General features: G+C 51.2%; 8 protein-coding genes, 1 long non-coding RNA gene and 3 pseudogenes across 13 annotated transcripts in view; 6 read left to right on the forward strand and 6 right to left on the reverse strand.

The window, feature by feature from the left end:
• Positions 1 to 2,661: 2,661 nt before the first annotated feature.
• On the reverse strand, positions 2,662 to 13,752 carry FUOM (fucose mutarotase). The gene is given in 8 exon segments (XM_089897373.1): positions 2,662 to 5,083; positions 5,358 to 5,431; positions 6,015 to 6,042; positions 6,044 to 6,237; positions 6,281 to 6,457; positions 8,137 to 8,617; positions 8,799 to 8,952; positions 13,533 to 13,752. Coding segments are annotated over 8 exon segments (1,404 nt in total). The 3' UTR covers positions 2,662 to 5,007.
• A 650-nt stretch (positions 13,753 to 14,402) lies between these two features.
• ECHS1 (enoyl-CoA hydratase, short chain 1) lies at positions 14,403 to 22,419 on the reverse strand. Its single transcript, XM_022568362.2, has 8 exons — positions 22,280 to 22,419; positions 20,909 to 21,106; positions 20,308 to 20,435; positions 19,391 to 19,490; positions 18,060 to 18,164; positions 17,471 to 17,590; positions 16,280 to 16,347; positions 14,403 to 15,309 (listed from the first exon to the last, which is right to left on the reverse strand). The coding sequence occupies exons 1-8, from the start codon at positions 22,365 to 22,367 to the stop codon at positions 15,244 to 15,246; spliced, it is 873 nt and encodes a 290-aa protein (XP_022424070.1). The 5' UTR covers positions 22,368 to 22,419; the 3' UTR covers positions 14,403 to 15,243.
• Positions 22,420 to 22,448: 29 nt separating this feature from the next.
• Positions 22,449 to 26,192, forward strand: LOC115801507 (uncharacterized). The gene is made up of 3 exons (XR_004021805.2): positions 22,449 to 22,543; positions 24,737 to 24,790; positions 25,063 to 26,192. It is a non-coding gene; the product is annotated as an uncharacterized LOC115801507 (long non-coding RNA).
• Positions 26,193 to 32,042: 5,850 nt separating this feature from the next.
• PAOX (polyamine oxidase) lies at positions 32,043 to 40,808 on the forward strand. 4 transcript variants are annotated; one of them, XM_022568355.3, is made up of 7 exons: positions 32,046 to 32,764; positions 33,261 to 33,747; positions 34,618 to 34,817; positions 36,425 to 36,677; positions 37,400 to 37,512; positions 38,307 to 38,464; positions 40,420 to 40,808. In XM_022568355.3, exons 1-7 carry the CDS (start codon positions 32,581 to 32,583, stop codon positions 40,621 to 40,623), a joined length of 1,599 nt encoding a protein of 532 aa, XP_022424063.1. In that variant the 5' UTR covers positions 32,046 to 32,580; the 3' UTR covers positions 40,624 to 40,808. The 4 variants fall into 4 exon arrangements, with proteins under 4 accessions (XP_089754522.1, XP_089754523.1, XP_022424063.1 ...); XM_022568354.3 differs by having other exon boundaries at positions 32,047 to 32,764; positions 37,397 to 37,512; XM_089898396.1 differs by lacking the exon at positions 40,420 to 40,808 and having other exon boundaries at positions 32,043 to 32,764; positions 37,397 to 37,493; positions 38,307 to 38,458.
• A 2,444-nt stretch (positions 40,809 to 43,252) lies between these two features.
• Positions 43,253 to 56,793, forward strand: MTG1 (mitochondrial ribosome associated GTPase 1). Of its 2 annotated transcripts, none has more exons than XM_089898399.1 (11): positions 43,253 to 43,478; positions 44,519 to 44,583; positions 47,013 to 47,117; positions 49,059 to 49,139; positions 49,673 to 49,729; positions 49,947 to 50,037; positions 51,285 to 51,346; positions 51,731 to 51,827; positions 52,128 to 52,209; positions 55,951 to 56,041; positions 56,321 to 56,793. In XM_089898399.1, the coding sequence occupies exons 1-11, from the start codon at positions 43,367 to 43,369 to the stop codon at positions 56,405 to 56,407; spliced, it is 930 nt and encodes a 309-aa protein (XP_089754525.1). In that variant the 5' UTR covers positions 43,253 to 43,366; the 3' UTR covers positions 56,408 to 56,793. The 2 variants fall into 2 exon arrangements, with proteins under 2 accessions (XP_089754525.1, XP_022424067.1); XM_022568359.3 differs by having other exon boundaries at positions 43,257 to 43,478; positions 55,951 to 56,063.
• Positions 56,794 to 56,881: 88 nt separating this feature from the next.
• Positions 56,882 to 60,916, reverse strand: SPRN (shadow of prion protein). The gene is made up of 2 exons (XM_022568361.3): positions 60,736 to 60,916; positions 56,882 to 59,910 (listed from the first exon to the last, which is right to left on the reverse strand). Exon 2 carries the CDS (start codon positions 59,892 to 59,894, stop codon positions 59,448 to 59,450), a length of 447 nt encoding a protein of 148 aa, XP_022424069.1. The 5' UTR covers positions 59,895 to 59,910; positions 60,736 to 60,916; the 3' UTR covers positions 56,882 to 59,447.
• Positions 60,917 to 62,833: 1,917 nt separating this feature from the next.
• LOC149747354 (small ribosomal subunit protein uS12 pseudogene) lies at positions 62,834 to 63,711 on the reverse strand (annotated as a pseudogene).
• A 1,195-nt stretch (positions 63,712 to 64,906) lies between these two features.
• LOC111172157 (ganglioside GM2 activator pseudogene) lies at positions 64,907 to 66,228 on the reverse strand (annotated as a pseudogene).
• A 45-nt stretch (positions 66,229 to 66,273) lies between these two features.
• On the reverse strand, positions 66,274 to 67,229 carry LOC111172156 (olfactory receptor 6B1-like; annotated as a pseudogene).
• Positions 67,230 to 105,440: 38,211 nt separating this feature from the next.
• Positions 105,441 to 116,371, forward strand: CYP2E1 (cytochrome P450 family 2 subfamily E member 1). The gene is made up of 9 exons (XM_022568351.2): positions 105,441 to 105,644; positions 106,624 to 106,783; positions 109,689 to 109,838; positions 110,134 to 110,294; positions 110,726 to 110,902; positions 111,961 to 112,102; positions 113,960 to 114,147; positions 114,641 to 114,782; positions 115,544 to 116,371. Exons 1-9 carry the CDS (start codon positions 105,468 to 105,470, stop codon positions 115,732 to 115,734), a joined length of 1,488 nt encoding a protein of 495 aa, XP_022424059.1. The 5' UTR covers positions 105,441 to 105,467; the 3' UTR covers positions 115,735 to 116,371.
• Positions 116,372 to 125,668: 9,297 nt separating this feature from the next.
• The window catches only part of LOC149747355 (zinc finger protein OBI1-like), a 14,205-nt gene continuing 953 nt past the window's right edge, over positions 125,669 to 138,920 (forward strand). The window contains 5 exon segments of the mRNA XM_089898406.1: positions 125,669 to 125,759; positions 126,092 to 126,154; positions 126,374 to 126,467; positions 136,493 to 136,619; positions 136,875 to 138,920. The exon segment at positions 136,875 to 138,920 is cut by the window's right edge and continues 953 nt beyond it. Coding sequence (XP_089754532.1) covers positions 125,758 to 125,759; positions 126,092 to 126,154; positions 126,374 to 126,467; positions 136,493 to 136,619; positions 136,875 to 137,146 — 558 coding nt within the window. The 5' untranslated portion in view covers positions 125,669 to 125,757 and the 3' untranslated portion in view covers positions 137,147 to 138,920.
• Positions 136,514 to 138,920, forward strand: part of LOC111172150 (uncharacterized) — a 5,623-nt gene continuing 3,216 nt past the window's right edge. Inside the window, exon 1 of the mRNA XM_022568350.3 lies at positions 136,514 to 136,619. The gene's annotated coding sequence lies outside the window, so the exon portion shown is untranslated. The remainder of the gene's footprint in view (positions 136,620 to 138,920) is intronic.

Raw genomic sequence — 138,920 nt, forward strand, 5'->3', positions numbered from 1 at the left:
CGCAAGTTCATGACAGGGGGCTCGCAAGGGGCCGACTTGGATGAGTGAAGCCTCGGGAGGGAAACTGAGGCCACACTTCCCTCTGTCTGTCCCTAGGTGCCGAGGCCCTGGCAGAGACCGAGGACACCCTGGGCCGTGTCCCAAGCCCCAGGTGGGGCCCTGAGCCTGACCATGACAGCCTGCACCACAACTGGCCCGAGGAGGCCCAGGGGGAGGCAAGGCCCTGGGCTCGGGTGCTGCCACCTCAGCAGGTGCTTCAAGGGCCAGAGGAGGACCGAGACCACATCTACCACCCCAAGGAGGACCCCTGGGAGCCTTGACCCCCCCCCACAGCTGCAAAAATAAACCCTGCAAAGAGGCGGCGGCCACATATGTCTTCAATAACAGTGATTGTGGGCCCCACCTGCTCTGTCTGGGAGAAGGGGGGCCCACAGGCTGGCCCTGGGCACCCAGGCCGACGCTTGGCTCCTTGCACCCAGCGCCCATGCGCTGGGAGCCGTCTGCTTCCCCCAGGCCTCCTCATGTGCTGGGGTGCGGACGGAGCTACTCTGGGCTCCCCGCGGACAGGACCGGAGAATGGAAAGGACTCAGGAGCAAGGAGCCCAGTCGCTGACTGCTCGCGGACGGGGGGGCAAGTGGACAGGTGCTCAGGGGGACGGGGGACAAGTGGACAGGTGCTCAGGGGGACGGGAGGACAAGTGGACAGGTGCTCAGGGGGACGGGGGACAAGTGGACAGGTGCTGAGGGGGACGGGGGAACAAGTGGACAGGTGCTCAGGGGGATGGGGGGACAAGTGGACAGGTGCTCAGGGGGATGGGGGACAAGTGGACAGGTGCTCAGGGGGTCGGGGGACAAGTGGACAGGTGCTCAGGGGGTCGGGGGACAAGTGGACAGGTGCTCAGGGGGACAGGGGGACAAGTGGACAGGTGCTCAGGGGGACGGGGGACAATGGACAGGTGCTCAGGGGGACGGGGGACAAGTGGACAGGTGCTCAGGGGGATGGGGGGACAAGTCGACAGGTGCTCAGGGGGTCAGGGGACAAGTGGACAGGTGCTCAGGGGGACGGGGGACAAGTGGACAGGTGCTCAGGGGGACAGGGGACAAGTGGACAGGTGCTCAGGGGGACGGCAGGCAGGTGCACAGGTGAGTGGGGGTGGACTTGGGCCCAGCCTTTCTGTCCTCATTTTCTGGGCAGTTGCCGGCGCTCTCTGAGGTGACCAGTCCTCTGACACGGCCTGGCTCAGCAGGCCTGATGTTGCAGACGCAGGTATAGGGTCACTGGAATTTTCCACAAGTTGTACATGTGCTGGGGTGTGTGCAAGTGCAGGTGGGGTTTCTGTGTGGCAATCACGCTCCAGCATCGAGCGGGAAGCACTTGGTACCTGAAACTTCCTCGCTGCCCAGACTGAGCCTGCTGGGGGCTAAGACAGAACGAGGCTCCCGGCTGCTCCAGAGACCGTGGGTCTGTCCTGGGGACCTCACGTGCCCTACAGCTCCTATGTCACCCCACGGGTCCCAAGCTCCTGGAGGCCTCAAATGGCAGCCTCACTCCAAGATGCGCTGCTCAGAGGCGTACATGCCTCCCGGCTTCGAGGCCCCACAGACAGAAGCTCTTTTGCCCCCAGTACCAACGAGGAGACTGAGGCCCCGGCGGTGACCTGCTCAGACCTGAGGTCGATGGTGGCCACGGCCCTGAGCAGCCCAGGGTGGTGTTCGTGGTCAAGTCTCTCTCCAGCCCTGCTGGAGCCAGGTCCCCAGTGGGCACTGCCTGCCCCGAGGGCACAGCCGGAGACCCACAGGAGCAGGGGACTTGGGGGTGAGCAGGAGACACTGGCAGAGGCCACAGGCCAGCTCAGCCCCCTGTGACCCTCGCCCCCCAAACTCCCAGGCGCACTGCCGCTGCTCACCCCTTCTACAGAGGGTGCTGAGCGTGGATCCCCTGCCTCTGCTCCCTGGCGTCACTAGGCAGTACTGCTTCTGCAGAGTGACCGCTGCTGGGTGAGGCATCCAGGCAGGGAATAAGACACCTGAGGTCCTTCCCGGGAGCCGCAGCCCTGGCTTCCCTAAGCCAGGGAAGTGGTCCTGCTGGGGACCCTGGACGCTGCACCTGCATCTGGGGGCACAGGCTCTTGGCCAGGCGGTGCCCAGCGACCCTCATCCCCACACACCTGAGCCACAGGGCAGCTGTGACCCACCACACCTGTGGAACGTTCTTCCTCAGTGGACGGCTGGCAAGGGTGGTCTGTGCTCTTCCCTGAGTCTGAGCATTGGGCTGAACCCAAGACCCTTCTGGTGGGCACTGGGGCTCCCCAGCAAGAGCCTGGACTAGTGGAAAGTACTGTCATACTGTGACTTATAATCAGAAATGTGTGTGGTCTTCATCCCTGATGCTGGCACCGAGCTCCTAAAACCCTTGGAATTTCCTGAGTGATGGGCGTGATAAAGTTGTCCTTTGCTGTGTGACCGAGGTGACTCTGGGAAGGTCCCTAAGGATGGGGCCGGTTGCAGGGAAGTGACCAGGAATAGAGGTTTGGAACCTCCAGCCCCACACCCAGACCTCGGGGAGGGGCGAGGGGCTGGGGGTCAGATCAATCGCCAGTGGCCAGTGACTGAATCCAACAGCCTGCGTAGTGAAGGCTCCACAGAAACCCAGAAGGTTGTGTCTGGAGAGCTTCGGGGTGGTGAGCACGTGTAGGTGCGGGGAGAGGGGTGCTGGAGAGGGCACGGAAGCCCCTCCCCGTACCTCGTCCACCTGGCTGGTCCTGAGTCCTATCCTTGTAGGATAAGCAGTGATCTAGGGAGTGAATGTTTCCCTGAGTTCTGTGAGCCGCTCTAGAAAACTAACTGAGACTGAGGAGGGGTCAAGGGAACCCTCTATCTACAGCCAGTCGGTCAGAAGCCCAGGTGCCCCCCTGGACTTGGGACTGGCATCTGGAGTGGGGGCATCGTGGGGGGCAGTCCTGTGGGACTGAGCCCTGAACCTGCGGGATCTGACGCGTCTCCGGGCAGGGGGTGTCAGAACCAAGCGGACTGCAGGACACCGGCTGGTGCTGAGGGGCTGCCTGGCGGTGGGGGGAGCCCCCTGCCCTTCCCCCCCCCGACACATAGTGGAATTGGTGACCGGAATCATTAAACGCCCTAGTGCCAAAATGGGCAAGAGATTGACCACTCATGTCACCAAAGAAAACAGAAGGCACACACACCCATGAGATGTTCAATGCCATTAACGGTCAAAGAACTCACCGCTACAGTCCCCTTAGAGCGGCTCACGGGAAAGACGGGCAGCCAGGATGAGGGCCAGGGGCTGGAATGCACATTCCCAGGGCTGGGGATGTAAACCAGCTCAGCTGCTTCGGAAACGGTTTGGGAGTTTCTTACAAAGTCACACATACACACGCCCTACGGCCGAGACTTGACCAGAGGTGTTTGCTCCAGAAATGAAGGCTCGTGTCCACGCAGACTTGTGCGGGTACATTCACAGCAAGCTTATCTGTGATAGCCAAGAGCTGAAAGCAACCCGGCGCCCCCCAAGAGCTGCCTGGATGGAACACAGCAGCGTGTGCACAGCAGAATCCCGCTCTGCAGCAAAGTGGAATCATTGATGCACACAGCGCATGCAAACACACACACCCCACCCCACCGCGAGCACGCAGAGGGCATGCACGGCCTTCCAGTTACACGGAGTTCTGCAAAGTGCACATTGACCAGCAGGGAGGGGGGCGGACCAGCGGGGGCAGGGCAGAAGGGGGGGGGATGGAGGTGCTGGTCCAACACCCAAACGAATTTAACTGAATGCTTTAAACGTGAACAGCTTACTTACTGCATGTCAATTCAACCTCAATAAAGCTGTTTCAAGAGAGGCCCGTGTGTGGCTGGAAGCGGCTGGCCGTGGGGTCAGGGGTCTGAGATCAGCCCCGGCAGTGGCGGGCCTAGAACGTGGTCCCTTCCCCAGGCTGAGCCCCAGACCTCCGCCCAGTGGACCTATCTGCCTTCCAGGCCCACCAGCTCCTGGTCCTGACCGTGGGAGCCTCCCCCGAGCCCTGGGGATCCCTGGTCATCCCAGCTCCCACGCCCACGTGCTGTGAGAAGGTCTGGAGGAGCAGGGAGAAGGCCCTCAGGGAGGGACCCTGTGCAATGGCCAGTGGGAACCCCGCCCACCCCGGGAGACCCAGTTTGAGAACGTGCCGGGAAGCCGTCACAACCTCACAGGCCCCCTTTGCCTGGGTGCCTCGCGTCCTCCTGTCCTCTACCCGCCGCCCCGGCCATCCCCAGACCCACTCGGGCTCATGCGTATTCAGTAGGAGCTCAACCACCAGAGCGAGGGAACACAGGCACCGGGCCCAGCGCCCCCCACCCCAGCTGACGGTGTGGTCAGCTCCCGGAGGCTCCAGACCAGCCTCTGGGGCTGAAGGAGCAGCCCCGGCCCCCTCTTCAAGGGCCACCTTAGTGACTGCAGCCCACTCAGGGCTGCCTGGGTAGCTAATGCACCCACCCCCAGGCCCCCTTGCCATGTGCTGCGTCACCCAGGCCCCTGCCCAGGCCCTCTGTGCGATCTCCCCACGCGAGGGTCTCGACCTGTGTGAGCTCTCATCCCAAACCCAGGGACTTGCCAAGTCAGGTGACCCAAACCTATCGGGAGGAGGGAGGCCTTACTTCCCACCTGAGGGTTCCCCGAGAGTGGGTGGGGTCTGCCCTCCGGGGAGCCCACAGCCGCTCTTGCACTCAGCATAAAACAGGCCTTTGTGCGTGAAGGTGGAGCTCCTGTTTAAACCTCTGGGCTGTACGTTGGCAAGTAACTGCACTTTTCCATCGTTTTCCTGAACTGGGATAATGCCAGCCCTGGTCAGCAGAGGCCCCCCCCAGGACCCGCTGGGCCCCTGGAGCCCCTGGCTGGGTGAGCTTTGAGCGCTGCCGGGCAGGGCCAGGCCAGTTCATCTGCCGCTGGGCATGCCTGCTGGTGGCGGCGTCGGGTTCAGGGTTCCAGATCCCTCTCTGGGCGGGTGGTCTTCAACAGGCCTGGAACAGGGCATCGGGGGCTGGCAACCCCTTCTTGAGAATGAGGTTTCCGTAGAGGGCCGCCTCCCTGCATAAGGAGCAGGCTGAGTGCCGAGCTGGGATGGACAGGACTGGGGTGCCCAGAGCCCTGCTCTGCCACCCACCCTGTGCACTTTCAGCAAATCCCTCAGCTCTGCCATTCCCCGTGGGGCATCTAGTCTCCGACGGGGCAGGGGCTGAGTAGAGGGTGGGGAGGGCTCTGCAGTGGGAAGGGGTAGGGGCCCAGGCTCGGCCCAGATGCAGCCGGACCCAGCCAGACCCAGGAGGACCCAGTGGACCCAGCAGGTCCAGCCAGAGCTCACCCAGTTGTCACAACAGCAAAAGCCTTTCTGGTCCACTCATAAAACTCAAATCTCTCTATCGTGGCCAGGGGGCTCTGGAAGGCAAGGGGGGCGGTTGAGGGCCCCAGGCCCAGTGGGGCATCAGCAGATTCTCCAGGCTGGGGTCCCCAGGACGCTGGGCTCCTGACCTGCGAGGGTTGGGCGGACAGGTGCACAGGGGGCTGTGGTGGCCGCCTGCCTGGGGCCCTTGAATCGTCTGAGCTGCCCTGGGGGTTGGGGTGGGGCTGCTGTCCAGGACGGGAGCCCCGGGTCCTCTCTTCAGGAAGGTCCTGCCCAAGATCTGCTGGTGGGTGGTCCCGGGAGGACAGGCCCGGCCCCTTGAAGGGTGGGAGGCTGACAGGCAGCATTGGGCCAGGCCTCTGACCACAGACGGGGTTCCCCGCTTTCCCCTGGCTCCGCTCGGACAGGCTGGGATGGGTGAGGACCCCCGGGCAGAGATAGGTCAGGGTCCTGGAAGGGAGCGGGGAGGCAGGGGCAAGGGGTGGCCATACCCCCGGGTAGAAGCTCGCACAACCATGGTGCAGGGTTCGGGGGGGGGCCTGTCTTTCACTTCTCTCGGGACTCCAAGGAGGCACAGAGGATCCCTGACCCCTTTCCTGGTGGGGATCTCAGGCTCACTGCACAGCCGGCCCTGGAGAGGATGGATTGTCCACACTGGGGTCTGCAGGCCCCTCTCCCTGTCACTGGGCACCAGCTCCACGACCACAGCCTGGAGACAGAGGGCGGTCAGCTCTGTGGCCCACTGCTCCTGCCCTGGGTGCCCCCAGGACCCTTTGTTGGGTGACAGTTCAGGGCTCCTCTGATCAGGCTCAGGGGTCTTTGGGGACACGGGTCCTACCCCCTACCCAAGGCAAGTGGCCCCCCTGAGTTCTGGCAAAGGGTACTGAGGCCCAGAGCAGCCTTTCCGGGCTCTCCACGTAGCAGTCCGGTGGTAGCAGCTGCAGCACGGCCCCCAGGCCTGAGGGATGCCCAGGCCTGAGTGATGCCCAGGCCTGAGGGATGCCCAGGCCTGAGGGCCGAGTGCCGACCTCAGACGCCGCCGTCTCCCGCCCGGCCACCTGCTGCCCGTGGGGTGACACTTATCGAGGTCACATTGTGTCTCCCCACCCTGGCCACGGCACCTGTCACTGTCGTGGCCCTGCCCATCCCCCTTCACTCTACCACACGGGTTGTTGTTGGTGACCCCCAAACACTCGTCCACCAGGAGGGGCACCTGGGCCACCTCCTTGAACCCAGAAGGCCCTGGAGATGACCTCCTTGTGACGAGGACAGTGGGGTCTGGAAGAAGGTCCCTCTGGCCCCAGGCTGCCCCCAGACCTGCCCCACTTGGCTCCAAGGGCCCCTGCTCTCCAGAAGGTTGGTTTCTGATTGTTAAGCTAATGCGCGCTCATTGTACAAAACCAGGAAATACAGAAGCCCACGAAGAAAAAGAACCAGCTGTAATCTTACTACGTAAAGGAAACCCTGCTACTGTCGGAGTGCATTTCCTTCTGCTGTTTTCCCTCGTTTCAGCAAGGTTAGACTTTTCTGCACATTGGACGCTGAATGCTAACTGCTCGTTTGCCGGGGTGTGTGTGTCACTTCTGGGGGCTGCACCGTGATTCACTTATGCCTTCCTTCTCTTCCACCATTTGGGCCTTTCCGTGGCCCACCCCGCGGAAAGGGAAGAGAGCACCTCGGGTTACCTGGCCCAAGGTGTAAACCGAGGCACAGCGGGCTCAGCTCCCTGAGCAGGAGGGGAAGCTGGGGCCACCAGGTCGGGAGCGCCCTGTCCAGGGGGCTGTGTTTACCCCACATTTCACATCTCTGTGCCTTTAGTGGCCTGAACTCTGCAGGGAGAGTCGTGTTCCATTGCTGGGGGTGGAGGCATCCAGGCACAGCCCAAGCCCAGCCCATGCCCCCCGTTACCCTCAGGACTGCTAACCCCTCTCTTACTGTTACCTCCTGGACCTGGCTCCAGGGCCCTCCCAGCCTCATCTCCCACTGGGCCCTGGGGGGATGAGAGGGTTTTAAGAGACGGAGTGTGCGGACACCTGGAACGTTTGGGGCCCGGTCACGAGTGGTGGGATTCTAGAGCAGAGTAAAGGCTGAATACCTGACCTGGGCCAGGAACCGCTGCTCAGCCAGCCAGGACGGTGCCAGGCCTTAGTTTCCCCATTTGTAAGAAGACACCAAGTGGTGTGTGAGATGGGGCAGGAGGCCCAGGCTCACTTCTGGGGGCTGGGGGCTGCAGGGAGAATCTTGAGGGTCCTGGCACTGAGGTTTCCTGGGTCACTGGTGGGTTACTGAGGAATTGGTGGGGGTAGGAGCAGAGCTGCAGCACCTGGGCAGCCCAGAGGCCGGATGACAGCCCACCCTCCCCACCCCGGCCTGCAGAAGGTGGGGCTCACCGTCGGCAGGGATCTCCTCTGGGCCACACCTGCAGATGCAGGCGGTCGGGAAGTTCACGTCCTCACGAACTGAACAGCCAGCACGGTTAGACACTCGCGGTGGGTCCGCGCAGCGCACCCTCCCCCGCGGGCTTGGCCGCAGACCCAGGGTCGCCGGTCAGACGCGTTAGGACACGCCCACTGCCCCTCCCTTCCCGTCCGAGAGAGGCGGGGAGAGGGACCACCAGGCGTCGGAGGAACTGCAGGCGTCGCCCGAACGCTGCCCGGAGTCCCGCCCAGCGTCCGGCCACGCAGCCCGTTCCAGGCCCACGGCCTCAGGAAAAGAGAAACCGCTGCAAACGTCAGCGGACAGCCCAGGCGAGGCGGTGGTGGCCCCTTGGGGGCCGTGTGGGGAGGGGCTGGAGTAGAAGCTGCACACAGGGCCTGAGGCGGGGCGTGGGCTTGGCCGCCCGGGACCCCGCACACCCGGGCTGAGGGAGGAACCGGATCTGCCGGACACAGCCCCTCTCGGACCAAGGGCCATCGTCCTCGTGACCACCCAGGCAGGCCTCAGTTTCCTTGAGGGCGCGAGGGCGGCCAGAGCAGTGCCCCCACCCAGGACCAGGGGCCCCGCCCGACTTCTGTCCCCGGCGGGTGGATCCCCCAGAAGCTCTGCGCCCGCCGCGCTCACCGATCTCATCTCCGTGCCCCATCCGCGCCAGGGCGTAGAGCGTCTCGGGGGACGGCAGCGCGGGGACACCCTTCAGCACCACCCTGCGGGCTGGGCCTGAGAGGGCGGGGCGGCCACGAGGGACGGGGCCGGGGAGGGCGGGGCCGCGTGTGGGGCGGATCCTGGAGGGGAGAGGGGCCAGAGGGGGCGGGTGCATGTAGGGGCGGGGCCCGGCGGGAGATGGGCGTGGCCTGAAGGGAGGGTCCCCCGGAGTGAGGAGGACTTGGGGTTGCGTGGGCCGCCTCGGGGCGGGGTCGACCCCAGCCCAGCCCCGCAGGCGCCGTCTTTCGAGGTCTCGCTTACCCGGCCAGGTCCAGGACCCGGGCACCCACGTGTGTTTGTGTTGGAGCTCCCCAGCGCCCTCCGTGCGTGAAGGCCTCCTCTCCAGCCCCCGTTCCGCCCCCAGGCCTTGGGGACTCGTCCCCCACCCCCTCTAGCCCGCAGGGTCCGTGGTGCCCTGGGGTGGGGAGGGCTGGGTGGCGGCACAGGGAGGATTTACTCCTTCACCCAACACTGTTCACACTGGAAGGACCCTGAGGACAGGTGGGTGCGACCTCTGGGCCAAGCGGGTGTGCTGAGAGCACCCCTGCGCTGTCTTCCAGGCGTCAGCCTGCTGAGACCCCTCAGGTACCTGTCTAGGGTGCCGCACCCCTGCCCAGGGAAGCAGCGCTCTGACTCCCCGTAGGGGCCCCAGCGACCTGGACTCCACAGGACCCTCCCCATCCCCGCCCCCACACCCCCCAACACTAGGTGTCTTAATTTTGGGGGGGAGAGGTCACCTTCAGCTGGCCAGCTGAGGTGCATATAAAAGGAATGATTTCAAGGAGCCCATACATCTTGCATCTTCCCATACATAGGAAAGCACTAAATTCATTAACTTGAGATGTCTGGTTTTCTTTAATTAGCAGTAATATTTTGCTGTTCGGACTACCTGGTTTTTTGTTTTGTTTTGTTTGCAAAAACTCCTGTACATACTGGCTCCTCCTGTTACCCGAAAACTGGGTTCACCTCTCGGTGGGTGTCGAGCCGAAAGACAGCCAAGCCAGCAAAGGTGGGGAGAAGGAAGAATTTATCACAGCAAATAAGGAGGGCACGGGGGCCTTCCCAAAGCAGGGTCCCCCCCAGCAAAACTGGGGACGTTTTAAGCTAAGGGCACATGCGCATCCAGGAAGGGGCTGGAGCAGAGAACTTAGCATAAAGTTGGGGCAAAGGTCAGGTCGACAGAGTCACGTCTTTGTTGATTTAAGTCAGGACGGTCAGCATCACCATTCCACCCTCCACCTGGGTAGAGACCTTAGTTCCTGCACAACTCAAGGTATATTATTATGTTTATTCCTTGAGGAGGACCTAGGACTCTGCTTTATCACTGCCTTTTCTCTGTCCCTGTGTTCCTCTGTTCGTTTAACATCACTGATTACTGAGACCTGTTCAAGGGCAAGCACCAGGGCCAGGCTTAGACCACAAAATGGCACAGGCCAAAACGGGTTCTCATATGTTCAGAAAGCCATTCCTGGTTCTCTTTCTCCGGGGACCCCCTGCCCTATCTGCTTACACTCCCTCACCTCTTCGGAACAGTCCCTGAGAGCTGAGAGGCTGTATCCTGGGCTTAAGTCCTCAGCAAGTCCACCGAATAAAGCATAATTCTCAATTTTTATGTTGTGCATTTATTTCAGTCGACAGGTATGATTGTGTTTTCCCAAAATGGCAGCACCGCCGCCATGTTGTATCTGACACGCCACAGTGAGTGACGCGCCTCCCCTGAGGCGGGTTTGTCCCCTTCCTTGAACCAGGTGGACCTTTGTGTAACTGCCTCCAATAGAATGCTGCACATGCTGCTGCCTGGCTTCTGGGGGCAGGTCATAAAAGGCAGTATGGTGGGACTTCCCTGGTGGCACAGTGGTTAAGAATCCGCCTGCCAATGCAGGGGACATGGGTTCGAGCCCTTGTCCAGGAAGATCCCACATGCCGTGGAGCAACTAAGCCCGTGCACCACAACTACTGAAGCCCGCACGCCTAGAGCCCGTGCTCCGCAACAAGAGAAGCTGCTGCAACGAGAAGCCCAGGCACCGCAATGAAGAGTAGCCCCCGCTTACTGCAACTAGAGAAAGCCCACGTACAGCAACGAAGACCCAACACAGCCAAAAAAAAAAAAAAATGGCAGTACGGCTTCCTCCTGATTCTCTCTTCAGAACACTTGCCCTGGTGTTATAATCAAATGCAACCGATTTTCTCCCGAGGAGACAAAACCAGTTAGACAAGCACAATTTAATTTAGTTTATTTTGCAGGACAAGAAAGGTCAACTTGACCTGGGACAGTTCTTGTTTATGCCTCTGAAAATCATAAGCAAAACTTAAACAGTTCCCCCAACTGGCATGAGGTAACCACTAGCCAACTCTCTTTCATTTAAGAAAATTCGAATCTTGTAACCAATCACTATAAAGAATCACTGCCCTCACACTACATACGCTGCTTTGTAACATCCTCCTCTGAGCCTCATCCCATGTTTTGGTTTGAGTACTCCTGGTTTGCAAACTGTCTTTCTGGTGTGTGCACAATACACTTTTACTAATCTCTACCTAAGTAATTTGTTAGTTTTACTTCTGTTTTTTGTGAACTTCTGCCACTGGGAATGCAGACACGGTACTGGCAGGAAGCCGAGGGAATGAACGTGGTGAGCCCTCCTGTGGGCATTCGGCCCATAGCCCCAGCTCAGCCCAGTGATGCTGCATCAACCACCAGGCCAGGGAGCGATTGCTCAGGCGGGGCTCCAGCTGAGGCCCCAGACTTTGTGGAGCAGAGACAAGCTGACCCACGGTGGCCTGTCTGGACTCCTGACCATACAAACTGAGAAGGGAGAACTGATTGATCCTGCAGGCCACCGAGCTGAGGGATAACTTATTACGTGGCAGCAGCTGACTAATGCAGGTGGCTCCTGTGCCCTGCTGAGATGTCACCGAAAGCCCTGCTGACGCTGCCCTTGGCCTTCAACCCTGTGTCTGCTCTCTCTCTACCCCGCTCCACACATGCAGGCTTGAGTGCAGACCCCAGTGCAGATGCCCGTGCCTGCACCGGCCGGATCATACCCCCGCTTAAGAACCCCAAACCTAACTTCACTGCCCAGCCTGCAAACGGGCTCTCGCTCAGGCCAGCTGGCTCTCAGCCCTCCAGGCTCTGGCCCTCCTTACAGGGGTGCCCGGTTTGCCTGCCGGCCACCTGAGTACTTACTGCTGCCTGTGCCACAGGAAACAGCCCAACCCAGAGCCGGGACAGGCCAGGCTCTCTCCCCTCGGAGCCCGCCCCCTTCCACCTCATTCCCAAATGGACCCTCAGCCCTGCGGTGACACGCCCGGAGGCCTGGCAGCTCCTGCGGAAGTTCTATACGTGAAAGATGGCAGAGAACCTGAAGTCAACAGACAACCCATGTCCACTGCCCGGCCCTGCGGAGCCTCACTGGTCAAGGAAGCTGCCCAGGGAGGTGGTCATTAGGGCCCACACTCAGGCCGCCCACAGCGGCCAATTCCACCCAGTGTGAGCAGTTTCTACTCCAAAACCTGAGTGGAGAGACTTGAAGTTAACATTCCCTGAAGCTTATCTTTTTAGTAGGAATATAAGAGGGAAAAGCCAATTTTATACGGATAGATGAGAATGCAAGGTCTCAGCTTCAGAAACAAATCAAAACCCCCAAACAATATGGCGCCGGAGGTCAATTAACTCAAGAGGGAGTGGAGGGCTCTCTGGGGCTTGTGGTCCTTGAAGTCCCGCTGGGGTTTGCCTTCAACCCCGCCACCCACAGCAAAGCACGCAGTCACACCACTGGACGGTCCCCAGTCTCCCCAAGCCCGGGGCCACCACGCAGCCTGAAGAGAAGATCCTGTTCCCTGGGCCTGGGGCTGGGGCCCCGTCCCTGCCACGTGCTGGATCCCAAACGACCCTGTGGGTGCAGACCTTTGAGACACACACACTCTCATGTACGGGTTCCACGTTGAGCCCTTTCTCGGCTTCCGGCTGAGCTGCTGAGACAAGGGTACCCGCGAGTCTTGGATGGGCCCCTCACAACTGGCCCCCCAGCACTTGGAGCTCTGTTGTTCGGAATCGGTTATGAAGGTCACCGCCCAACGCGTGTGAAAGATTAAACTAATGCATGGACTTTCTCAACTCTAAGGTTTCCTCCTGCACATACCTCTGCCTGTTCATTCTAGATGGTACGTCACTAGTGCAAACCCCGGTTACACAGCTTTAATAAATGGGGTTCGCACCTCTACTGCCATGCAGACTGCCCAGCTGGGCCCGGCCTTCCTGACCCCAGGGGAGAGCCTGATCTCGTGGTCCCCTTGTACCTACTCCCTTGCCCACCGTTCAAGGGCGACTCCATCAGAACTCTGTCTGCTGTCTGGGGAGGGTCTTGTGCCGTAATAGAACCACTGCGCCCTTCTCAAACTCCCGACCACGGCACACACTGCAGAATGACAGGGCCTGGGCGGAGAGCTAACCTCCCCAGGCAGACGGTCAGCAGAGCAATTCTTTTTGGGCCCCCCAGCTGCGCAAATATGACCAGAGCACAAGGGTGAGTCATCGAAGGTGCTGGGCGGCCAGAGCTCCACTGGCCATCTCAGCTCTTCCTCAGATGCAGGTGGGTCTCTCTTGGGTGTTCAGCATGGGTCCTGGGTAGGGGGAGGGTACACACTCTGGGCCCAGCCCTGCCCAAGGCCATGACTGCAATCCCACATTCAGAAACCTCCGCTGGGCAGGCTGGTCAACAGGCTACCTGCCCACGACTGGCAGCAGGACAAGGTGGAGGAAACGCCTGTACCAGGTGCTCAGGTCTTCGCTGGGTGGCGGCTCCCGGAGGAGGGCTCTGAGGCCCGATTCCCAGGACAGGCAGGCGCATGTCTCACCGTGCAGCACTTGCTTAGGCAGAGCTCTGCCCTGGGTTCTGAGCAGCACCCATCATGCCGACAGCTGAGGCTCTCTCTGCAGAGCAAGACGGATGGGGTGGGGGTGGGGGCACAACGAAGCCAGCAGAGCTCACCCCTCACCTGGCCGTCTGTTCACCTGCAGCTGCGTTGCAGTGGGCACCGCACCAAGATCCAGGGGGATCCTCACGGTGCCGGCGTTCGCTCCCAGAGGTGCAGCTGTCCTGGCCTCACCTTGGAGGGTCTGAGGACATTCTGAGGCTGGGGGGCCCTGACCCAGACCAGTGACTGCCGTCTTCACCCGTGCAGCCCTCCCAGGCAGCAGGAGGACAAGGGCCTTCATCCCGTGCTCCAGGACTCATACGACTCTCCCCCTGGACACCTGCTCAAGAATCTGGTGTAAAATGGAGGGTTTAGAGTTCCGAGCTGGGCTGTGACTTGAGGATTAAACAGCAGACGTCTGGTCGGGGCAGAGGTGTTTCCCGGTACCTCGGTCACTCATTCACCCAGGGTCCTGCAAGATGCCTGACTGCACGGTGCCCCGGGGGACGCAGCTGGCCCTCCCGGGGATAAGGCCACCAGAGGAACCTTGGTGTGTAAACTCTACGTCCTCCCACAGCAAAGGGCACGAATCCTGCGCCAGGTCTGGGAGCATGCATTTTAAACCAACGCCCCAGGGATTCCGACACAAGCAGTCCTCACACCAATCTGGGAGCCTCGGCCCCCAGCAGTCCAGCCCCACAGTGCCGCCCTTCCCTTCCAGACGCACTCGAGCTGAAATGCAAGGATTCGTGCAGGGAATGTTCGCTGCACCGTCGCCATGGCGGCTCTGAAACAAGAACCTGCACACGGTCTAAACATCCAACACCATGTAAATAAGCAGATCACAACATACACACATCATGAAATATTTCAGGGCCACTGAGAGGAATGCTAGTAGGAATAGTATTCAGCCATGAAACGAAATGAAACTGTTAGTGCTACAACCTGACGGACCTTGGAAATATTATATTAAATCCAGTGACAGAAAGAAAGTGGAACAGAGGTCCCCAGGGCCGGGGGGCTGGAGTAGGGAGTTAGTGTTGAAGGGGTGAGGTTTCTGTCTGGGGTGATGAAACAGTCTGGAGATGAAGAACACTGTGAATACACTGAATGCTGCGAAAATGTCCATTTAAAAATGGGAAAAATGAAAACAAATGCTAGTCAAACAGAAGGATAGGGTGCATTTGTGTGCTAGAAGCAGAAGGTGATCAGTGCACCTTGCAGAAACGTGTACGTGGAGAACCATTTCTGTTCAAAGAAAACGGAATTTCACACCGGAGCATGTGTTCACGCATGTGGGCACAGAAAGACACCTTGAAAGGCACGAACGTGTGAACAGTGGTTACCCTCGGAGTGGGATGTGGTGCCTTACTTTAAGAGCCTTGTTCTGTTTGAATGTTGTTACTGAGAATGACAAACAAGTTTTAAAAAGTGACAGAACATTCAAATCTAGCGATAACTAAAAGAAAGGCATAATGTGACCTGAATTTTGTCATTTAGTCAAGAGCACGTCTCTTTAAAGGCTCAGCAGCGAGGCCATCCCTCTGAGCGGCCACGTCCACCGGCTGCAAACGACACCGCGACCAAGCTGGGGGTCCTCACGAGAGCCGGGTGAAGGCCCCCTGCTGCTCGGGGGGGCGAGAGCCCACACAGCCCCCCAGGGCCCCTCACAGCTGGAGAGAAGCTGTGTGTCCCTGACACTGCGTTTGACAGAGAAGGATGTATTTGCTTCTGAGCTGACAGGCCGTGTTTCCTCTTTAACTCGAGGCGCTGAGGCACAGGCAGCCAGCTCCTACTGGTCTTTGAAGCTGGCCTTTCTCTTCTCCACAAACGCGGACATCCCTTCTTTCCGGTCTTCCTGGTGAGAGAAGGGGAAAGGCAGAGGTGGATGGTCACTCTGCGTGGGGTCCAGGCGCGAGGCTCTGCCTGTGTCAGGGCTGCTCCCTGCCCTTGGCCGTCCACTCACTGGGTTCTGCAGCGGGATCACCTCAAAAACTGTGAATGATCCCAATTCCCAGGGGCGGCTTGGGAATGGGTATTTTTCCATTAAATGCCCCCGCCCCGCCTTTGTGATGGTCACTCAGGAACCACTAACCTATGAGTCGAATAAACTCCCATCTACAGAGAACCTCAGATGCATGTACTTGGGTCATTCACCAAATCATGACCTGGATTTAGCCATGCTCTAGGTCAGGTGGTGTCCTGAGGGTCAGGAAGCAGGACACGAGAATCCAAGCTCTACCTCTGCATACCTTCCTCTGTGTGCACATATGCACACACGCATGCAATCACACACATGTGCACACACACACCTGCACTTCCTCAAGAGCTAAAGCCATTTTTAATCTTTTATAAAACACCTAGATATTACTTTCTGATAATAAAAGATCAGTTTTAATGACTATTAAGAGAATGATTTCCTTTGAGTTACTGGCAGATATCCTAGAAAATAATGCTCCAAGGCTTCAGATTACGATAGCATAATACATTCGAGCCCCATTCCAGGTAACTGGAACAATCTAGGAAAATTATGAGTAAATGGATTGCATTTTAAATACAGGAGTTGCTGTTTAAGGGTGCAATCTGTAAGATCTTTTGTAATAGGAAATAACCCTGTGTAAGTTTCTGTACTTTTGAACTTCCACACACTGTACTTATTTGAAAAAAAATCAATGCTCAGTGATAGAACACATGTGATCCAGTTACAGGGGAAGCTAAGAGTTCTGACCAAAGAGAAATGGTATTTAGTGATAAAACCTATAAGGAAATGCCAGGAACGTCTATGGCTGGACCATGTGTGATTCTCCACGTGAATGAGGCTTACTTACGGTAGCAAAAGTTGAATAGAAGAGTTTCTTCTCCAACTTAATGCCCTCTGTTAATGTCATTTCAAAAGCTGAAAGAGAAAACCCTGAAGTTAGGAGCTGAGATGCCAGATGTGGGAACGCAGAACTTTTTTGTGGAGGCAGGACACACCCTCGGGGACTGATGTGGACTTTGACTTCACAGATGACGTTTAAAGTACAGCCTCGCTGCTCAAATGCACCACCCCAGCCGAGATGCCCAGTGAATACTGCTCCCGGCCTCCCAGTGTCCTGCACGGGGACCTGGATGGAAGGTGGGACGGCAAACTCTGTCCAGTCACAAGAGGGCTGAGGAAGCCCACGACACTGAACTCAAAAACCACGACAAATAATTAAGGACAACACCCAGAAAACAGAACTCTGTGCAGAACAGAGTGAGTCCCGGGCCATCTTTGCAGTGGAGGTGATGCAGGTGCGAGGCTCGTGGAAGCGTTTCCTTGGCGGCACCTGTAGCTGGGTCCCTGCGGCCAGTGCCCAGCCAAGGTGACAGGTGCCTTGGGCCTTGCGGCATGTCCCCTCCCCTGCTGCACGCTCCACACGCTAGTGCCTGTGTGAACGCTTTGGCCGAGGCCGGGGGCCCGGTGAGCAGAGACGGGGGGCAGAGCGGCTCGCCGCGGGCACACACAGCTGTCCCAGCTCACCGTCCTCTTGAAAGGCGACACGGAGCAAAGGGACAGCCTCACTCCAACGCTGAGAACAGATCGTCATGTTAACACTCTAGTGATTCTGAGGAGGGGCGGTCAGAGCTGCCCTGCCGGCAGAGAGAGGACGCCCAGTCCACAGTGACAGCCGGGAGCATGCTCTCTGCCCACAGCTCATCCCCGACAGATGGGCGGAGCTGCTGGCCGAGAGGAGCCTCTTCCTCCCAGGTTCCCCAGGTGACCCTTCCCGGGCTTCCCCCGCACGCCAGCGCCAGCCCCCTGCCGCCTGTCCCCCAGTCTGGCCCTGTTCTCTGGTCCTGCTTCCAAGGGGAGCTCAGGCCATTTCAACAGAATTTGTGAGCGAGCAACTAGAAACCAGAACTCTACGAAGAGCCAAAATCGAAATACCAAGAATCCTAACAATTTTTGTCGGGACCGGTTAAGATGCATAATTCTGACCCCAAATTGTCAAGCCTCGCAGCTGCTGTGTGGCCTTCTCCGCTCTCCTCCCTACCTGCGTTCACTGATTCTTTGGCCATCGCTGTTACAATCTTAGAGTTGCTGGCAATTTTCTCTGCACACTTTATGGCTTCTTCCACCAGTGTCTCAACAGGAAAAATTTTGCTTACAAGACCTAAAACACAAAAAGGTAAACAACACGTGGCAGCAGCTGGTTCTCGTTCTCTAAGCCACAGCACAGGCCTCTGGGTGCCGACAAGGCAGCGGGGACACAGGAAAGGGTCCACGGTGTCCCCTGGTAGGGCCACCACCCTTGGCTGCTGCGGTCACTGGGCTCTTACAGTCACAGGTCACTGAGGGTCCAGGAGAGGGCATGCCTGTGGAGGGTCTCGGAGACCCTGTTGCTGACCTTGGCTCTGGGAAGCGGGGCGGTTTAATTATTGCTCTTTAACCTGCATGCATGTCTCAGTCACTCCTTTAAGCATGTGGTATTTCAAATAAAAAAACAAAGGCAGTGAGTCTCCTGGGCTCCCAGGACACGGGAAAGCTCTGTGCTGATCACCGGTGGGAGGCCTTGGACGCAGCCCTCCCCCCTCCGCTCAGCTTCCTGAGGGGGCAGCTCCACGGGAGGCTGTGGCCCGTACCTGCTTGCTTGGCATCCTGGGCCGAGATCCGGTCACCAGTGAGGACCATCTCCATGGCCAGTGACTTTCCGACGGCACGGGTCAGTCTCTGGGTGCCCCCTGCACCTGCAGGGCAGAGGGCTGCTGGGCACGGATGGCTCTGCAGCCAGGATGCACAGATGTGCTGTCCCCAAGTGCCCCAGGGCTGAAGATGGGCCCCTTGGGTGGGGTGGGTGGGCAGAACCCAGGCGTCCAGCAGGTGGGGAAGCCGGGGTAGGCTCCTTTCCACACTCGGGACCCCCTGCCTGGTGCCCTGGGTCCCCTGCACCAGTACCTCTCATGCAGAAGTCAGACTACGGACAGACACAAGGAGCTCGCGGCCCAGGGCCCCAGACCCTGACTCAACCCAACCCAGAGGGCAGCTGGGGGGCAGCCTTCGAGCACGGCTTGCTCTGCTCCAGGTGTGGGACGACGCTCCCCTCTTCCGGGTTCCCGCCTCCCCGGCCCCGCTCCCCACCCCCTCCTGCTCACTCCACGGCCTCTAGCTGGAAAGAGAGTGGTCTGCCCGGTCATCCACCCGTGGTGAACCCCAGGGCTGCCAGACCGAGCCAAGGAGCCACCTGAGGGGGGCACCCACAGTACAGCAGACTCGGACACTGCCTCAATGCAGTGGAGACCTCAGGCACTGGGATGGGAAGACCCTGGTGGTCACCCTCAGCTGACCTCAGACACGCTCTCCTGACCCCACGGCTGCTCCCTGCCCAGCCCAGCTGGCTCGGGAGAGGCTCTGGGCTCCAGGCTCTACACCCAAGGCAGAGACCCCGTGGGGACACAGCCCAAAGTCCTCGTCAGGTGGACCGAGGGGCAGAGGTGTCACTGTTAGCCCACTGTTCCTGTCGCCCTGCCCACGGGGGATCTGATTCCCTGCTCTGAACCTGGGTGAAGCTATGGGACTCGCTCTGGCCACTAAAACGTGAGCTCTCAGTGTTGGCCCGTGGTCAGCATGTTCTCTTCTCTGAGCTGCTGACCAATAAAGATCCAGCGCAGATGTGGCTCATAAGCAAGACTCTCTGCGGTTAGAATCCACCATGTGGCCAGCCTTTCCTATTCGTGTCGGACAAGGGACCCAGCAACTCCAGAGGAGCCGGCACAGCTCCGAGGCCCCCAAGCCACTCTCAGCGCTGCTGTGCCCACGTGACCTTAGTGTGCAGACAGGCAGTCACCGTCCAGGCTCACACGACAGCCCCACGTGCTTTTGTCTGACACTGGAACAGCCCAAATGCCCCCAAGACGCGGGCAGATTGTGGACAATGACTTGAAGAACCGATACCAAAGCTACCATCAGTCTTTACCTGGGATGGTTCCTATTAGGATCTCTGGCTGCCCAAACTGGGCTTTCTCTCCAGCATAAATGATGTCACACATCATAGCAAGTTCACAGCCACCACCAAGCTGCAAAACAGCACGAGGTTCCACGGAGGAACCCGGTCAAAAATCACTGCTTATTTGAATTTTCTATTAAAGTGAAACACAGTCTAGGGTACAGCAAAGATTAACACAGAGATGCAAAGTTAGTTAACTGTTCCCACAAATTACCTATACAGTGGATGTCAGCAAACTTTCTGTAAAGGGCCAGACAGCAAATGCTTGCGGCTTTGCAGGTCCTACAGTGTCTCTCGTGGCCACTCCACTCTCTGCCGGGGGGGCTCGAAGGCAGCCAGGAGGGGAGAACCGATGGCTATAACCTCTGCCCTCTGACCCGCTGACCCCAGGGGAGCTTTACTAAGGAATCGTGAGTTCAAATGCCCTCCTGGCTTCTCTACAGGCCACAACCAGTCCTCTGAGCTGTCCAGGTGCCTATAGGAGACCCCGATGGACCAAATAGGGGAGGCAGAGCTTTCAACAGTGGTGAAAGAGGTTAGTTTACAGGGCAGTGCAGGTTGGAAAGCCATCAAAACTGCACAGAGAGCCAACACGTGTGCCCTTAACCTTGCCGTGGGGGAAAAGCACTCCCAGGGAGCCTCAGGACTGGGGGGACTTTACTAACAAAGGAATCTGAAGCCCAACAGCTGAGTCCCCACTAACACAGCTGAAACACCTCCTCCCTTTACAGCTCTTGGCTCTTCAGCATCACTAGTCAGAAAAGGCCTGTGAGCCTAGGAACGAGACTCAGGTCTCCCCCAAATAAAAATCAGTTCTACTGCACACACACAAGTACAATTCCTTCAGGTGTTCTGAGTGCAAGGAGGTAGCATGGGCGGGCACTCACGGCATAGCCATTGACAGCAGCTATGACCGGCTTCTTGACCCGAGAGAGTCGGTCCCAGTGGCTCAAGAACTTGCTGGAGTAGCAGTCCTGGAACGTTAGATTCTGCATTTCCTTGATGTCGGCTCCAGCTGTGGTGGAAATGAGGTCCCAGTTACCAGAGCAGAGACCCCACACCAGCAGGTAGCTACTGAGTGTGCCCCGCCAGCAGGCACCAAGGGTTGCAGGGGATGGCCACGTGGACACACAGCTGGGCGGGGGGTACAGTGCAATACGCTGTGATACGAGCTGATGGAGGTGATGCAGACGGATGTGGACAGGAAACTGAGCGGAGGGGGACTCAGAAGAGGCAGGCTCACTCACTATTCACTCGCACCCGAGACGTGACTGCCCCTGAACAGACTGGTTTTGCTGGCGGGGCACACTCAACGTTAAACGTCAGACGGGCCCCTCCAAGCAGCCTGGGGTTTGGTCCGCTTTATGTAAGTAAACCCCCGAGTCGCAGAACCTTTCTGATGCATTCACGGAGGTGTAAGGCTGCCTGCCTCATGCCATGGGTGCGACCGCACACCTGGGCAGCCTGCCACCACACTGCCCGCCTCACCTGCAAATGCCTTCTCCCCGCCCGTGAGGACGATGGCCCCCACAGCCGGGTCCTCCTCGAAGGCCTGCAGCGCCTGGTTGAGTTCCATGATCAGGCCATCGCAGAGCGCATTGAGTGCCTTGGGGCGGTTCAGCTGGACCAACCCCACGTTGCTGTTCTTCCCCTTCTTGGCTGTGATGATGTATTCAGAGGCTGCGCCTGGGGGGAGAGGGGAAAAGGGGCTGTCCACTCATGGAGGCACCAAACTGGGGGGATGCACCCGTCAGTGGACAGAGTGACCCTGACAGGACCCCTGAGCGCCCCTGCTCAGTCCCTGGTGGCTGCATCATGCAGCTTGTAGCTGCATGGGTGGCTTTTACAGTGCTCTCTGCTTTCACGGATATTGGAACACTTCCTTAAGCTAAAAAAGAACCCAGCAATGAAAAGCAGCCTTCCTTCTCCTGAATGCCTTGGTCAGCGCTTCCCAGGATGTGCACTAGAGACAGCCCGGGATCCTGTAGAAACAAGGAATGAGGAAACGCCTTCTTTAAACAAATGCCAACTAGGTGAGGGCAGTTAAGCTGCAAACAGAACAGAGTTCCAGCCCTGCTGGGTGGACAGCCTGGTGGGAGGCACACAGGCAAAGGGCAACTGTCAGGGTCTGGGCGGGGGCGGTCCGCTCAGAGCTGGGGCCAGCAATGACCTGGAGAAGAAGGTTAGCCAAGGTGGTGGCTTCCTTGAATGGGGAATCAGGGATCGCGGTACCTATCCCATGCGCTTGTGGGGATGTGACTGAAATCACACGTGTAAAGGAAGCATGCCTGTCACATACAAGACCAGGAATGATGGCTGGGTACAGGCCAGGATGTAGAAGCGGGTGGTCAAAGAGAACTCAGGTAAAACCCACACGACCTGGTAGCTAGGTCAAGTGGACACACAAGTGAAGGCAGAGGCCGCAGAGATTCTTTCCCAGCGACATCGACATGGCCAAGAGTTCCTGCTAAATGCGGGGTGGGGGGGGGTGGCGAGTGCGCTCAGGAGAGAGGAGGAGTGGCGCCCGGCTGGCTGGGGTGGGGCAGAACCTGAAAGACACACCCGGGGAGAAGCCGTGGACATGGGGAGGCCTGGGCAGGAGGCACTGCAGGACAGCACGTGCGACCCTTTCCAATTGCAGAGGCGCTAACCGCACGTTCTCTTAAAGTCTGAGGACTTTCACACCGAACGCTGAAATGGCCAGAGGTCTTGGCACTCCGTCCCGAGTCCTCAGAGTTGAGACGCTAGTGACCCCAGGGCTCCGCGAGCTCAGGCAGCAGGTGCTGGGAGGGGTCCGGCCCTGGGATGAGGGCTCGGAGGACCCCCACTGCGGGCCCGCCCCCCTCGGCCCGCACTCACTCGAGACGAAGGAGCGCGGCGCGGGGCAGCCGGGCCAAGTGCACAGCAGGGCGCGGACGCTGGGCTGCAGGGCGCGCAGGGCTGCCATGGCTCTTGCGTGACGACAGGTCGCTCCGGCCGCCCGCCCCGCGGAGCCGCCCCCCAGCCGCGCCAGTCAGGGCCCGCCCCGCCCACGGGCCAGCATCGCGAGATCTCGCAGGTCTCGCGAGATAAGCCGGGCGGCGGAAGTGGCCGGGGCGACGGGCCTGAGGTTTAGGAATGAAGGTCAGTGTTTGGGGACAGGGGTCAGGGGGCGGGGGGAGGGGCACCGGTGTCCAGGAGGAGGGGCCGGGGCGGGGACGAGGGCTAGAGGTTCAGGTTCAGGTGGGTACCCTGGTCCGCGCCGCCTTTGGCGGACCCCAAGCCGTAGGAAGTAGCCCTGAAGACCTGAGAGCAAACCCTCCGGGCTGGCCGAGCCGTGGGGGTGGAAAGACGCGTGGACCGCGCGCCGCAGCCCGAGCTCGGGGTGTGACCGCTCGGGGCCGGCCGGGACGCCCTCGTGGTCGAGAGGGACCGCCGGGAGGCCTCTCGAGTGAGCAGGCCCGCAGTGCTGGCCCGCCGGGCTCCTGGCGGAACTGTCCGCCGGCCTGCGCCGCCTCTGTTCTTCAGGCCCCGGCAGTTCCCTTAGCCTTTGGCCCTTCCCGCCGTTTCCGGGAAACGGCGTGTGTCTGGGTGCGGGGCAAGCGTGTCGTCCCCACACCCGGGTGACTGCGCCTCGAGCCACAGCTGGGTCCCGGATTCGCAGCTGGAGGCAGTGGCTGTTGGGCATGTTAATCCAAACTTGCTGAGGACGGGTAGACTGGAGCTCGCTAGAGCTGGGCGGATACACTTGTGACCTGAAGTCAGCCCTCAGGGCAACGTGCAGTTGTAACCAGCACAGAAAGCCAGACTCTGACAGCGGGTGTTTATAGGACACCAAGCAAAGGAGTGGGAGACAAGCCTCAGATCCACTCAGACCAGCTCAGATAAGCCTCCGACCAACTTGATCTTTGAGGGGAACAAAGAAAGAGGCTGGGATTCATCATCGTTTTATGACATTTCTGTGACATTTCTGAATCTAGTTTCAGGAGTCAGGCTGTCCCTGGTTTACATTCTCAGGCCAGGCGGTCCATGGCTGGGGGGTCTGTGAGCTCATCTTGCCCTGGAGAAACAACCTGAGTGTGTATTAACGATGATGTCTACAATGGCAATTTCAGTACATTAGCGATGTTATCAACAGCAGCCATCTTAGTCACCTGACTCTGGTTGATTAGTGCTCAGTCAGCACAGGATTGAGGTCAGAGGGAACAAGAAAGGGAATAAAGTTTTGGATGGAGAGACGAATCATGAACTCAGGGAACTCGGTTTTAGGGGGACTTGGTTTCAATAGCACAGAGAAATCGGAGATAATACTGCTAAGCAGTGTGGGAAGGAGTTGAGAGGCAGAAGTAAGTGCTTAGACAAGGAAAAGATAAATTATTAACAAAATGCTTCCTTTTAGAGGCATCATGTAACTGATTTTTTCATTGCCAAGCACTGTGGCAAACATCCACCTTCTTATTTCTCTTCCTGTCCCATTTCGTGGTCCAGGTGCTCATGAAGTGTGTGCAGTATTATTCATAGCAGCTGCACGAGGTGGCTGAGGAACATTTTGCAACATTAAACAATTCATATCACTCTGAAATGTATGTATTTATAGGTCTAGATATAACAGGAGTGCAGCATAACACTCTTTACATTGGTAACTTGGTATCTATTGAACACTAGATTGTGAATAGTTTTATTTGTATAAAATAAGATGTAATTAAACTTTAACAATGAAATCATTAAATTACTTTGATTTATAAATTTCAAATGTTTAGACACATATTATTGGCCTCCGTTTGTATTCGTGCCCAAGTTCTGCAAATTCAAGGGTGGAGATAAAAAGATCAGGTACGTGGGAATCCCCTGGCGGTCCAGTGGTTAGGATGCTTTCACTCTGGGGTTCGGGTTCCATCCTTGATCAGGGAACTAAGATCCCACAAGCTGCGTGGGGAGGCCAAAAAAAAAAAAAAAGAAAGAAAAAGGTCATCTACAAATGAAGAGCAAAACGGATATTTTCAGGTAAATAATAAAATCCAAATCAGAATTGAATACTCAGCAAAACTTTATTTCAGGGCTGAGGATAGACTAAAGACATTTTCATGCAAAGAGAAATATTACCAAAACTCTTTACCAAAGGAGCCTCTGTCTTAGTCTGGGCTGCAGTACTGTGACGGGTACCCAAAGGGAAATGGCTCGAATGTGAAGGAAGTTTTTTCCTAACCCCCCAGGGCTGGTGTTGAGGTCAGGTGGCTGCTATCCTTCATCAAGTAATTTAGGGACAAAAGCACAAGTGACAAAAGAAAAATATATATAAATTGGACTTCACTCAAATTAAAAATTTTTGTGTTTCAGAGGATACAATGAAGAAAGTGAAAAGCCACCCCACAGAATGAGAGAAAAAACCTTGTAAGTCATAGATCTGATAAAGGTCTTGTGTCTCGAATATATAAAGAATACTTTCAACTTGCTAACCTAAAAAATAAAACAGCCAGTTATTTTACCAGTTTTCTCTATTTTATAGAGAAAAAGGAGGAAGTTGGGAGGGGTTGTTTTGAAGAAAAGTCAGTTGGAGGAAAAGGAGAGCTCAGGGTGCTGACAGCTTCTCGTTGGCCTGGCAGCTGCGCCATCACTTTCCTGTGAGATGCAGTGAATCTCCTGTTGGTGATCCTTCTCCTTAGGTCTGTAACTGACAGTCAGGAGGTACCTGCCTGGGCTTCCCTGGTGGCGTGGTGGTTAAGAATCCGCCTGCCGATGCAGGGGACACGGGTTCGTGCCCCGGTCCGGGAAGATCCCACATGCTGCGGAGCAACTATGCCCATGCGCCACAACTACTGAAGCCTGTGCTCCGCAACAAGAGAAGCCACTGCAATGAGAAGCCCGTGCACCGCAACGAAGAGTAGCCCCCGCTCGCCGCAACTAGAGAAAACCCACACACAGCAGCGAAGACCCAACACAGCCAAAAGTAAAATAAAAATAAAAATAAAAAAGGGTACCTGCCTGGGAGCTCCCTCTGCTGGCCTCCCAACTCCATTTTAAATGAGGTTTCCTTTTATTAATTTTCACAAACTCAGTAATAAAAAGACAATTAGGGCTTCCCTGGTGGCGCAGTCGTTCAGAGTCCGCCTGCCGATGCAGCGGACATGGGTTCGTGCCCCGGTCCGGGAAGATCCCACATGCCGCGGAGCCTGCGCGTCTGGAGTCTGTGCTCCGCAACAGGAGAGGCCACAACAGTGAGAGGCCCCCGTACCGCCAAAAAAAAAAAAAAAAAAAAAAGACAATTAGAAAATGAGCAGAGGATGAACAGACATTTCTACAATAAAGATATACAAGTGGCTGATAAGCACACAGAAAGATGCTCAGCATTGTTAGTCACTAGGGAAACGCAAATCAGTGGTATCATGAGACACCACTTCACACCTACTAGGATGGCTATAGTCAAAAAAGAGGTAAATGTTGTGAGGACGTGGAGAAATTGGAACCCTCATACAGTGCTGGTGGGAATGTAAAATGATGCACTTTGGAAAGTCTGGCAGTTCTTCAAAAGGTTAAACATAGAGTAACCATATGACCCAGCAATTCCACCCCTAGGTATATGCCCAAGAGAAGTGAAAACGTGTCTACACAAGAACTTGTACGTGATTGTTTATAGCAGCATTATTCTTAATAGCCAAGAAGTGAGAAAACACCCAAATGCCCACCAACTCATGAATGGATAAACAAAATGTGATATCTCAATACAGTGGATACATTAGAATTTATGAGAATATACAACGGAATATTATTTGGCAATAAAAAGCAGTGAAGTGTACTGATATGTGCTACAATACGTATGAACCTTGAAAACGTGATGCTGGAAGAAGCCAGACCCAAAAGATCACACCGTGCATGATTCTATTTATATGAAATGTCCAGAATAGGCAAATCCACAGAGGCAGAAAGTAGCTTCGTGGTTGCCAGGGCCGGCAGAAGGGGGTAGTGGGTACTGCTAAGGGTGGGGGTTTCTTTATGGGGTGTTGAAAATGTTCTAAACTTGATGTGGTGTTGGTTGCACAACTCTGAAAATATATTGTAAACCAATGAATTGTACACTTTAAATGGGTGAAGTGTATGGCATGTGAATTCTAATCAATAAAGCTGTTTATAGAAATGAACTGCCTGATTTGGTTAAACCACAGGTGATGTCACTAGGCAGTTGCAGCTTCTATTGCCATAGGTGGCCCTTGGGCATCAGGAGAAGCCCAAGACTTTGTAGCAGTCTGATTGGAATGAGGTGTGTATGTGTTGGAGCTGCTGCCGGTGGCTTGAGACCCAGCAGGAGAGTCCAGCACCTGCCCACAGCCGCATGAGCATGTGGGATGGTGATGACGGACCAGCTGCAGGTCAGAGCACCGGCTGCCCCCGCTGTTGGATTCAAGCGGTAGTGCTACACTGAGGGGACAAAAAGCAGAATGCCTGGACCCCCTGCCCCCCACAACTCCTGGGGTCTAAGGTGCTCCCTCCCCCGGGGTCAGAGCACTGCCCTCTATCCCTGGCCATAAAGTCAGTGCATCACATTTCTGTGACTTGGCCTTTCCTCCGATCACCCAGGCCTTCCATCCAGGTGAGGTCAGGTGTGAGTGGGATCGGAGCATTTGTACACCTTGGCCTGTGAGGGCCACCATGAGGGCACTCAGCCACGTGGTCCCTGCCTTCGTGGTGTAGAGTCCTGCCAATCAACAAGAGGCTCCAGGGGGCTGAGCCAGAATTAAGTTTAAGCCCCCAGACCCCGTTTTGGCCATTCCCACTCAGGGATGGTCAGAGCAGAATCTCGAACTTTCTAAATAGGCCTACGTAATCCCTTATCATCCTGACCTTTCCTAGGGAAAGGTTGGCTGGCAGAGAGGAAGGAGGAGGTGAGAGGGTGGAGTGGAAATCTTTGAGGCCGTCCCACCTCCTGGCAATACTGTGGTGCAGTGGGTAAGAATCCGCCTGCCAATGCAGGGGACATGGGTTCGAGCTCTGGTCCGGGAAGATCCCACATGCCGTGGAGCAACTAAGCCCGTGCACCACAACTACTGAGCCCATGTGCCACAACTACTGAAGCCCACGCGCCTAGGGCCGGTGCTCCTCAACGAGATAAGCCACCGAAATAAGAAACCTGCACACCGCAACGAAGAGTAGCCCCTGCTCGCCCTTGACTAGGGCCTTGACTAGGGCCCTTGCTGCATGGCCAGTGGTAACTGTGAAGGGATGGGAAAGCCAAACACAGGACACAGGGTAGTTTCAAAAGTGACAGAGTCAGCTGATGGGACGAGGACAGTGGGGCTGCAACCTGAGAATGTGGCAGCAGCCATTGGGCCCCGCTGGCAGCCCAGAGAGAGGCCCCAGTGTGCCCGGAGTGGCCCAGGTCCAGCAAGGAGGCCTCCTGCACTGCAGGATGAGCACACAGATGTGCTTCTCACAGCCCCACAAGGCTGCACCAGTAGCTTGATTTCAGGGGTTACACCAGGGACCTCACTGTGGGCATACCTGTGAGGGACCCAGAGACCAGTGGTGTATTTGTCTGTGGAGCTGGGACCCAAGGTCTGTAGGCTGAAGCGTCCCCAGGGTAGACCAGACCACTGGGACGTTGGCAGCAGCCCAGTGACCCCGCTGGGTTTCAGCTTAGCTGACCCTTGGGGGAACCTCACAGGAAGGAGCTACACTGAGCTGGGGACTTTGCTTCAGGTGGCAGAATGGGGGGTAAAATTTCCCCCTGCAAACAGGGACACCAGGGTCAGGGCGGCTGCACGCAGATGGGCTGTTTCATTAGAGTTGCCAGGTCGCCTGGCGTTTCCTCATTAGTCGCGGGATGTTAGGCTGAGTGACAAGGCCAGTGTCTGGCTCAGCGTTATGGCTGGTCCCAGGCCCAGCGCTTTAGCTAGGAGTTGGCGCTGCTGACCCCGCGCCGCCTCTGGGTCCAGTGGTCACTGCCATCGCCGAAGGCACGACTCGGGCTCCCTGCCGGGCTTCGTGCCTCTCCTGCCCTGCGGGGACCGGACGAGGTGAGCCCCCGCCAGGGACGGACACGCATGGCGTCCTCTTCCGCTGCGAGCGGGGCGCTTCATCCTGGCTCTTTCCCTGCGGGGGGGCGGGGACCGCGACCAGCGTGAAGCGCGCGGGGCGGGGTGGGGTGGGGGGGTCACCAGCCATCTCTCGCGGGCCGCGGTGGGGTAGGAGCTTGGGGAGGCAGGACTCAGAGACGGGGGAAGGGCAGGGGGTGCTCCGCGGGTTGGGGGCTGCAGGGGTGGGGAGTGGAGAGTGAAGAGACCAGGGCCATGGGCCCAGCAAGCAGCAAACATGCAGCAAACATGCAGCAAGCAGCACGCAAGCCACCCTCCGCTGCTGCCGGCCCCCGGGTAGCGGGCCATTGCTAGCAGTCATGCCGCGGGCACCTTGAGCTGCTTGGCGGCCTGTAAGACCAGCCACCGAAACTGCTCAGGATCAGCAGCCGGTCAGCCTGCAGTCTGGGCACAAAATGGGAGAGTTTTCAGGGACTGCTTCGGGCCCACGGCAACAGCTCTCCCCAAGCCTTTCTTTGAAAGGGCAGGCATCCCTTGCATGCACATTTCATTGGAGAAACGATCACATATTTATGCGACTATTTTCTGTCTCCGCTCACTGAGCTCCATGAGGGCTGGGATTCTGTCCCTGTTACTCAGGGGTGAGTCTTCACAGCTTGATTATTTGCATAGGTACTGTCTTATTGCTTAAGAAGCAGTTAGATTCCTAAATCCCTTTTCACATTCCAGGAAGTGGCACTGGGTGACTGGCAGCATCCTGGGAGGCTATTCTCTGCAAACAGGGATTCCAGGAAGGGGACAGCAGGCACAGTTGGAGGTGGGTCTACTGCATCCAGTAAGCTGACCCTCCCCACTCCTGTCCACTCTTTGGCTCCCAAAATATTGGCAGCCAGGTCTGTATGCTCCACGCAGGAGACTGGAAGACTCTTCCCAGGGAGCATGACCAACCCAAGAGGAAAGACCTAGGGATATGGATGGAGGTTCCCCAAATAACAGCCTACCCAGAATCAAGCTCAAATTTGATGAGCCCCACTCACAAACAGCCATCTGGTCTACCATTCCTCATCACCAGCAAACAGACAAACATAACCTGACATCTCAGAGAGCTTCTTCCTGGAAGACAGAGCCAAAAGAAACAGGAAGAAGAACCCAGAGCACAGCAACAGAGCAGAAGCATAGCACTTCACGCCTCCAGACCAGCGAGGACAATCTCCCTGGAAGATGAAGCAAGAAGACACCCTCCCCTTTCTAAAAAGAAGCATTTGTACAAGAAGAAAGGGCTCCTGGAAATGAACACTATGACAGCAGAAACGAAAGCCTCAATGGAAGAAATCACACAGAAAGTGTCACCGGGTTGACGTGCGTTATAACAAAATAGCTCTAACCAAGGAGGTCAACGGAAGACCCGGACCAGCAATCTTGGTTCTGCGATAGTAAGCAAAGAATAGCAAACTACCGCTTTAAGCTTAAGCATAAAGCTAAGTCTATTTAAGCATAGGTACACTCCCAGAGAGGGGGAGAGAGAGAGGGAGAGAGAAAGCGGGCTGTTTCAGTGAAGTGAAGCAAGACCAAAGCAAAGTTTATCAAAGCAAAGGTACACTCAGAGAGAGAGAGAGAGAGAGAGAGAGAGAGAGAGTGGGCTGTTTCTGTGAATTGAAAGCAGCATTCCCGTACAGGCTTAAGGGTGATATTTATTTATTTATTATTTATTTATTTATTTATGCTGTAGCGGGCCTCTCACTGTCGCGGCATCTCCCGTTGCAGAGCACAGACTCCAGACGCGCAGGCTCAGCGGCCATGGCTCACGGGCCCAGCCGCTCCGCGGCATGTGGAATCTTCCCGGACCGGGGCACGAACCCACGAACCTGTGTCCCCAGCATCGGCAGGCGGACTCTCAACCACTGCGCCACCAGGGAAGCCCCCAGGCTTAAGGGTGCTTTTAAGGAGCATTTTGCAGGGAGGCAGGGGCGAGTGACAGGGGATCATTATTTGATCGACAGTCCCAAGCTATGTAACAAGTTTACTGCTGCGCATGCTCTCATCCTTCAATCTCTAAGAAACGCCCACGGGGGCGGGGGGCAAAACCATACATAGATTTTATTATAATGATGGTATAATGAGTTTGGGTTTACTATAGGTTATACACCTGTCTGGTCTGGGCATGCGCAGCCCAGGGAAGTTCCCTTGTGTTACTGTGCCCCTCTTTAACAGGATAAGCTGCCCACAATATGACCATAGTTTCAACTGTTCTGGGTGGGGTCAGGGGAGAGTCCCCAGATGGTTGGGTGTGACTCGATTGCTTCTTCTTGTCTTTCTCGCCACTGTCACCTCCTTGCTGCTAAGTGTCTGACTAACTACCTAACAAAAGGAGAGCAGAAACGTAAAGGTGGGAAACAGGAGAGAACACACATGAGCATTCAAGGGCCAGGCTCAAAGTCTGACAGCCTGAATTAAGGACTTTAGGAAGAGGTAAGAGTAAACCCTCAAGAGTTTGCTTAGGGATGAGTCATCAGAAACAATTGATTAGTGAAATAATCAATGACATCATTTGCCAGGATTGAAGGACAGGAGTTTCCAGACTGAGGGCCCTTTGAGTGCCCAACACAGTAAGTAACAACCGAGGGACATGGAACCAGCACGCTGTGAAACTTCAGGAGAAGATCTTAAAAACTTCCAGGGAGGAAAATGTCCCCACTGCTTGTAAAGGATTAGAAATTAGAATAGCTGTGGATTTCTTCACAGCACTCCTAGGAGGGAAGAGAAAGGGAGCAATGCCTTCAGAGTTTGAAGGAAGGGGATTCTGACCTAGAATTCTATGTCCAGGCAAACTACAAATCAAGTATGAGGGCAAAATGAAGACATTTTCAGCTTTGCAATATCTTTAAAAAAATGATCTCCCAGACACCTCTTTTCAGCTTCACCAAAACAGGAAAGTGAATCCAAGAACAAGAATATATGGCTGAGGAGGGCAACACAGGGAGCGAGAAGGGCTCCTCCTGGAGAAGGAGGAACACCCCAAATAGAAAGACTACCTACCCAGCCTGGGAGCTAGCTCCCCTCCCTGACTACCCTCACCCCACAGGGAACAGGTGGCCACGGAAAGTCCACGGAGGCACGGGTGTGCCGTGGTTTGGAGCAGCGGTACCCAAGTGTGGCTGAGAAGGAATGATGTGCCCTAACTGGGTTTACAGGGAAGCCTGAGGACTCTTTTAGCAGAAGGCAGGAGCTTTCTAATCCCTGCAAGGCAGTAGGGGAGACCTGCGGGAACTAGAGGAATTCTCCAGAAATGCCGCAGACTTGAATATGTCTTCCTCTCCTGGGGCCGGAGGGGGAGGGGGGGACGTAAGACTTGTTTCTCCATTTACCGTTTATCTTGAACTTTGTACTTTATGTGTGCTGCATCCTGTGTTTGTAGACTTGTGACTGTGTATATACACACACACAACACACAAAAGTGTCGTCGCCTGGAGGCTTTCTCCCCGTCCCGCCCTGACATCTCAGCACCCACCGTCCACGCGCTCCACCGGGTCGGGAGGTGACGGCGCCCGCCTCCGCGTCTGAAGCTAGGAGGCTCCTCCTCCGCCTTCTGGTCGCCGTCCCCACGTCTTCTTAGGAAGGGGACACAACCCGACTGGTCAGCCGGCCGCCCCGATTCTCCCTCGGTGGGGACGCTTGCCCACACCGGCCGGTACCGGGGGATACTCACGGACCCTTCCGCACTCGCCCTCGCCCTCCCCGGCGGCCTTCCGCTACCATCCTAGGGCGTGGGCCAGACCCATAGGGGCAGCCCCAGGCCCAAACTAGAGGGGCGCGCGGAGCCAAGGGGGGCCGACGCGGGGGACAGCCTTGCCCCACGCCCCTTGCTCCACCTCCAGTCCCGCCTTCCGCCCCGCCCCGGGCCCCCTTCCTCTTCTGGCCCCACCCCGCGCCCCCATCCACTTCCGGCCCCGCCCCAAGTGCCCTGCCCCGCCCCGTGTCCCCGCCCCGCGCCCTGAGCCCCTGTCCACCTCTGGCCCCGCCTTCTGCCCCGCCCCGAGCCCCGAGCCCCCTTCAAACTCCGGCCCCGCCCCGCGTCCCGGGCCAACTTCGTGTCTCTTCCCGGCTCTCCGAGCCTCCGAGCGGCGGGGACGCGCGGGAACTGCCCGGGACGGCGCGATGCAGTCGAGTGGCCGTCAGGCGGAGGCCCCTGGCCGCGGCCCGCGGGTGCTGGTGGTGGGCGGCGGCATCGCGGGGCTGGGCGCGGCGCAGAGGCTCTGCTGCCACCCGGCCTTCCCGCACCTGCGGGTTCTGGAGGCCACGGCCCGCGCCGGTGGCCGCATCCGCTCGGAGCGCAGCTTCGGTAACAGCCCTCCCGGAACTGCTTCCCGGAACTCCTTCCCGGACCCCCTTCCCAGAGCCCAATCCGTGCCGCCAGAGCTCTGCCGTCTCCTGGCTCTGCCTGCGTCCGGGGTTAAGCGACCCGGAACCCTTATCTGGCCCCTTGAGTGAATCCTCGCACTGCTTCAGTTAATTAACCAAAGTTCACTGGTCCCCGAAACTCAGCTGCCCGCATGAGCAGGGCCGGCCCCTGCCGTGCATGGGGAACCCGTGGCAATGCACAGTTGCCCCCGGTTCTGGCCCCGCAGGTAGCTCCCCCTCCAGCCTCCAGGTCGCCCCTCCCGGGTGTTCCTCTTAAACTAGGTCTGATGGGCCCTGCCGGGAGAGTCTGTGGTCCTCAGGGACCGTGCGGGCCTCCGGCTGATTTTCAAAGCATATTTGGGAAGGGCAGGGCTCCGTGTACAGAAGAAGGGCTCAGGTGAGGGAGCCTCACAGTGGCCTCTCCTGCTCCCTCCCAGGTGGTGTGGTGGAGGTGGGCGCTCACTGGATCCATGGGCCCTCGCAGGGCAACCCCGTCTTCCAGCTGGCTGCCAAGTACGGGCTTCTGGGGGAGAAGGCATTGTCGGAGGAGAACCAGCTGATCGAGACCGGGGGTCACGTGGGCTTGCCCTCTGTGTCCTATGCCAGCTCCGGGGGAAGTGTGAGCCCTGAGCTGGTGGCGGAGATGGCCAGACTGTTCTACAGTCTCATAGACCAGACCAGGGAGTTCCTGCATGCGGCTGAGATCCCCGCCCCCAGTGTCGGGGAGTACCTCAAGAAGGAGATCCGCCAGCACATGGCCGGCTGGACAGAGGAGGAGGAGACCAAGAGGCTCAAGCTGGCCATCCTGAACAACTTGTTCAACGTGGAGTGCTGTGTGAGCGGTACCCACAGCATGGACCTGGTGGCCCTCTCACCTTTCGGGGAGTACACTGTGCTACCAGGGTTGGACTGCACCTTTCCTGGGTATGTGCGCGCCCCACCCACCCAGACCCCTCCGTGCCTCCCAGGGGTCCCTACCCGTACCTCAGGCCAAGCTTTGGCAGGCAGGGGATGGGTGGGAGAGACATGGGGCTGTTTGTCTTCCCTGTTTTAGGGAGATTGGTCATTTACTTCCCTAGTTTTGCTCACTTACGAAAAAGAAAAGAATTGTTCTCAAAAACAAGAGATTAAGGGCTTCCCTGGTGGCGCAGTGGTTGAGAGTCCACCTGCCGATGCAGGGGACACGGGTTCGTGCCCCGGTCCGGGAAGATCCCACATGCCGCGGAGCGGCTGGGCCCGTGAGCCATGGCCGCTGGGCCTGCGCGTCCGGAGCCTGTGCTCCGCAGCGGGAGAGGCCGCGACAGCGAGAGGCCCGCGTACCGCAAAAAAAAAAAAAGAAGAAGAAAATGCATCTTGTAATGCATTGTTCCTCCCACATTTAGGAGGCCTCCTGCTTGTAAGCACTGTGCGGGGGCTTCAACCTCAGAGATGGGCAGACAGGCCCTCCTCTGTGTCAGTGTGGCTGTTCCCCCATGGGGCACTCACAAGACTCTCCAGGACTGCCCTGCACAGGGAGGGCAGTGTGACCAGGCAGATGCCCAGAACAAGAGCCCTGGGCTTGGTGAGGAGGAACCTGCTCTCCACAGGTTACCTAGGCAGCTTCGCATCCCTTTGCTCATTTAATCCTCCCATGAGACCCCCTCCCTCCCGGCTCTCCTCCCTGGCTGAGCCAGGCCCCCAGGCCAAGACCACAGCCCCTTGCAGCTCCTTGATCTGGTGTGAGCTTGGAGGGCTTGTTTCAGAGACTCACCTCCAGGGCCTGGTCGAACCACGGGACACCTCTGTCTCTCCCAGAGGCTACCAAGGACTCACAGACCGCATCATGGCCTCCTTGCCCAAGGACGTGATGGTTTTTAACAAGCCAGTGAAGACCATTCACTGGGATGGGTCCTTCGAGGAAGCTTCTGCTCCTGGGGAGACGTTTCCGGTGCTGGTGGAATGTGAGGATGGAGGCTGCTTCCCAGCGCATCATGTGGTCGTCACCGTGCCATTAGGTAAAGCCTCTCCAGTTCCCATCCCAGGGACCCCTGGCCTCTGGCTTTCTTCAGCCTCATTGGCTCTGGGGCGTTTGTTGGCTGCTAAGCCTGCGTTTTCTTTCTGAGTTTAGGACAGAGTTACTTGGTTGTGCTTTGTAGCAGTCGAGTGCTTTGGAATAAAGTTTCACAGGAAGAGAAAATGCAGGGCAGCAAGTGTCTTGCTCCTTTTGGAGGTAATTTATGGAAAGGTTGGGAGGTTCACCAAACTGCAAACTGCTTCCTTAGCGGTGGAGAGGGCGTGAAAGCCAGGTCTCAAGTTTAGGTCCCGGTGGTAATTGAGGAAGGAGTCGTGTGTATAATCCTATTTACTTCCAGATCTGATGCTTCACACGCAAGTCTTGGAGTAGGAGCGGGCAGTTGGGTAAAAGGTGGAGATGGTTGAAAGCAAGTCTGTGCCTGCTCATCTCATTTACTCCTGAGGCAGCCGGGGACACATCTGCCCCATCCCCATTGGACAAATGCAAACAGAGATAAGTCACTTAATTGCCCAAGTTCACAAAGCTAGCAGGTGCCAGAGTGGATGGAAGATGAAGGGCAAGAGTCTCTGCCCACCTCCCCCACCCCCACCCCCACCCCCACCCCAAGGGCGGTGGCCGCAGGTCCCGCCTGTCCCCTTGCAGAGAGTTGGGTATGGATAAGCTTGCTCAGTGCCCGGCTCCTTTTTCCCACGGTGGAAGCACACCAGACGTGTTAGCACAGTGTTCTGCTGCTCCTTCGTTTCCGAATCAGCACAGACAGGTCTATCGTGGTGTGTTTTCTCTTACATGGATGGCCTTGTTCATGCACAGTTGTGGTGCGTGGTCACTGAAGCTGCTGCAGTCAGTAGGTGCATCGCTACGGCTGTGTGGTCACTGTTCACAGGGGACCAGGCACCTGTCCCGTTTGTTCTTCACAGCCACACTGTGTTTTCTCGTATGTAGGTGTCGTTACTTGATACTGATGCAAATTTAGATGGTTTTCACTTGTTCTGTTGCACACAGTGTTGTACACGTGTGTGTTTAAAAACACTTGTGGGCACATATGTGTAGGATCAATTCCAGTAGCAGGAACTACTGAGTTGAAGCTCTGCACTGAGAGGGCGGCCGTGGAGGGACGGTCCCCTCTGTGGATGCTCACGGCTGGTGCCTTGTTTCCTGTGGGGTTGTTCGCCCTTTTCTTGCAGACCTGCGAGGTTGGCTTGTGCTGCGAATGTTTCATCTCCTCGCGGTTTGACTTTGGGCTGAACCTGCTTAATTTTCAGGTGGCTTCTGGGTAAAGCCGGTATGTCTCACTGCCCCTCTAAGCTAACCCTGGGCAGACTGAGAGGCAGAAGGCTCAGGGGGGAGAACTGTCCCCACAGAGGAGTCCGGGGGCCATGCGACCTGTTCCTGCCTGGCCAGGTGTTCAGGGGGCCTGTTGTGTCCCTCCGCTGAGGTGCTGGCCAGGATTCCCTATGGCCAGCCTGCGTGGGTCCCAGACACCTCTTTCTCTGACTCCTGTGACGGGGTCAGGGTGCCTTCCTGTGGCTGTCAGTTCTGGTTTAAGCGATTGACGTGGTGTAAACTGAGTCTACTTATGAATTCCAGGTTTTCTTAAAGAACGTCTGGACACCTTCTTTGAGCCACCGCTGCCCACTGAGAAGGCGGAAGCGATCAGGAAAATAGGCTTTGGGACCAACAATAAAATCTTCCTGGAGTTTGAGGAGCCTTTCTGGCAGCCAGACTGCCAGCACATCCAGGTGGTGTGGAGGGACACGTCGCCCCTGGAGGATACCGCCCCCAAGTTGCAGGATGCCTGGTTCAAGAAGCTTGTTGGCTTTTGGGTCCTGCCTTCCTTCGGGTACGTGCTCTTCCCAGGTTTCTCCAAGGAAACCTGGTGTTAGCTCTGCGTGGGGCCCAGCGCTATGTCGATTCTCTGTGAGGTGTTTCTGGAGAGTTTGAATGGGTAGGGATCCCAAGGGCACCTTGAGTGGTGAGACAGACACCCTGGGCCCACCCCTTGCAGGGACAGATGGAGACCCACTGTGTGCAGCTTGTCAGCATCTCTTGGGACCTGGAACGTGTAATAAATACTTGCAGTTGTTTTCCTTGTAAGAGACACACTTTGCTCATTTACAAGAAAGTGTCTGCCAGATACCCAGGCCCAAATGCCCCTGGCAGCCGAGCCAGGGTCCGCATGGTGTGCCCCGTCCCCTCCGGCCCGTCACGCGGGGTATTAGGAGGACACGCACCCTAGGGTCAGGACTTGATACGGTTAGTGACTCGCTGCCTCACGGGACACTGCAGTGGTGGGGCATTTCCCAGTGCGTGTGGGTGGCAGGGAAGCCACCGGCTCTGTTCATAGGTTCTGTCGAGTCCCCGAATGTGCGGGGGGTGGCCGTCCCCACCGGCGCTCAGTTGTGGAGACAGAAGGAATCGTCTTAGTGCCCCGAGAGTTCTGACCTTGCAGACCCCATGTTGAGGGGCCCTGGGAGTTCGCGGCCACACTGGCGGAGCCACTGGCCCTGGTGGAGGCTGTCTGGGTGTTGCGGGTCTGGTCCCAGCGCTGCTTCTCTCCAGCAGGGCCAGCCAGGTGCTCTGCGGCTTCATTGCAGGGCTCGAGTCTGAGTTCATGGAGACGCTATCGGACGAGGACGTGCTCCTGTCTCTGACACAGGTGCTCCGCAGGGTGACAGGTACCGACTGCAGGGGCCATGCCGCCTCCTGCCCTGGTGGCTGGTCTCTGACAGGAACCAGACCTCTCACCAGACAGGAACTGGGTTCAGCCCTGAGTGTCCGGGGACTGTCCTTCCCATTAGTGCATCACTAAGAGTTCTTATCTCTGAGGGACACTTCCCACTTCTCTTTTCTAAAATTTGCCACGAAGATGAACGCAGTTGTCCCTAATCAGAGCTTCACAGACAAGACGCTGAGGCTTGGGAAAGGCGGCGGTGCCTGTCGGGGGCTCTGCTTCTAGGGCCTCATGCGGGGAGCCCCTTACTAACACCCTCTGGGCCTTGGTTTTCTCCCGGGCAGTATCTCTCGCTTTTAGCTGCTAAGAGTCCTTAAGGTGAGAGGCTCCTTGGTGTTGCTGTTGTTGTTTTTTTTTTTAATTAATTAATTAATTTACTTTTGGCTACGTTGGGTCTTCGTTGCTGCATGGGCTTTCTCTACTTGTGGCGAGCGGGGGCCACTCTTCATTGCGGTGCGTGGGCTTCTCATTGCGGTGGCTTCTCTTGATGCGGAGCACGGGCTCTAGGCGCTCAGGCTTCAGTAGTTGTGGCATACGGGCTCAGTAGTTGTGGCGCACGGGCTCTAGAGCGCAGGCTCAGTAGTTGTGGCGCACGGGCTTAGTTGCTCGCGGCATGTGGGATCTTCCCGGACCAGGGCTCGAACCCGTGTCCCCTGCATTGGCAGGCGGATTCTTAACCACTGTGCCACCAGGGAAGCCCCAGAGGCTCCTTGTTAATGCGAGTGTCTCTTGGTCTAGGGAATCCCCGGCTCCCCGCGCCCAGGAGTGTGCTGAGGTCCCGCTGGCACAGTGCCCCATACACCCGGGGCTCCTACAGCTACGTGGCCGTGGGCAGCTCCGGGGACGACCTGGACCTGCTGGCCCAGCCCCTCCCTGCGGACGGCAGGGGTGCCCAGGTAGGACGCAGCTGCCTGGCGAGGGCACTGGGGTCCCGCTGAAGGCCCAGGACCCGGGATAGGTCCCACGAAGGCCAGGGATGCTGGGTGCGATCAAGTAGGGGGCTGGGGCCCCGAGACTCAGAGTCCATTTTCTTTTTGAAACTAACAGTAATTTTACAATGTGTTATTTTTATCAGAATTATACATACATGTGGCTTAAAGCGTCAGAGGATTCTATGGTGCTGGCTAACAAAATAAAATAAACAAAATACAGCACTCTGGTGGGGGGCATGCCGTTGCCCCTTCCCAGACTGTTCTTCAGGCTGATTCTGATCTCTAAATAACAGGCTTATGCTACCACTGTTTTAAAGCCATTTTATAAAATCGAAGTATAGTTGATTTACATTGTTGTGTTAGTTTCAGGTGTACAGCAAAGTGAGTCGGATACGCACACACACACACGTATTTTTTCTCAGGTTCTTTTCCATTATAGTGCTACCACTTTTTATAAAACATCTAACTGTGTAAAACTTTAAATGTTACAAAGGTTGGCAGAACCTTTGGGTTCCTGTCTCCAGCTTCACAGCTGTCTGTTCCTGGTGTCTCACTGCCCTGGCCTCACCCATACCTGTTACTAGGCATGTCCCACAGGTGATGTCATTTTGTTTGCAGATATTTCAGTGTGCGTCTCTAAAAGATCAAGGACACAGCACTGTTATCACACTTAAAAATTCACAATAGTTGCTCCACATCATCCAACATTCTGTGTTCAGTTTTCTAAGCCTTTTTCTTTTTTGGCTGCGCCTCGAGGCACGTGGGATCCTAGTTCCCTGACCAGGGATCGAACCCGTGCCCCCTGCACTGGAAGCGCGGAGTCTTAACCGCTGGACCGCCAGGGAAGTCCCTCTAAGTGCTCTTTGATTTTTCAGTTTTAAGAATTACTGATTGAATTCTCACCATAGCACATAAAGTTTTAGCTTTCTTGCACTCATCTGCCCACCCAGCCCTCGGACCTCTCCCCACCCTCCAAGGTGTGACGCAGTAATTTTGCTAAGACTGCTACTCACTGTTGACACATCCTGTGGAAACAACCACTTCTCTGGGCCGATGGATTCTGTAGGTGGGCACCATGGGACGGTTGTTTCTGCCCCACGACATCTGGGGTCTCAGCTGGGAAGATGACGGGCTTGGGGTGTCTCAGGGCTGGGGCTGGGGTCATCTGAGGCTGCCTCTCTCATGTCTGTCCTGAGCATGGCTGGGACGCTGGCTGGAGCACCTGCCCCAGGCCTCTCCATGTGGCTTCCTCACAGAGTGGTGGCCGTCACGCTGCCCTGTGGCCGCCTGGGGCTCCAGCGCAGGCCTTCTGGGGAGGGGCAGCTGCATCGCTCCAGTGACGGAGCTGGGAAGTCAGGAAGCACCACTCCTGCCACACCTGCTGGACAAAGTGGTCAGGAACCCGCCCAGATTCAAGGGGCCGGACACAGACCGCACTTTCTACGGGAGGAGTGTCCAAGGATTTACAGCCGTGTAAAGCCCCACGTTGTGGTGTAAATGCTACTTGGAGAGCCATGTCCCTTAGGGTTTTGAAGACGTTCTCCAGCGTTGCTGCTGGAAGCCTGAGGCCGTTCTGATGCCTTTCTTCCCTGTGTCACCTGGTTTTCAAATCTCTGAGGAAGCTTGAATGAGCAGGAAGCCCCACGCTCACGCTCACTCCGAGCCCAGCGGTGCTGCCTTCTGGCACACATTCACTCGTCTGGGATGCTCTTGAATTACCTCACCGTGGTTTTTTTTTTTTCCTTTTTCTTTTTCTGGATTTCTGGTTGGATGGTGGGCTTCTGAGTTGGCCCTTGAATTTTCTTATCTTTTTCCTGCTGATTTCTGTCTTTTTGGTTTTTCGCTCTGTGTTTGGGGAGGAGTGTGTGAGGCTTGTGGCCGACCCCTGGCACCCACCCTAAGCCCACCCTTCTTTGCAGCTCCAGGTCCTGTTTGCAGGGGAAGCCACACACCGGACGTTTTACTCCACCACGCACGGAGCTCTGCTGTCCGGCTGGAGGGAGGCTGACCGGCTCATCGCTCTGTGGGATTCGCAGGCACAGCGGCCTGAGCCCGGCTCTGAGCTCGGCTCTGCTCCCCCAGTTCCCGGGTCCCGGGGAGGCTGGCCCCACCCTTTCCTTTGATGGACAAGGTTCAGTCGGGCTTGGGATTTGGGATGTTAATGTCACTGGGGTCAGCTCCCTCCTTTCCCAAGTCGCTGGAGTCCGGCCAGGGCTGAGCTTGAGCTGAGCGTGAAGTCTTCCTGGAGAAGGGAGGGGTGGGATGCTGTTGCTGATGTGGTTGGAAGAACATAAACTGTGTAAAAGTGTCCTTTGTCCAGAGTCGTCCTTATGCCTCGGAGATGCAGCATGGGTTGCTCTGTCCTCATCGTGCCCCGGGCTCCGGTCACTGCAGGGCCCTGTGCCCCCAGCACGTGGCCCGCCTACCCTGGCCACCCTGGACCCTGGGTGTGTTCACGGGTGTCTGAATTCTCGTTGCTGGTGGCAGCAGAGCCAGTGGACCTCCCCGTTGTTCAGGCACTGGCTGCCCTACGGTCTGGGCGAGGGCCAGTGAGTGTGAGACAGGAGTGCGCGGGGGAGGGGCGCCCTTTTCTGACCCGAGGGCCCAGGGCTTTCTGGAGGAGGTGAACAGTGAGGCCTGAAGGGTGCAGAGGAGTGGGTGCCCTGGGCGGCATTGCTGTGAGCATGTGAGGGTGCGCTGGGCAGCGCTGGGGTGAGCATGTGAGGGTGTCCTGGGCGGCGCTGGGGTGAGCGTGTCAGGGTCTCCTGGGCAGTGATTGGGTAAATGGTGGGGAGTGTGTCAGGGGCCTGGGTGCTGTGCTCAGATCCTCCCATCTTCCCTCACTGCATCCTCAGAGCCCCAGGGAATGGGCTGCACGGCCCCCATCTCACAGCTGAGGAAAGGACAGAAGCCTCAGGTGAGGGTGGCAATGGCCAGTCTCATGGCTGCCACGGCAGAGCTTGGGCATCTTTCCAGGACCGTCCCGGGGAGGCGGTGCAGCTGGAGGCTAGCCTGTGAAGGGAGGTGCAGGAGCTGCAGAGGCCGGGACTCCATGTGGCAGGCACGGGGCCCACCGGCCTGGCGCCCACCGGCCTGGCACCCACCTCGAGGTCAGTGGCTCCTGACCCTCCTCAGACCTTGGGCTGCAGGGTGTGTCCTGCTTCGGGTTGGGGCCCTGGCTCCCTGGAGGAATATATGCATGCCTGGAGAACTGCCTCTGGGCTTCTCTTCAGCCCCAAGTGGCCAGGCTCTGGGCTGTGGTGCCAGGCACGCCTTCCATCCTCCATCCTGGCACCTTCTTATCGACTTCTCATCTTGGGTCAAATCGCCCTCCCAGGGACCTTCCCTCTGCCCCCAGAGGTCTGTCTGTGTGTCCACTGCTTTGTGTCCCTGGAGTTGTCTCACTTGGGGCACCTGCCTGTCAGACAGCTGTGAGAGAAATCTGGGCTTCAGGAGGGTTTTTATTTTCGTTCTTTGGTCGTAGGGCCATGGAAGAACACAGCGTGCATCAGGCACAGAGTTCTGTGTTGTTGATGTCTCAGGTTTCATGAGTCTGGGTGCAGGACTCAGGCTGTCTGGGCTGGCTCAGGAGCGGTGCTGGGAGGCCTGGCAGGAGGCCCAGATGGTCTCAGTCAGCCACCTGGAGGGCTTGTCTCAGCCCCAGGAGCCATTAGCTCTGAGTATTAGGAGGTTTAAGGCCATCAAGATGACAGTAATGATATCTTTGTGCTGAGAATCTGAGAATCTTTGGAGTTTTAGGAGCTTGTTTAAAAAATTCCATTAGGGCTTCCCTGGTGGCGCAGTGATTAAGAATCCACCTGCAAATGCTGGGGACACGGGTTCGAGCCCTGGTCCGGGAAGATCCCACATGCCACAGAGCAACTAAGTCTGTGTGCCACAACTATTGAGCCTGCGCTCTAGAGCCCATGAGCCACAACTACTGAGCCCATGTGCCACAACTACTGAAGCCCACATGCCTAGAGCCCTTGCTCCACAACAAGAGAAGCCACTGCAGTGAGAGGCCCGTGCACCGCAATGAAGCGTAGCCCCCGCTCGCCGCAACTAGAGAAAGCCCATGTGCAGCAACGAAGACCCCATGCAGACAAAAAAAAATAAAATAAAAAATTACATTATTGTCATACTCTTGTAACTCGAAGTGCAGTCAGTAGTTACTCAGACTTGAGATATAAAGTTAAAATCTGGTGGCCTAATGGTTAGGACTCTGGGCTCCCACTGCCATGACCCAGGTTCAACCCCTGGTTGCACAACTCAGATCCTGCAAGCCATGCTGCACGGCCAAAAAAAAAAGTTAAAATCTGACTACATTTATACAGAGTATTGGAACAGTGAAGGGAATTTTGAGGCTGTTTGTACTAATAGGTTTAATTTAGCAGAACTGCAGTCAGTTTTTGCAAAGGGTTTGTTTGTTACATTAAAATCCAGAGTACTTAGAAAAGGATGTTACACTTGTAAGTTAAATGTTAAATATCTGAAAAATTTTGACCAAGTTTGTAAAAAGGGACCAAACTGACAGCGGACTGCTAAATTTTGTTACTTATGCTCAGGATACGCTTAGGAAGAACCAGGATTTTTTAATTTAATGAATTACTAAACCCTGTACCCCGATAACCCCCGGGACTGCGTGGGTCCGCCCCTGGCTCGGAGCCACGCCCCTGGTTCATAGCCCCGCCCACGGGCCCCCGCCCCCTCTCGGGGTCCGCCGCTAGAGGCAGAGTCTTTCGCGCACGCGCGGGCCGCGCTGCGGAAGCTTGGAGCGTCGGAACCCTTGTGTAGGTCGCGGGCCCGGCGGAGAAGTCCGTTGATGGAGCGGTCCGCGGCGCTGCGCGGAGCTCGGGACGCGGCGCCATGAGGCTCACCACGCGCGCGCTGTGCGGCGCCGCCCGGACCGCCTGGCGGGAGAGTTTCCCCCTAGACGGTCGCGACGTGGCGCGCTGGTTCCCGGGCCACATGGCCAAGGGTGAGGTCCGGCGAGACGCGGCGGGGCCCACGCTGTTTACCCTGCTCTTCGCGGGTCGCCCGCGAGCGGGGAGGGCGGGGGTCGCAAGGCCCTTCTGCCACTCGGCTCCTGAAGCCTCAGTTTACACATCTGCTTTGGAAAAGATAAATTCCTGACGTTACTTTGGAGACTAGATGAAGTAGGGGTAGGAAAGCACTTTACAAGTTGTATTCAGCTATTCAGTCACCTCAAAACCTTTGAGACGTAGATCGAGTTTGTTGTCTTCTGCCCAAACCTCTCTGGGAGTTTCTTACCGTTTATCTGTCAAAGTTTGGCCCCAAGAAGACATGTAGGGCGGGTCCAGCCCTTCCCCGTGTGACGGATTGCCACGCTCCCCCTGCTCCCGCCCCCTTTGGCGCCTGCTCTGCCAGGCTCGGTGACGGGTGCTCCGCGCGTCGGTGCTCGGGAGGGACGGGGCGCCCGCGGGGGGCGGCATGTGGGGTGAGGTGAGATGTCTGAGGATGTGCATAAATGACAGGGCTTGGCTGTGGGAGGGGAGGCTGAGGGGCGGTGTCACTGCTGAGCCGCAGAAGAGGAGCATTGTTGTGTTCCTAGTGCGGGGTGAGTTCAGTGCCTTGTGTGTGCGTCGTCCAGGGTGAGTGGCTGAGGTTGGTACCTACACCATCGTCATCTCCACACAGTACTGAGGGCCCCATGAGTCAGTTAGTCAGTGTTTCTCTGCTTTATAAAGACCCATAGAGGTTAAATATTCCACCTAGAGTCGCCCACTTGTGGAAGTGGTGTAGACGGATGGGCTCTGACCTCACCCTGTGATGTGCAGGTGTCCCTCAGGCAGGGACCTGAACTTTCTCTCCTGAGCCACCAGGGTTGAATTTGAAGGAGACACAGTTATTGTTTAATAGAGCACTGCACTCAGATGTATTCATTTTAGGTTGTTTATGATGGTGTGTCATTCTTGACAGTTCAACTTAAATCTTCTACCTCTCTTAAAAGGCCATGGACCCCTTTCTTCCCTTAAGCGTCCTTCTTCTGTTTTCCAGGGCTGAAGAAGATGCAGAGCAGCCTAAAGCTGGTGGACTGTATCATCGAGGTCCATGATGCCCGGATATCCTTTGGTGCTTGTGACATTGTGACTTATAATAAGCAACACATATTTGGTCTGTGTCCTGGTTCTGGCACAGAGCTCCTGAAAGTCTTGGAATTTCCTAAGTGAGGAGCTCGTTAAGGTGTCTTTTGTTATGTTAATGAGGTGATTTTGGAAAAGACCCTAAGTAACCTAAGGTGGGGAGCTGGTTGCTGGGGGAACCAACCTTGATATGGGAGCCCTAGAACTTTCAGTCCTACCCTCTGACCTTATGGAAAGGAGAGGGGCTGGAGATAGAGTTCAGTTACCCAAGGCCAGTGATTCATTCTGTCCTGCCTGTGTAATGAAGCCGCTGTAAAAACCCAAAAGGTTGAGGGGTGGGCTGGGGACAGCTTCTGGGTTGGTGAGGTGTCGAGATGCAGGCATAGTGGCATATAGAGGGAATGGAAGCTCCGGGTCCCTTCCCCGTCCCTCGCCCTATACATGTTTTCCATCTGGCTATTCCACAGTTAGGTCTTCTTATAATAAGCCTGATCTAGTAAGTAAAATGTTTCTCTTAATTCCTTGAGCCAGTCTGGCAGACTGATATTGCTAGGACCCAAGTAGGGGGTCGTAGGAACCCTCCTTCCATAGCCCGTTGGTCAGACAGCATGTTGGTTGTCACCAGGTGACCACCTCGACTTGCAGTTGGTGTCTGAAGTGGGGGGTGGTAGCAGTCCTGAGCCCTTAACCTGTGGGGTCTGATGTCATCTCCAGGTAGATAGTGGCAGAACTGAGTTGAATACTAGGACACCCAGCTGGTGGTGGTGGAGGATTGCTTGGTGGTGAGGGACGTCCCCCAACCCCATAGGCATTGGGTGCAGAACTGTAGTGCAGGGGAGACCCTCCTGAGTCAAGCAGGAGGCATTCCTGGCTTGTTACCTTGTTTCCGTCTACCTCCTCTGGTCCCTGCTCTGGTCCAGTCAGCACCACAGTGGTCAGCAGCGTCACCTGTCATAATTATTGGCATTTGAAGCAGTGGTTCTCAGTCCTCGTTACGCATGAGAATTCCCCCAGGAGGCTTTTGAAAATACCGATATCTGGGCCCCTTTACAGGCCAGTGAACCAGAATCTCTGTGGGGCCCAGAAAGCTCCCCTTTGATACGCAGGTGGCATCGTTTCTTTCAGACCTCTGCCTGGCACGCCCAGGCCTTCCAACCCAGTCCAGGTGGGATATGAAACCTCCATTAAAACGTTCCTGCCAACCAGACTTTTCCCGCTGTACTTGAGGCGTGGATTGGCAAGATGTAACCATCTCGCTCAGTATACTTTTCAGAGCCTGCTTTTGTTGTACTTATCTGAGCTGTGTTTAGATTTTCCTTGTATGGCGAAGGTGTTGGCTTGAGAGTCATTGCCATCCCTAGGGTGGAGGGCGAGGGACTGTTTTCTCTGTTTCAAAGGCCTGTGGGAATTTCTCTACTGTAGGCTAAATGTATCAGTTCGTACGATACCTCATGCCAGTCAGAAGGGCTTACTGGCAGTTATATGTCTGATTATTGGAAAACAATGAAACCTGCCCTTACTGCTCCGTGTGCTGTGATGAGAGGCCACCTCTGCTCCTTTAGTCTCTAGACGTTCTGATTTCTCCTCCAGGTCGGCGCCGTGAGGGAGTCTGGAGGCTTTCAGCGTTATGAATTAGCACAGGCTTGGTTAACCTCTGAGGGAAGAGGGCTGTTTACGGAAAGTCCCTTTGTTGTGTGGGTGAGGACACAGCACTTGACTGGGTGCCTAGACCCAGGGCACGTTGAGGCCTTGGCCTCGTAGTAGACAAGCACCAGGTAGGGGCCGAGTGCTCACGAGATGAAGACACAGACAGACCTCCCTCCTGCCTGGGTCCGTGTCACAGGAGGTGGCACTTGGCAGTGAGCGCCAAGGGCCCCTGGCTGAGGGAAAAAGGGCCTGCCCATGGCAGTAAGGAGGCAGGTTCACTGGAGGTCTTCCTGGGAACTCCAGAGGGTGGCGGCGGTGGGTGGCGGCGGTGGTCTGACATATACTAGTTAGGACTCTGTGGGAGGGACTTTTTTTGAGCCATCAGATCATTTTGGCAACTGAACAATGGTCTAGTCGTAAAACCTTCCAGTGAGCTTTGTTTTTGCCACCGTCGTTCCTGTTTGAGAAGCCACTTGAGAGCCACCGCCCTGTCTGTGCTCTGCCTCTTGTCCACAGGAAGTGGCGAGGGGCCTGCAGTGGCTCCGTGGCACTGGCGGGGCAGGCACGATGGGGGGTTGGTCTTGGTGGGAGGCTGGGAGGCTGGGCTGGCCCGAGCTCGCTTGCTCCCAGACCAGGCTTCCTCTGCCCTGTCCCTTCTGAAGGTTTCCTTTCGAAGGTGGTCCAGTCTGCGTAACAAGACAAGGCAAAGTACATTAATTGGCTGGTAAAGCTTTGAAGGAATTTTGCCTTAATTTTGCCACATCCCACTTTCAGGCCGAAACCCTCTGTTTCAGGAGACCCTTGGGCTTAAGCCTCACTTGCTCGTCCTCAACAAGATGGACCTGGCGGATATGAAGGAGCAGCAGGTAATGCCCTGCAGGGCCTTCAGCGTGAGCGCCCCTGAGTCGGACCGGATCACTGGGCGGACGTGGTGTCAGGCCGCCCGGGCCTGCCGGCTTTAGCAAACTACCCTTTGTTTAACTCATGATCCAAGTGATCGAAGCGTGCGCCTCCTGTAGCAGGTGGCCGGGAGGTGCGGCTGGGCCGGAGCCGAGCGCCCCACGTGGCGGCTGCTGGACCCGCGAGGCTGCGAGCACGTGGGTCGTAGTTGCTGCTGTGAGGCCGACGTCCACGTTTTATTTCACTTTCATTTGCTAACGTTTCTGTTGCCTCATGAGGTGAGTGGCCGTCCCCTGGACAGCGCTGGCCTGGAGGCCTCCTCGTGGCTGCATTTGCCCCTGGTGTCCTCACTGGCCAGCCCCATGGCTTCCCAGACCCCTGGCTGACCTGTGGGCTGCCTGCTGCCCACCGAGTGATCTGGAAGCTGGAAGGTGGGTGGCCCAAAGCAGCTAGGGGATTTCCCTGAGCCCTGTGGGACGGGGATACAGTGACCAGGCCGGGGGTATGTTTCGCCTTGTCCCTGAGTAAGAGAAACGTGAAGATTCAGGAAATGTTACTTGTGAAGTGTTCTCTTTTTTTCTTGCTGTTATCAAATCCTTTGTAAAGAGTAGGTGTCAGAATCTTGAAATCAAGCCAGTTTTTTTCTTTTGTGGAGCTTTTCCTTTCACAGCAGCAAGAACACGTTCCTGGTTTCTTAGTTGGCTGTGGTACATTGAGTTATTTAAACCCCTGCCACAGGCCTGTAGCACCCGATTTCCAGGGAAATGCAAGTGCTGAAGCCACAGGGTGCTTCGTTCATTGAGAACCTGAGCGGAAGACGTCGCCCATCAGGACTCTGCCCCTGCCATGCAGGCTGCGCGTCTGCTCACTGAAATCCCTCCTGCCGAGCGCGCTCCGCTCTGAGAACAGAACCCCATGGGTTTCACTGCAGGGGCAGTTGTAGTTACTGGTGATCACAAGTTTTCAGCTGCTTTGCTTCGCTGAGACTTGGGTCGTATCACCCATCAGTTGTTCCTGCTCCAAAATGCTGATTTTTGTGGAGTGACGGGCACACTAGGTGGCCTGACAAGGGGACACAGGGGTGGGGGGGTCTCACCTGTGGGAGGCGGCTGGGGTGTTTGCCCCTCCTCTCAGGTGCTGCGGCCAAGGGCTTGGGGAGGAGAGGAGAGGAGAAGCCCCCAGGGTGGCCCCTCTGTGTCTGCCTCTGTGGAGTGGGTGGCAGCGTCCCGTGCAAATTTGTACACTTGAAGCACAGCTTCACATGTGTCTTTGTGATGGCCTGACCTTAATCTGTGTCCTCATAACAAATAACATAAATGAGTAAAACTAAATGAATTAATGAACGATTTCTTTGTTCCTTTAAGTAAATCAGTAGCTGATCAAACAGTGCAATACTGGTTGTAAAAATATCAGTCATGCACTGATTTTGCTTCATGTTATGGCCAGTAAGTTCATATTAACCTTAGTTTACTTTGGGGCTTTTAAAGTATTCCTTGTAGTTTGTAATCGGATGGGGTTCAGAGCTTAGTTTCAGTGGAGCTTGTTGTGCGGAAGCTCATTAGGAGGAGTGGGAGTGATGGTGCAACCAGACAGAGACCAGCGCTGAGCAGTTCCAGTGCTGGGAGTGACTTGGAATGACCTGGTGTGGCCTCCTCTCCCTGTGTCCTCACATGGAGCCAGCCTCCCAGGGCCACCCCGGGGCCAGGCTGCCCTCCTTGGACGTCTCCTCAGGCAGCCTGTCCCTGGTGCTGCATTGCCCCTCGCGCTGCCCGGTGGGCCCAGCCTCCTCCCTGAGTCCCCGGCCGCTACGGCTCTGGGCTGGTGAGCAGATCTTGGGCTTTAGCGTATGACACTGCCCATATCTTCATTTAGTGTTTAAAATGGAAATTTCATCTTGTCTCTTTCAGAAAATTATACAACACTTAGAAGGAGAAGGCCTAAAAAATGTCATTTTTACCAACTGTGTGAAGGATGAAAATATCAAGCAGGTGGGTTTTTTTTCTGTTTTGTGCTCTAATGCTTCTGCTTAAATACGTTAAAGAAATGCCACGAATTAGGTTGTGCTTCCATAAGAAGCACAGTGTCGGAGACGACCCGTAATTGCTTGGGCTCTGGGCACGCTCATCTCCCGGTGCCGAGGGCAGCACGGGCCTGACGGCTGACGGTGGGAAGGGAGCAGAGTCAGCCTGTGAGACACGTTCCGGGGTCATAAGGTGGAAGGGCCTGTGGAGGGTCTAGTGCCTGTTTTCCCAGTTGTATTTGAGAATTTCACCGGCTGACGTGCATCTTGTTAGCAGGTGCTGGCAGTCACAGCCGTCGCCCCATGGGGTCTGTCCTGCTGGCTCCTGGTGGAGGGACGAGGTGGGGCACAGGCGACCCCCACCCCCGCCCGCCGTAGCGCAGCCTGAACCTTGACGTGTTTGGACCTGAGCTGTCCGGTGCTGGGCGCTGGAGTGTCCACCTCCAGAAGCTAAGGGTGGCCAGTTCCCCCAGGAAAGTGCCTATGGTCTGTTTCTTGCAGATAATCCCGAAGGTCACGGAGTTGGTTGGGAGCAGCTACCGCTATCACCGAGGAGAGGTTGGTGGTGGGCCAGTGCCAGCTGTGGGACGTCCCTCCCGCTGGGGAGCCCCAGACCCAGCGCTGAGCACAGCCTGCGGAGCCCCCTGTCCTCCGGGTCTCAGTAGGTGGGTGGGCAGGGCCAGTGCAGCGACTGTCCTTCCTGTTAAGCTGGCCTGGGCGTGTGTGGGTCTGGGGGGTCTGGCTGGGCCGCTGATCCCTGCTCTCGCGCCTGCAGAACCTGGAGTACTGCATCATGGTGATTGGGGTCCCCAACGTGGGCAAGTCGTCGCTCATCAACTCCCTGCGGAGGCAGCACCTCAGGAAAGGTAGTTCCCCGGGGCAGGCTCTGGTTCTCGTGCTGGGACGAACTTCAGAGCTCGAGACCCCAGCTCGTCAGGGGGTCTTTTCCCACCAGGAGGAGGTGACAGCCTGGCATGCAGTCAGCTGGTGAGACACAGTCATTCCCTTATACATTTTATACTTCATTCGCGTTCTCTCTTCAAAACTAAATGCTTAATTATAGTGTTTAGTATATGCGATGACTTTTCTAAATGTTGGTAATCTCGTCCCTTCTTTTATCTGTCTCTGACCCGCTGTGCTCAAGGTGTGTAGGAAACGTGGGGTGAGATGTCAGGCCGGGACCTGGGGAGGGGGAGCCCCAGACCTGTGTCCTTGTCCCACGCCTCTCAACTTTTGAGACCAAGTCTGCATGAGCGTGTCCTTCGGGAACCACCCCAAAGCCCGAACAGTGCCAGACCGTCATCTCGGGCTGTTTCGCTGCCAACTGGAGAGCTGTTACAGTCAGCTGTTGTTTTGTTTATTTTTCTTTAGTTGTGGCTTTAAAAAACATCATTGGCATTAAGTACGTTAAGTGCTGTGCAACCATCACACCACCTATTTCCAGATTTTTCCACCATCTCAAGCGGAAACTCTAGACATAAATGGTAACCGCCCTCCTGAGCTCCTGGGAACCTCTGGTCTACTTTCTGTCGTGTGGATTTGACAGCTGCGGTGTCACATAACTAGAATCACAGGATTTGACCTGTGTCAGGCTTATTTCACGGAGCCTAACTCTACAGGGTCCATCCGTGTTGTAGCGTGATTCATAATTTCCTTCCTTTTTCGGGCTGAATAATCTCTGTGGTGTGGACGGACCACATTTCGTTTATCCATCCGTGTGCCGACGGATGCATGTGTCCCTTTGTTCTTGTGTTGATTCAGCAGAGGGTGCAGAGTCTGCTTGGGACACACCCTGAGCTGGGCCCCAGGGCAGCCAGTGTTCAGAGCACAGGCGGCCTCTTGGTCAGGAGTGGCCCCACCGACAGGCTCTTCTGGGTGGCGTGGGGGCAGATGCTTGGGACCCGGTCTTGCAGGGAGGAAGGTGATGGCGGCGGGCAGCTCCGGTCCAGACGTCACGGCCGTTGCTCAGCAGGTGCTGGGCCACTCTCAGGGCCGGGAGGCAGTTCTCTCCTGGTGTTAGGGGCCCTCCAGGTCTCCACGTGTGTCGTTGCTCATTCTGTAGGTTACCTGCCTGTGTGTTTAACAGACACTGACACCCTCTTTTATCCTGCAGGAAAAGCCACCAGGGTGGGCGGCGAGCCTGGGATCACCAGAGCTGTGATGTCCAGGATTCAGGTAGGGGCCCTCGGCCGCCAGGCCTCCACCGCCCCTTCCCTCTGCTCTGTCTGCCAAGCGCTGCCCCAGTCCTCACAGCAAGCCTGGGGGAGGGCACAGGTGCCACTGCGTCTCACAGGTGAGGGAAGCTGCCCGAGGGCACACAGGGTCAGGGCAGAGCCCGTCCTCCTGGGAGGAGGGCAGCTGCTGGGTTCCTGCTCTTATTCGTTCTCCACGTCTCGCGGGAGTGGCATCCTGTGGGGTAGCTGAGAGCTGGTGGCAGTGACGCCACTGGCGGGCAGGCTCTGGGGCCTCCTCAAGCCTGTGGGGCCCAGCAGAGGGCCTGGCGGGAGGGGCTGCTTGAGGCTGCTCGAGCGGCTGGCCGACTGCCCTCTGTGCCCACAGGTGTGTGAGCGGCCGCTGATGTTCCTGCTGGACACCCCCGGGGTGCTGGCTCCCCGGATCCAAAGCGTGGAGACAGGCCTGAAGCTGGCCTTGTGTGGTGAGCCAGCCCCCAGCAATAGGCCCCCAGGCCCCCAGGCTGGGCGCCTCGTACCAGCCTTGGCCTGGCTGCCACAGAGATGTCCAGAGCTGTGGTGCAGGACGTCTCGGGCAGCGTGTGTGGTCCTGGCTCACAGGTGACACACTGCAACCTCTGACCCCACCAGTCCTCCTGGCCTGCCCTGGAGGGACGCCCTCCTCCCGTTTAACAGGTGGGGCGGGGCTGGTGGGGGCAGGTCAGGCCACGGCTTGGCCTCCTCAGCGGCACGTGTGTGCGCTCACCCTTGCTGCCCGTTCCCAGGAACCGTGCTGGACCACCTGGTGGGCGAGGAGACCCTGGCTGACTACCTTCTCTACACCCTCAACAGGCGCCAGCTCTTGGGGTGAGTGTGGGAAGGCGGGCCCTTCCTCTCCCATCCCAGACAAACGTGACTGAAAAAACAGCACTGTTAAAGTACTGTAGACAGACAGTGTGCAGTCCTTTAAAGTGTACAGTTTAATAGACGTGTGAAAGCGTTACACAGTCCAGAAAAGCCCCCCAATTCTTCGGCTGCTTTGTAGCCCCTCCTCCCCGCCCCTTCCTGCCCCATCTGCTTCCCATCACCTAGCATCTCACGAGTGGAGCCACATGGTGTGGACTCCCTGCTCAGCCCCGTCGTCTCGGGACTCATCCGTGCTCTAACACTGGTCACCACTGGGAGGTTTCATTGTGCAGACATCTGGTCGGCTCGTTCTCGCTGCTGAGGACGGTGTGAGCGCCAGTGTCCCTTGGGGCCCCAGAGCTGTCCTTTATCACAGGGGTCCCCAACCCCCAGGGGACCCGGTACCGGTTTGTGGCCTGTTAGGAACCGGGCCGCACAGCGGGTGATGAGCGGCGCGTGAGCGAGTGAAGCTTCCTCTGCCGCTCCCCGTCGCTTGCGTTACCGCCTGAGCCACCCCATCTCCCCCCCGACCCCGTCCGTGGAAAAACTGTCTTCCACGAAACCAGTCCCTGGTGCCAAAAAGGTTGGGGACCCGCTGCTTTATCACCTTGAGGACATCAGTCACAGGTTATCGACTGTCCCCAAAGCACCAGCTTTTGGTTTCATTGACTTTCTCTGTTCTCGTTCTTCTTGGTTGCTGTTGGTTGATTGCTGTTCGGTCCTTGTTCCTTCCTTGTTTCCGTGTTCCTGACTCTCTTCCCGTTTGTGCTGCCCGTGGGGAGACGGGCTCTCCCACCACCGCCTGGGCTGCTCTCTTCCCCGCTGGCCTGGCAGCAGCTACTTCATGAGTTTCCAGGCCCCGTTGTTGGGGGTGCAAAGCTTCAGGGGGTCGTTGGGTTCTCCTGGTGGTTTGAGGACGTGACCCCCTTTATCCTTCAAGAGAGTGTCTGTGTGCTCATCTTTCCTGTCGCTTTACTTTGAGCTTGTGCGTCTTTACTTTTAAAATGTGTTTATCGGCTGCTTGTAGTTGGGCCTTGCTGTGTACCCAGTGTGACCGTCTCTGCTTTCATTTTGGGTAGACCATTTACATCTGATGTGATCCCTGATGTTAGGTTTACACCTGTCATCTTGCCATTTGTCCCAACTATTCTTTGTTCTTTTTTTCCTCTCTCTCTCTGGCCTGTTTTATGATTCCCCTTTGTCAGCTTGTTACCTGTAACTTTGGAGGAGGTAGCTTTAGGGTTTGTAGAACATTTTTCGGGGGTGTTAATGCCGAGTGTGGTGTGAGGGCCTTTCCACTCTCCTCACCCTCACCTCTGGGCCGGTCTTGTCACACGTTTTGCTTTTATGTAGCAGACGTGCTGCCGAGCTTTGTTTACACACAGATGTAAAGTGAAGACTCGATCTCGGCAGTTTACTCTGAGCCTCGCCAGTCATGGCTCCTCGTCTGTGTGTGGACCTGCCCTCCCTCTGGGGCCATCTTCCTGTCCGAGGGTTTCCTGTGACGCTCACGGTGATGCAGGTTGCTGTTTGTCCGAAGATGTGCTCATCTCATCTTAGTTTTTGAAGGGCGTTTGCCCTGCGTGTAGAATTCTAGATGGATGGATTTCCTCAGTCCCGCAGAGCGGCTGTTGTTCCTGATGAGAAGTCTGTCTGTCTGTCTTTGTTCTCTGTATTCATGACCCTCTGGCTGCTGTTAAGATTTCTCTTTATCAAGTTTTTGAGCGATTTATGGCGCTGGGCCTTGGTGTGGTTTTCTTCATGTTTCTTGTGCTTTTCGTTCCTCGAGTTCTCGCATCTGTGGTTGTGTAGTTTGTGTCACATTCGGATGATCTCTGGCCATTCTTCCTCTCTCCCAGGACTCCACTACCCAGGCGCTAGCCGCAGGTGCCGCCGGCTCGGCAGTGCTGGCTCTCCAGTTCCCTCACCCTCTCTGCTGCAGAATCTGACCTGCTTTAATCCCCTGAGTGTGTGTTTCATAGTGCTTTCCTCTAGATACTCGATTTGGATCATTTTTTTTTTACTATCTTCTGTGTGTTTTCTTAACTTTGTAACCACAGGGAACGCAGTTCTAATAACTGATTCAATGTCTGGGAATTCTAACATCTGGAGCAGTTTCAGGTAATTGGTTTTCTCCTTGTAATGGCTCTGTTTTCCTGCTGTGTGTGCCTGACAGCTTTTGACGGGGAGCAGGCACGTGAATCGGACCTTTCTGGTGACAGGTGTCTTTATATTCCTGTTCTGGGACCGTTATTTGGAAACACTTTGGTCCTTTTGGGCCTTCCTTTTACGGTTTGTCAGGTGGGCCTGGAATAGTTCCCAGGGCGCCCCGCCCCCTCCCCAGCCTGTGGATCTTGGGTTCCGTCTGTCCCGGCTGCTCCCCTCCTGCCTCTTGGGTGGCTCTTCCTGGCCTCTGGCCTTGGGAAACTTGCTCTGCTGACCATCTGAGGGTGGCTGTCTGCCAGTTTCCCGAGCCCTCTCCCTGGGCAGCTCTGCCCTGTCTGACTCGCCTGCAGCCGGCAGCTGCCCTGGTCCCCAGCGCCGTCTCTCCGCTCCGGGCTCCCCGGGGCCCCTCCCTGCACTCCTTCTTCCCATGGCTACACTCTTTGTGGCCTGATGTCTGGGCCTTGAAAACCATTGTTGTATGAAGTTTTGGTTGTTTCTTCCTTTTTTGTTATTCCAGGTGGCGAGTAGACCCAGTCCCTGTTAGCCCATTTGCATGGAAGTGGGATTTGACATATGTGGGTTTTTTTGGGTTTTGGTTTTTTTTGGCTGCACGTGGCTAAGCGTGTGGGATCTTGGTTCCCCAGTCAGGGATTGAACCCGTGCCCCCTGCACTGGAAGCATGGAGTCTTAACCACTGGACCGCCAGGGAAGTCCTGGAAGTAGAATTTGAGATGTCATGTTTTGCTTGATGTTCGAGGCATTCAGTTTGGACCTCCGCTGTCCTCGGTGTTTCTGGGAAGCGTGACAGCCGACTCCCTGCGGGTGGCAGGTCTTGGGCGTGTGTGGGTGGGAGTCTTCCTTGCCTTCGATCTCTTGGGGACAGAGGGTCCTGCGCAGCTGCTGCTCTGGGAAGTTTGATTTTGGACGCGCATTCCTCGGGGTTGTCGTTCCGAGATCGGCTCCGATGCTCACGTGGGGTCCAGGCGCGAGGCCTGAGGCCCGTCCGGCCTCCCCCACTCTGCAGCTGCAGCTCACATCGCAGCCCTGCCTGCCCGGCGGGCGGTGAGGGGGAGGGGCCAGCGCAGGTGCTGGTCCAGGGGTCCTGGCCCCGGGGCTCAGGGAGGCACGTGTCCGTGGAAGACGCTGGTCTCCTTTGGCCTCTCAGCCTCTGATGTGCCGCACCCGTCCCATGCTGGCTCTTCCCCCCAGGCCCAGAGCACGAGTCAGTGGGGAATACCGCCGTCCATCTCCGGCCAGCCGCCTAGAGGCACCAATGCAGCCTCGGCAGCAAACTGAGTGTGTGCCAGTGGCCAGGCTGCCATCGTGGGAGGCCAGCTCAGGGCCAGGGGATGACACCGCTGGGAGCAGCAGCCTTTCTGGCCGCCGCACCAGGACCCCGGTGGGGGAGTGGGTCTCGGGCAGCTGGTCGTGGCCACGCGGAAGGCAGGTGTCGGTGAGGCCCCCAGGTCCACGTGGCGGTCACCCGCACCCACGAGGGGTCATTGGTGGAGCTGCTGACCATCGCCCTGTGTACAGGTACGTGCAGCACTATGGCCTGGGTGAGGCCTGCGACGACATCACCAGTGTGCTAAAGCGTGTGGCCGTGAAGCTGAGGAAGACCCAGAAGGTGAAGGTGCTGACGGGCACTGGTGAGACCTGGTGGCCCCAGGCTGGGCTCGGGGGGCGGAGCTTCTGGGGGAGGGGCTCTCGGTCTGGGCTTGGGCTCGGGGCAGGGTGGGCAGGGTGTGCAGGGTGTGCGGGGCGGCCCCACCCTCTTCCTGTGGCTTCTGGAGGCTCCAGCTTCCCAAGTGTGCAGCGCAGGCGCCCACCTGAACGGGCCTGAGGTGGGTGGGCTAGAGCTCCCGAGTGGGGCTCCATCCTTACTGGGCCCTCCTGCTTTCCCCAGGTGACGTCAATGTTGTCCAGCCCAACTACCCTGCGGCCGCCCGAGACTTCCTGCGGGCCTTCCGCAGCGGGGTGCTGGGCCCCGTGATGCTGGACCGGGACCTCCTGCAGGGCCCCCCTGCGGCGGAGCCCTGACTAGTCCAGCAGGAGGGCCTCGCGGCTCCACGGCCAGGGGTGGGCGCCCAGGAGTCCCCTGTCCACAGGCTCCTTGCTGGTCACTGTATACTCCCCGGTCTCTGCTCTAGGAAGGAGGCCATGCCCTCCTGCTGCACAGCCCAGCCCCTGGTTACAGGGGACTGAGCCTGGGTGTGGACATTAGGGCAGTGGACGTCCCTGGGTGCCTGGCGGGGGGAGGAAACGCACTCATGTTCGGTATCTCCTAAATATTCTCTTGAGGAGAAGCTGGTGTTTTCTCAGAAGGAGCTGAAAGTGTAATCTGTAATTTTAAAATTAAAAGCCCTGTCTCTGTGGTTGGCCCTTTGGTTGTGCACCCGTGCAGCCCCTTGGGCCCCTCACCAAGGAAAAACGGAACGTGAACCACTTAGTACCCAAGGCTCTTGTGTAAGAGTCCCGACACGGAGTCCTGGGTCCTGCAATAAGAAACAGTCTCATTGGCAGTAGAGCGTTTATTTCACTACTAAAACGTGCACACACACACACGGACAAGAGGTCCCAAGTAGCTGTGGCAGAACCCAAGGACCACCTGTCCCCTCGGTGGCCGGGGCCGCTCTGCTCACAGCCCAGCCGCACACAGGCTGGTGTGGTCAGCGGAGACCCTAGGCCTCCCCACCGCCTCCCAGCACCTTCCAGCTAATGAGACAGCAGGACTTTTTCCCGGAGGCAGTGCTCAGCATTGCTGTGGTCACACCTGAAGGGGTGCAGGAACATGACCACCAGCTTGCATTCTGGAGAGGCCGGAGGGGGGAAGGGGTGGGGATGGGGTAGGCTGCACCTGGTCAGCAGCCCCGGCCCTTCCTGTAGGCGCCCCTCTAGGTCCTGCCGCCCCGTGTGGCTGCCCCACACCCAGCACACCTGCCAAGTCTCCTGAGACACCCACCGGCCTCCTGCCGGAACCCTGACCCATAGGGGTGGGAAGCATTCAGAGACTCGCAGCTGTGCCAGACGCCAGATGCCGCTGGAGTCGGGCTGGTGTGTGGAAAAGCTTGACGAGAGTGGTGTTTCCATCACATCCCGAGTGTGCTGGCGGCTCACGCTGCAGAGGCACGTGAAGGCCTGGGCCAGTCACAGTCCAGGTCCGGGCGGGTCTCTGAGGCTGAGCACAGCCTGGCCGGGCCCATCAGGGAGAACTGAGTCAACCAAGGGGCCGCCCTGATGGGTCCCCCTGTTCAAGATTTTAAAACGGTCACGCTGCCTCTGAGGCCCCAGCCAGGGCTTGGCCACGACCTGTTGGTCTTTGGGAGCATCGGGCTTGGTTTGGGAGGACAGAGCGCATCTGGACGCTGCACCCAAGAATGCTGGCAGTGTGGACACAGGAGGCTGCAGGGAGCTGCGTCCTGCAGCGGAGCGCCTGGGTCTTTGGAGGAAAGTGCTTGGTCCAGGTCCCGCGGATAATCTGGAGACCTTCACTGTAACCAGAGCCGAGTGCCAGCTGTGGGAGAGCAGAGGTGGCACGGCTCCTGGGAGATGCTGGTCTTGGCACTGGCGTCCATCAGCTGAGTCCAAAGGCCCTGCAGCCCAGGGGCGGGCGAGGGCAGATTCTGGAGGCAGCCCTGCCGGGGAGGCTCCTGCTGAGCACAGGAGAGCCTGAGCCGGAAGCCAGACCCCGGAGCCATCCTTCTGAGGGACAAGAGGCTATTCAAGCCAGAGGACATGTGAAAGAGCTGGGGCCCCAGGCTGAGCTCATGGCCAGTGGACCAGGCTGGCGGCTTGAGGGAAAGGCACCTGAGAGGTGAAAGGCTGGCCTTCCGCGCGGGTGTTGAGTGCCAGCCGCAAACCCTTGTCAGGACGCGCCCTGTGGTTTCTTCAGAGGCTGCTCTGGCCTTGTTCTGACAGCCCTCGGGGTGTGGAGGAAGCTCAGCTTCTCCTGGGCTTTCTTCTGCTAGACAGGTGCCCTCACATCTGGTGGTACTTGCTGGGCACTGGGCCCTGCCTTGTGGCCATGCCGGCCGTGGGTCTGACTGGAGCCCCGGCCCCTCCGGTCCACCTCGCCCTCAGCTTCCGAGGGGCTGCCTGCCACAGCTGCCGTCCCCGAGTACAGGTGGGGCTCTTATCCTGGAACGTGGACCTGGAGCTCAGAGCGAATGGAAAACTCTTGAAGTTTAAACAGATTTTCTTTTTCTTCCAAAATAGGTCCAAGAAGAGCTGTTTCAAGTCAGAGCAAAGTGGCTTTAAGGGAGTCCCTGGCGGCGGGTCTCGCAAAGCGTCTGCCCGTGGGGGGACACGGGCCCTGGGCCCAAGGGCAGGGGCAAGGCGTGGGCAGTTCCTGTGGGCGAGGGTATCCTGGGAGCCGTCTGGAGAACCACGGGGCCACGTCTGGGCTCACTAATCCACAGATGTGGCCCCCTTCCTTTCTGGACAGGCAGGCAGCACACTACAGCCTGCGAGGGAAACCTCTCCTCTCCCCCAAATCCTCAAGTCCTTTGGCCCACTGGGGCTGTTTCTGGGGGGGATGCCACGACGTCCTCAGGGGTGTGGCCGAACCAGCCCAGCCTGAGGGCCCACCTCTCTGCCTGGTGGTCAGCACCGTCCACACCTCTCAAGTGTCCAGGTGGGGTCAGGGGAGCTGGAGTGGCCTGAACAGCTTGTAGAGTGGTGGGCAGCTGGCCAGGATGGTGCAGGAACCTCAGGACACCTGCCTTTCTGGCTGGGGGGTACCCTAACCTCCAAGTGGCAGGCAGGGCATCCTGGAGCTGAGGGGCCACTGGTCCCCTGGTAGGGTGGGAGGTGCGGAGGCTGGGGAAGGGATCGGGCAGGAGGGGGAACAGGAGGTGCCTCTGGGTCACAGGAGGAGAGGCTGCTGGACTGTCGGGAGTTGGCCACGCAGCTCCTCTGGGCTCAGAGGCCTTGGGCAGTGGAGACAAGGGGCGCTCAGTGCTGGGCAGCCTCTGTGGTGGCCCGCAGGGCAGGCGCGGGCTGGGGGCAGATGTGGCCCCCGAGCCCAGCCCGGCCTAGGTCCGCAGCAGCCCCAGGGCGCCCAGGGCGCCGCCCAGCAGCAGGCAGAGGTGAGGGTCACCCGTGGGCCCCGCGCCCGAAGTCCACGCCCGGTAGCTGTAGACGCTTCGGTTCGTTCCGTTGCCGCCGGGTGCACCGTCCTCGTCGTCGTCTGGGCCATGCTCCCCGGGCCCCGCGGCCCTCCTCCAGCTCGAGCCCGCCGCCAGGCCCGCGGCTGCCCCCGCCGCTGCCCCCGCCGCTGCTCCCGCGGCCACGCGCAGCGAGGAGCCGGCGTAGCGGGGCGCAGGCCTCACGCGCACCCTCGAGGCCCCGCGCGCGCCCCCGCGCAGCCCACCCCGGGCGCTGCCGCGAGCCCCGCCACGGCCGCCCTTGGCCGCGCCGCTGTCGCAGAGGAAGGTGGCCGCTAGCAGCAGAGCCCAGCACGCGGCGGCAGTCCAGTTCATCTTCGTGGAGCAAAACCTGCGGGAGGACGGAGGAAGGGACCTCAGCTTCTGCGAGGCCCAGGGCGCCCGGGGCCTGGGGACAGGGGCTCAGCATTTGGTGGTACATGGGGCCCCAGCACCTTGGAGCACTACCGGCCCAGGCTGGCGTGGGCTAAGAGGAGGAGGTTGTAATGCCTGAGGATTAGACTCAGGCTTGGGGAGGGCGTGGGCTCTTGTTCAGTAACTGGGAAGGGGAGGCAGGGGGTGAGAGGGTTCAGCACCTGCGGGTTATTCTGTGCGTGGGGGTGGTGGTGGTGGAGTAGGGGCAAAGAATGGGCGGTGGTGAGCACCCTCCGGTGGACGGGGGGCGCTCAGGCCTGGGGAGGGGGCCCCGTATTCCGGGCTGCTCTGGAAGGACCGACTCCGGTCTCCAGGGCTCGGCAGGACCAGAGGCCACCTTGGGGTTTCAGGGACCGAGGGTCCCCAAGGAACCAGATCGGGGTCTGGAGAAGGGACCAACGGTGAGACTCGGCCCGGCCCTCCCACCCCTTCCGGGGCTACGCGGGGCCAGAGCCGGTTCGGGCCTCGCGGGCTCGTCACCCTGTGCGGACCCCGCCCCGCCGCCGCAGGCCCGGGCCCAGCTTAGGGTCGCCTCCCGCCCGCTTCTGCCTCGCGCTCCCCCCCCACCTACCCCCACCGCCTGGCTCAGCTAATGGGCGGGGGGACCGGGATGCGACCACCTGCCGGAGGCTCCACCCTCCGCCCGGGCCCTGTCGGCCCCTCGCTGCGTCTTCATTTCTAGCCCGGCGGGCGCCAGCCCCAGCCTCCCGGTGCGCGCCCACATTCCGCCGCCCGGTCTTACCAGCCACGGGCCTCGCTCGGAACCGCGGCGGCCGCGCTCCAGGGACCGCTTCCGAGCGGGAAGGACGGAGCTGCGGCGGAGACTGCACGGAGCGCCGAGCGCCGACCGCCAAGCGCCGACCGCGGAGCCTGAATTTTGCGTGAGGCCTCCGCCCTAGGCTTGGGGGTGGGCAGACGCGGAGGCGCATCCCCCGGGAGACGGAAGGGAGGAGATAAAGGCAGGCGCTCCGAGGCGCAGCCCCTCTCGCTGCCCAGCACCCCGTCCTAGCGGCCCCCGTCCCCCCCCCGCAACGCCCCCACCCCGGTCCTGTCTCTCGACAGGACCCTCTGCCCCGCTGTCTTCAGCACCCGGTGCGCACACCGCCACCTTCCCACAGTCCATCCCACTCCACCCGCCCCAAACCCTAACCTCTCCCACCCCACCCTCTCCCGTTCCTCATTTCCATCCTTCTCGGGGTGGGTGTGTCCCAGACACAGGGACCACAGAATGCGACGTCGGACCCTAAGCTCCTGACCGCGGTGCACAGAGAGGGGAGGACGGCTCTCCAGGGCCCCATGGTGTCTGAGTCCCAGAGCAGCACCCCCTCGTGGGCCCCCCTCCTCCCGCCCTTTAGTGCCCACTGTTCAGGCTCCTCCAGGGGGTCCTCAGGTAGCCCCACCACCGGTAACCCGACTGCTCAAGCCAGCGGGCCTCCCCAGTCCCGGCCGGATTGGACTCTGGGACCACGTCTGAAATGGTGCTGTCTTGCTTCCCAAGGTTGGTTTGTCCTCTGGAATCTCTTCCCCTCCACCCACTGACTCTAGGCCTTCACCCCAGCCACTCCACCTGGGGACACCAGGCCCTCTTGATGGTGTTGGAGGTGGGCACAGGGACCTCCTGAACTTCAGAGGGTTGTTATGTGATTCGATCTCTCAGCTTCCATCAGACCCTCGTGGTCCCTGGAGGCTCAGCACCGCTGCTCCACACATTCTCCTGGGCAATCTCAGGGCCTGTGGGTTTCAAATGCCACCTGGGCCAGAGGGGCAGCGGCCAAGTAGAGAGCCTCCCACCCAGCCTCAGGGACTGGGCTGCTGTGGTGATGGATGGCAGGAGGGGTGGGGACAGAAATGGGGGTTCGTCCAAGGTTTGCATTCTCTGGTTGAGCCCCCCCCACCCCTGGTCCCACGCACAGAATGGCCCCCAGCGTGTTGCTCACCCCAAGGAAAGAAGGGCATTTCTCTGACGGTATCAGGAAGCACCTGGAAGCCCCGGCGCGGTGTGGGGCCTGCTGGGGACAGCTGCCGCTTTGGCCTCTCAGCTTCCTTTCCCTGTTCCGGTCAAAGCATCCATGTGTGTGCCCTGGGGAGCCAGCCCTCTCTTATGTTCGGCCCATGGGGGTCTGACTGTGACTGCCCCCTCCCCTGGTCTTGTGAAGGGATGTGGCATGCCCTGTGGCTCTTCCTGGCCACGTGGACCTGCTTCCCAGTGTAAGGCCCCTGGCCGTGGTCTGAGCTGCTGAGAGAGGCCGCTCTCCTTCCGCGGGAGGCTGCGCCTGGAGCCGTTGCATGCGAGGACCCGTCACCCTTGTGGAGCCTTCACATGGAGCCTGAGGCCAAGTGAGTCGGGCCCTGTGCCCCCTCGACCTCCCGGGTCAGGCAGCGCCACAGCTGACGCCGTGGACCTTCTCTGGATGAGTGCTTTCCGTCACCTGCACTTAGAGGGTCCCCAGCCCGATGGCCTGTCCCTGCCCCCTCATTCTCAAGGGTCCTGCCGAGCACAGGGAGCTTCCAGGTAGCCTTCCCACTGCTTCGCTTTAAAGTGTGAACAGCAAACAGCATTTATCAGGCATCCAAAGACAGAAAGTCTGCAATACAACAGAGAAAGACCAAGGTAAAGAAATGGGGGGGGGGGGAAGGCTCAAGAAGTTTGAGGAATTAGAAGAAAACCTAAGAAAACAAAAAATATTCCAGCTCATAGGCTCAGAAAAGCTGGGGGGGATACTATTTATATAAGAACAGGATGCTGTGACAAAGGTCGAGGCTAAGAAAGAACCTCTGAGAAACAACCAGGAGAATTGAATTATAAAGTTAAGGAAATTTCTCTGGATGAGCAGCAAACAGATAGCAAATATGAGAGAAAGGGCACAGTTTTGGGCTCTGAGTCTGACAGTTGTTCAGAGGAGAGAGAAGAACCAAGGGCACCACGTAGGAAGAGCCACGGGCTGAGGCTTAATTAACCCTTTTCGAGACCCTAAACCTTTTCTCTTAAAATATATAAGGGAAGCACAGAAAAAAATTTAGACTATTTTATGTTTAAATATCAACATGAAATATCTAAATAAAATGTTAGCCACTGAGCCCAAGAGTACATCAGAAGCAGGTCGCACCACTCAGGTCCAGGTGCTTTCAACATCGCCGAGTGTGCGGACGTACTTTACTCACTGCTGCGCCAAGGGAGAAAACGCTCATGATTTTCTCAGAAGGAGAATACAAAGCATTTCATTTCTTAATTTTTTTTTTTTTGTTTTTTGGGGCGTTTTTTGCATGTGAAAATGTATTACTATCGTGCCGTCACCATCAAAACTTACGATATTGGTCCTTTCTTCTAACCTTTGCGTTAAGGCCAAAAGAGAGACATTGGCTACTCTGACAACCTACAAGACGACTCCAGGAATGTCACCAACAGCATGACCTTTGCGACCAAATCCAGCAACCAGAACTTCATCATTTTCCTCCGTAAAGTTCAAACAACCATCACTGGGTGCAAAGGCTGGGACTTTTGGGCCATTCTTCATTAACTGAAGCCTGACACACTTCCCTATGGCAGAATTTGGCTGTTTGGCTTCAACCCCTACTGTTTTGAGCACAGTTCCCTTTGCGTGAGAAGCGCCTCCATAAGGGCTGGCCCTCTGGGCTCTGCTTTCTTGTACTGTTTATCAGGCCACTTCTGGTCTTGTCAGTGGCTATGGAGCTTCCTGGCAGGATGAAGACATGCCATGGGCCTGAGCAAAAGAGAGCCATTTCTTAATTTTTAAATGTTATTTTTTAAATTGAAATACATATGACATGTAACATGTTGTAAATGTAAGGTGTCCAACATGTTGATTTGGTGCATTTACATATTGTTATACGATCGCCATTGTCAAGCGTTTGATTTCCATCAACACTCATTGGTGGGGAAAAATGCCAAGAAAACTAGTCGTTGAAATGAATTTTTTAACTGGATTAAGGCTGTATTTCAAAAAAACCCTCAGCAGACATCATACTTAATGGAGAGCCTTTAAATGCGTTCCCTTAAAAAATATGAACAAGAAAAGCTTCCTACTCTCACCACTTCTGTCGATCAGAGTAAAGTCCGGCCTGAGACCAGGAGACAGCCGTGCACTGGAGAAGCCACAGGCTCTGCAGTTCGACTGCTTACCACCCCCCGCAGCTGGGCAGCCAACGACCAGGCAGAGCTGACGAAGCCTGCATTCTCCTGTGGTGCTTACTGGCTAGAGCTAGACAGCAGCTGTCCCTACGGACCGGATGTGCCCTTTCCAACTCAGCCCAGTCCCCTCATCCCTGATTATACCCCCAGCTCGAGACTGGGCAGCAGCTGCCTCGGATCGGTTATGTTATACGAAGGAAAGGATGGAAGATGTGCCCGGAAACAATGTGATGTTCCGCGTGGTCCACTGATGTCTCGTGCTTTGCCCTGCAGGCACCTGAGTTCGCAGACGTCTTAAACACATAGAGCATTCTCAGATATCTCTCCCATCACATGCCGTGCCTCTCCAGGATACACTGTGCCCCACTGTTAGCTGGGCAAGTCTAGAAAAGAGCACTAAATCATAGAAGTTAATGGAGGAACAGACTGAGATCGACTCCTTCAGACCCTTCATTGTAAGAGGGGGTGGGGGTAAAATGAAAACTGTTAGTACTCTCACCCCGCTTTTAGGTCGGTGACACACACACAAAATCAATGAGAGACGTCACAAAGGTACTTCAGGAGACCAAGACTGGGTCAGTCTGAACAGGGGGTCACAAAACACGTTAGCCCCCTTCCTTGACTGTTTAGAAAATGAGTTGAGTTCTTAGAGAGAAAGCCACGGGGGTGAGGAGGAAAATGCAGTGGCCAGCCCAGTAGACGTCCTGGGCTGTCAAAAACCACCAGGCTCATCCTCGCTTCGGTTAGGGCTGCTGGCCCACGCCTAAAAATTTTGTAGGTGGCATAAAATGACTTTCAGCGGGGGAGTGTCATCATTGTAGAAGGACAGAGAGTAGAATCTGGCCTTGGCCAACGTAAGACAGAGGAAGAGGATGCCTTCCTCACACCCCTTCATTCTGCTGTGACAAGTGCCACCTTCTTTGCCCTTCAGGGAGGCGGAGACTTTGGCGCAGCCCAGACGCTTCCCGTTGCTTAGGATGGTCTCCGACTGGTAGTTCCCGCTGCTGAGCCAGCTGGGCAACTGCAGGTCAGGCAGGAAGAAGTTAGACTTGGGCAGTGAGTAGGTGCCTTCTTTGAAGGGACAGTGACAGGGAAGCCCACAGGTGTGCAGGGGTTCTGGGCAGGGATTCTCAAGGGGAGTTAACACTTCAAGCACATTACAGAAGTTCTCGTAGGCGCAGCTACCAAGTTGCTCCACACCTGGGACTTTGACCCAAAAGCCAGCCACTTTGTTCTCCAGAGCTAATACCACCTTCAGAGGATCTTTGAGGCCCACAGTGGTCCTGACCGCAGCACTGATGGTCACGTTCCTGGGAATGACAATGGGGTCAGGTTCCACAGTCAGGCTGTTGACCACCGCAGGGTGCTTCCCCTCATCGCAGTTACCCCAGGAAATGCCACCGAGCCTGGAGAGCCTTCGAGAGGATGCGTGCAGGAGCTGCTGGGCCGGCGAGAAGCAAGCCCAGGGAGATGAGGAATGGGGCCTGCATCAGGGCGTTCATCACAGAGGGTGGGTCCTCGCCAGGTTTACTGCAAGTTTTGTGGAGGTGACGACGCCTTTAAATGCCTGCCCGTATTGGTTATGCAAAGCTGTGCGTTCCAACATACATGCACTTTTGAAACCAAAAGGAGAGGAAGGAAGAATGAGGCAGACGCAGTGTTTAAGGAGGTAATGGCTGATAACTTTCCAAGGCTGGTGAGAGAAAGCAAGTCTCTAATTCTAGAAGCGTGACAAACTCCAAGCATGATAACTCCACACGCACACACACACACAAGCATACCCTGGACACCAAACACAACAAGAAGATCTTGAAAGCTTCCAGGCGTGGGGGAAAGCCAGAGATTGACCAGGTCACAGGTGGTCGGGGGAGTGACGGTGGAGGGGGACCTTCCCGGTAGCTCGGAGTGAGCTTGTCCTGGGCTGAGGAGCTGTCCCCTGATTGGGTGCTGAAACTCCCTGTGAGAGGCAGCTGGAGCCTTCGGAGTTTCGGCAGCTCCCACTGTGCTCCCGTCTCAGGGTGAGGGGGGAAGAGAGGAGCTTGCTGGCTGCACTGGGAGAGAGCCATGGCCTGCCTGGTGTGGGCTGGTGGCTGTGAGCAGATGACGGGGGACGGATTTGAAGTTCCTCCCCCTGCAGCTGGTGCTAGGAGGGGCCAGGGGCCTGGTGGAGTTTGGCCAGGGCCTCGCTGATGTCGTGGTTCGGCAGGCAGTAGATGTCGGGGTTGAGCCGTGGGGTCACAACCAAGCAGACCATGGACACCAGCTTGTTGAAGTCGAAGGAGCTGACGGCGTGAGGCCAGGCGTGCATGAAGATGGTGGTGGTGTAGAAGATGGCCACCAGCGCCAGGTGGGAAGCACAGGTGGAGAAGGCCTTGTGGTGGCCGGACCCTCCTGGAATGCTCAGCACCGTGGCCACGATGTGGGCATAGGAGACCACGGTCACTGGCAGGAAGGTCGCGAGCACAGCCAGGGCTGCCACGAAGTCCAGCATTTCGATGGTGATGGTGCCGGAGCAGCAGAGCCGCAGCAGGGGTGAGATGTCACAGAAGAAGTGGTTGAGGACGTTGGGGCCACAGAGCCTGAGGCAGGAGGTGAGAGCCATGGACACAAAGGAGACCAGGAAGCCACCCAGCCAGGAGCTGAGGGCTAGACTCAGCAGAGCCTCGAGTCCGTGATGGCCGGCTAGCGCAGCAGGCGACAGATGGCCAGGAACCGGTCACAGGCCATGGTGGCCAGGAGGGAGCACTCAGGGGAGCCAAGGCAGAGGAAGAGGAGCAGCTGGTGAGGCAGCCTGAGAAGGAGACGGTCCTCGCCGAGGCCAGGAGGCCAGCCCACAGCTTGGGGACAGTGACCGAGGTGTAGAGGGTCTCCAGCACCGACAGGTTGGCCCAGAAGTAGTACACGGGTGTGTGCAGTGGATGGCTGGCTCTGATGGTCACCACGATGGCCAGGTTCTCCAGGACAGTCACCATGTAGATCGTGAAGAATGACCCGAGCGGTGGCCCCTGAAGGTGGCACAGCCCAGGGAAGCCCAGCAGGATGACATCTGTCACCAAGGTCTCAGTGGAGTTAGTGGAGTTTCTCATAGCCCTCCCTGGCAGGGGGGTCACTTCTGAGTACCCTGGACAGCGGAGAGACGCAGGTGTGATGTGTGCTGGGCAGGGGGCCGGGTCGTGAGAGCTGCATGGGGGCACTGTAACCCTTCTCAAAGCTGCTGCAGCACTGACCCCCTCTCAGCCCAGCACGCACCTCGCCCTGAGCTAACACCTGGCAAGGCGGCCTCGGTGCCTGCACACCAGTGCGCGCAGATACACCTCTTACCTCCACACTCATGTGGGTGCTCTCAGGTGCGTACTGTTCCCTGTCCCAGCACCAGGTACACGGACAGGCGTGGGAGTGCGTGTGCCCGTGCACACACACACACACACACACACACACAGGTGCACTCCTGCACACACCCCCAGGTACATGCACACACACTCACACACAGGTGTATGTGTGCACATAGCAGGAGAGAAGACCCATTCTGCCTGCCTGGTGTGCCGTCTTAGGCTGTGTGTCTGGGCACTTCCCTGGCCTCCTCCACGTGGGCCCTCAGGGACTGCTGCTCTGTACTGCTCTCTGGCCAGGGCCCCTCAGGCCTCAGGAAGGACACCACTTCCATCAGAGGGCCAGCCGGCTCTCCAGGGGTGAGCAAAACCTGGGCCAGGGGTTTGCAGGGCTGGGGGTGTGGGGGGAGGGGGTGGGAGGGTTGATCCCCACTTTTGGTGTCCCCACATGACTCTCCGTGAACCGACCTGAGGTCTTTATCCTGTGTTTTCTGAGCATCAAAGTGTACTTCTCGGGCGACCCTCAGCCGGTTCCTCCTACATTGACCTTCCCTGGGCCGGGGCTGAGCTGGTGGCTGCTCCTGGCTCACCTCGAAGGGGCTTGGAGACCCCCACTGATGGCGCCCGGTGCCCAGCCCCGTGGGGAGGGGCTGCAGGAGGGCTCAGAGCTGGTGGGGGGTGCAGAGGGGACTGAGGACTGTGTCCCAGTCCCTGGCGATGTGAGACCCGTCGGCGATGCGGCAGAAGAGGCTGGGCCTGAGAAGGGGCTGCAGAACCGGGGTTGGTGGGCCAGCTTGGACACGGGACATCAGGGCTGGGGGCTCCAGGAGCCCGTGCCCTGCTGTCTATGCCATGCAACTTGGTGGCAGGTGTTGGGGGCACGCGGAAGGTGCTGCCCTCGTAGCACCCCCAGACCCTTTGCCTCAAGACCAAGGTCACTGCCAACCTACCCCACCCCTCCCCTCGCAGAAGGTCTCCAGGGAGGGTCTAGGGGAAGTGCCACATCTCATTGGGTCCTGCTGCCTCAGGGCCCAGGTGGCTTTTATGGGGCTCATTAGAGGCTTTGCCCCCCCAGCCCTGTCTTCTGGAGGACGCTAATTGGCATTCTCACCAGCGGGACTCAGAGCAATTTGCAGGGTCCATGGAGGGACTGTGAGGGGGGAATATGATGTAAGGGGTGGGACAAATAGAGCCTGGCCTGTCACCTGCCCTCCAGGTGTCCTGGCCCTGGTGACGCCTGAGACTGGCTCCCAGTCTCAAGGCCCTTCCCTGAGGTCCAAAGGGGAGGGGCTGCTACCCAATAGCAATCGTTTTATTTCCTCTCCATGCAGAGCATTTATTTATTCGTTGGTATAAAATAAGGTAAGGGACTCTTGTAAACCTGCTCTCCACTCAAGACAGTGGCTAATAAGTGACCTTAGTTCCTCCCCTCTGCCACCCCTCCTTCCCGCTCAGAGGGACCACTCATGGGGGTTCCCCTGCTGCCTAAAGCATTTTAATTATAGATAACACATTGCTTAGTTTTGCTCGTATTCAAACGTCATAACAAAGGGTATCATGCTACATGCTGTCTTCTGGGTCTTGCTTTTATGGTTGCGAAGATTCTTACTCTTTGTGGTAGCTGTACTGCATTCATTCTGACACCTGCGCAGTAACATCCTATCGTGTCTGCCTCACGATCTGTGCATTTGTTCTTTGTGCGCAGCTCCTGAGTGTGGGGCGCCAGGGTTTCTCTTGCAGCCACCCCTATGAATGGGAGTGCTGGGGCTGCACTTCACATGCAACTGCAAGAAAATGCCAAGTTCTTTCCTCAAAGTGGCTGTAGTGATTACACTCCTACCATTGAACTACATCCTCTACAACAGATGGTGTTGGTGGATTTCCTAATATTTGCCAATTTGGAGGCTAAAAATAACATCTCACTGGGAATCGTCTTTCGCTGCTTCTCTTGCTATGGTTAGTGTCAGTGAGTGTTTCTGCTTCTGTGAGATGCCTCTGTGTGTGTGTGTGTGTGAGTGTGTGTGTGTGTGTCTTTTGCCCATTTCTCTCCATGGTGCCACCTTTTACTTATTGATTTGCAGGAGTTCTCTTTATATCCTTTTCTAAATTTCTTTATTGAGGTGTAATTTACACAGTGAAGTGCACAGACCTTAAGTGTTAAGTTTGATGAGTTTTGACGAATGCACACATGCATGGAACCCGCACCTCATCAAGATACAAACTTCCTTCACCCCAGAAGCATGCTCCTTCCCAGTCAACCCATAATCCCCCACTTTGAGGCAGCCACTGTTCTGATTCTTTTCTTCATAGATTAATTCTGTTTCTTTCTAGAATGTAAGAGAAACGGAACCACCCAATATCCCCTCTTTTGTCTCTGGCTTCTGTCAGCATGTTTTTGAGGCATGTCCAGGGTGTCTGTGCCCGTTCCATTATATAGATAGACCATGGTTGTCTGGAAGAGTGTTATTTAATTTCCAAATATTTGGAGATTTTCTGGAGATATTTCTCCAGATATTTTAATTTCATTGTAATCAGAGCGCATCCTTTGCATAATTTTGAATCTTTTAGAGTTTGAGATTTATTTAATGCTCTAGAATATGGGCCTGTATTGGGAAGTGATCTGTGTTCATGGGTCTATTTCTGGATTCTGTTCTGTTCCATTTGTCCCTAAGCTCGTCCTCTCTCTGACGCCGCACTGCCTCGATTACGGCAGCTTTATAGGCTTGAAGCAGCTGGTGCGAGCGCTCTGAGTGTTCTCGTTCTTCAAAGTAGCTTTGGCTCTTTTAGTTCCTTAGCTTTTCCGTAAATTTTAGATTCAGCTACTTGATTTCTATGAAAAAAATTCTGTTGTAATTTTTATTGGAATTGCATTGAATCTAGATCAGTTTGGGGAGAATTAACATCTTTACAATATTAAATCTTCCAATACATGAACATGGTCTATCTCTTCATTTTTTGGTTCATCTTTGATTCACTTCATTAGTGTTTTTTAATTTTTACCATGTTTTGCAAATATCTTTCCCCAGGTTATAGCTTTTCTCAGTTCCTTTAAGATGTCTTTTGATGAACAGAGTTCTTAATTTTTCAGTTATTTTAGAGCAGTTTTAGATTTACAGAAAAGTTGCAAATTTAGTACAGACAGTTCCCATACACCCCATACCCAATTTCCCCTAATGCTAATATCTTACATTAGTGTGGGGTATGTTTGTTACAATTCATGAACCAATATTGATACATTATTATCAACTAAAGTCCATACTTTAGTTGGATTTCCTTAGTTTTTACCCAATGTTCTTTTCCTGTCCCAGGATCCCATCCAGAACACAACTTTACATTTAGTTGTCATGCTTCCTTAGGTTCCTCTTGGCTGTGAGTTTCTCATACTTTTCTTTTTTTTTGACAGTTTTGAGGAGTTTGGGTTATCTCTTTTATAGGATGTCCCCAAATTAGGGTTTGTCTCATGTTTTTCTTATGATTCGACTGGGGTTAAGGATCTTTGGGGGGAAGACCACAGAGATAAAGTGTCCTTCTCATCATGTCGTATCAGAGGTCCATACTGTCAACAAGGATCATCAGTGCTGGTGCTGACCCTGATCACCTGGCTGAGGCCGTGTGTCATCTCTCCTGTCAGGTTGCCCACCAGCCTTCCACACTGTCCTCCCTGGAAGGAGATGTGATTACATCAGCCCACACTTAAGGAGTGGGGGTGGGGGGCGGTCGCGCTCTCCGTCCTTGAGAAAGGAATATAGACCAAATCACTTGCAGTTCTTTTGCATGGAAGATTTGTCTTTTCTCCTCATTTCTTTATTTATCCAATCAGTCCTTTATATCAGTACAGACTCATGGATTTTATTTCATACTTTGGGTTATAACCTGATGCTATTCTAATTATTTTGTTGCTCGAACCATCCCAGCTTTTGTCACTGGGAGCTCTCAGATGATTCCTGGGCCCCTTGGACACGCCCCATCATTTTGGCTTTTCTTTTGAATACTTACTTTCTGGTGCTGAGATGCCCCAGGCTCAAACTGCACATTTCCTGCTATACCTGGAATCAGCCATTTTCCCAAGGAGCCCTGGTGCCTTTTATTATACGATGATATTAGAAACCAACCTCTGGGGACTTCCCTGGAGGTCCAGTGGTTAGCATTCCGAGCTTCCACTGCAGGGGGCACAGGTTCGATCCCTGGTCAGGGAATTAAGATCTCTTGTGCCACGAGGCATGGCCAAAAAAAGAAAGCAACCTCTGGGTGCCAGCAGTGCCTGTCGCTACTAGGATACTGTTATCTCTAGGCCCCCTTGCCTGACAGAGCAAGGAGACCTGTGTGTACAGTAACTTGTGTGCACACACTTCCACACGTATTTGTGTATGTAACACCTGTATCTGTGCTAAGCCAAACAGGAGACCTTACTGATGTCTCCACCTCTGATCCGTCGCCACATGGACCATTCCATCCTCCTTGCTGTGCTTATCTGTAAATGTCCACTCCGACAGTGAAACCCCTGGCTCCCACTGCCCATCATCCATTAACTTAATTGTCCAATTCCAGTGTACATGCAAAGTGGTAGTAGAATTGTTAACCTGTACTCTGTTAGGAAAAATCTTTGTCAACTAGAGCACAGTGCTGTGTAGTTTCTCCTGCCATTGGTCTTACAGACTCCACTCACTTCCAAGGTTACTTAGACTAGCACCTTTACACCCCACGTCCTGCAGTGAGGTTTTTCTTGCATTCCTTATACAGTTCAATCGTTTGGCACCTTCTGCATTCCATCTAGAGTCCCCGAGCCTCCTAAATGATTTTTTTTAAGTTTATATACATTGAAGTTCACGTTTTGTACAGTAGAGTTCTGTGGGTTTTAACAAGTATCAATATCATGTATCCACCGTTACACTATCACAGAATAGTTTCGCTGCCTTGAAATCCTCTGAACTTCACCTGTTAAACCCTCTCTCCTCCCCCTGGCCCTTTGGCACTTACTGACCTTTACTGTCTCCACAGCTTTGCCTTTTCCAGAATGTTATAAAATTGGAATCACACGGTGTGTAGCCTCTTCAGACTGGTGTCGTTCAGTTAGCAATGTACCTTTAAGATTCAGCCATGTCTTTTCGTGGCTTGATCGCTCATTTCTTTTTAGTGCTAAATGACATTCCACTGGATGGAATTAGCACTAAGTGGACCACAGTTTATTATTTGCTCACCTATTGAAGGGCATCTTGGTTGCTCCCAGGTTTGGGTGGTTATGGATAAAGCTGCTGTAAACACTAGCATGCAGGTTTTTTCGTGGGCATAAATTTTCAGATCAGTTGGGCAAACACCTAGGAGTGTGACTGCTAGATCATATGGCAAGACTACATTTAGCTGTTAGGAAGCTGCCTAGCTATCTTCCACAGTGGCTTTGTCATTTGCTTTCCCGCCAGCAATGAAGCAGAGTCCTTTTGCTCCATATCCTTGCAAGCATTGTGCATTGTCAGGCTTTTGGATTCTAGTTGTTCTTCTAGGTGAGTAGTGGTATCTCCTTTTTAAAAAATTTATTTATTTATTTATTTGGCTGTGCTGTGGGGCATGTGGGATCTTAGTTTCCTGACCAGGGATCGAACCCATGTCCCCTGCAGTGGAAGCACGGAGTCTTAACCACTGGACCGCCAGGGAAATCCCTGCTTTTTTTTTTTTTTTGCGATACGCAGGCCCCTCACTGTTGCGGCCTCTCCCGTTGCAGAGCACAGGCTCCGGACGCGCAGGCTCAGTGGCCATGGCTCACAGGCCCAGGCGCTCCGCGGCATGTGGGATCTTCCCGGACCGGGGCATGAACCCGTGTTCCCTGCATCGGCAGGCGGACTCTCAACCACTGCGCCACCAGGGAGGCCCATCCCTGCTTATTTTGATTTGCAATTTTCTAGTAAATTTTGTTGACCATCTTATCACAGGCTTCTTTTTCATCTGTATATCTTCTCTGGTGAGATGTTAAAGGTCATAATTTTAACACAGTCAAAATTTTCAATATTTATTTTTTTACAATTCACATTCTTTTTTTTAATAAATTTATTTTATTTTTCTAAATTTAGTTCTGGCTGTGTTGGGTCTTCGTTGCATTGTGAGGGCTTCTCATTGTGGTGGCTTCTCTTGTTTTGGAGCATATGGGCTCTAGGCTCATGGGCTTCAGTAGTTGTGGCTCATGGGCTGTAGAGCGCAGGCTCAGTAGTTGTGGCGCATGGGCTGAGTTGCTCTGTGGCATGTGGGATCTTCCCGGACCAGGGATCGAACCTGTGTCCCCTGCACTGGCAGGCGGATTCTTAACCACTGCACCATCAGGGAAGTCCCTGATTCACATGCTTTTAAAGGACATTCTTGGCTACTCTGAGGTTAGAATAATGTTCATCTATATATTCATGGAAATATTTTAAGTATTTCCTTCTTTTTTGACATTCTTCTCTTTTTCCTTTTTAAAAATTGAAGTGAAATTCACATAACATAAAATGAACCAGTCAGCTCCCAATTTGCTTTCTGTCTGTGGATTTACCTATCCTAGATATTTCATATAAATGACATCATATGATATGTAACATTTTGTGTCTGGCTTCTTTCATTTAGCTTAATGTTTTCAAGGTTCATCCATGTTGCAGCCTGAATCAATACTTCATTCCTTTTTATGGCTGGATAATATTCCATTGTAAGTATATACCAACTTTTCTTTCTTTATCCATCTCTTAGGGTTGTTTCTACCTTTTGGCAATATGTGAATAGTGCTGCTATGGACCTTCGTGTACAAGTATTTGCTTGAGTACCAGTTTTCAATTCTCTTGCACCAGAAAGTGATTCAGTTATACATACATATACATACATATATATATATATTCCTTTTCAGATTCTTTCCCATTATAGGTTATTACAAGATATTGAATATAGTTCCCTGTGCTATACAGTAGGTCCTTGTTGTTTATGTATTTTATATATACTAGTGTGTACCTGTTAATCCCAAACTCTTAATTTATCCCTCCACCCCGCTTCCCCTTTGGTAACTGTAAGTTTATTCTCTATGTCTGTGAGTCTATTTCTGTTTTGTAAATAAGTTTGTTTGTATCGTTTTTTTAGATTCCACTTATAATTGATAACATATGATATTTGTCTTTCTCTTTCTGACTTACTTTACTTAGAATGATCATCTCTAGGTCCATCCATGTTGCTGCAAATGGCATTATTTCATTCTTTTTTATGGTTGAGTAATATGCCATTGTATATATATATATATATATATATATACCACATTTTCTTTATCCATTCATCTGTCGATGGACATTTAGGTTGCTTCCATGTCTAGGCTATTGTAAATAATGCTGCTATGAACATTGGTGTGTGTGTATTTTTTAGAATTGGTGTTTTCACTTTCTTTGGCTATGTACTTAGGAGTGGAATTTCTGAATCATATGGTAGTTCTAATTTTAATTTTTTTGAGGAAACTCCATACTGTTTTCCAAAGTGGTTAATATCATTTGCAAATATTTTTCTCCCATTCACTAGGTTGTCTTTTCATTTAGTTGATGGTTTTCTTTGCTGTGCATACAATGGAATATTATTCAGCCTTAAAAAAGAAGGAAATCCTGCTATATGTGACAATATGGATGAACCTGGAAGACATTATGCTCGGTGAAATAAGCCAGGCACAGAAGGACAAATACTGCGTGACTCCACATATACGAGGCATCAACAGAGTCAAACTCATAGAAACAGAGGAGGATGGAGGCTGCCAGGAGCTGCGGGAGGGGAAAGGGGAGCTGTGTTTCAACGGGTATAAAGTTTCTGTCATGCAAGGCACGTTCTGGAGCTCTGCTGAACACATGGCGCTTATAGCTAACAATAGTGTGTTTGCACCTAAATTTTGAAGAATGGGACAGTGGTGTGGTGACGGGGACTGGGGTAGCCTTGTGTTCCCGTGCTGCACAATCCCGAGAGTGGATAGGAACCTTCCCCTCCCCCCAGAGCATGGTCTTTATTGTCCAGCTAGTTGCCAAGTGTTTAATGAGGCCCGGCTCTTGTCCTAGGTATACCATACTAGGTGTAAATACAGCACTAGGAGACACAGTCCCTGTCCATTTGAGGCATATAATCCAAGTATTTCTCAGGAATTACTCCACGGTCAGAAATAAAATCTGGACTTAGCTGCCTGTATTGCAAGGAACATTCTTTAAAGTCAACATTTTAAGGAAAAACATTACACCCTGCACTTATATAGTAGGAAATTTCTTCCTGGTAACATCAGCTTCATCATTATCAATAAACAAGGTTTACTTTTGTTAAAATTCACCTTACATTCCCCTCCTCTGTAATTTGAATAAAGATTTTTTAAAAAATTAATTAATTAATTAATTAATTTTTGGCTGCATTGTGTCTTCATTGCTGCATGTGGGCTTTCTCTAGTTGCAGTGAGCGGGGGCTACTCTTCGTTGCAGTGCACAGGCTTCTCATTGCACTGGCTTCTCTTGTTGTAGAGCACGGGCTCTAGGTGCATGGGCTCAGTAGTTGTGGTGCACTGGCTTTGTTGCTCCATGGCATGTGGGATCTTCCTGGACCAGGGCTCGAACCCGTGTCCTCTGCATTGGCAGGTGGATTCTTAACCACTGTGCCACCAGGGAAGTCCCATAAAGATTTTTTGAAAAGGGAATTTTATGAGGTTAAGCAGTGGAAGGAAGGGCTTAGGTATAAATTTGGCCAACAGTTGTCTGGGCAAAGGAGCTCTAGGGTGTTGAGTGAACCCAGCTCATCTCCAGTCCATTTTTACTAATATTTTGAGGACAACAGAAAGCCCCTGAGGGTGGATGGGAACCAGTAAACATGCAAAGGTGAGGGGCTGTCCCTCCTGTAACCACGGTACGTCCTGTAAGACGCTGTCTGAGCTTGGCCCTGCTGGTCCTGAAGAAGCAAGCCGCCATCGTGAGAAGGCCTGTGGGAAGGCCCCAGGGCAGGGGACAGCGGTGGCCTCTCGGGGCCGAGAGCAGCCAGAAAGAAAACGGGACCTCAGTCCCACAGCTGCAGGGAGACAAATTCTGCCTGAGGGTCCGGCCCTGGTCAAGCCTCAGATGAGAACTCAGCCCACCTGACTGCAGCCTGGGGGCCCTGAGCAGGACCCAGCTCAGCTGTGCTTAGGCCAGCGTCCCACAGAGACCATGAGATAACAAATGTGTGTTGTTTTGAGCCACTAAGTTTGTGGTGATTCGTTGCTCAGCGTAGAAGAACATAGGTGGTGAAGGAAAGGGTGGTGGGCTGTAAGATTGAAAATATTTTTAGAATCAGCAGTTACCTGAAAGGCGTTCCTGTGTCTGCTTTAGCAGGTCTTCACTGAGAGTAACCTGAGACCAACAGCACCTCTCCAGGTCCACACAGGTGCTCTTGATCAGGACCAGGGGAGAAGCACAGCAGCCAGAGCTGGCGGGGCAGAAGAGAGCCCCCTCAGGAATCTCCTTTAAGGTCTGTGCCAGTCGATCCTGAATGTCTGTACAAGTGGCAAATCCCCGTATCATCAATTTTATTGATACTCTCAAAGAACCAGCATTTGGTTTCATTGATTTTCTCTCTTTTTTTTCTGTGCTCTATTTCACTGATTTCTGCTCTGATCTTTATTATTTCCTTTATTCTGCTTATTTTTGTGCTTAGTTTATTATTATATTTCTAGTTTCTTAATATGGAAGCAGATATCATTGATTTAAGGTCTTTCTTCTTTTCTAACATAGGTGTTTGATGCTATGAATTTCCCTGAGTACTGCTCTAGGAGAATCCCACAATTTTTGATATGTTGTGTTTTTATATTCATTAAAAACATTTTCTTATTTCTCTTGATTTCTCATTTAACTAACAAGTTATTTAGAAGTGTACTGTTTCCAAATATTTGGAGATTTCCCGGATATCTTATTCTAGTATTGGTTTCTATTTTAATTCTATTATGATCAGAAACATACACTGTATCACTTTCAATTCTTTTAAATTTGAGACTTGTTTTACAGCCTAGAATAAGGGTCTATCTTGGTAAGTGTTCCATGTGCACTTGAAAAGCATGTATTCTTCTGTGTCTTGTGGTGTGTCCTCTAAGTGTCAGTTAGGTCAAGTCGATGGCTGTTCAGTCTACTGTGTCCTCGCGCTTCTACTTGTTCTACCTCCTTGGGTTTTGTAAGCAGAGCTGTTTCGTCGAGGTTTTCCTGAGTCCTGTGCTGGCAGCTGCTCATCGTCTTGCACTTCTTCACGCGCCTCTTATCTTTGATTTTGTGCTGAAGGTGATATTTGAAGCAATATTTGAGGGAATGATTGGCATTACTCTGATGTAATCCCTCCCTCCAGGAGGGATTTTTGTTGGTTTTTACTTCTTCCAGACACATGGTGGTGCTGGTTGTTTAGAATCCTGTGACTCCGAGTTCAAAGTCTGCACTTTCATGCTCTGAGGATTCTCGACTTGTGGTTGTCCTGGGCCCCAGGGAGCTGGATCTTGCCTGAGTCACCCTCGTTCCCAGGGTGCAGCCCCTCCCTAGGCAGGCTGTGGGTTTGCAGGGCCACCGTGTTTGTGGGGTCTGTAGGGCCTCAGCTGGCCTGAGGGCCGAGTCTGGGCTCCCCGCACTAGACACCGGTGGTCTTTGTTCCTCAGCCTGGCACTTTCTCACTGACTCTTGTCCCTTTGCTGCTTTTAGGATTAAAACGTGGTTTGCTCCCCTTATCTGGTTGTCCTCCAGGAAAAGGTTAATCTGAAGTGCTCAGTTCTCCAGCCTGGGTCTGGAGCTCCCCATGGTTTCCTCTGAGTCTCTGGTACTCTTGCTTAGATATCAGATCTCTGGGCCAATTCCCTGATTTTAAAACGTGTTTGGTATCCATTTTGCATGTCAATTCTTGCCTTGATTTTCTGAACGATTTCTTCAATTCACTTCCAATCCTTACTGAAATTTTTTTTCTGCCATCATATTTCCAGTTTGCAAGAGTTTCTCCCTCTCACTCTCTCTCTCTCTCTTTTTAAAAAGTTTCTGTTGTTTCAACAACGCAATCCATGTTTTCTCATGTCCGAGGATATTCACAAAATTCTCTCCCTTTGAGCTCTGCTTCCTCTGACTTCCAGTCTTTCCCTAGTTTCGCTCCACCTTGCCTGCTAGAGGCTCTCATCAGATGTCTGGTGACCCTCAGCTCTCAGCCTGCACTGGAGAGGCCCAAAATGCTGACTATACCCAGGAAGGGTCACTGGGCTGGGACACCCCACTGTCAGTGTTCTTGGTTCTGGGCATTCGTGGGAAGTTTTCTCAGAGAAGTCCCATCCAAGCTCCCATCTGGAGGGACCAGGGTGCAGGACTGGGGTCTCGCCATCAGATATCTGGGTGTGTCCTCCCTGGGCCTCTGTCTCTGGAGTTCTGGGCACGTGTCACCACCAGAGCAGCTGCTCTGCTCCCTCCTGTTGGGTCCCCACCCCCTGCCCCACGTCAGCCTGTCCCTCCGTCCCAAGAACGGGCCCTCCAGACATCCTAGTGAGCTTCCAGGTCTCCAAAGCCCATTTAAAAGTCAGTCCAGGGACTTCCCTGGTGGTCCAGTCGTTAGGACTCCACACTTCCGCTGCAGGGGTCGTGGCTTCGATCCCTGGTTGGGGAACTAAGATCCCACATGCCACGTGGCGCGGGCATAATAAAAGTCAGCCCACTCATTTGTAGTGTGGCTGGGGTTTTAGCTTTTTGTCTGCACTGTACGGGACTCAGAACGGGGCCCTGTGTGGGTCCACACACTTGACGTTGAAGTAACACCCAGTCGAGAGCCGGCTGCCCAGCGAGGGCGGGAGGGGAGCCGACTTCTGTCTTTAGGATCTGGTCCTTTCAAGCCTGTGAAGACAATTCCTTGTAACAGGGGAGAAGCTGCCGCCAGCCCTGGCCCCCTGCTAGAACAGGCTGGATCACGTGTGCAGGATGTATCTGGAGAACAGAAACCTCAGTCTCGTATCTCTGCCCTTGTTTCGTGTCTGCTCCAGGCGGCAGGAACCCCCCGTTTTCATCCTGCAAAGACTTTAGGAGGTAGCAGGGCCCCGAGCTCCAGGGTGTGGGCTCTGGGATGGGCAGCTCGGGTTCAAACCCTGCCCTCCCCCGGCCACCTGAGCCTTGGACAGGACAGCTGCCCTCCCCGCGCCTCTGCTCTCTCAGCTGTCCCGCGGGGTCATGGCAGGACCCTGGCTGAGCTCACCTGCTACAGACCCTGGGGTGCCTGGTGGCTACAGGGGCGGCGGTGACTCCAGGCAGAAGAGGGAGCCTGGTCAGACCTCGGTGGTGTGGTGTCAGCCGCCGGTGTGGCCAGGGCCTGGGTACCACTACCCTGGGCCCCCGTTTCCACTCTCCCACTATGGCTCCTGACAGCCATGTCTGCTCTGAGCTGCCGCTGACTGGCTGTGGGACTTGGAACAGAGATCTGTACTCACCCAGCTCCTGTTTCTCAGTCTGAAAGATGGAGCAGAAGGGCCACTTCTTTGATAGGGTGGGAGGTGGGCCTGAGTTCTCATCACACAGGTGCACGGGGACAAACCACAAGGTCCCCGTCTTGCACCACCATGTACCAGTCAACACACGTGCTCCCCAAACCCAGCACGAGCGCAAGAGCCACACACCGTCCCCCAGACTTAGATTCACTCACAGATGCCCGCACCCCCCGCGCCCAGCCCACAGGCCCCCGAGCGGAGCAGGCATTCACGTGGACACCACAGCCCCAGGCAGATGAAGACACAGAGACGGCAGTGCCCGGGCCCCAGAGAGACACTCAGACGTCCCTGTACACACGCCACCTGCACAGAAACACATGGACAAACACGGCTCTGACACAAGGGTAAACCCCCTACCACAGACACGCTGCCCTGCACATGGGAGCCAGTCAAGACACGTACCCGGCTGCCGACAGCCCTGGCTGGCTCGCTGCCCATTGTTGCGGGAATGGGCACACACAGGCATGCGCTCGACACGGGAACACAGGCACACACACCCTCAGCTCCACCTGTGCTAAGACTGATGCAGTCTCAGGCGGTGGGGCTGGGTTCAAGTCCCAGCCCTGCCCACGCTCTGCTCACCTGTCATGGGGCGCCCGACAGTTCTCTGGGGCAGGGGCCTGGCAGACGCGGCTCCTTACCTGGTCCCGAGCGCTCAGAGGGACTCAGGTTCTGCACGGGTGTTCGGTTGGGTCAGGGCAGGCAGAGGCTGACCAGGGGCTCCTGCAGCATGTGTCCGGCTGACAGCTGAACCCAGATCTGGACGCCGGGCCTGCGGATCTCCCCATCCCAGGACTGTTGTGTTCCCTGCGACCATCCAGGTGCATCCCTCCCAGGATAGAGCTCTGAGGATGCAAAAGGGGTGAGCCTGGCTGCAGAGATTCCCTCCACAATAAAGAGACCCGTCTGAGGGGGGACAGCAGTCGATGCCTGAGATGGAAGCAGGTGCCTCCTCCGAGGTCCCTGTTCCACAGGAACGGGAGTCTGGTCTTCTGGGGGAAAGCACAGGGGACCACAGTCTCCTCTGCGCAGGGAGAGCGGCCGGGGACTGGGCAGCCTGGGAGCCCACACCACCCGCCTCCCAGGCCACGAGTGTGTTTCCAAAGGATAACCGAGTCTTAAATGGGAGGCTGACGTCGGTCCTCAGTCACTTTCTTCTCACATGAAAAGAGGCCACAGAAGGGAGAGGCAGGCGGAGGAGGACAGGGCCAGGCTCTTCCCCCCACCCCCCCCACCCGTCCCAGGGGCCGGTGCACAAGACACCCACACGGCCCGCAGCTCCTCCTGGGAGGCCAGGCCTCCGCCCAGGGGCCCTCCTGTCCTGTGATTAGCTCTGTCAGCCAGAGTGGTGGGAATCAGATCCCAGAGGGAAACCTGCCCTCCCCCGCTGTCCTTGTGGGACCACAGCCGGTGTGACAGAGGTAGGATGTGGGTGCAGGTGGACACCCTGCCATCCAGCAGAGTGGGCTCTGGTAGAAACCACTGCCCACCCCTGGCCAGAGCTAGGGGCACAGGAGCGGCCTGGGCCGTGCCCCAGACCCTGCTGTCCTGGGTGGGCTCCATGCTGCCTGCTCCGAGTGGCTGGGGCTCCTGGCCGGCCGCATGGTCACCTACCTCCCTGCTCTCCGGTGGTCCACTGTGAGGGTCACATGAGGTGGACGGAGAAACCCTTTAGTGAGGCACGAAGGGGTGTCGGCCCTAGGACCCTCTGCCCAGGAGCCCGCAAGGGGCCTCGGCCGCTTCCTGGCACGTGGGGCGCAGACCTCGCCATCAGTCTCTGTGCTGAATCAGAGAAGGGGTCCCACAGGCTGCAGGGGACAGCTTACCGGCCCCTTAAAGGTGGGAGAGGGCCCTGCTGCCACTCCAGCTGCCCCGCTGGGCCCGGGTGGGGGCAGCTTGGCTGTGTGTCCCTCTGCCCCGAAGTCATTTTACAGAAGTCCTTCACTCCTTCATCATTCAGAGGCGTTTGCTGGGTCCTCACTGGTCTCGGCCTGGGCTCTCAACTTCAGATGCAGCAGCGAACAGACAAGTTCCTGCCACGTGGAGCTGGGGTGTTGGAGGAGGTGGATGGCAGGCTGGTGAGCAGGCCCTCCTGGGACCCACGGGTGGTGACACGTGCCGGGTGCAGGGCAGGGCTGTGGCTCGTGCCGACTCCTGAGGGCCCAGGGGCACTGGAGATAGCAGGGAAAGGAGGGCCAGGCAGAGCAAACGGTGACTGCAAAGGCCTCAGGGTGCTGGGGGTGTGGCTCAGAGTGGGGGCGGCGTGGGCTACGTGCTGGGGAGGGGCCTGGGGCAGAACCACGGCCGAGCTCAGAGGTGGGCGCCCCTCAGTGGTCAGTACACATAGCCTGCTGGTGTCCTCGGCGCTCGGCTTTCTCAGGGAGAAGCGCAGGGCTCTGACCAGAGGAGGGGCCAGATGCGTCTTCGCTTTAAAGGAACGAAGTGCCGAGGGTCTGGTCTGGGGCTGTGGTTGCAGGTTGTAGAGTGCACTCTAGTGTGACTGTGGTGGGTCAGTCACATCCATCACAGGATGGATTCTGGGGCAGAGCCCGTGGGCTTGGCTGATGGATTGGACGTAGGTGTGGAAGAGCCAGGAGTCCCAGGCTCTGGGAGCAGTGGGATTGAGGGGTTCGGTGGAAGTCAGAAGTAAGTTTTCTGTGTGCTTATTTGGAGATGAAAGGACAGTCAGGTGGAGACGTGGACGTGTGAGACTGGAGTCCAGAGCTGGGCTGGGGGTGGAGGTGAGCCTTCGGGGGTCCGTCTGGGCACGATGGCATTTCCTCACGAGGCTGAGAAGAGGCCCAAGGCCTGGGGCCTCCCACGGCCGAGGGTGTGGGATGGGAAAGGAGCCTGGAGCGGGCAGGCTGGGGGGAGGAGTGAGCCCCAGCGAGGCTGGTGAGGTTGGTCTTCTTTAGCTGTTGGTGATGTCCTTAACCTCGCCTGGTCCACCATGTTCTCAGGATGCCAGAGCTAATGTATTCAGGATGTAATTTTAAGTGATTGAGAACGTGGCCAGCCCTGATGACCGCAGGAGGACGCTGAGACGTGGTGGTGGTGTGGGCGGTGTGTCCACTCTCACCCTCTTCCCGCTGGGCCTGGGCGCAGCTGTGGGTTCCAGTGCAGGGCCGCCCACGCTGTGGACTCTGTCTGCAGCACCGTGGCCTCAGCCTCCCCCGGCTCTGCCTGCGGCAGAGAGGCCGCTAGAACCTTCCAGGGGGTGTGGCTCCGGCCCCACGTGAGCCTCCCTGGCTGCCCGCCCGCGCCACCAGTCTGCTCAGGGCTTGCTCTCCTAGGGCAGGTCTCCCCACCGCTGCGCCTTCCCACCTTCCTGGGACCTGGCACCGCTGCGCACCCACAGAGACTCACGGGTCGGATGTCTCTCCTGGAGGGCTGTTCGGCACGGGCTGCCTCAGGCTGCAGAACTGCTAGGACTTCTCGCTTGTTTGTTGACGATTTTGGCGCACGGTTGGAGATTTTCTTCTTGGGAGCCCAGGCATCCGTGGACAGCCCTCTCAGCTCACGGCCGCTGGTTCAACCTCCACTTCCCAGGGTCCTGGACCCCACGCCTCGTCAGCCCCTCCGCACTGACACCGCGGCTTCCCATGGCCCACAGCTTCCGCTCTTGGCCTGCCTGTTTCTTGGGTCACTCCCACAGCACCCCTGGTCCCACCACAGTGAGCGCCCCCCCCCCCACCTCCAGGGTTAGCACTCACCCACCCCCTGCAGAGCCCCCATCTCTGGCTCTGCAGCATGAGCTGCCTTCCCGGAAGGCTTCCTAAACTCTACCCCCCACCCCTTCTCGGAAAACAAGCCACGGGCTGGCCGGACTTCCTGCCTCCCCCAGAGACCTTATCTTTACCCAGTAGTTCCTGCGCCAGGGCACGCTGAGCTCTCCACCCCAGCCCCACACCTCAAGGGCCCTCGTCCATCTCGGCTCCTGGGTCTTCACCTCCTTTCCTTCCAGCATCAGCATGGAAATTCCCACCTCTGCCCCTTGGTAACCGGCACCCTCACTTCCTCACCCCACGGAGGCCTGCCTGGCCCCTGGAGGTGCCTGGTGGTGTCTGCGGGGAGGAGGGAATCTACTCCTAGACGCTGCTGTCTGCTTCCACCCCACGCTGCCCAGCTGGCCCTTGTAGGAGACCCCCGACCACCACGGACCGTGTCCAAAAGGGGCTGCTGAGGGCTGCTTCTAGTTGACTTGGATGATATTCCCACTCATTGGATTCCATGTAAATTTTAGAACCATTCTGTCGTCTAGTCCCCCTCCTTCAATAGTTTAATTCGGGAAAATTTTACGTCTTTGTAAGACTGAGTCTTCTGTGAACTTGGTGCCTTTCCTTCCTTCCTTAAACTTTCCTTCAGTGTCACTCAGTTTTCTCATAAAGCCTCCACCTCTTTCATTAGAGTAATTCCTAGATATTTAATATTTTTGTTGCTTTTATAAAGTGTATCTAGTTAAAAGAATTCATTTTCTGTTTATTCTCACACATAGAAAAATGAGTGACTTGTTTATTGACAAGTTATCCAGTTATCTCGATAAACTTTCTTCTGAGTTCTGCTAACCTATCTGTAGATTCTTCTGGATTTTCACATTCCCAGTGGCCTTGTCTGTGAGAATGACAGTTTCCAACACTTATGATTTTCTTCTTAACTTACTGCACTGGCTAAGACCTCCAGGGCAAAGTCAGATAGAAATGGTGAGAGTAGCCTGTTTTTGATCTCAGAAAGTAGGACGTTGGCTGTGAGCTGTGTTCTGGTGACATTTCTTATCAGATTAAGGAAATTCCCTCCCACTTCTAGTTTACAAAGTCTTACCTTATTTATTTATTATCAAAAGTATATTGAATGTTATATACTTTTTTTGCATCTCTGAAGATGGCTGTGATTTTTCTCTCGTAGTATTTCAATGTGGGAGTTTACAGTGATTTTCTAACGTTAAACCGACATTGCGCTCCTGGAGAAAAGCCAGCTTGGACGTAATTAGTATGTTTTGCACACATTGCTGATTCTGTTGCTTCTGGGCCTGGGGTTTTCTCTGTGAGAGGCTTTTCCTTCTTTAAACACAGCATTCTTGAGGTGTAATTGACACACATTAAATAGCACACATATAAAGCATACAGTTTGGTCAGCTTTGACGTATGTGCACACCCAGGAAACCCTCACCATGACCAAGAGAACACGCATTTCCTCCAGCCCAGAGCTTCCTCCTCTCCGCCCCCGCCCCCTCCTCTCCAGGCAATACTGACCTGTTTTCTGTCCCTGTCAGTCAGTTTTATGTAAATGGGATCATGTCCCTGTGGCCGTGTAGTTCACCCTTTTTATTCTGTTGTATGGATTTGCCACATTTGCCTGTTGACAGCCATTTTTGTTGCTTGAGTCTTCGGCTGTTGTGAATAATGCAGCTATGAACATTCCTGTACAAGACCTTTCATACGCACAGGCTTTAATTCCTCCTGGGTAACTACCTAGGAGTGAGATGGCGGGATCGCGTGGTGGGGTGTGTGTAACTCGCTGTGAAATGCCACACCCTCCCCGGGCGGCTGCAGACCGTGAGCGCGGCTGCCCCACGTCTTCACCGAAGACACTCGGCCGGTCTTTGAATTCCAGTCCTTCTGACAGGCCTGTAGGGGCTGCATTGTTGTTTTAATTTGAAATTCCCCAGAGAGTTATTTGCCATCCATGTTTCTTCTTTGGTGAAGTTCAAATAATTTGCCTATTAGATCATTGGGTGATTTTCTTATCCTTGAGTATGAGGGTACATTATATCTTCTGAATATAAGTCCTTTATTAGATGTATACTTTTCAAATATTTTCTCTTGGTCTGTAGTTTGTCTTTTTGTTCTCTCTATTTCAAAGAAAAGTTTTAACTTTTGATGTAGTCCATTTATCTATTGGTTCTTTTATATTTTGTATTTTGGGGTCATATCTAAAAAATACTTGCATAATCCCAGGTCACAAAGGTTTTCTCCTATGTTTTCTTCTAGAAGTTTTATAATTTTAGATTTTACATTTAGGTCTATAATGCATTTTGAGTTAATTTTTGCATATGGTATGAGGTATGGATCAAAGTTCACTGTTTTCTACTGAGCTGCTTTGATAAAAATCCATTGTCCATATATTTGTGGATCTATTTCTGGTCTCCCTATTCAGTTCCATTTGTCTGTTTGTCTGTCTTAACACCAGTGCATTTTCTTGATTCCTGTAGCTTTATAATAAATCTGAAATCAGGTGGTGTCAGTCCTCCAAATTTGTTACCCTTTTTCAAAGTTGTTTTGGCTCTTCTAGGTCCTTTGAATTTCCACATGAGTCTTAGGATAAACTTGTCGATTTCTACAGACAAGTTTTCTGGAGGCTTTGGATGAGATTACATTGAATCTAGAGATCAGTTTGGTGAGAAGCGATGTATTAACGATGTTGAGGCTTCTGGTCCAGGGACACAGAACATCTCTTGATTTATTTAGGCCTTTAATTTGCCCCAGTGGTCATCTGTAGTTCTCAGTGTGTAGATCTTTCATGTCTTTTGTTGGGTATATTCCTAAGTAGTTCATATTCTTGGTGATATTGTAATTGGTATTTTCAAGTTTTAATTTGCAATTGTTTGTTGCTAGTATATAGAAGTACAGTTGATTTTTTGTACATTGATCTCATGTCATGCAACTCACTTAGTAGTCCAAAAAGTGAAGCAGAGACATGGAAGATACATAAAAGATCCACACCAAACTTCTAGAGATGAAAACCAAATGTATGAGATGAAAGTTACACTGGATGGGACAATATATATATGTTAAATAAATTATAAGAAGAGATGAATATAATGTGTAAGGAGAGGAGAGTTTCAGTAAGATATGGATAAACAAGAAGAAAAACAAATGAAAATCTTCCAACTGAAAAATATAGTATTTGCTATTAAAATCATTAACAGAATTAGTATCAGATAGGATGTGAAATAAAAGGATCATGTGAAATACTACAATACTAATTCAAGACACGCTGTCGTGGGTTTGGGATGCTTATTGTATAAGAAATATAGCTAAAAGGTCAATAGAAATAAAATGGAATACTAAAAAAGCAACCCAAAAGAAGTTAGGGGAAGAGGAACAAAGAGTAGCTGGACAAATAGAAAACAACGGTATGGCAGACTTACACTCTACCATGTCAATAATTGCGTTTAATGTAAATGGACCAAACAATCTAATTAAATGGTGGAATGGCTAAAAAAACAAGGCCACATTTCATGCTATTTATAAGAGATGTACTTTAAATAGAATGACACAAATAGGATAAAAATTAAAAGATGAAAAATGTATACCATGCAAACAGTAAGTATATGAAAGCTGGTGTGGCCACATGAATGGCAGATAAAATAAACTTCAAGATGAGGCGTATTACTGAGATTGAGGAGCATCTTGTAATGACAACAGGGCCACCTCTCCAGAACGACAAGGTAATCTTACAGGTGAATGCAGCTATCAACAGTTTCAAGATACGTGAAATGAAAATGGACATAACTAAGAGCAGAAATAGAAAAAACCACATCATAGTTGGAGGACTTACTGTTCCATATGCTCAACCATTGCTAGAAAATGAAGACAAAAGAGTCAGTTATTCCTAGGAAAAGTAAACAACACTACCAACCAAAATGACCTAATAAAAATTCATAAACCTTACACTGAACCCCTGCACAGTACATATTCTTTTCAAGAGCACATGGTATAGTCACCAATGTAGACTGTATGAGGCAATACAGTAACTGTCAATAAATTAGAAAGGATTGAAATCATAAGAGTATATTCCCAGACCACACAGAATTAAACTAGAAATAAATAACAGAAATATATTTAGAAACTCCCCCAAATACTTGGAAATTAAGCAACATACTTCTCAGAAACCATGGGTCAAAGAAGAATCACAAAAGAAATTAGAAAATATTTCAAATTGAGTGATGAGGAATACAAAACAAGCCTTTTGACAAAGATGACTTCACTGGTGAATTCTGTCAAACCCTTAAGGAAAAATATTGCCAGTCACCCACAAATTGGAGACAAGGAATAGAGGAAAAGGAAATACTTCCCAAATCTTTCCATTAGGCCAGCATAGCCCTCAAAATCGACCAGGAAATACAGAGCAATATACTTTGTGAACATAATATTTGCAATTAGACTTTAGCAACATATAAAACAGATAATATAACATATAAAACAGATAATATAGCACAACCAGTTTCAATTTGGCCCAGGAATGGAAGATCAGTTTAACATGCAAAAGTCACCACAGTAATCTTTGAAAAAACTGAACGTCGTTTTGAGCGCCAGAGATGGAGGAGAGAAGACGGATTGCCAGCAAGTTGGGTCACTCCTCTGGATGAGGGACAGCACGGCCCTGACAAGTTCATTACCCCATGTTTCCTTGGGTGGTTAGCTAAGGTCCCCCCATTCAGTGGAGGGGTGTGAAATTTAAAGAAGATTGTGTATTGTTAGACTGGGCCAGAGTCTCTCGTGAGACATGTAAGTCTCGTTCCCAAATCCCCCATCCCTGAGATAGGCTTTGGGTATATGTAAGCCAATAGCAGCCCCACCAGTGACCCTTTGGTCTCACAAGTTACCCTTTGGTCTCTGCCAGTTGGCCTTTAATACATTATACAGGAAACCAGGGTAGCGACATCAATGTCCAACAAAACAGACTATGAGGCAGAAGGTATTATCAGACATACTAACGTCAACGTACCTGATAAAACGGGCGCAAAGTCTCTAAAAGAAAAACTGATCGGCCTACTGGGAGAGATCTGAAGCTACTAAATAGTGCTCTGTCCATCACGAAGTCAAGCCAACAAGCAAGTATTTTTAATAGCAAGAAAGACATTTGAATAACCTCTCCATCACAGCACATGTAGCTGTTCAAGCGTTACCTGAACATTTACATAAATGGGCCTCATTTGGGCCAGTGCCTCTCTGACTATCTGTAGTAAAGAGTTGGTGTATTGCATGGTTTTTGTTATTTTGCAACCTGTTATGAGCCAATATTTTTTCAAAACATAATAGAAGTGACTTACTGGAAAAAAAATCATGTGCTTGGTAAGCATAGCAATGTCAAAGTTTCTATGTCACTGCTTCCTCTCAGTTTCTGTCCTGGTCTCAGCACAGACAGAGCAGACCATTCACAGACAGCATCAGTCTGTGCGCCACACTTAAATTGTATGTACGAGCCATAAAGCCTAGTTGATTGTCCTGGGATGATTAATATCTATACGGGAAAAACAGATTTTACCCTTAGCCCTTACCGTACACAAAAATCAGTTCCGCATGGATTTAAGATGTAAATGTGAAAAGTAAAACTTTAAATACGGACAACTGTCTTTCTGATCTTTCCAGGGCAAGGACAGATTTTTAAACCCAAAAAAGTGCTAGCTCCAAAATATAAGACCAATAATTTTAAAGTATCCATTTATTTTTTTAAAATGCCATAGTGTGAAAAGGAAGCCCCCAAAGAGGAAACATATCATTGCAACACATAAAACTGAAAAAGGGTCATTAGCTACAATACATAAAGCAGTGCTACAAACCATGAGAATAAGACAGAAACCACAAGAGAAGAGCATGTACACGAGCAGGCATTTTACAGAAGATACAAGTCTGATGAATAAACATATATAAAGAGATTCTCTACTTCATTCATAATCAGAGAAATGCAAATTGGGACCAGAATTAAATACCATTTTGCGCCCATTAGTCGGGTAAAAATTAGGAACTCCGTTAGTATTAAGTGTTGTGAATGGACAGGAACACTTGGACATGCTGGTAAGAGTTAAATGGGTTCAAACACTTAAGAAGTGACATGGTGTCATGTATGACGTAGACCTTGAGACTCCTGGCCTAGAGATGCTCCTGCAAGGTGTTCCAGGAAGCATGCATTAATGGCCTGAGCATTGCTCTTTGCAGCAGCAGAAACATGGGAATAATCTGATGGGTAGTGGACAGTCCTGGTCACTGACTCCCAGCCACAGCTCACAGGGCGCCTAGAGGTAATGATGGAATCATTTCTAGAAATTCAAAAATAAGAAAAATGAAACAATGTGAAAACATTGGCAAGAAAACCACCGAGAATATCAGAAGGGAAATTCGGGGCAGTGGTCACCTCTGGAGGCACAGGGACAGGACGGAGGCAGGCAGGTGCAGCTGGAAGTGAGGTGCTCGTTCTGGGATTAGCAGCGGATTGCTTGGTGTTCACTGTTCTTATACCTTGATTTACATGAGGAATTCCTCATACATTCTTTTCAATGTACCAAGGATGATATGAAAGGTAATAAAGGACAAGTTTGCTTTAGGCTTTTTCCTTTTGCCTCTCCTCTGGGCCCTCTGGTGGGTACTGCAGTGGCTGGTCCTCTCTCTGGGTCCATCCAGCTTCCACAGGCATCACTGCCCTTTGGGGGACCCTTCTGTTGCCAAGCCCTACCACCGCTCTCTGCTGGCATTTCCTTTGGAGTCTCAGTAAGCAGAAGCCACACCCCTGGAATTCAGGAGAGCCCCTTCCTCCACCACGCGGGGCTAACTCTTCTGCACGTAGGGAAACTGTGTTGCTTGCTCCCAGAATTTTAAACAGCACCTCTGAGATGAATGCAGAGCCAGGGGACAGATGAGAGAACACACACTTATAATCCCCAGTCCCTTTGATGTGAAAAATTCTGCTCCTGGGCCAAGCCGGCTCACCCTTTGGACCCTGGGAGGTTGTGTATTCTCTGCTTTTGTTTTACTTGGAAGAGATTCTGGCTTTGTCAAGGTCATTCTTTTTAGCCCAGAGTGCATTAATGTCACATACTTACCTGCCCATATTTCTATGTGGCTCTTCGCAAACCTTTTACCTACAAAGGAAGAGGGAATTTCCAGGAGAGCATCCTATTTTCAGCTCCAACTCTACTCCACTCCTTCTTGCTTATCCACAGCCTTTTGGGTGCCCAGAGAAGTAATACTTTTTATGTCTGTGGTCTAAGGATTCATGGCTACTGGGTTGCCTCTTAAGGAACTTCTGGGATAGTTGTGTGTCTTCTTGTGAGTAAGAAGGAACGGGAAGTCAGTGCACAAAATCAACCTGGTAGAAAATACTGTTACCACAGAATCTACTGCTAAGGAGAGCTTGGTCCATGGAGGGAGGTCAAGGAGCCTGTGGGGGTTACAGCCCAGGAGCAATCTTGAGGGGAAAAGGCTCACTGGATATTGCAAACATGTAGTCCATCCTCTCCCCGTAAGACTTGTTTGAGTGTAGATTTTACACTTCTAGGAGCCTGAATCCAAGAAAAAGATATAATGTAAAATTAACAGGCAAAGAGACCAGTAAAGTGTATATTTAAAGGAAAATAATGACTTGATAAGATGGCTATAAATATTCATGCAATTGCAAAAGTTGACTTTCAAAAATAGAAGAAAATAGGAATTTCCCTGGTGGTCCAGTGGTTAAGACTCCACGCTCCCAATGCAGGGGGCCCAGGTTCAATCCCTCGTCAGGGTACTAGATCCCGCGTGCTGCAACAAAGACATGGTGCAGCCAAATAAATAAATGTTAAAAAAAAACAGAAGAAAATACATTTAAACATACTTAAAACTAATATTATGAAACTAAAATTCCTGAGTTGGGGCAGAGTGGTATATTGCATGGAAAGTGGAGAGGAAAAGTATGCTAAAGGTCTCTTTTTGCTCAGATCAAAAGAACTCTTCAGGTTAATAAGTCTATGTGTACTTTCAGACTTAAAGGTAATCATTAGTAGAATGACAACAGAACATAAAGACACCAAAGCATCACAGAAGAAAAGGAACAAACAGAATATGACAAATCCAGCAACTAATAGGGAAAGGATATATGTCATAAAGCCATATTTACCAGCAGTCACAATAAATGTGACATAATTCTCCCGTTAAAAAGAAAGAATTTTTGATTATGTCAAAGCTATAGGATGTTACCAGGCATTTCTCAAGGACAAAATGGCATAGAGATACTTAAAATGCTGGGATGAACAAAAGAAAATACGTGTCAACAATTATCAAAGGGGACAAAGGTATGTTTATGCTGCTAAAAGGTATAGTTCATTCAGAGTTAAATCACCAGTCTTATCGTGCATTTAATATATCAAAGTAACTTTTCAAATAAAGCAGCTTTTAATAAAACATGATTACAAATAAAGATGTTAAAAAATAAAATATATTTACAAATAATTAGGATGCAAATCAGAAATACATGAGTAAAAACAATAGATACAGAACATAAAGGGTATTAAAAAGCAGGAAAAAGACAGTGTTATTAAAACTAAAACAATAGCAAATTCTCACTTGTAGCACGGTGCATGGCAGTAATAGATATCAGTATTTCTCAAACTTTTCAAGACAATCTATGCATATATGTTTATGTGTTTACATCTGTGAGCATGTATGTATATGTATACACATATATGTGTTAACATTACTCATGATGATAACTGATGAAAGTAATTGTACTTTCTATACAGAGACTCATTACAGCATCCATACATCCAATATCCCTTCTTTGAGTAAATGCATATGCATATGTGGATTCAAGCACCTCTTGCGGTATTCCTAAATTCCTCCAAAGGCTTGATAAACACTTTGAAATAAATAATACACACACACACAAAAAACATGATTATAATGTGAGAAATCAGCACATCTTACTTAGAAATGACAAGATCACATAGATTTTTTTAAAGACAAGTTTTATTTTATTTATTGAATTTAAGTTATTTTTGGCTGTGTTGGCTCTTTGCTGCTGCGCCCGGGTTTTTTCTAGTTGTGGTGAGTGGGGTCTACTCCTTGTTGCAGTGCATGGGCTTCTCATTGCGGTGGCTTCTCTTGTTGCAGAGCACAGGCTCTAGGCACGCGGGCTTCAGTAGTTGTGGCACATGGGCTCAGTAGTTGTGGCTCACGGGCTCTAGAGCACAGGCTCAGTAGTTGTGGTGCACGGGCTTAGTTGCTCCGCGGCATGTGGGATCTTCCCAGACCAGGGTTTGAACCCGTGTCCCCTGCATTGGTAGGCCGATTCTTAACCACTGGACCACCAGGGAAGCCCCTAAAGACAAGTTTCAAATTAGACGATTAAAAGGTAGTTAACACAGACAAAAATACAACATAAATGTTTTCTAATCTCAACATGGAGAAGGTCTTTTTAAGCATGATCTAAATTCTGAAAGCCTTAAAGCAGAAGTTTTGAAATGTTTAACTACATTAAAAACCTAAATTTCTATATGGCAAATCAAACAAGAGACTGGGAGAAATTATTTTCAGCGCATAAAATAGGAAATTATACATAAAGAAGAGCTCTAGGACAACTGGCAGTCGAGTGAGTGGGGTGCATTGACTTGATAAGATGGCTATAAATATTCATGCAGTTGCAAAAACTGACTTACAAAAATAGAAGAAAATAGGGATTTCCCTGGTGGTCCAGTGGTAAAGAATCTGCCTTACAATGCAGGGGACCCAGGCTCGATCCCTGGTCAGAGAACTAAGATCCCACATGCCACGGGGCAACTAAGGCTGTGTGCCACAACTATTGAGCTCGCGTGCCTCAACTAGAGCCTGCGTGCCGCAAGCTACAGAGCTCAGGCGCCCTGGAGCCTGTGCACCACAACTAGAGAAGAGAAAACCCTCACGCCACAACTAGAGAGAAGCCCGTGCACCACAACAAAGATCCCGCGTGCCACAACTAAGACCCGATGCAGCCAAAAACAAATTAAATAAATAAATAATAAATAAATCTTAAAAATAAAAGAAAATACATTTGAACAAGCGTAAAACTAATGTTATGAATCTAAAATCCCTGAGATTTGGGGCAGAGTGTTATACTGCATGGAAAGTGGAGAAGAAAAGTATCTTAAAGGTCTCTTTTTGCTCAGATCAAAAGATATTGATTAAACTCTTCAGGTTAATAAGTCTAAGTGTACTTAGAGACTTAAGGGTAATCATTAGTAGAATAACAACAGAACATAAAGACACCAAAGCATCACAGAAGAAAAGGAACAAACAGAATATGACAAATCCAGCAAATAATAAGGAAAGGATATATGTCATAAAGCCATATTTACCAGCAGTCACAATAAATGTGACATAATTCTCCTGTTAAAAAGAAAGAATTTTTAATTATATCAAAGCTATTGGATTGTACCAGGCATTTCTCAAGGACAAAATGGCATAGAGATCTTAAAATGCTGGGATGAACAAAAGAAAATATGTGTCAACAATTATCAAAGGGGACAAAAATATGTTTCTGCTGCTAAAAGGTACAATTCGTTAAAAGATAAATCACCAGTCTTAATGTGCATTGAATATATCAAAGTAACTTTTAAAATAAAGCAGCATTTAACAAAACATGATTATAATGTGAGAAATCAGCACATCTTACTTAGAAATGACAAGATCACATTGATTTAAGACAAGTGTTAAATTACACGATTAAAAAGTAATTAACAGAGACAAAAATATAACAGAAGTGTTTTGTAATCTCAAGATAGAGGTCTTTTTTTTTTTTTTTTAATATTTATTTAGGCTGCACTGTGTCTTAGTTGCAGCATGCATGCAGGATCTAGTTCCCTGACCAGGGATGGAAACTGGGCCCCCTGCATTGGGAGCGCGGGGTCTTAACCACTGGACCACCAGGAAAGTCTGAGAAAGTCTTTTAAAGCATGATCTAAATTTTGAAAGCCATAAAGGAAAAGTTCTGAAATTTTTAACTACATAGAAATCTAAGTGTCTATATGACAAATCAAACAAGAGACTGGGAGAAATTATTTTCAACGCATAAAACAGGAAAATAACAAATATTTATTTGATATGGATATATAAAGAGTTCTAGGACAACCGGCAGTCCAGGGAGCGGGACCCATCGGAATCGCTGGGCGGCTGGGACTCGTCACCGGACCCCCTGGCGCAGGGCCTGGTCTGGATCCTCTTGGCGCGCATTTCTTCACTGGGGGCCTCCGACTGGGGACCAGGGACCAGGCAACATTTTTTCCGAACGTTCCTGGGCGCGGTACGACTGCCAGGGAAGGGATGGAATTCTCTTCCAAGGTTCACCGCAGGCCGCCCTCAGCCCGCGAGAGCAAACTGAGCAATTTTTGCCCTGTCCTCTTGGGTCGATATCACACCCTTTGCGCAGGAAGAAAGTTTCCTTTTTTTCCTCCCTCCCTGACGCCACAATGTTTTCATAAATGAAACAAGTAAAAGTATGATAATATTTAAAATAAACCTATACCTATTTTTTAAAAGTTCTAAAAACCTCATAAGAAATATATTAAACACGATGAGGATATGGGGAGGGGGAGGGGTGAGCTGTGACAGGGCGAGAGAGAGTCATGGACATATACACACTAACAAACGTAAGGTAGATAGCTAGTGGGAAGCAGCCGCATAGCACAGGGAGATCAGCTCGGTGCTTTGTGACCACCTAGAGGGGTGGGATAGGGAGGGTGGGAGGGAGGGAGATGCAAGAGGGAAGAGATATGGGAACATATGTATATTATAACTGATTCACTTTGTTATAAAGCAGAAACTAACACACCATTGTAAAGCAATTATACCCCAATAAAGATGTTAAAAAAAAAAAGAAATATATTAAACACGAATATAAAAAGGGAAAAATATATAGATATTTTATTAAATTAAAAATTAAAATAGCTAATAAATGAGTGAAAAGCTGATGAACTTTATTGATCAGAGAAATGCAAAATAGAGTAATGAGATAGCATTTTCTCAGTTGTCAGTAACTGACAGCATCCAGTGTCAGAAAAAATGTGTAGAAATTAGCACGCCTATACTACTATGGAAGGATTTTGAAGTACTTCAACCTTTCTGAGGAGCAATTTTATGTATCTATTCACATCTTAAGTCTGCATGCCTAATGATCTAACAACCTCACTCTCACAGAACTATCTTACGGAAATATATGCACTTCTGAACGAAAATACATGTGCAAGGATATCATTGCAGCACTGTTTGTAATGGCAAAAGGTTGGGGGAAAACTAACTGTTCATCAACTCAAAATCGACAAATTATGAAATATTCACAAAATGAAATATTCTCCAGTCATTAAGATGAATGATGAAGAGTTGTATGTTCCAGGTCTAAAAATACATACCTGTGGTATAATTATTGCTAAGAAGATAATTTTGTGATTACTGTGATACAATTCTCTGGGAGGGAAATGTGTGTGTGTGTGTGCGTATTTATATAAGTTTTTAAAAATCGGAAGAATACACAGAAGACTGCTAACCATAACAGGGCACATGCTATTAACTGATAATCTAACATCCATTTCCAATCACTTTCTTCTTTGAACACATCCACTTTTTAAAGTCTGGAAAAGCTAAATGCTCATATTCCAACCTCTTTTACATATAGGAGTCGCTACGTTCTAACCAATAATAACAGCAATTTCAGGTTTCCTGGACGTTTTTTGGAAAGCTCTTGAATAAGCGCTGACAAAGAGATAAAGGGAGAGGCAAGAGAAGCACTTCCAGAATATGGTGGATTAAGAACTCTGAAAATCTGTTCCTTCATAACTGTGATGAAAACACTACCAAAAGTTCAAAATAAAGAAAGATGAACACTGCTCGGAGAACTGCAGGACATCATAAAGAATACCCACGTACGCATAATGGAAGCCTCAGGAGGAGAGAAAAGAAGAAGGGGAGAGAAAGACTATTGGAAGAAATAACTGCTAAAAACTTCCAAAGCCGATGAAAAACATTCATCTGCATATGCAAGAAACTTAACAAACTCCAAGTAAAATAAACTGGAGTGCCACACCTACACACCTCATGGTCACACTGTCAGAGACAAAGACAAAGAGGGAACCGTGGAAGCAGCAGGAGAAAGTGAACCCCATGTGTAAGCAATCCTCCATAAAATAACAGTTGGCTTCTCACCAGAAACTGTGGAGGCCAGAGGCAGTGAAATGACATAATCCAAGTGCAGAAAGAAGAATACAGTTGACCCTTGAACAACGCTGGGGTTAGGGGCTCCCACTCTCCACACAGTCAAAAATTCGCATATAACTTAGAGATGCTCCTCTGTACACTCGATTCCTCCGTATCCATGGTTCCAAATCTGAGAACTCAACCAACTGCAGATCGTGTAGCGTGGTAGTATTTACTATTTTTTATTGAGGTATATTTGCTGTGCAGTAGTATATAAGTTAAAGGTGTGCAATATAATGATTCACAATTTTTAAAGGTTACACTCCATTTATAGTTATTATAAAATATTGGCTATATTCCCTGTAGCTTATTTTATACCTAATAATCTGTACCTTTTACTCCCCTCCCCCTTTATTGCTCCTTCCCCCTTCCCTCTCCCCACTGGAAACGACTAGTTTGAGTATTTACTATTTTTAAAAATCCACAAAGGGCTTCCCTGGTGGTCCAGTGGCTAAGACTCTGCGCTCCCAATGCAGGGGGCCTGGGTTCGATCCCTGATCAGGGAACTAGATCCCACATGCCACAACTAAGATTTCACATGCTGCAGCTAAAAATCCCACATGCTGCAACAAAAACAGAAGATCCCGCGAGCCACAACTAAGACCCAGCACAGCCAAATAAATAAATAAATATTTTTAAAAACCCATAAAACAAAACAAAAAAAATCCACACAGAAGTAAGTGGACCCACACATGTTGCTCACCCATGTTGTTCATGTGTCAACTGTACTGTCAGTCAAGAATTCTATATCCAGAAATACAATCCTTCAAAAAAGAAGGAGAGGGGGCTTCCCTGGTGGCGCAGTGGTTGAGAGTCCGCCTGCCGATGCAGGGGACATGGGTTCGTGCCCTGGTCCAGGAAGATCCCACATGTCGTGGAGCGGCTGGGCCCGTGAGCCATGGCCACTGAGCCTGCGCGTCCGGAGCCTGTGCTCCGCAACGGGAGAGGCCACAGCAGTGAGAGGCCCGCGTACCGCAGAAAAAAAAAAAAAAGAAGGAGAGATTCAAACATTCTCAGATAAACCCAAATTGAGAGAATTCACCACTAGCAGGCCTGCCTTACAAGAAATTTTAAAGGGAGTACTTCAGGCTAAAATGAAAAGATACTAGACAGTAATTTAAATCCACATGAAAAATGGAAATTGACAGTAAAAGTAACTACATATGGCATAAATGAATTTTCATTTGTAACTCTTTTCTTCTATCTAATTTAAAACACATAACTCAATAATTATAAAAGTGTCAATAGACTTACTATGTATAAAGATGTCATTTGTATGACAAAAATTACACAAAAGCGGGAGAGAGAACGAGGTCAAATTGGGGCAAATTTTGAATAATATTGAAATTAAGTCGGTATTAATAAAACTAGATCATTTTAAGTTAAGATGGTCATTGTAGTCTCCAGGGCAACCAATAAGAAAATAACTCATAATTATAATATAATAATATATATAATTTATAGTCTATTATAATACATTAATTATATTATAAAGTAATGTAATGTATATGAATATATAGCTTAAACAAAGAATGGAATTAAAATAGCATACTTGAAAATATCAATTTCATACACACACACACACACACACACACACACACACACATACACATGAATAGAGGTTAGAGGACCAAAGAAGACATCAGACACACATAAAACGAATAGAAAAATGGTAGATGTAAATCTTACCTTATCAGTAACTTTATTAAATGTAAACAGACTATACACTCAAATCAAAGGCAGAGATTGGCAGAATGGATGTTTTTTAATGATTTTTTTCACACGATCTATAAGGCATACATTTTAGATTCAAAGACAGCAAAAGGTTGAAAGTAAAGGATAGAAAAAGGTGTTATGCAAACAGTAACCAAAAAGAGCTGAAGTTCTATAGTAATATCCGACAAAATAGATTCTATGACAAAAATTATTGCTGGAGACAACAAGGATATTTTGTTATGATAAAAGAATCAATCCATCAGGAAGATACAGCAATTATGAATATACAGGTACCGAACAACAGAGCCCCAAAATTTAGATTAATCAAAAACTCAGATAATTGAAAGGAGAAATAGAAAATTCATCGATACTAGCTAGAGACACCAACCTCCCCTTTCAATAATGTATATAGAGAACAACTAGGCAAAATATCAGCAAGGAGATAAACGACTTGACCAACAATAAAGCCCAACTCGATTTAATAGTCATCTAGAGCAAGGGCTCCCAACCTCCGGGCCATGGACCACTACCGGTCCATGGCCTGTTAGGAATGGGGCTGCACAGCAGGAGGTGAGTGGTGGGCAAGTGGCTGTATTTATAGCTGCTCCCCATCGCTCCCGTTACCGCCCGAGCTTTGCCTCCTGTCAGATCAGTGGTGGCATTAGAATCTCGTAGGAACGCAAACCCTGCTGTGAACTGCACATGCAAGGGATCTAGGTTGCGTGCTCCTTATGAGAACCTAATGCCTGATGATCTGAGTTGGAGCTGAGGCGATGATGCTAGCGCTGGGGAGTGGCTGCAAATACAGATTATCATTAGCAGAGAGGTTTGACTGCACAGAGACCATAATAAATCAACTGCTTGCAGACCCATATCAAAACCCTATCAGTGAGTGGCAAGTGAAAACAAGCTCAGGGCTCCCACTGATTCTGCATTACTGTGAGTTGTATAATTATTTCATTATATATTACAATGTAATAATCATAGAAATAAAGTGCACAATAAATGTAATGTGCTTGAACCATCCCGAAACCATCCCCCCTCCCCGGTCTGTGGAAAAATTGTGTTCCACAAAACTGTTCCCTGGTGCTGAAAAGGTTGGGGACCGCTGATCTATAACACACTTCACCCATCAGCAGTGACATATACATTCTTCTCGAGGACACATGGAACATTCTCCAGGACAGCCTGTGGATTAGGCTGTAACTTAGGATCTCAATAAATGTAAAGACATTGAGTTCATACAAGGTATATTCACTGACCACAAGAGAATAAAATGAAATATCAATAACAAGGAAATTTTGAAAAGTAAAAAATATGTGAGAAGTAGACAATACACTTCTAAATAACAAGTGGGTGAAAGAAGAAATCACTAAGCAAGTTAGAAAATATTTTTTGGTGAATGAGACTGGAAACACAACATATGAAAACATAGGAGATGCAGCTAAAGCACTGCTTAGAGGAAAACTTATACCTGTAATGCATATACCATTTATACCTGTAAACACCTACATTAAATAAGAAGAAAGATCTCAAATCAATAACTTAACTTTCCATCTTAATTAAGTAGAAGCAGAAAAGCAAGTTAAACCCAAAGCAAGCAGAAGGGAAGATGTAATAAATTCTAGGGTAGAAATCAATTAAATAGGAATACAAAAACAACAGAGAAAAAATTTAAATCAAAATTGATGATTTGAAAATATTATTTTAACATATATGGCTAGAATGATCATGAAAAAAAGAGGGGTGATTCAAATCCTTAAAATCAGGAATGAGAGAGAGGGCATCACAAGTGACCTTACAGAAATAAAAACATGATTCTACGGGATACTATACGGGATACTACAAGCACCTGTGTGCCAGCAAAATAGATAACCTAGAAGAAATGGACCAATTCCTAGAAAACCAACACATTTCTAGACCAACTGCCAAAACAGACTTAAGAAGAAATTGAAAATCTGAATGTACCTATAATGTTAAGAGATTGAATAAGTAATCAAAAAACTTCCAGCAAGGAAGATTCCAGGCTCACATGACTTCATGGTGAATTCTACTAAATGTTTAAGGAAAATTAATACCAATTGTTCACACACACTTCCCAGCTCATTTTAAGAGAGTTGTATTACCCAGCTACCAGAACCAGACACAGATATCATAAGAAAAAAATACAGTGTCTCTTATGACTACACACTCAAAAGTTCTCAGCAAAATACTAGCTAACCGAATCCAGCAACACATAGAACAAATTATATGGCATGACCAAGTAGGATTTATCTCAGCAATGCTAGGTTGATTTAACATATAAAAATCAATGTAACGCACAATACTTACACAGTGAAAGGCAAAAGCTGCATGATCATCTCAATGGATGCAGAAATAACTTTTGACAAAATTCAACACCTTTTCATCACAAAAACACTACACAAGCTAAGAATATGTGGGAACATCCACAAGCAGATAAAAGGCATCTACTAAAAACTCACAGGTAACATTACACTCAATGGTGAAAGATTGCTTTCTCCCTAAGACCAGGAACAAGACAAGAATGCCCGCTCTCACCACTTCTACTCAACATAGCCCTGGAGGTGCCAGAGCAATCATGCAAGAAGAAGAAATGAAAGATTTTCAAATTGGAAACAAAAAAGTAAAACTGTGTCTATTCGTAGATAATGTGATCCTGTATATAGAAAGTCCTAAGGAATGTATAAAAACTATTAGAACTGTATGAGTTCAGCAAGGTTGCAGAATGCAAGGTCAGTATACAAAATTCAGTTGTATTTCTAGACACTACCAATGAACTATGCATAAGTGAAGTTAAGAAAAAGCTCCATTTACAATAGCATCAAAAAACAAAATAGGAAGAAATTAACAAAAGAAGTATAAAACTTGAACACTGAAAACTATAAAACCTCACTGAAGTAAATTAAATCTAAATAAATGGAAAGACTTTCCCCCTCTGTGGATCAGAAGACTTAATATTGTACCATTGTTAAGGTGGTGTTACGGGCTGAATTGTGTGTCCCTCCCCTCCGCCAAATCCATATGTTGAACTGCTAACCCCCAGCACCTCAGAACGTGACTATTTGGAGACAGGGCTTTTAAAGGGGTGAATAAGTTGAAATTAGGCATTAGGGTGGGTCCTAATGCAATCTGGTCTGTGTCCTTATAAGAAGAGGAGATTAGGATACACAGAGACGGGGGGACCTGCGCACAGAGGAGAGGCCATGTGAAGAGGTAGCAAGAGGGGTGCTGCCTGCAAGCCAAGGAGAGAGCCAGAAGAAAGCAAACCTGCCAACATCTGATCTTGGACATATCTTCCAGAACCGTGAGAATAAATTTCTATTGCTTATGCCACCCAGTCTACGGTACTTTGTTATGGCAGCCCCAGCAAACTAATACAGACAGCTCTTCTCTCAAAGTGATATACAGATTTATTTCAATCCCTTTCAAAATCCCACTTATCTGTTTTGTAGAAATTGACAAACTAATCCTAAAATTCATATGGAAATGCAAGAAGTTCAGAATACCTTCTTTAAAAATCTTTAAAAAGAAGAACTAACTTAAAGAACTCACTTCCTAACTTAAAAGCTTAACACAAAGCTACAGTTATCAAGACACTGTGGAACTGGCATAAGGATAGACATACAGAATAATGGAATAGAATTGAGAGTCTGGAAGTAAACCCTCACATCTGTGGTCAACTGACTTTTGACAAAAGTACCAAGACAGTTGGCACTCTTGGGGATTTCGCCATTCCTGAAGTTTGCTCTTTTCAACAAATGGTGTTGGGACAAAGGCTGCCCACATGCAAAGGACTAAGTTGGACCCTATCTCATACCATATACGAAACAGCTCAAAATGGATGGTACACGTAGAAGAAAACCTCAGAATAAATCTTCATGAACTTAGATTAGGCAATGATTTCTTAGATACGAACCAAAGCACAAGTGACAAAAGAAAAAATAGATCAACTTGACTTCATCAAGATGTAAACCTTTTGTGCTACCGAGGACATCAGCAAGGAAGTAAAAAGACAACCCACAGGACGGGAGAAAATACTTGCAAATTCTATACCCAACGGGGACTTGTACCCAGAATAAACCATTTGGATGCAACTTCTCTGAAACATGTTTCCTCTGAGTTGTCAAAGTCCATGGTTTCCCTACACAATATTCCTTCTATGCCATTAAAAGTATTGCAGGGTAGCTTTTTAAAAGATATCTGCTATTCTTCCAGGACTTTATTTCAAGTTGCTGCCACTGATTCTGCCAGTGTTGAAGGTGTGGCTCCCCGCAGGCCATGCCAGGGCACAGGAAGTTATTTTAAGTACACTTTAACCAAGATACGTGTTTACATTTGCCTTTTAAATGTAGGCACAAGTCTGATACACAGAATCAAAGTAAGTGCAGAAGAAATCTTTTAGTAGAAAAGAAAACTGAGAAATAATAAAAGAGAGTTGGCAGCACTTTTTCTTTCTTAATGGGACTGAAAATAGGAGAACTACCGCTGTAGGGAGAGTCTGTACTCTCACATCTTGCTTTATCCAGTTCTGCATTGTTTGATTTGTTACAAGGAGCATGTCTTAATTTCCTAATTGAGATGATATTTGTAATCTTTATAAACAATTGTTTAACTTCAATAAGGCCTTTCCATATTGTTTTACTAGTAAATTCTATCAAAATTTCAAAGTCCAGATAATTCCCTAACAATTTAAAGTATCCCAGACAATAGAAAAAGATGGAGAGAATTTTAATTGTTTCTAGAGTTAGCACAATTCTTATAGCAGATATAATAAAACATAAGAAACTGAAGCCCAATTTTGTCTATGGCTATAGATGCACAACTACTAAAAACACTATTAACAAGTTGAACCCACGAGCATGTAAAGAGTATCGTTCCATGAAAATCTTGGTTGTGAAGCGGAACTATAAGACTGCTTTTATACGAAACAATGTTTTCATCCAGCATCATACCAGCAGGTTTAAGGAGAAAAGTCCTAGGATTGTCTCAATTAAAAAGATATTTCATTACCTCAGCACTCATCCCTGCTAAACACTCCTTGCTAACTAGAGAAAGAAGAAAATCGTCCCAATGTGATTGTCTCTTTGCTACAACCAAACAATAGACTTGATGGAGAAGTACCCATTCCCGTCAGGCACAAGGCAAGGCCACCTCTGTCATCCCAATTAGTCAACATTGTCCGAGAAGGTGCAGGCAACTGAATAAGATCCAAGACAAATAAAAAGGTCTTTTGCTTCTGCAAAGAAGGACTCAACAATGTCCTTACTTTCAAAAGACATCTGTACCTGCATTTAGAATTTGTTGTTGTTTGGCCCTCCAACGGCATTTCCACAGAGGACCTAGAATAGTAGGGCCTGGCCCCAGACCACCCAGGCTGCACCCCTATGAGGTCTAGGTTCACCTGCGCCTGCCCTTGGGCCCCTTTGCAGGATGCACACGCTCAGATAAGCTGCCAGGTGTAGTTATTCTCGGCCAACGGGGGCCAGAGGGCCTTCTCTGACTCAAACGTCTGCTGTCCTCGCGCCCACCAGTCAGGGCTTGAATTGGAGCCCCAGGGAAGGCTGACCCTGCCCAACCCTCAGCACCAGCAAGAGGGACAAACCAAGAAGAAAAATGCCGCGTGGACCCCGATGTCTGCCTGGCAGGCCTGGCAGGGTGGAAGAGGGCAGAGGGGGGTCAAGGTTGCTCAGTATCCATCCTGTGGAATGCGCCCTGCAGCCCCACACCAGCCCCTGGGAGGAAAGACCAGAGCCCACGCAAGTTGGCAGGGCCTGCAGCCCAGCAGCTCACGGGCACAAAACAGGCCCGAGACTCCTGCCAAGGCCAACGTCCCTACATGAAACAATAAGTTAACAAGTCCAACACCAGTGACGTGGCTGCAGGTCTAGATGCAGAAAAATCACATTGCTAGCAAACTGGGAGGGAAAGTGTGTTAAAATTCAGTATGTGGAATGCAGCCTCGGTTTTACATAAATAAATATACAGAAGGTGATTTTTGTGCACAAAGATAAGATATGTTAAAACATAAAGTCTACCAAAATAGTTCATTGATTGAAACAAACACAATAAAAATCCTAACGTATTTTTTTTTAATTTGAAGAAATGATTCTGAACAGTGATTATCCCCTAATTTTCTACATTAAAAATGTAGTTAAGTTTTTCAAAATTGGTCAACTCTTTTCTTTTTCTTTCTTTTTTTTTCTTCTACTGAATTTGCCAGTTGATTTGACAAAGTGGAATAAATGTCAGATGCTGAATTTTCCTTCTCTGGCTTATGAATTTGGCTGTTGGTGATTCAGTGCCACCGGGGCTGCTCAGACAAACCTGCTCAGAGGTGAGACCTGCACCAGGAGATCAGGCACTCTGCCATGGAGACTGTCAGCACATAATTGATGTTGCCTTACGTAAATCCTACCCCAAACAAACCCATGTAAACAGGACCGTACTCCTTCTTGTCCAATCAGTGTCAAAGGGAGGACAGGCCATCACCCCATGTTCTGACGTGTGGGTTGGTAGAGCTCCCCTGGATGCTGAGTTTACTGACACTGGTGCAGGTGTCAGTAGCCAGTGCTGGCAGAGCCCAGGCGTGGCCGGGTGGGTGCCTGGATGGAGTTCTAAGCGGCAAACACTGAAGGGATCGGCCTTTGAAATGGTGGCCAACAGCAGCTAATAATAAACTAATACCTTGGGCCAGAGGAAAAGGAAGGTGACATTGGTTGGCTGGTCACCCTCCTTCTCAAGGATGCGCTATAAAAGCTGTGCCTCTCCCCAGGAGTGTCCGCATGAGTCGGCAGATCCCCGGAAGGCACCATGGCCGCCGTGGGCATCGTGGTCGCCCTGCTGGTGTGGATGGCCACCCTGCTGCTCATCTCCATCTGGAAACACATCTACAGCAGCTGGCAGCTGCCCCCTGGCCCTTTCCCACTGCCCATCGTTGGGAACATTTTCCAGTTGGAATTTAAGAATATTCCCAAATCCTTCACCAGGGTAAGAGAAATATTGTTGATTTGAGGGAGGAGCATTCAGGAATTAGATGTAATATGTGTGCATTCAATTCACTCTCGGACAAATTGTAATTCAATACCAGCTTGTTATGAATTAGCTGAATTACCAGTAGCACCCAAGAGTGATATTCAAAACATTTAGCTAGTGTTACAGCTCGGGTATGGAGCTCAGTGGGCCTTGGCCATGGCTGGCCCCGAAGGCCCTTGCTCGAGCAAAGCGTTAACTGCCGTGCTGTTGTTGGGTGGCTTGGCCAGGGCAGTGTGGCCGGGGCTGCTGCTCTTTGCCACTGGGATGCAAGGAGGGACACGCGTTGAGACCAGACGCACACTAGCTGCGTGTCAACCTGCAGCACTCCGTAGACGCCAAAGAACAGGGGGAAAAGTGAAGTGTTTGACCCCCCACCCACCCACTACGATTGTTGTGAACAGTGAATGAGCTAACAAATCTAAAAACAAAATGCGTTAATGAGTCTATTAAATGAGTTAGTAAAAGAACGCCACAGGGCACGGAGCCGCTCTGAAAGGCGTTGACGAGCTTCCGGCAGAGGAAGACTTGCTCTTGGGCCTCCGAACAGTATGGCTCCGGGGCCTCCAGCAGCGTCCTGGGGTCCGGGACCTTGACTGGGGACAGCAGACAGGGGTGGGGGGGTGGGGGTGGAGGGGTTGGGGGGTTGGGGGGGTGGGGGTGGGGGGGGTGGGGCGGATATGGGCAAAGGGGCCTCAGGGGGAACAAGAGGAATCGGCCGTCCCAGTTACTTGTTCCCTGGAGGGAGGGCAGCTAGGCACACCCAGGTGCGCCCTGCGCTGGATGTGTTCCCGGCAGAAGAAGCCTCTAGGGAGGTCTTCCCCAGATCACTCTGGGTTCTCCTGGTCAACAACAGCGACCTTGGGGGGCACGTTAAAGCGAGGCATGTTCCCCGAGTCCGCGGTGGCTTCACTTCCCGGCCTGGTGGCCTCCGCAGCTGGCAGAGCGTTTCGGCCCGGTGTTCACCCTGTACCTGGGCTCACGGCGCTTCGTGGTCCTGCACGGCTACAAGGCCGTGAAGGAGGTCCTGCTCGACTACAGGAATGAGTTTTCTGGCAGAGGAGAAATCCCCGCGTTCCGGGTGCACCAGGACAAAGGTGTGTCCTACTTGGGGGGGGGGCGGTGCTTGTGGGGTGGGGGAAGATGTTGGGGGGAGGTACTGAGATAACAGTGACAACATGCTAAAGACAGAAAGGTGAAGCGATCCGCAGACAACTCGGGTGAAGGTTGGTGCATTCACTCACTCAGTCATTGCTCTGCACCTTTTGATGGACCCAGAGTGGACAAGACCTGGAGCACCCACCCTCCAGCCAGCAGGACAGACGTGTTCATAGAGAAATAGGACCCAGGGAGCTGCTTCTGACGGCTGGGCCGGGCCTCCCCCCGCAGACCTTCCCGCCTCCCTGGGCCCTCAGTCTCCCCTGGGAGCTCTTTCCACTCACAGTTTCAACTACTCGTGGGTGTTGGGGCTCCATCCACCGAGGGCCCCTCACCTATGATGGGCACCCCGCTTCTCCATCGAGGGGGCCTCCCGATGTCCTACCTGGGGCTGTTCTTAGACCAGGAAGGGGGTGTTGAGACTTCCCAGTGACCCCGTCTCCCCAGGCTCACCTCTTTCCTCTGCCCCTCCCCCCTTCGGTGTCTCCAGAGCCCCTGAGTTCCCCTCCGGCAGGCGGAGGAGGCCTTGTCGGGGCAGGGGTGGGGTGGGGTGGGGTGTAACTGGTCTTTATCTGAGTGTTTTGCAGACTCCTGACTTCAGACTCCATCTTCCGCGTCTCCAAGGAGGTCCCGGAGCCTGGGCGGGGGCGCCCCTCCCCCACCTCTCAGCTCTGAACGCTCCCTGCCCCGCCTGCTGTCCTCCAGCCTCACCTGCTTGGCCTTTGTCATTTGCTCCCTGGTGTTTGAGATCCAAAGCAGATCAGGAGGAAACAGTGTCCCACCAACCCAGCAAAACTTGGAAGCCTCTAGCGCTTCCTGAGTCAACTTTGGTGATGAGCCTCTAGAAAACTTTTATTCATTTTATGTAGAATTTTCAAACTGATGTGCTTACAGTTGTATACGGGCTCCTTGCCTTATTTTTCCAGTCTGCATTTCCGAGGTTATATCCTGCCACAACCAATGGCATTTGATTGTCCCTCTTAGATATTGTGGGTGGGTTTGTTATTGGGGGCGGCTCAAAGCAAAATTAACTACCCTAATCTTTGTCATTAACACAAGAGGAGACTTACTGGAGGAGAGCCCCAGGAGAGCAGGAGTTCTGGGGCTAAAGAGCTCCATCCTGGCTCTGGGGACCCTTTATCTGCCAGCCCTGGTCCAAGTCATGGGCCCCTGAGAGCAGTCAGGCAGGGGCCAGCATCCACATCCTGCAGGTGGGACACAAGGGGCTTGCCTGCCTCCTGCCTGAGGGCTCCAAAGTGCTGTTTTTGTATGTCCCACACGGCCCAGGGCTGACCCTGAGCCTCAGCCAGGCCCTGGACCAGGGCTGCATTTGGTCCCCAGGAATAATGATGTGAGCATTGGTGATTACCAATAGTGTGGAGCAGCGGCTGCGTATTAAAGCGCCGAGCGGGCCGCACCCATCCTTTCAGTCAATCTTCACAAAGCTCTGGGAGAGGAGATTTGTTGCCCCATTTCAGCCTGTTTGGATCCCAAATGATGGTGCGCCTCTGGGTTCTGTCTCTTCCTCTCTCCATCTCTGTGTCTCTCTGACTCTGTCTCTTTCACTCTCCATCTCTGTCTCTGTCTTTCTATCTCTGTATCTCTGTCTCCCTCTGTCTCTTCTCACATTATTCTGTATCTTCCATCTTTTCTTTCTACACAGTTCTTGCCAGAACGTTTTAAAATTAACTGCTTCTCTGCCCCTCCCTCCTTAACCACCTCTTCTCCTTATCACATGCCGTTCAGGGTGGTCCCCCAGCGCCTCTCCTCCTGCCTTCCTTCTGGCTTCTCTGGTCCTCAGGACTAGGGGCACAGCCTCTGCTCTGTCCTCTGGCCTCCTCAGCACACGCTCCCTGGTCCCTGCCACCTCTTGCTTGTCTGCCCTGTGTCCTGGGTCAGTAACTTGGAAGGCTGGAGCTGCCCGAGGCCTGGCCGGGCTGATGGCATAGACACCCGCGAGTTTGGAGCATCCCTCCCCTAGGTTCCCTCTTGGGCTGCTGTGCCACGTACCCAGCACCCACTTGGCCCGTTATGCAATGTCCCACAGGAATCGGCACCAGGATACCTGAACACAGGACCCTGAACTCAGTGTCACCTGTGCTTTTAACCTGGTGAACGGCACCTGTAAATGGGTCTCCTTGGTGCCCACACACCCATCAGTAGTCATGCTGTCCATCCCCGGGCTTGACTCCATGGCAGCCTCCTTGGGTTACATCCCTCTCCTCCCACCCCTGCCTGTGCTTCCCCTGCAGGCCATCCAGGTGTCCCTTTGGGGTAGAATGAAGCCCTCCTCTGCTATACCTCTCAGGTCCGGCCAGACTTCCTTCTGGAATGTCCGGGGCCATGGCTTTCCTCAGGCCTCCACGTGCAGGAGGGAACCAGATCAAGATCTTCCCGGATCCGGAGGTCTCCGTGGTCCGGGGGGCCTGTGACCTCAGATTTTAGTAAGGACTTGCTGTGAAGCCACAGAGTGTGAGCTGAGGTGTCTATAGTGTGAGGGTAAAAAAATCATTGGAAACAGGATGGCTTCAAGGAAATTAGTCAGTAAACAGGAAAGAGGCAGAGGTTTTTCTCAGTGGTCAGGTGTGGTTTCCCTCCTGTGGGGAGGACACAAGGCAGAGTGGGGAAAGCAAGCAGGCTGGTGGTTGCAGAGCTTACAGGGGCAACGGAGAAAGCCAGCCGACCCCAACGGCTTCTCTCCAAACCCAAGCATCTGTCACTGCGCGGGTCAGTGTGGCCCCTGGTCCCTCCCGCGCAGAGCGCAGCACAGGGCGCCCATCACTCCTGCCCTTTTCTCCTGAGAGGACAGTTTGCAGTGACAGCCTGCTGCTCCCTCTTCCTTAGGGATTATTTTCAATAATGGACCGACCTGGCAGGACACCCGGCGGTTCTCCCTGACCACCCTCCGTGACTTCGGGATGGGGAAACAGAGCAATGAGCAGCGGATCCAGAGGGAGGCCCAGTTCCTGCTGGGGGCGCTCCGGAAGACCCATGGTGCGTACAGCCTGGCCTGGGCCCCACGACCCCTGGCGACCGAGGCAGCTTCCCATGTTGGCCCCCAGATACCACTTCACAAGCCGGTTTCCCCTCTAACCCAGGGAGCGGGCGTGGTCATCAAGGGTGCACTGGTGTGTCCTGAATAACTGACAAGTGAAGAAAACCGGAGTGGTTCCCAGTCACCACCTCCCGAGGATTCTCACAGTCCTAGGGTGTCTCTTCACAAGCACTGGGAACGGCCCTCCTGCCACACCCACGTGCGAAGCGCCCTGATGGCTCCCCTGTTTTCCAGGCCAGCCCTTCGACCCTACCTTTGTCATCGGCTTCGCGCCCTACAACGTCATCTCCGACATCCTCTTCCACAGACGCGCTGACTACAACGACAAGACGGCCCTGAGGATGCTGAGCCTGTTCAATGAGAACTTCCACCTGCTCAGTACACCCTGGATCCAGGTGAAGCACTTCCCCCCTCTCGCCTGGTCTGCACCCGGCTTCAGTCGAGGGTTTACAGCAGGGAAAGGATAAGAAGGGGTACTTGTGTGTGCAGACAGACAGGCACACAAGACTAGAGAGCCTGAGCGCTCCTTCGGGACACTTCCACGGGGCCCACCTTTCCCCCTTGCTAACCTCAGGACACTTACCATTCCACTCTTTAAAATCAGTCCTCACCAGGCACACGGTACCTCTGCCTATGTGCTCGCATTCCCACCACGGAACTCACACGACCTCGTAGAGTGGTGCCCAGAATATTCTAAACAATACAATAGCGACAGCCATCAGTTCAGGTTTGGAGAAGGTTGTCAGCCTAGTACGCCAAATGCTATTGCATCTGGAAAAAATATATATAGTAAGAAAATTCTCTCCCTCCCTCCCTCTCTCTCTAGCTTTATAATAATTTCTCAGGCTACATACGTTACCTGCCTGGAAGCCATAGAAAACTAATGAAAAATGTGTCTGAAATAAAAGAGTACGCTCTAGAAGGAGTGAAGGACCACCAGAGGTCGCTGGAGGCCAGCTGCCCCCGAGACTTCACTGACACCATGCTGTTGGAAATGGAGAAGGTACCCTCACAGCTCGCAGCGTCCAGACCAGGCGGAGCCGGGCACTCGGTCGTTGTGAGATGGGTCTGCGGGGGCAGGGCGCATCTTTCAGATTTGTATTATGACCTGCACTGCAGTGTCCACGCCGCCCACATCGTGTACATTCTGGCTCTTAGTTTTATACAAGTACACTGGCTTGAGCGTGACCACCACACGTCGACACATGGCCAGCCTGCCTGGCCGCCCTAGGCTCCACTGTACTGTCCACTGGGCCGGCCAACAGGATGGCCTTTCTTGGGGAAGCCATCAGGGGGCTGTGGGACCGGGTGAGTGGGCCCCTCACGTTGGCTCCCTCCAACCCAGCCTCTTAACCACTTCTGATCAACTGACTAATGACCACATGTCACCTGGGGAGAGGCCCGCAGTGCTCCTCGTCAGCACGTAACCCCCACGTCGTGCACGGACTCAAGGGGGCCCGGGCCTTCCCGGCACCACCTCTCTGGCACCCCACTGGGTCGCCCACCCAGATCAGTCAAGCTTCTCTTCTTTCCTCGGCATCACATGTGGCTCCAGAGCCACACATGAGCTCCACACCTGGCTTCCTGGAAGACTGCCCTTGGAGTCTGAGAGTCTCTTCCATCAGCTGGGCCTCCTCTCACCCCTCCCACCTCCCACCCTATGTCCAGCTCCCCTGTGACTTCCCTGCCTCCTGGGACCTAAGGCAGCGGCCGTGGGGTGGAATGAGGCTGAGGGCAGCCCTGCAGAAGCCCCACAGCTCAGCCCTGAGCTGCTGGAGGTCGTGGCACAGGGCCAGGGAGAGCCCCACCCCCAGGAGGGCCCTCGGTGCCATAGAAGGAGCACGGACCCCACAGCCAGGTGAGGGCACAGTCCCACCCGTGGTCGGTTTTCTGGAAGCCTCTGTTCCCTAGCCTTGCAATGGAGACGATGGTGTCTGTGCAGGATGGGCCCCCTGTGGAGCTGGCAGGGCTGCCAAGTGCTCTTCTGCTGAGGGACACAGGGTCTCTTTCTCATCCACCTGAACACCTCCCTGTATTGAGGCCCTATCTCTCACATCGCAGGAAAAACACAGTACAGACCCTGTGTACACTTTGGACAACATTGCTGTGACCGTGGCTGACCTGCTCTTTGCGGGGACAGAGACCACCAGCACCACCCTGAGATACGGGCTCCTGATTCTCATGAAATACCCGGAGGTCGAAGGTAGGACAAGTAACAGGCAAGGACACCGGACCACGTGGCCGTCACACCTGCACGGTCAGCCTGGAGCATTTAGGCTTCAGCTTCCCGTCGGCCAAACGGGGACTGCTTGTTAACCCTTGCAGACACTGGGGTTGCTGGACGAATGCTTTAGGGGCAGTGTTCTCGTACATGACAGGCCCCGGCACTCAGCTCTCCCACACCCACTTGTAAACCCCAGATTGCAGGAAGAAAGCCCAGTGGAGAAACGCCAGGCCGGCTGCATCCACTCCAGGCCATGATCTGTTTATGACAGAGAAAAAATGTGCACACCGCCCCTGAGTCAGCCCCAGCCTTCCAGGCAGAGCTGAGAGGCAGGAGGGGGCAGGGGCAAGGCCTCCTGGCGTGTCTCACCCGATTGGAAGAGTGGGGATCAGAGGAGGAACCCCAGGAAAAGCACTGCAAGTCTGCCTGCTGCCCTGGACTCAGCCTTCCCTCCCAGGGCTCCTCCCCAGCACTGGGCCGGGTGGGACCCAGGGTGGATCAGGCATGGCTTTGGGGGCTGCATGCACAGAGCACGAGGCACTAGAATCACCCGCATGGGCCAGTGGAGGCGATGTGAGCAACGCCACATATCAACAGGCCAATCAGCGCCAACCTCCAAGGAAAGAGGAGGTAAAGGAGCCATCGCCTGGGGCCAGGGTGCCCTCCCCAGCAGTGCTCAAGCCTGGAGCCCCCGCCCTGCGCTGGGCTGGGCACAGAGCTGGGGTGGGGGGGTCCCCACTGCAAGGAGCCCCTCACCACCCGAGCCATGCTGGCTGCGGCTGTGTGCCAGGTATGGGAATCAGCCCTTTAACACACTGTATTCTTGAGGGCTGATGGAAAGGGCGTGAGGTTATTTCCTCTAGGAAATAACCTGTCCAGGGTCAGACCTGGTCCGACTCCAAAGCCTTTGCTTTTCTACCTGACAGAAAGGTGATGCGAAAGAGCCGGAAGTCTAGGGAGCGAAGGCTCCACGGGTCTGTGGCAGCTCTGAGGGGGCTTCTGACCACTCTGTACTATAGGGGAGCCACAGAATCCAAGACTGTTTTAATTATGGATTATGAGGAATTTCCAATACAGAGAAAAAGACAGAAAGTAAATATGAGTGACACCCACACATCCACTGCCAAATTTAACATGTGTTGACATTTTTCAGTACTGGCTCAGAGCTCTTGGAAAGAAAGCAGGTTGCAGAGCCAGCCCAGGCCCCTCCTCGCCTCCCTGCCTTCCACCCACCCCAAACTCCACATATCCCTGGACTGCCACGTGAGATCCCTGTGCACGACTTCTTATATATACCATCTAGTAAATATCAGCGTACTGTCCCTCTTGTTACACGTGTTTAAAATTGTCACTCGGTTGCTATACTGCGGGAGCTTTGCAGTTCACTCAACAGATTACAAGGCCCACAGGCAACCTCAAACCCAGAGAGGCCAAGCGACTGCCGGAGGCTGCTCAGAAACACACGGAGTATGTCAGTTTCCATTTTCCATTCGCCTCCACACTCCTTACAAGCCTGCAACAAACCAGCCTGGGGTAACCACTAACACAGTTTCCCTCCAACTAGAGATCCCCAAGACCCTTTCTTATTCTCTGCTCCTGGCATGAAGACCAGAGCAGGGCTAGCCATGACCAGCTAAGGTAGTGGAGGTCATGAATAAGTAACTACATAAATGCTGTAGACGGTTCCTAGCCTCACTGAGCCTGGTTCTTACTGACGCATGCGGATGAACTACCCAATAATCCAAAGCTCCATAAGCATCTACTGGGTATATGGACGGGAGCATGAACGCTGAGCGAGCCTGGAGTCATGCATTTATTCCATGCATATCTTCGCAGAGAAACTTCATGAAGAAATTGACAGGGTGATTGGGCCAAGCCGAATCCCTGCCATCAAGGACAGGCTGGATATGCCCTACCTGGATGCCGTGGTGCATGAGATTCAGCGATTCATCGACATGATTCCCTCCAACCTGTTCCACGAAGCAACCCGGGACACAGTGTTCAGAGGATACGTCATCCCCAAGGTCAGATGTAAGCCTGCAGCGCACCCCTGAGCACCACCCTGCTGATCAGCCGCCTGCCAGGGAACAGGACGGGGACCAAGGACACCTGCTCTTGGCAGATGCGGCTGAACACTGGGGGCCGGGCCAGCATCCCTACCCTGCAAAGTGCTGCTGCCCCTGTGGGGACCTGGTGACCACAGAAATGGAGGCAGTCTGGGAAGGGGCTACTCAGACGGTGCCTGGGGTTGAGGTGCGTTCCAGCAGCAGAAAGAGACAACAACAGTAGCATCCAGCCCTGGATGAGTAGGTCAGAGGAGCTACTTCCCTGAAAAGATGAGAGCTCTCATTGCCATTTGGTCGTGACCCCCACCTGCTCTCTGTCTGCCCTCAGGCGAACTCCTTCCCCGGTTGGGAACATACCATCTTGTCTAACGTAAAATTCAACTGCTGGCTCCCAGGTGAAAGTCTGTGTTGTGTTAACTTGACTGACCAAGGCAGCCTCTCTTCCTTCCAGGGCACAGTCATAATTCCGACACTGGACTCCCTCTTGTATGACAGCCAAGAATTCCCCGAACCAGAGAAGTTTAAGCCAGAGCACTTTCTGAATGAAAATGGAAAGTTCAAGTACAGTGACCATTTCAAGCCATTTTCCGCAGGTAAGAAGAGGTCACGTGTAGCCCCTTCCCTGGGGATTGTCCCTAACTCCTGCTCTCTGTTCCATGTGTGATCAGCATCGTGCCCCTGATTTCTGTCCCCAACATGACCCAAATGTGTTCTTCCCTGTTCAGAGAGGTTAAATGACATCTTTTCACCAGAAGTCCTGGGAATGAGTTGAGATGAGTTCTTCTTTCCTTAGATACTTCACTTCATTCAGTGCTAAAACTCTTCATTTACTAGAACTTAGTGAAAATCTTTCAAAACTATATTACTGACTCTCCATAATTTTAAACAAGGGTTACTAAGCAAATTTTAACGTTTGGTTACCTGGACTCATCGTAGGACCATCTAACCTTTCCAGCCCTTGGCTGCCTTTCCAGGGCCTGCCCTTGGTGTGGGTATGATGGAAGATCTGAAACCAACTCGATAACTTTAACACCAACACGAGAGCTTTGGCTTCCACCTGGGGCCGCTCTTCTTTCCTGTAGGACATCAGGCTGAGCGCTGGGCAGGGCCCATTCTCCCAACCTAACACAGGTTCATGCAGCTGAGTCCTGGTGGTTGAGGCTGTGTGAAGGCTGGTCCCTGAGCACACCTGTCGCTGATACTCTTACACTGAAATCCACTCTGGGCTCCCTTTCAACAGACAGACGGGGGTCAACTCTGCTTAGGGTGGCCGTTGACGCACAGCCTCCTCCCACCCAGCTCTGCCCTTGCTGTGTGGCCCAGGGCGGTGTCTTAGTGTTGCTGTCACCTCCAGGAAAGCGGGTGTGTGTTGGAGAAGGCCTGGCTCGCATGGAACTATTCCTGTTCTTGGCCTCCATCCTGCAGCACTTTAACTTGGAGTCGCCAGTGGACCCCATGGATATCGACCTCAGCCCCATCGCAATTGGGTTTGCCAAGGTCCCCCCCCATTACAGGCTCTGTGTCATTCCCCGCTCACAAGTGTGAGGCACACGTTCTCTGAAGACCGCGGGTCCCTTGATGCTGGCCTGGAGGCCTCCTGCTTCCCTGTGCCCCCTCAGCAAGGCTAGCCAGGGCTCTACAGGGAACCAACTGGGCCAGAGAGGCTGCTTTCCAGGCCAAGCACATTCTTCAGATAGAATTTGAAACAAAGTTCATAAAAGATTGTGTCAAACTAATTAATTAAAGCAAACTATGACTTAGTTTGTGTTGGAGTTCCTAGAAACCATGATAAGTAAGAACATATCAGTGTAGGTTAAACTAAACTCTTCGGTAAAAGTAGAGCTACCCAGTCACCAGAGTCAGCATCTCCTGTAAAGGATTCACAAAAAGGAGTACAGACACTATTTTGCTGTTTGGAAAAAATAAAAATAATATACCTTCGGAGGATTTGTTAGCCATATCCTAAATGTATCCCCTGACATCTTTCCCTAGGATGTGAAGTTATTCCTTTGGGCTCACTAGTAGCAATTATCCTGTGCTATATTTTCAGATTAAAATATGTCTGAAAAGTCAGCATAGAGATCTCTTATTATCTCTTAAGCCTTCGTGCCTGGAAGCGGAACTTATAAGGATATGGGGACCCTTGTGCAGAATGAGGCAGAAACGAGGAAATCATTAATCAGCTCCGTGAACTAAACCTCAATGTTGTGAAACAGAAGAATAATTTGGGACAAGAACCCTGTTCCCACCCAGAGGGCACACACCAGGAAACCCACTGTATGTCCAGACTTCCTGCTTTGACTTCCTCGCCAGTAAAGTGGGCATGTCAGCAGCCCCGCTCCACAGCATAGAGTGTGAGGGCTGAACGGGTGAGATGCAGAGCTTTGGGACACTGTGCAGCACATAAGCCCCATGTTCCTTAGTAAAGTGAGTAAGTTTTCACAGCCAGCAGTGCAGCATCTTCCAGCTCTCACTGACCCTCCTGCTTCTCACTTATAAGGTCCTGTGATAACATCGAGCTCACCCAGGTAACACTGGAATCCCTCCCCTTCTCAGGATCCTTACCCTATCACATATGCAAAGTCCCACCTACCACGTTAGGTAGCATATCCACAGATTAGAAAGAAGGAAGGGGTGTCGGGTCCCAAGCAAATCCAAAACCTCGTGAGCAAATGACAAGACCTTAAAGCCTGGGAATGATCCTCTTTGGATCATTGAAAGTCAGGCCATACTTGCAGTTCATTTTATAAGCCAAGCATCCCCTGACATCAGACAAAAATTACGAAAACTAGAACAGGGCCCGCAAACCCCACTCTCTGTCCTACTTGACACGGCCTTTAAGATCTTCAGCGACAGGGAGGAAATTTCCAGGAATAGGTGAGAACTAAGAGAGGAGGAAAAATTAAAGCGACACACGCTCAATACATGGCCGTTGCCACTGCTCAGTCCCCCACAACAGGGACCTACAGGAATCCCCTCTCCTTCTCAAAGACCACCGCTGACCTGCTACCAGTGCAGTCAGCAGGGGCACACTGTCAGGAAATGCTGCACCCTGCCACCCCATACCCCATGCCCTTACTGTCACCAAAAGGGCCATTGGAAAAGGAGTTGTCCCTCCCATCCTCAAGCGGGTAGGGCAACACCATGACCACCCAACACCCAGGGTATTTCGGGTCCCGGCCCCCTGGGCCAAAGTCAAGGCCAGTTTCCCCTGTCGGTGGTAAGTGGCCATCAGGAACGAGAAGCGGACTGTGCTCCGGATCTGGGGCTCCTGGGTGTGGACGACTGAAGGTGCCTGGGGCTCAACCTCCAGGCCCCTACGTTCCCCATAAGACCGGAGGAGCCCCGGGTAACCCTGGATGTGGCAGGGGCTACTATCAGTGTCTGATTGACACTGGGGCTACTTATTCAGCTCTGACCTCCTTCTCTGGTCCCACTCGCTGTTCCTCGATCCTCCCAACAGGGATAGATGGACAACCCTCTTATGGCCATTTTAAACCTCCCTCACCCTGTCTCTTGAAAATACTTTATTCACACACTCTTTCCTAGTCCTCCCGGCCTGTCCTACACCTCTGTTAGGCTGGGACCTTTTAACAAAACTTAAAGCTACTTTATCATTTACACCAGTAAATATGGCCTTAACAGCCACCACGAAGACTACTCTAGCTAAAGTCCCACCCCATCCCCAAGTTGTCCCTAACATAACCACAATTTTTGGTTCCAACCCTCAAATATTAAGCAAGAAGACTGCAAAAATCTCAAGACACCTGAGGATTATGACATAGGGTGGAACCTTACTATTCCTTCTTTCAACTGGGCTTACAACTTTTCCTCTCATCCCTCAAAGGTTGCTTGCCTCTCTCCTTTAGCTGGAATGACTTTAGCTACTACCTGTGAGGGCACAGAACATTCCCGCACCCATTTAGGAAAACCCTACTTCAACATCACTTTAGACGTCTGCCTAGCCCCTACAAATCGCACCTGTTTCCTTTGCGGACCCAATGCCTATTTATGCCTTCCAGCCAACTGGACGGGGGACCTGTACCCTTGCATACATTATTCCTAATCTTACCCTTATAAATGACAGCACCCCACTTCCCTTATACTCTCAATCACGTAAACAAAAGCGGGCAGCCCTCAATGTAATATCAGTCCTAGAGATTATCATTGGGATAGAAACAGGCTTATCTGGACTTTTAAACTTTATTTTCACTGCCCGACAGCTCCTTCTTGAACTTACACAACAGATTGCCTACCCAGCAGCTCAAATTAACACTCTACAAGAACAAATAAATTCTCTAGCAGGAGTGGTTTTACAGAATAGGAGAGCTTTATACTTACCAACGGTTAAACAATGTGGGACCTGTGCAATGTTAAAGGAGGATTGCTGGGTTTTTTTGTCAACCAATTGGGCAAAATTCAAACTAAACTTCGGAATATTATCGAAAGACCTAAAGGGTTTTATATGAAGGGAGCCTCAGGGGGATTCGACTGGTGGGATCTCAAGACTAATATCTGGTCCTGGTTCTCTTGGCTAACTCCTCTTCTAGGTCCTATAGCAGCCTTCCTACTTCTACTGATCTTCGGGCCATGCATTTTTAACTTCCTTGTTAAGTTTGTCTCTTCTAGAATACAACCAATGAACCTCCAGATGGTAAGGTGACAAGAATACCGGCCAGTCAACACCCAGACAACATTTGAACAAGCCTCCATCACATCCCATGGAGCCCCCACCCCCTCTCTAGGAATAATACTCTGACAGAGAGCAGGCATCAGGAGCCCAGGGCCCCTACGACGCCCCTGCCTCTTGTCCTAACAAAAAGTGTTCTGGAACGCCTGAGAAGGAGCTAGGCAGATAGGTAGACATGAGCAGGGTGTCCAACAGGGCCAAAGGATTGGCCCTATAAATAAAGAGAGGGGGAAATGTGGCGCTCCAAGGACAAAAAACAAGATAAATTCAAAGGGCCAGCATTGCCGGAACAAAGAGTTACAGGATTCCTATCGCTGTGTCACGTTGCGACCACTGCAATGTCCCAGAGCCTCCCAAGCAGCGTGCCCTGTCCCTTTCCCATCCACACCGCCTGTCTTGAACTCCTCTTGTGGCACATACAGGCACGCATAAACCTACGTGTAATAAAATTTTCTATTTCACGTTTCCTCGTGGTCTTTGTTGACACAAAGTCCATAAAAGATTGTGTCAAACTAATTAAAGTACTTAAAGCAAACTATGGTTCAACAATATCGCGCACACAGGATATACATTTAAACTGTTAATTTAACAAAGTCACAACAGTTGCAATATTGGTTTACGTACTTTAATAAGGACAGACATTGTGATATTTCACGATTCATGCTGTAGTATGCAACTGTTAAAAAAAAAAAAAAGAAAGGACGTGGGATCCATAACCGCAATGCCGTTATAGTTAACAAAAACATTAAAGCTAACTTATAGTATCATCGGATTCTCGGCCCCCATAAGAATTTACCCATTCGTCTCACAACATCTCTTTCAGTTTCTTAAACTAGGACTTAATAACAAACCAGAATTCCACGTGGTTGCACGTGGGTCGAGACACAGTCTCATCCATCACATCTGGGGCTCAGGGCAGCAAGACCCATTACCCCTCGATACACAAAACGGCCCTCGACGGCGCCGACGGACGGAGACGGACACGCACTCTCCCCACGCAAGGACGCCTTCCCGCAGGAGCCTCGGGGATGGAGTCTTACGGGTTTCTCCTGCGCGTGTGCGGCCCCGCCCACCTCACCCTCTTCCGTCAGGAACGTCCGGGCCCCACCGCGCTACGGCAGCTGCGCCCGCGCGCTGGCTGTCCTTCTGGGTCCCTGAAGGTGGGTGCAAGTGTGGAAGGCGGCCGCGGCGCGGGGACGCAGGGCGGGGCGGGGATGCTGCTCCACTCGGTGGGAGCGTAAAGGTCGGCGGGTGTGAGCGGCGCGGCCTGAGGCGCAGGTGCGAGCCGCAGCCTGGGCAGGGGCCGGGAGGCGATTGTGGCCTTAGGACCCGCTGGTCCAGGGCTGGAAAGGGCCGGCTCAGGCCGTGCTTCGAGTGTTGCTTGGTCAGAAGACGGTGCACTGCGGACGGCCGGGCGCCCGCCTCCGGAGGCTTCGCGACCTGGGGGTGGAGTCCAAGGTGACTGTGAGGCCGGGGCGGGTCTGCAGACCACGCGAGCGAGCGTGGGTGGGCTGCGGGCTGCGTGCACTGTCTAGCTGTGCCGCCGAAGCAAGCCTCCCGGGCGATGTCATTAACCTCTGTGACATTCGGTTTGCTCACCTGTGAAGCGAGCGCCGTAAGGACTAGCGAGTTGCCCCCGATTCCCGGGGAAATCAGTGTGAAGTGCATGAGGAATCTTACTGTGTGGTAGTTGTTACTGGGGTCTCTCGGAGTCTTTTCAGCAGGTGAGGTGTCAGGCCCCCTCCTGCGCTGTGTATCCTGCTGAGCACCAGGTTTCGTTTACAGTTTTCACAAGACCTAGTTTCTAGGGACCGTGAGTGCCAGGGGGGATCGTTGGGCTCTGAATGACTGACCCCTTTTCTTTGGAACAAGGTAGTTATTATGAAGCATGAAGGGGAGGCGCCCTATGAACGAAGGACAACCCCTGAAACCTGAACCCGCTTATTAGCGCTTCAGAGCAGAGGCAGAAGAATCACAGAAAGGAGGAGATTCTAGCTTTGCATGGCCAAGCAATTATTGATGCTTCTGCGCAGAGTGAACGAGATATGGGTGACACTGCTTCCTCCCGAAGTTGTCAAAGACTGGGTGATAATGGAAGGTCCGAATCGACTTTCAGAAGGAGACCTGAGCTAGGCTGAGGCAGGTAGGCAGAGGCCAAAAGAAATGTTACTTATTGGAGAGGTCCCGAGGGTGTGGTCTGGGGGTGGAGGGATAACCTGTCACAGCTGAGAGAATCTGTGTATGGTGCTCCCTAAATATTCCCATTCCTTCATTCTACTCCCACTGTTTCTGTTATCTGAGCTCTCTCAAGCCTATTATACCGTCAAGTTTGGTATCTGGAGGTATGCTGATGCTTGCTCTTCCTAGCAGTTCCTTCTGTTAGTTCAGGAAGGGTTTGTCAGGGTATGTCTGCCTTATGAGAAAGATTGGGGAGTGAGCGGGGTGTGGGTGGAGGAGAGGAAAAAGGATTTGAGGACATGAGTGATGTGCCAGTGATTTTTTGTATACATCAGGCATCTTGACTTTTGGATAATATTATCCACTCTGCCACCATTAAGTCAAACACGTTTACTTTTGACACCATTTTTGAGAAATGCAGTCAACTTAAGAACAAATAATTTTTAGAAGACCTTGACTTAAACATGCCTGTCTTATTTTCCCTAATTCTTTCTGTGGACTAAGTGAGCTCCGGGGACTCAAAATACAAGTGTTTCCCACTTAACATCAGAAACCTGTGCTTGATAATCATGAATTCCACAGCACAATAACAGAAGCCTATTTTCCACTGTTTAAAATGGGAAAATTAGCGTGAATCACACTTCACTCTAATTGGCTCCAAACTGATTTTTTAAAAATGTAAATAAAACATAGCATATGCCCCCATAAAATTAACAGACTCATGTTACGGTGTAAAAAAGTTAAAACATAGTTTTCTGGTCTGCACACAATTGCTTTTTAAAATTCACGTGGTCTCTTAGTGCAACAACCTTACTGAGGTCCATCCAGGTGACATTTGTTTTCCTTTCAGAAGTTCTACATGTGTTGTGAAGTTCTATTGGTTATTTTTCAGCATGTAATGTAAGACATTTTACCCCACGTAATTTTGTTAAAAACATTGAGTTTGGGGACTTAGACATATCATTTAGCATTTGCTCAGTAATGAACCAACCCAAATTTACTGACTTAAAAAATAAAAAATAATAAAAAAACATTGGGGGCTTCCCTGGTGGCACAGTGGTTGAGAATCTGCCTGCCAGTGCAGGGGACACAGATTTGAGCCCTGGTCTGGGAAGATCCCACATGCCATGGAGCAGCTAAGCCTGTGCGCCACAACTACTGAGCCTGCGCTCTAGAGCCTGTGAGCCACAACTACTGAGCCCACGTGTCACAACTACTGAAGCCCGTGTGCCTAGAGCCCGTGCTCCACAACAAAGAGAAGTCACCGCAATGAGAAGCCCGCGCACTGCAACGAATTGTAGCCCCTGCTCACCGCAACTAGAGAAAGCCCGCGCGCAGCAGCAAAGACCCAGCGCGGCCCAAAATAAATAAATAAATAAGTATATTAAAAAAAGATTTGCTCAAAGTTTAGCATTTTGGGTTTTTTAAAATTTTTGTTTTGTTTTTACTTTTTAAAATTTTATTGACGCATAGTTAATTTACAATGTTGTGTTAGTTTCTGCTGTACAGCAGAGTGAATCAGTTATACATATGTCCACTCTTTTTTAGATTCTATTCCCGTATAGGTCATTACAGAGTATTGAGTAGAGTTCCCTGTGCTGTCAGTAGGTTCTTATTAGTTATCTCTTTTATATATAGTAGTATGTATATGTCAATCCCAATCTCCCAATTTATTCCTCCCCCTGTCCTTTTCCCCTTGGTAACCATAAGTTTGTTTTCTACATCTGGGACTCTATTTCTGTATTATAAATAGGTTCATTTGTACCATTTTTTTTAGATTCTACATATAAGCAATATCATATGATGTTTGTCTTTGTCTGACTTACTTCACTCAGTGTGACAATCTCTAGGTCTGTGGTTCAGCATTTTGGGGCTAGGTTTAGTTGGTCAGTTCCTATGTTCGTGTTGTCATCTGGTGCCCTGACTGAGGCTGTTTGATTTAAGATGACTTCATTTACTTTTTTGGTGGTTTGTGCTGGCTGTTGGCTAAACCACATGTCCCTAACAGGCTAGCCCCAGAAGGCAAGCTGTAGTGGAAAAGTGCTTTTCATCTGTGTTTGCATCATATGTCCTTATTTTTTTTTTAATATCTTTTTCGGAGTATAATTGCTTTACAGTGTTGTGTTAGTTTCTGCTGTATCCTATGTCCTTTTAACCAAAGCAAGACAAATGGCAGAGCCCACATCAGTTGTAGGGAACTTCACAGGGAAATAAATGCGGAGAAGCAGCCATTGTTTAAATCGGAGAATCAACCATTGTTTAAATAAAGCAACAACCATTGTTTAAATAAAGCAACAACCATTATTTAAATAAGCATTTTTAAAAATTTAAATTGATGCCCCTCCATTCACCTTCTCTCGCAGCTCTATTTCCAGAGTCCTCTGTGTGTTTCTAAGAACAGCAGGAAATGAATACATCTCTGGTGAGTTGTTTTTTTTCCTCAACTTGTTTTATATTTTACTATATGAGCTTTATGAGGGTCCTTAAAGTAAAATGGAAAAGTAAAACTAAGTAAGATTCAGCTTCAGGGCAATATACATAAAAAAGATAAAGGTGGCATGTGGATATAGGCGGGTAATATGACCTTAGAGTGGTCCAAGGTGAGTGCAATGGCAAAAACACAGATACAACTGTTCTCTGATCAGAATGGACCCTTAGAAGAAAGCATGCTACATTCCCTTGAGACATGAGAACTTGCATGCACAGATGTCTGAACAGTGGCTTAATTGGTCACATAGATGATGGAGTGGACAGTGTTTCACTGCCAGTCTGGAAATAAACACTTCATGCATTCTGCAGTGGTGACACTTACCTAGTGCTGAAGCAGAACTTGCTTGATAAGGTTTTTCTGGAGTTGCTAAAAGAGTGTGGTCCCAGACAGCTTTTGGAAGGCCCTACTTGATGCATGGATAAAACGTGGAATGTCTGGAGGATTGAATTGACTGCAGGTCCTTTAAGTAACTCATCTCTCTCCGCTAGTCTATGCATGCAGGTTGTATAGCAGACTGTTCAAGGCTATATTTTCTGGCAAATGTTTCCACTGCTCTTTTGCAGCTTAACCTACTCAACATGGTCTTAATTCATTTCTTCTCAAGCTCACCAATAACCTAAATTATAGTTAGGTTCAATGAATATGTTGTAGTCTTTGCCTTACTTGAACCTTCTGCCATATTAAAGCTACTGTCCATGATCTCCTGGAAATTCTCGGCCATTAGCTTCTACTGTGGCCTCTCTGATGGTTTATTCCCGAATTCTTCTGTCTTTTTCTTCTGCTCCTGAGCGTTGCTCATCCAGGTGTTCAAACCTGGGCCCCATTCTTCACACGCTGCAGTTCTCCTTGACCTGTTTGGCTCTCTGTGATTTGACAGTCCTGTTTCTCTCCAGCTTGGACCTCTTCCCTACCTTTAGACCATAGGTTCAGCTCCTTGTTGAATGCTTTCTTGTAGCTATCCAGAAGGTATCACAAGCTCAACAAATCCAAAATGAAAACCGCATTCTTCTTTCTTCCCATACATATGATGCTACTTTCATGGAGCCAGTGAGTCAAACCACCAAAATGGGATTTCTCCTGGACCCCTCCCTCTCTCTCAGCTTTAATCTCATCTAAGGTAAAGTCCTGCTACTTCTGTTTGTGCCTTTAATTTCGTCTGATGTCTGCATTGTCGCTCACCAACGAACGCAGTAACTTTCTTTTTTACGTTGGAATTGTCATCCCTAGCAGAACTGAAGGATGTGTTTGCTGCGATCTGTTAGATTCCCCTTGAGCTGTGCTGCTGGCAGCGTGTGTGGTGACAGCCTTAGAGTCCAGTGGGAGGAAGGATTCAGGGGTTGTTCAGACTTATTTTGAACAAGGGTCAGGACAAAGTTACACAAAGTCTAAAAACAAGGGTTACAGATTTTTGTAATTTTTAACTTCCATTTATATAAATTTGTCAGTGATTCTGTCGCTTTTATTATGATATAATTGTGTATTGCTAGTTCAAAAATGACCTTTTTCCAAACCCTGTTAAAGACTATTTAATTCTTCTGCTATTTCAGTTAATCACTTAAAAATGAATAGGGAGAAGTGCATGTGTGCATTATTCATAACTATGACTGTGGAGCAGAACTCTCCTAATTGTTGGTTACTTTTTTTTATTGTGATAAAATATACATAAGCTAACGTTGGCAATTCCACCATTTTGAAGAGCACAGCTCAGTACGCGTAGTGCATTAATTTATTCACACTGTTGTGTAACCATCACCACTAAGAATATCCAGATTCATCCTCCCCAGATAAAACTTTACTCGGGGCTTCCCTGGTGGCGCAGTGGTTAGGAATCTGCCTGCCAGTGCAGGAGACACGGGTTCAATCCCTTGTCCAGGAAGATCCCACATGCCACGGAGCAACTAAGCCCATGCGCCATAACTACTGAAGCCCGCATGCTGCAACTGCTGAGGCCTGAGCACCATCTCCCGTGCTCTGCAACAGGAGAAGCCACTGCAGTGAGAAGCCCGTGCACCGCAACAGAGAGTAGCTACCACTCACCGCAACTAGGGAAAGCCCGCACGCAGCACTGAAGACCCAACGCAGCCAAAAACAAACAAACAAACAAAAACTTTACTCATTAAACCCTAACTCCCTATTCCCCCCTCCCCCAGCCCCTGGCAGCAACCACTCTAATCTCTGTGTCTATGAAGTTGATGACTCTGAGAACCTCATGTAAGTGGAATCATGCAGTGCCTGTCCTTAAGTGACTGACGTATTTCACCTAGTGTAGTGTCTTCAAGGTTTATCCATGTTGTAGCATGGTAAAATTCACTTCCTTATGAAGTCTCAATAATATTACCATTATATGTATGTCCACGTTTTACTTATCCATTAATCCATCAATGGTTTTATGGGTTACTTCGACCTTCAGGCTATAAAGGATAATGCTGTTATGACCATGTGTGTAGACATATCTTTTCTAGTTCCCACTTTTACTTTGTTTTTTATACACCCAGAAGTAAAGTTGTAGGATCACGTTGTAATTCTGTATTTAATTTTTTCAGGAATCACCATGTTGTCTTCCGTGGTGGCTGCACTATTTTACATTCCCACCAGCAGTGCACAAGGTTTCCAGTTTCTTCATATTCTTGCCAACACTTGTTCTTTCCTGTTTTGTTTTGTTTTTTAAATAATAGCCATCCTAATGGGCATAAGATGATATCTCACTGTGCTTTTGATTTGCTTTTCTCTAATGACTAGCAATGCTGAGCATGTTTTTATGTGCGTATGGGCCATTTGTTTATCCTTTTTGCACATTTTTTAAATAGACCTTTATTTTTTTATAGCAGTTTTAGGTTCCCAGCAAAATTGAGCAGAAGATACAGTGATTTCCAGTATACTCTCTGCCCCCAGGCGCTGCCTCCCCATTATCAGTATCAGGTATTCATTTGTTACAATTCATGAACCTACACAAACATATCATTATTACCCAAAGTCCTCGGTTTACATTATAATTCACTCTTGGTACTGCACTTTTTATGGGTTTGGACAAATGTGTAATGATACGTATTCACCATTATAGTCATACAGAGTGGTTTTATTGCCCTGAGAATCCTCTGCGCTCCTTCTGTTCATATCCTTCTGTAGTCCGTAGCCCTTGGCAACCACTGGTATTTTTACTGTCTGCATAGTTTTGCCTATTAGAGAATGTCATATAGTTAGAACCATGTTATGTAGGTTTTTTAGATTGGCTTCTTTCACTTGTTAACGTGCTTTTAAGTTTCCTCTGTGTCTTTTCATGGCTTGATAGCTCATTTATTTTTAGCACTGAGTAATACTGCATTTCCTGGTTGTACCACAGTTTATCCACTCATTTACGGAAGGACATTTTGGTTGCTTCCAAGTTTGGCAGTTGATGAATAAAGCTATTGCAAACATCCGTGTACTGGTTTTATGTGGACATACGTTTTCAGTTCCTTTGAATAAATACCAGAAGTGCACTTGCTGGATCATGTGTTAAAAGTGTGTGTTTAATTTTGAAGACAGTACCAAACTGTCTTCTAGAGTGGCTCTACCATTTTGCTACTTTGTTATGGCAGCCCTGTCAAATTAATACACTGCACTTCATTCCACTGCTTTTTTATTGGTTACTGTAAGGCTTACAATATGAGTCTTTATCAGAATATACTAGAGGAGCAGTGCATTACTTCACATAAAATGTAGAGACCTTTGAGTAGTAGTATTCCATTTACAACCCCTATCATTTGTACTTTTGTTTTTATACATGTGTATTTACATATTGAGTCTACATACATTATGAGTCTCCTGTATGTTATTATAATTTTTCTTAAAACAATCATATCTATTTTAAAGGAATTAAGAGAAGAAAAAAAAAATATATATATATATAATCCTTTATATTTACCCACACATTTACCATTTCCAGTGATCCTGATTCTTTCCTGTGGATTCAGGTTAACGTCTGGTATCTTTTTCTTTCATCCTGGAGAATGTCCGTTATCATTTTTAGTGCTATCTTCTGATGATGAATTAGCTTAGTTTATCTTTATCTGAAACTGTCTTTATTTCATCTTTATTTTTAGCATAGTCTCACTGGGTAGAATTACAGCTTGAAGGATGTTTCCATTCAGCATAATGAGAAGTCATCTATTATTCATGTGCAGATGTACCTGAGTGGGATCTTTTCCTTTGGCTGCTTTCGAGATCTTCTCTTTACCTTTGGATACTGGCAGTGTGACTGGTGTGCCTAGAGTAGTTTCCTTTTCTTTTTTTATAAATTAATTAATTTATTTTTGGCTGTGTTGGGTCTTTGTTGCTGCACGTGGGCTTTCTCTAGTTGCGGCGAGTGGGGGCTGCTCTTCGTTGTGCGCGGGCTTCTCATTGCAGCAGCTTCTCTTGTTGTGGAGCACGGGCTCTAGGCGCGTGGACTTCAGTAGTTGTGGCACACGGACTCAGTAGTTGTGGCGTATGGGCTTAGTTGCTCTGCAGCATGTGGGATCTTCCTGGACCAGGGCTCAAACCCATGTCCCCTGCGTTGGCAGGCGGATTCTTAACCACTGTGCCACCAGGGAAGTCCCTAGAGTAGTTTTCTTTGAATCTAAGCTGATCATGGGTCATTGAGCTGCTTCAATCTGTAAATTCGTTTCTTTCACAAAATTTGGGAAGGTTTTAGCCACTGTTTCTAAAAATACATATTATGTTCATTCTTTCTCTCTCCTTTCTGTCTGGTGCTACAATTACATATATGTTAGACTGTTTTCTAAATTGTTTCTTAGCCTCTTTTCATTTTTTTTTCAGTTTTTTCTCTCAAAAAGATAAGAAAATATCTACTGATCTATCTTTAAGTTCATTGGCTTTCTTTTGCTGTTTCCAATGCGATGTTCAGCTCATCAGAAAGTTTTTCATTTTTGTTACTGTAGTATGTAGCTCTGCAATTTCCATTTAATTGTTTTTCTAGTTTGTTTTTCTGTACTGATATTGCCCCGCCCCCCCACCAATACATTATTTTTTATCTTCCTTTAAGTACTTGAATGTATTTATGGATGGGTTAACTATGTTTCTGCTACGTGCAGCACCTGGGATACCTTGGGATTAGTTTCTAGTGATTGTTTATGGTCGTTTTTTGTTTTTCTTCTTGAATATGAGTCACATTTTCCTCTTACTTTACATGTGTTGAGATTCTGAATTATGTACTAAACATTGTAAATCATATGTTGCAAGAGTTTTTGGATCCTGTTATATTTCTCTGAAGAGTGATTTTGTTCTACAAGGCAGTTAACTTGGCTGGATTCAAATTCTAAACTTCATTTCTTATAGTGACCAGCAGCTGACTCTTCATTCGTTTCCTTCAGCTTTGAGAGGCTGCTTTCTTGTTGGGCCCTCTGAGGTCTTCCACATATGTGTAGTTTAGCAGTCAGCCAACAACTGTGGTTGGTTTTGTGTGGAAATGTGGTACATTATGTTCTTTTGCTGCTTCTCTCCGAGGGCTACCCCCCAACCCCCACTGAGTTTTCCAGTTTTGTTGGCAGCCCTGAACTATGCCCTCTGACACCTAAGCCAGTAAAGCTTCAGCTTTCAGTTTCTTGATCTATTTGCAGATTGAAGATTGCCCTCTGGTAAAATGCCATAAACTTGCAAAGTAGTTTGTCCTTTAATGGATTATTCAAATCTAGTTTCTGCCTACTGTTCGTTGTTCTCCAGTGCCTTTAGGCGATTGTGTTATAAATTTTGTCCAGCTTTTATAATAGTTTCCTGCACATTGTTAGTCTGGTCAAGCTACTTTGCCATTAACGTACAAGCCATGCTACATTTATGATGTTTATATTTTTAAATCTGTCTTCACTAGTTTATCTGGCCTGTCTTTATCACAGGGTCATTTTCTCTCCACTGGACTATTGGTCAGCTCTCTGAAGTCTCCCAATCTTATTACTACCCCAACTCAGTTCTTTCTTCCATGGGAATAATTCATCCAAGACAAGGGGCAGTAAATTATGGCATACAGGTCAGATGTGGCTACTACCTATTTTTGTGTGACCTGTGAGCTCGTTTTTTGGCTTATTACACCTTTTTTAAGCACTTACTGTAAGGTTTGTGCTATTCATCTTTAATTTATCATAGTCTACTTTAAAATAAGATACCATTTATATAAGAACCTTAAAACAGTATACTTCAAAAGTTTTCTCCTCCCAGCTTCTGTGATATCGTTGGCATACCTTTTACTCCCACATGCATTCTTTTGTTTTGGCTGCGCTGGGTCTTCATTGCTGCGCACCGGCTTTCTCTAGTTGCAGTGAGCGGGGTCTACCCTTCATTGTGGTGCACAGGCTTCTCAGAACAGTGGCTTCTCTTGTTGCAGAGCCTGGGCTCTAGGTGCGCGGGCTTCAGTAGTTGCAGCACATGGGCTCAGTAGTTGCAGCACACAGGCCCTAGGGCATGCAGTCTTCAGTAGTTGTGGTCTGTGAGCTCAGTAGTTGTGGCTTGCGGGCTCTAGAGCACAGGCTCAGTAGTTGTGGTGCATGGGCTTAGTTGTTCCATGGCATGTGGGATCTTCCCGGACCAGGGATCGAACCTGTGTCCCCTGACTGGCAGGCAGATTTTTAAGTACTGCGCCACTAGGGAAGTCCCCCACATGCATTCTTATTTTGCTTCATATGGTCAATTACCTTTAAAGGAGTTTGAACATAAAAATAATATAATATTATATCATAATATATTATACAATATATATTACATAATACAATATATATTATATATTTATTAATATATTTACCATTTCGAGTGCTCTTTATTCCTTTATATATACCCAGATTTCTATCTGATACATTTTTCTTCAGATTTTAGGCAATTTGATTATCGTGGTCCTTGTTCTAGTTAGTTACCTGATGTTTCTTGCTTGTCCAAAGTCTGGTCCCCAGAGCTCCCTCATGCCCTTTACCATCCCCATGATCACCCTCAGGTTCAGTAATTCACTAGCAGGACTCAACAGAACTCAGAAAAGCCGTTGTGGGCTTCCCTGGTGGCGCAGTGGTTAAGAGTCCACCTGCCGATGCGGGGGACATGGGTTCGAGTCCTGGCCCGGGAAGATCCCACATGCCGCCGAGCAACTAAGCCCATGCTCCACAACTACTGAGCCTGCGCTCTAGAGCCCACGAGCCACAACTACTGAAGCCTGTGCTCCGCAACAAGAGAAGCCACTGCAATGAGAAGCCCGTGCACCGCAACAAAGAGTAGCCCCCGCTCTCAGCAACTAGAGAAAACCCCCGTGCAGCAGCGAAGACCCAGTGCAGCCAAAAATTAAATAAATGAGTAAATAAATTTAAAAAAAGAGCTGTTGTACTCATGTTTATGGTTTTGTACAGTGAAAGGATGCAGATTAAAATCAGTTAAGGGATCAGGCACATAAAGCAGGGTCCAGGAGTCTTCATGTGCAAGGTTCCAAAAACCTGCCAGTGGAGCCACGTGGACGGTGCCTTTTTCTCGCAGCAACAGGGTTTGACAGTGTGCGTGGAATGTGGAGAAACAGGGAAGCTTACTTGAGCCTTGATATCCAGCTTCCATTGGGGCTCTGTCATGTAGACCTGGTTGACCATCTGTGTGGCTGACCTTAATCTCTAGTCCCTCCATAGACTGAGCTCATAAAATGTGCTGATAACAAGGCCTCCCACCATTAATCACATTTTTAGCATAGGATATCTGTGTGACCCAAAGCTATCAGGTCAAACAAAGATATTTGTATCAGTCAAGACACTTCAGGACTTATATGTAAAACCTGAAACCATAAAACTCCTAACAGAAAAAAGCTTCTACATTAGACTTGGCAATATTTTTTTGGATATGGCACCAGATGCACAAGAAACAAAAGCAAAAATAACAAGTAGGACTACATCATACTAAAAAGCTTTTGTACAGCAAAGAAAACACTCAACCAAATGAGAAGGGAACCCGTGAGATGAGAAAAATTTGCAAGTCATATATGATAAGAGGTTAATATCCAAAATGTAAGGCATTCATTACAACTCATAGGAAAAAATAACCAAGTCAAGAATGGGCAAAGGACCTGAATAAACATTTTTCCAAAGAAAACATACAGATGTCCAACATGTACATGAAAAGGTGCTCAATGTCAGTAATCATTGGGAAAATGCAAATCAAAACCACAATGAGATATCACCTCACCCCTGTTTAATGCTAGTATCCAAAAGACAAGAGATCACAAGTGTTGGTGAGGATGTAGTTAAAAGGAAACCTTTTACGCTAGGGTGGGAATTTATACAGCCATTTTAGAAGACAATATGAGGTTTTCTCAAAACTTAAAAATAGGGACTTCCTTAGTGGTCCAGTGGCTCATACTCCGTGCTCTCAATGCAGGGGGCCCAGGTTCAATCCCTGGTCAGGGAGCTAGATCCCACATGCCACAACTAAAGATCCCGCATGCCACAGTGAAGATCCTGCACACGGCAACAAAGATCCCGCGTGCTGCAACTAAGACCCAGCGCAGCCAAATAGATGATAGATAAATAGATAGATAGGAAGAAAGAAACAATAAGAAACCTTAAAAATAGAACTGTGTGATCCAGGAAATCTGCTTCTGGGAATATTTCTGATGGAAATGAAATCAGTATCTCAAAGAAGTATCTTAACACCCGTGTTTCTTGCAGTGTTACAACAGCCAAGATACAGAAATAACCTAAGTGTCAGTCATCAGATGAATGGATAAAGCAAATGTGGTATATATATCTAGGGGAATGTTATTTATCCATTAAAAAGAAAGATTCTGCCATTTGCAGCAACATAGATCAACCTGAGGGCATTATGCTAAGTGAAATAAGCCAAACAGTGAAAGGCTACTTTACGGTATCACTTAACTGTGGAAGGAAAAATTTAAAAAGTTGAGTTCATGAAAACATTAGAACATTAGGTGGTTGTCGGGATGGGGGAAATGGTAAAGGTTGGTGAAAGGGTACAAACTTCTAATTATAAGATGAATAAATTATGAGGAACTAATGTACAATATGGTGACTATAAGACCATAGTTTATAATTTATTGTTTAGTTGCAATTTGCCATGAGAATTGATCTTAAGTGTTCTCACACATACACACAAAGAGGGTAACGGTGAGGTGATGGGTGTGTTAAGTAACTTGATTGTAGTAATCAGGTCATAATGCATACATTTATCAAATCGGCAGGTTATACACTTTAAATATATATAATTTTATTTGTCAATTATACTTCAATAAAAGTGGAATAATGTAAGATTAGGTATAAAATTAAAAACTAATAAAAAAATAAATATGCCTTCCTCAGTGGCTGGGCTGCTTTTTTTGATATGCCTCTTGTCGATAGTCTCAAGCAGCCTCTTTAAATCTTAAACTGTCAGTACTTTTTAGTTCAGTTTGGTTGGTTTTTGACAGTACAACCCTAAAAAATATAGTTGGGTTTATATCTTTGATTTCAGCCAGTTTGAGCTTTTTGAGACATACCTTTCTTTGTTTTTGGTATTCATGTATCTATATATTTTTTAGACTGTAAGCTTTTGTTTTTTTCTTAAGTATTTCATCCTTAGTCTTTGCCATTTTGTGCAGCAGAAGGGATTTATTGTGGGCCAGCTCAAGCCATTCTTAAGTTTTAACAGTGACTGTCATAGTTATATTCTTCATTTGTTACTTGTCATACAGTTCAGTATAATTACTTTTGATTCCTAAAGTATTTCTCATTGTATTTTTTTCTGTAAGAACTGAAAGAGGCAACTTTTTCTGCCTTAACACAATAAAAGGTAAAGAAATGTTTTGAGAGTTTTCCTACTCCACAAGACCCCAAATTTCTAGCTTCTGCTTATTTTCTTTCATCCCTCCTTGCAATCTGTTTTTTCTTTCCTCCCCTTAGCTCATCATTTTCCTATATTGCTTTGTCAGAAGCGGTGACTAGTAGTTGAGATTTACTACTCACATTTTGATTTCCTGCCTCTTTTTCTAAGATTTTAAGTCCATGAGGTAAACATTATTTGATTTAAGAAGTACGACTCATGTGGCTTAAGTAACAGTAAGTATATAACTACCAGTTATCTCAAGTAACACCATGGTCCATTGTAACACCATCCTCACAGTTTCTTTGCACTACTTGTTGCCATTGTTGGTGTTTGTTTCTGTTTGGTTTGGTGCCAGTTCAGTTACCAGTTCGGTCAGGAAGAAAGGTTTCTTTCTCAGTGCTATTACCTGTCCTTCATGGGTCAGCTTTAGTTTTGCTCCTTTCAGCATCATGCAGCATCCCAGACAGAGGAGTATTTCTTTCTGTCATATTGCTGAGGATGAACATGGTAAAGGGGAAATACGGTGATCATTGTGTGACTCTTAAATAGGTTCTGTTTAGGAGTAATGCTTCCATTCACATGTCAGTGGTCAAAGCAAGACAGGTGGGGAATTACAAACCTGTTTATATGTGAGTTCCAGCGCAAGGGGATATATACATCCTTTTACAGAGAAAGGCACTGCAAGGAGTGCTATGAACTGAATTATATTCCCCCCAAATATATATGCTGTAGCCTTAACTCCCAATGCATTTAATCAAGTTTAAATGAGGTCGTAGGGTGGGGCCGTTACTCCAATAGAATTAGTGGCCCTATAAGAAAAGGAAGAGAGAGATCTTTTCCTTCCTTCTCCCTCCCTCCCTGCCATATATGGACTCAGCAGAAACACAGCCATCTGCAAGCTAGGAATGGAGCTCTTACCAGGAAATGAATTGGCTGGCACCTTGATCTTAGACTTCCCTGCCTCTAGAATTGTAAGAAAAGAGTTTTCTGTTGTTTAAGCCACCCAGTCTATGGCACTGAATTTAGCTGGACAGAAATATAACCTACCACATGTTTATTCTTAATTTTCCACAGAACTTTTAAATCAGCTTGCCATGATGTGTGCTACTCATTCACATCCGTGAACATGGTGTGTCTTTTCATTTGTTTAGTTCTTTTTGTATCCTTCAGGGTTTTTTCCCCGCCTCATAAATTTTGTACATTATTTTGTTAAATGTATTGCTAGGTGTTTTGTCTTCTTGTTATTGTGGTTGTGTGAGTATCATGTATATGAAGGTCTATATAAAAGCCTTATATTAGTTATATAAGCTACTAACTTATTAAATCTTCCTATGTGGAGTACTTGGATGTCATGTGATTCTCTTCAGTTTTCCAAGTATGAATTATATGGAAACCATCATCATTTTCAGTGCTGTTTTTCTCTCTTTAATTGTGTTGACTGACACTACTAGTACAGTGTTAATAACTATGGTGATGAACTGCATGTTTCCCCATAAGTGTGATGCTGGCTTCCACTTGTGGCTAAGACATACACGTTTATCATGTTAAGGAAAAATCCCGTGAATCGTCTTTTAAGTTTTTTTTATTACAAATGAGAGGGTATTTTTATAGATGTCTACTTAGCATCTAGAATTTTCTCCACTGAACTACAAATATGATGAGTTGTATTAATAGATTTCTTAATATTGAGGCTTTCTCTATTCCTAGAATAATTAAAAATTTCTTCTCCATTGTCATGGTCTGTTTTTCTTTCTCTGTCAGTAAATATCAGTGTTTCCTAAAACACCATACTTGTTCATTTTCTCCTTTCAATCTCTTATGTTCTCTTTGAGCAATTTTATTCACTCTGCCGGCTTCAGCTACCACTAAAATATTGCTGTTTCCTAAATCCTTTTCTTCATCTTGTATCTCTCTCCTGAGCTCAAGAGCATATATCCATTTGCCAGTTGCACATCTTCACATATTTGACCACAGAAATTTCAAACTTCAAACATGCTGTGTCCAAGATCTGTGTCCGTTCTGCAAATCCTATTCTTTGTCCTTATCCCAATATCAGTTTATAGCGCTAGTATCTACCAGCTTGTTGTGCAGACAGCCTGGTAGTAAAACTTTCCCTTCACCTTCTCAGAGCAAATGAGTACCAAATTCTTTTTCTTTTTTTCTGTTTTGGAATTAGTCCCCTGTTCTGTATTCATCTTCCTCTGTTACCTCTGTTACCTAGTATAGTTGGTCATTTCTCCCTCTGGTTTTTTCTCCTCTGATTCTCCCTTAAGCCCTTCTCCATTCTCCTGCTGGATGATGACTGTTAAAGGGCACATCTGGTTATGTAGCTTACCTCTCGTTAGCAGCCCCTCATTATTCACTCCCTGTTGTTTAGGAAGTGGGTCATGTTCACTCTTGGGTAGACATAAGCAATTCCTTAGGTAATAAGAAGAAAATTCTACGATGCATGTGTACATACTTTTAAAAAAAAATGGTGAGCACGTAAGGTTTTTTATTGATGGAGTTAGGTCATATATTTAAATGCAGGGTAACTTTATAATCAGTTCCTTGAATACCTTTACTGTCTTTATCTCTTATCTCAGCCCAGGAGCACCCACCTGGATGTGGTGCTGCTTGTACTTCTATTAAAGTGGCATCTGTTCTTTATGCCTCTCAACTTGACTTCAGCTCTTGCCTCATATTCATGAGAACATGTGGTTCACACTGAACAGCTGACATGTTTAGCTCTTCAGTGAAGTGCAACCTGACAGTACAAAGTACAACTATTCTTTTTCTCCCTTGATACCCCAGGCTACCTTAAATATGTGTGTAACCTGGTTCATCTAACACATTATTCCAGGTAAGTGTTTGTACTTATGTCTCCATACCAGCTCATATGTTCCTTGTATCTTTGGCAATGAGGACCATTCCAGATTTATAAGGGAAACTATGATGGTACTTTGAAGAACTACTAAATTAACACAGACGTAGGGTATTTCTATGATGATTTCTCTTTATCCCACAATATAGAGTACAAAGCATGGTATGGTATATCCTGTGTAAGATAAAACACACACATAAGAATGAATTCCTAGACTTCCTGTTCTTTTGACCCAGGCTGATGCCTTGAATTGAGGAAAAATGTACCATTACAGGGGTTGGTGTCATTTGAGGATGTGGCTGTGAACTTCACCTGGGAGGAGTGACAGGACCTGGATGATGCTCAGAGGACCCTATACAGGGATGTCATGCTGGAGAACTACAGTAGCCTGGTGTCACTGGGTGAGCAAAACTCCACTAGTAACTGCCAAGTGCAAGCACGTTTTTCTTCATTGGTAAATGTACAGTTGTTTGTGAAATGAAATGCTACTTAGGTTTAAGATTCTGGGCCAGGAAGAACGTGTGTTCACCCCCCCAGTCAGAGGTTCAGATTGACCCTTCATTGCACTACTCTTGAGGCTGTGCTGTTGGCATTTTTCAAGAGCCCATGAAACATAAACAGTTTGGCAAAAGTCCTACAGTATTTCTCATCAACAGGGCATTGCATTACCAGGCCTGAGGTGATCATCAAGTTGGAGCAAGGAGCAGCACCATGGACTGTAAAAGAAAAACCCCAGACCAGGGTTTCCCGGGCCAGTCAGTGCACACTGAGCAGGGAGGTTGGGAAGACGAGTGCACAGCAGATGTTGGCCGTGCTGAGCTCTTTTTCACCAGTTGTTTTCTCCAAGTTCATACCTTGGGACAGACTTCAGTCTGCATGTATCAGACTCATGCATTATTCAGTCTCCAGATATGGCTCTCACATGTAAACCTCCCCCTTTTTGTTAATTGCTGACTATTTTCTTAGACTTACCAAAAACCGGTGCCCACCTGCCTCCTCTTGGAATTTTTTCTTGGTTAGTCACTGTCCCTAGATTCTCAGTAGGCCGCCTTTTTTGGTTTTTTAAAAATATTTATTTATTTTTTGGCTGCGTCGCATCTTAGTTGCAGCACGTGGGATCTTCAATTTGTTGTGGTGCCCGGGCTTCTCTCTAGGTGAGGCGCACAGGCTTAGTTGCCCCACAGCATGTGGGATCTTAGTTCCCTGACCAGGAATTGAACTGGCGTCCCCTGCATTGCAAGAAGGATTCTTAAACCACTGGACCACCAGGGAAGTCCCAATAGGCCTCCTTTTTGTTCATTCTCAGAGACTGTTTTCTTTTGGGCATTTAGTCGTACATTCATTTATTCTTTTAACATGTTAATTGGGAAGTTTTACACACTGGTAAATTTTGTAAATGTGTGGATAACAGCAGTAATCAAAGAAATGTCCTTTTTAAAATTAATTTATTTTTATTTCTGGTTGCATTGGGTCTTTGTTGCTGCACATGGGCTTTCTCTAGTTGTGGTGAGCGGGGGCTACTTTTCGTTGCGGTGCACAGGCTTCTCATTGCTATGGCTTCTCTTGTTGCGGAGCACAGGCTCTAGGTGCACAGGCTTCAGTAGTTGTGGCTCACGGGCTCTAGAGTGCAGGCTCAGTAGCTGTGGCACATGGGCTTACTTGCTCTGCGGCATGTGGGATCTCCCTGGACCAGGGATCGAACCCGTGTCTGCTGCATTGGCAGGTGGATTCTTAACCACTGTGCCACCAGGGAAGTCCCGAAATGTCCTTTTTATATAGAGCTTATATTTTGTTGAAAGAGAAAAATGAAACAAATGTACATGTTTAGTAGTGAAATCAGAGCCACAAAAGTGTTAAACAAGGATGAGAGAGAGGATAATAAGAGTATGGTGTTTCCAGAAGGGTGTTAAGAAGGCACATTTAGGGGAGATTAAGTGTTTGTGTTGGTAGAGCTTACGTTTGAGATGACTGTATTCCATTTTGACATGGAACATATGCATGCATGTAAAATCTGGAGTAGAAGATGGACATCACTGCTGGAGATGCAAATTAGGAAATCATTAACTCAAGACTGGTAGGAGTAGAGGAGGTGGCCTATGCACCTATTAAGACCATGAGAGAAGTGGTCCAGGTACAGGTCTCATGAATCACTACATCAGAAACCATGAGGCTGAGAAGGACCCAGAAAACTGTTCACCGTGGAAAGCGGTGGCCTGTGACACGGGAGGATAAACTAGAGACTATGGGTCCAAGGCCAGTGAAACCAAGAATTTCATACTTTGGGAGTGGAGTTTGAAATTAAGATTTTTTTTACTTTCTCTTGTGAAGATCATTGTTTTTTTTTTTTTTAAAAAAAAGAATGAGAAGTATACATGGGACGCCAGTTTCAATACAACTAAGGGACAGCTGAAACTGTAAAGTACAGTAAAGTTAATATCTTCAGAAGCAGTGAATTATCAAGTAGAGTCACTCGCACCATGAAGTGAGGTGAAAATGCCTTGGCTGTTGGTCTCAGAAGCACCCAGAGAAAGCTTTTCGAAGATGGTGGGCACATGCTGGGTTGCAGAACCTAAATCCTTCAGACCAGCAGGGAGGAGTTTCACAAAGTGATGAATTAGAGTTTCGTGAACTTGTTAGGGTTCTGAGAAGCCAAGGGTATAGTGTTAAGTTAGGAATTTGCAGAAAGCTCCCTTGTCTAGCAT

The sequence above is a fragment of the Delphinapterus leucas genome, chromosome 16 (assembly GCF_059928025.1).
Source record: "Delphinapterus leucas isolate spDelLeu-1000000601 "Yukka" chromosome 16, BTC_Dleu_Yukka2, whole genome shotgun sequence".
Classification (NCBI taxonomy): domain Eukaryota; kingdom Metazoa; phylum Chordata; class Mammalia; order Artiodactyla; family Monodontidae; genus Delphinapterus; species Delphinapterus leucas.

Coding starts and splice junctions, on each gene's coding strand:
- MTG1 (XM_022568359.3), top strand. CDS start 43,367: ATGAGGCTCACCACGCGCGCGCTGTGCGGCGCCGCCCGGACCGCCTGG. Junction 43,479..44,518: donor CCCGGGCCACATGGCCAAGG/GTGAGGTCCGGC, acceptor TCTGTTTTCCAG/GGCTGAAGAAGATGCAGAGC. Junction 44,584..47,012: donor TCGAGGTCCATGATGCCCGG/ATATCCTTTGGT, acceptor TAATTTTGCCAC/ATCCCACTTTCAGGCCGAAA.
- SPRN (XM_022568361.3), bottom strand. CDS start 59,894: ATGAACTGGACTGCCGCCGCGTGCTGGGCTCTGCTGCTAGCGGCCACC.
- PAOX (XM_022568354.3), top strand. CDS start 32,581: ATGCAGTCGAGTGGCCGTCAGGCGGAGGCCCCTGGCCGCGGCCCGCGG. Junction 32,765..33,260: donor CCGCTCGGAGCGCAGCTTCG/GTAACAGCCCTC, acceptor GCTCCCTCCCAG/GTGGTGTGGTGGAGGTGGGC. Junction 33,748..34,617: donor TTGGACTGCACCTTTCCTGG/GTATGTGCGCGC, acceptor TGTCTCTCCCAG/AGGCTACCAAGGACTCACAG.
- CYP2E1 (XM_022568351.2), top strand. CDS start 105,468: ATGGCCGCCGTGGGCATCGTGGTCGCCCTGCTGGTGTGGATGGCCACC. Junction 105,645..106,623: donor TTCCCAAATCCTTCACCAGG/GTAAGAGAAATA, acceptor TGGCCTCCGCAG/CTGGCAGAGCGTTTCGGCCC. Junction 109,839..110,133: donor GGCGCTCCGGAAGACCCATG/GTGCGTACAGCC, acceptor CCTGTTTTCCAG/GCCAGCCCTTCGACCCTACC.
- ECHS1 (XM_022568362.2), bottom strand. CDS start 22,367: ATGGCAGCCCTGCGCGCCCTGCAGCCCAGCGTCCGCGCCCTGCTGTGC. Junction 21,107..22,279: donor GCCGCGCTCCTTCGTCTCGA/GTGAGTGCGGGC, acceptor CTCTCCCCCCAG/GCGCAGCCTCTGAATACATC. Junction 18,165..19,390: donor CCTAATAGGAACCATCCCAG/GTAAAGACTGAT, acceptor TCTGCCCTGCAG/GTGCAGGGGGCACCCAGAGA.